Raw genomic sequence first — 144,179 nt, 5'->3', positions numbered from 1 at the left:
TGGAGTTTACCTATAACAACAGCTTTCAGTCGTCTATAGGTATGGCTCCATATGCAGCACTTTATGGGAGGAGATGCAGATCTCCGGTGCATTGGGATGAGGTTGGTGAGCGGATTTTGTTGGGTCCGGAGATTGTGCAGCAGACAGCTGACATCGTGACGCAGATTCGAGAGAGGATGAGGACTGCGCAGAGTCGGCAGAAGAGTTATGCAGATGCCAGACGACGCGATTTGGAGTTCGCAGTAGGTGATCACATATTCTTGAAGGTGTCACCTATGAAGGGAGTAGCGCGTTTTGGACGGAGAGGCAAGCTTAATCCGAGATATATAGGGCCATTCGAGATCTTGGAGCGAGTTGGCACGTTGGCCTATCGTTTAGCTCTACCTCCAGGGCTAGCGGCAGTGCACAATGTTTTCCATGTATCCATGCTTCGGAGATATGTCTCCAACCCGTCGCATGTGTTGGATTTCGAGCCCTTACAGTTGCCACCAGATCTTGTATACGAGGAGAGACCAGTGCGGATCTTGGCTAGAGAGGAGAGGAGGCTTAGGACGCGGGTCATACCGATGGTCAGAGTCCAGTGGCTGAATCACTCGGAGGAGGAAGCTACTTGGGAGACCGAGGAGGATATGAGGACTCGCTACCCAGAGATGTTCGGGTAAGTACTTTAATTTCGAGGACGAAATTCAATTTAAGGGGGGGAGAATTGTAACACCCGGTATTTTTAATTACATAAATCCGCCTGCATAATTAGGATATTTAATTATTTAAATTTATGATTTATGGGTTAAATAATTATGTGAATTATTTATGCATGATTTAATTTATTTTTAAGCATTTAACCCATAATTAGTGGTTTTTATGATTTTTAGTATTTTTATTATTTAATCGCGTAGACGGGACCGTGGACGGACGAGATGACAACTTTCTAGCCAAATTATTTTATGAGCCTTTTTGGAGCCTTAAAATATTACTTTGAGTTTTATTATCTCAAAATTTTAAGTATTTAATTTTATTTAATTTTAGGGGTCATTTTTATCCAAAATTAGTCAAAATATTGACTTTTTAGTATTTTTAAAATTCCCTAAATTATTATTTCGAGATTTTATTTAGGTGATCAGATTTTTAAATGTTTATTTAAGAGTTTAAGTTGTATATTATTTATTTAAAACCTTTTTATTTAATTAGTTAACCTATATTTTAATTAACCCTAAAATTAAACTTATTCTACCAAAAACCCTACCTTAGCCGATTGTTTTCTTCTCCCACTAACATCAGCCGTCACCTCCATCTTCTTCCTCACCAAACCAACCTCCAAGAACACCATAGCCTCGGTTTTCAAGGTTCCAAGCAAGCCATCATCGTCCCGTCGTCCCGGAGTCCTTCCTACGCGTGTTAAATCAATATCTACGGTGAAAGGCATGATCTTTTCCTTATTTTACGCCATATCAGTATATACATCATGTAAATTATGGTAGACATCCAAATCCTTTAAGTATTTTCAGAAAAATCGATTTTTATATGGTTGTTTGTGTCTTGTGCTTCGATTTCATGTGCATAACTCACGTTTTTCCTCTCCATGCTTGGTTCGGGGCTGATGGTTCGGTCAGGTAAGGTCCTAGGGTGCCTAAGGATCGAGCCATGGCAGGGTTTGGGGCTGAGAAGGGCTCGGCCAAACAGGGTTGGCTAGAAGGCTGCAGCTGCGCACGGTTTAGGGTTGGGGGAAAAGGGCTGCGGCTTGGGCTTTTCAGGGTGCATGGGGTTGGAACCATCGTATGGTTCGAACCGGCAGGACCCTGGGGAGGTCCTGCCGGCGGCGCTCCGGCCGGCCGTGGCCGGAGCAGGGCGGCAGCAGGCATTGAAGGCCTGCTGCCCAAGCTTCGGCGGCCGAGAGGGGTAGAATAGTTAGGGTTTCGGGTTCTAGGGTTATGGTGGGTCCGGGTCGGGTCAAGTGGTCCGGGTCGGGTCTAAAATAATATGGGTTAAGTTAAGTGGGTCCGGGTCCAGGTTATTTTAGTTGGGCTCGGGTATTTTTATTTTTAAGTTTTTAAGTTAATTAAGAATTAAATGGGCTAATTAAATTCCCAAAAATTTAATTAGTACCATTTAATTTATTTGGAGTCCATTAAATTATTTTGGGTTATTTTATTTATTTTTTTTGGGCTTTTAATAATTTGTATTTAAATTTTTAAGTTGGCCAGAAATTTTTATGGGCTTGGGAGCCCATGAAAGTTATTGGGCCTGTTAATGGGCTTTTGGGCCCATTGGGCCAGGGACAGTGTTATTGGTCCTAAGTTAAGTTAATGGGCTTGAGTGTAGGGCCAGCAGTCCAGAACCATCCATGAGAAAATTGCATGTGTCCTGATTATATATTTAATTATTTTTATGCATTTAAGTTATTTTAATATTGATATGTTAGTAAGAAAATTAAATTAAATATATATGAAGGACACACAATTTATTTAAGTACATGCATTCATGAAATCCATTTTTTTTATGCTATGATTTAATTTCTATGGTTGAGCAAATAAAATATTTTAGGTGGAAATTGAAGTAGTGTGGCCATTTATGTATGAGCAGTTTCTGCCATTTATGTATGGGCAGTTTTCTGCCATTTATGTATGGGTGGTTCGCCACCAGCCTCGTATGATGGTTTCTTAGACTGATCAGTCGCACTATGGGTCACACTTACGGATAGGACCATTCGATGTTAAGAAAATAAATGCTCAACATTTCAAGTATGTATGATATTATGTATGTTATGTATGTTTATTTATGTAAGTTAAGTTATGTAATTTTTAAGCATGCTCATTCATGTATATGTATGTATTAGTATTAAATTGATTTAAATTATTTTAAACCCTTGTTAGTATGCATGTTGGGCCTCTAGGCTCACTACACTGATATGGTGCAGGTGAGTACATAGAGGAACAGGTTACTCCTACCGGTGGTGAGGATGTATGAGCAGCGCTGCAGTAGCCCCGTGACCGTGACAGCTTATGAGTCACCGTACTGATGTCTTATGATACATTTTTATATTTTTAAGAGTTGAGGGTTATGAATATTTTATTAAATATTTTTAGTGCATGCACGCTTTTTATTTATTTTATTTATGCAGTACATTTTTAAATTCTAGGGTTGACTCAGATGTTTTATTATTTTAAAGAATTCATTTTTTTAAGTTTTTAAATTGTTTATTTATTTAGTCATGTATTTATTTTAAATATTTTATTCTGTGCATATATGTGTGGGCATATATGTACATGTTTTATCTAGTAGTAAAAAAAAAAAAAAATTTCCGCATATTTATTTATTATAGAGTTAGGGTCGTTTCAGGTTGATCTTCCACCCGGAACAAAGACTTTAGGATGCAAGTGGATCCTAAAACGAAAATACAAGGCTGATGGATCTATAGATAAATATAAAGCTCGGTTGGTGGCTAAAGGCTTCAATCAAAAGGAAGGCCTAGATTTCTTCGATCATATTCACCAGTGACTAGAATTACCTCCATTCGAGTTCTCATTGTCATTGCTGCATTGCATGACCTTGAGATACATCAAATGGATGTGAAAACCGCGTTTTTAAATGGTGAATTTGATGAAGAAATATACATGGAGCAACCTGAAGGGTTTGTGGCTTCCGGACAAAAGCATAAGGTGTGAAAACTCGTTAAATCGTTGTATGGATTGAAACAAGCGCCAAAACAGTGGCACGAGAAATTTGACAAAACTATGTTGTCAAATGGTTTCAAGATAAATGAGTGTGATAAATGTGTTTATATACACCTGATTCGTTCGTTATAATATGTTTATACGTAGACGATATGCTTATTATGGGAAGTGATCATAATTTAATTATGAACACGAAAAAGTTATTGACTAAGAACTTTGATATGAAAGATATGGGTTTGGCAGATGTAATTCTTGGAATTAAGATCATGAAGACAAAAGAAGGAATTGTCTTCACACAATCTCATTATGTTGAGACGGTGTTAAGAAAGTTTGGTGCTCATGTTCTAACTCCTGTCGCAACACCAATTGATTTAAACGTGCATTTGGGAAAAACTCATGGTGAACCCATATCACAACTGGAATATTCACGTGTGATTGAAAGTTTGATGTATATTTCAAACTGTACACATTTGGATATTGCATGTGCAGTCAATAAACTCAGTAGATTTACGAGTAATCCAAGTAATGTGCATTGGAATGCATTGATGAGAGTTCTTAAGTATTTGAAACATACTTTAGAATATGGATTACATTATGCGAGATATCCAGCAGTGTTGGAAGGCTATTGTGATGCAAACTGGATTTCGGATACGAATGATTCCAAATCCATAAGTGGATATGTGTTTGTCATTGGTGGTGGAGCCGTGACATGGAAATCCACAAATCAAACGTGTATTGCTCGATCTACAATGGAATCTGAGTTTATAGCATTAGATAAAGCCGCTGAAGAGGCTGAATGGCTAAGAAATTTCTTAGAGGATATCCCGTGTTGGGCTAAACCTGTGCCTGCCGTAATGATACATTGTGATAGTCAATCAGCGATTGGAAGGGCACAAAGTAGCATGGACAATGGTAAGTCACAACATATACGTCGTAGACATAATACCATTAGACAGTTGATCTCTAATGGAGTAATCTCCATCGATTATGTAAAATCGAAAGACAATTTAGCGGATCCGTTGACAAAAAGTTTGAGTAGAGATCAAGTAAACTGCTCATCAAGGGGAATGTGACTAAAAATCTACAAATAAAACGATCATAGCAGAAACCCAACCTTGCTGACTGGAGATCCCAAGATCTTGGTTCAATGGGACAACGATGTTATGAGAGTTGTTGTAACAGCACTTGAGACAAGCTTTATAAAAAGTTGTCTTCTCATTCCTAGGGTGAAAAACGTGCTGCTTACCACATGTAGTGAGGTTAAGCTTATGATTTTAATGATTCCTATACTTGGAAAAGTTGGGTATGGTAGGATACTCGTTATAGGAGATCACCTATGCAAGTGTGAAGACGAGTCGCTTCAATGAAACACTTATCAATCCAAGAACGTGTCCATGGCTAAAACGAACACAACCATGAGAACTAGTAAGATGTGAAAAAGATTATTGTGTTGATACCATTGTCTTGGTTTACACAAACGACTGGATAGTTCAAGACATCACATTCACTAACTAGATAGTAAATCTGATGGTATTCTACTACAAAAGGTTCAAAGCCAAGTGCTACCTCTCTCGATGCAATAATCTTTCGTTTGGACTTTCTAAAGTGTCTGCATTTCATACATGCATTAATTTTCATTCATGTGTGGGATTGTTGGAAATTTGGATTGTGTACCCATTTAGAATCGATAAAATATTTTTGATAAAATTATTTCTTGATTACCAATTAAGGGTGAATGAGAAATTAATAAAGTGTTCACAAATAATTGTTTGGATTTTATCGAGTAAAAGATTGAATAGAAAAATATTATATATATATATTATAATATGTATTATATATATATATTATTGAATGAAAAATAAATGGCAAGTGGCAAGTGGCAAATGATGCCACCGTTACCCTTTGAATCAATTCAATAGAATTTGTAAATTGAATTTGAATTCAAATTAAAATCTGAATTCGGTTATAATTAAAATTGGAAATTGGAAAACCCAATTCAACTGAATAGTTGTGCCAGGGTAGTTATGCTTGCTTGACATCTTTTGATGAAGTGTCTCATTTTGAATTAATGCACCTTTTCATATAAGATCATTCTATCTTTATTAATATCTCATATGTTTGAATGGCAAATAGAGACACGCATATTGAAAACATATTGCTGCATATCATTGTTGTTCATCATTTTTCAGAAAGTTCAAAAAGCATTTTCGAAGTTCGCCGGGTTTTGTAATTTGGAGTGCTCCTATTACAAAACGAAGTCGTTGTATTTTGGGAGACGATTGCCGTATTCCATAAGCACCGTGTGTGAGGCAAATTTGTCTTAAGGACATAGAGTTTAACTCTAGCCTCGACTTAAAAATCTCAGATCAAATTTCTGTTCTTGTCTCAAGTCCTGTCCCGACATCAGTCAAGACAACATCCGGAAAATCATCTCAGATTTGCACAGTACTCCGAAACCAACAAGTAATGTATGATATGATACCAAAAAATGATGATCACGTGGTTTTGAAAAACAATGACTCGTCACGTCAGTAATTTGGTTAAAATAATCAAAAAAATTAAAAGTTAGTGTAATAAAACCTTAACTTTGAAAAGTTAATGGATCGCGAAAAATGAAACACTTTTATAATAATATTATATGTTAGAGGTATTTTTTGGCATTTTTGAAAATTCACCAAGACACAAAAAATAGTTAATTACTATATGCCCCTCAATCTTAATAACATACATAGTCATGAGCATAGTATAGTACTATAGAAATGAAATGTTAATTTGATTTAAATATTGAAAAGTTTATAAGATTTTACACAATTTAAAAAAATGTCATACCACTCTCTAAGCGACATATTGTAAATTAAGATATATATTTTCATTTTAATGTAAAATCATTTGATGATTATTATGTTTAATTAATATTTGGTACGTATATTTCCAGAGTCTTAATTGGGCGGCTGGATTATTGGCTGATATAAGCTCATCACTCTGCATTGAAGGTGGCCTAATCACAGCATGCACTTAATTAATTTGTAATAATATAATTGCAATCGAAAAGCAATTAGCTTGTTCTACGTACGTACCAAAACAAGAAAAAAAAATATAATTAATTAGCAATGGTGTTGGGACGCGAAAGGGAGCGTCTAAATATTTACGTTGTTTGGTTGTTCATGTTTTGGGTTTGTTTTGCATTTAGCGACGAGTATTCGAAAAACATAGATGTGATGATGAAGAAAGAGGCAGAAAAGTACAAGTGGTTTATGTCGGGATCGTCACCACCAAAGTGTGGGAGAAAATGCCGTAGATGCCATCCATGTAAGAAAATATTAGTGGTGCCGCCGCCGCCGCCGCCGCCACCTAATAATTGGGTAGGGGCTCCTGGTTATAAGGACTCTGTTTGGATGTGCACATGCCGCGGCAGGTTGTTTCCTCCCGCTACCTAGCTACCTACCTACAATTACATATAAATCCATCGAGTTTAATTTATCATCATACATATATATATATATATACATATATATATATATATATGTATATATATATGCATGATTAGCTAGAGTCCCGTGGATATATATATACGTATATAGTTTTGATATAATGAGCAATCATTATGAGCAACAACTAACACGTTAGTTTTAATTGTTGCACATGTAAGTGCTCATGGTGGTTGTGCATGATATCAAAACTTTTATATATAAATATATATATGTTATTCTCTCTATTCGAGTAGCGCGCACTACTTAATTGATGCCGTACGTAATAAAATTTTTATTATCACATTTGTTGTTATTTGTTTTTGTTTTTTTTTATATGTTGTGTAATTAATATAGACCACATAAACACACAAGGTTTTGCCTTGAATTTAATTTTTTAGTGAAAAATTACCTTTTGATTTCAAAAATATCTTTCAAGAGAAAAAAAATACACATACATCTATATCTATTTATTAAGTAAGAAGGTCTTAGAAAAACTAACACGATCTCTTGGTATGACACCATATTTTTTAAATTTTAAATTATTTGAAAAAAACAGTGGGAATTAACTAATATAATTCATTATCTTTTAACTACTTCTTATGGTTAATATTTTTACCTAAAAAACACGAATTTTTTGTTTTCATAAATTAATTAGATTTTTTTTTAAATTAATTTTAATAAAAAGAATCAACTTTTTCGTCACACACAAAGAGTGTGTACAAATACGCTAGTATATATATAAATTAATATACTAGCAAGTCAGACACACAACAAGTTATTCATTATTTTTTGCCAGTACCTTATATTTAAGTTATTAGTTATGATTAATTAATTAGTCAAATAGGTTCTTAAAATATTTTTATTGATCGTTAAAAAGGGACATTTTTTTGTTTTTTTGGTTTTGAAACCATAAAAAGAGACCTTTTTGTTCATTCATTAAAATGAACAAGATATGCATGTATATAAGGGATGTAACCAAGGTTAGAAATAATACATTTTTTATTTATTGTTATTTACTTAATTAGGAAAACTATAGAATGAGGGTTTAATTAAGATCAAATAAAAACGAATAGAGTTTTGTGACTGTGAATTATTTTTTCTAGTTCCATATATTCTGGTATTTCTATTTCTTTATTTTAGTCATATCATTCATTGTTGATAATCGCTTGAATCGTGATATATTGATTATAATGGCGCTAGTTGATCGATCAATCCATTGATAACGAAGTTATAAACGTTGTATTAGGATCTAGCTAGCAAATTAGTCAATTAAAATTCGCGTTAAATTAATTATTCAAATTTCATTTCCATTTCAAGCATATATATATATATATTATGTTTTTTTTTGGTATTTTAAAACATTATTAAAATAACTGATTTCTTAAAAAAAAAATCAATGTAAAAACAAAATTTACAAAATCATATTTTATTTAATTGACAACTCAAATAATAGATATGTCTCATCAAATTAACTCATAAATCATCTCGTATGAGTTTTTATCAAATACATATGATCTGGTCGCTAGCTACTATATATGGTGAAATTTCAACTCTGCAGATCATGACTTCAAATACTTGGACGCAATTAATATGTAACGCTCGGTTTTGTTCATGCCGCCCGCAGGGTACTATCTTGCGGGCGACGTGTAACCCCATGATTGGATAAAATTAGTGGATTCCATGTGGGGTCCATTGATTTTAACCAATCAAAATCCCGCCATGCACGCCACTGTGGGTGGCATCGACTTAACCGTAACGACCAGCTGCATCGTTGACCTTATAAATAACTTGACTATTTAATATATATAATATAATATTTGGTCAGTCTACTCTATTATAATGATGATCATATGAAGATTTCATAGCACCCTTGGATCACTTTTTAGAAAACTGATAATGAGATTCTCGTGTTACTCATCTATTATAAAAAAAAAAGTAAAAATGTTTTTAAAATAATTATTCCGAACATGGAACAACAAACTGGAGTTAAAATGACTTTTTACCGGGTGAGTGAAGATGTTGGTAAATTATTTAGAGAAATAATAGTTATTGTAAATTCGAAGGCTATGGCACTAGAAAATGGACAGGAGCGGATACAACCACTGACTTCGTCCTTGGAACCAAGTTTAATTTTAGTTAATTTATGCGTCAAAAGTTAATCGATTTTATGTTAAGTTGATAAAGGGTGTCGTACGTGGTAACAAAAAAAAGAAGAAGAAGAAGAAGTGCATTTTGATATTTTCATGTTTAAGTAATAATAAAGAAAAAGTTTTCCATATATTTTGCAGAGATTTTCTTCTTTATTTAATTCTTTGTTGATAATCGCGTGGTATGATAATTATAATGGCGCGCGCCAATTGAATTTTAAATCAATAACAAAAGCAATACTTTAATTTGAAAACGTTGTATTAAAATTGGAAGTCGTCATATAACTTGTGTTAGGAGTGAGCAAAATCAGATAATTAGTTGATCAGTTTATGATAAAAATTTGAATCATACCAATACTATTCTTTGAATAGGTTTCTCACGAGACAATCTCACGTATATATGTCTTCCATGCGGTATGTATTATATTTATATATACATATACACACACCTCATGAGACGACTGACTTGGAACTTGGAAGTAGTCCACCTGATGAGTACCGCTCAGCTACCAGCTCATTGACTTTATAGCCAGCTAATTTTTTGGGAGAGAAGTACTTACTTAACGGCTTTTCAGCTTTCACAAATTTTTTAAATTTTGCGAAGAAAAAGCTGACTGACTGATACTTGAGAAGCGTCGATTCTGCAGGTTGTGTGGGTTACGACCACGCGCGTGCTCGAAAGACTCGCGGTTCTTTGCTTTTCACCGCGTGTAGCTTGGAAACTGGTCCGAGGTGGTCTCCCTACTCATGTTATAGATAATATGTTATAACATTAACAGATGTTGGGGCCTCAGTCACTCGCATGGCTGTTAAGGGAGCGGCGTCGGGTTTTAGCTTCATTTTCAAGGCTTTCAAAAAGACATTTCTAGGTAATTTGGCTTTTGATTTGTTGGATCTTGACGAATGCTAGCTTGTTTAGAGTACTGTTTTTTTGTTGTTGATGACAGGGAATGCTATTGGAGCTTTGGCATCATGGCTTGTTCAAGTTGGCGTGCATATCTTTGGGTTCTTTGTGTCGGATTCAGTAGTGAAGGATACATGGGAAAGAGAGTGGATTCTTGGGAAAACAGTAGTTGGCACCACTGTTGCGTGCATTGTATCCTTCATATTTGCTTGCATTTGTGGCGTTTATTTTTGGTTCCATTGGTAGTTGGATTGGAGCGTTCGCTTTGCCTTTGGTTGTCGCTTGGATTCCAGCAATGTTCTGTCCTGCAATGGGATTGCTGTTCGGTATGATGCACAATCTAATCTATTCACACAAATATTATTTGAAGTTTTTTTGGCACAAAGAAACGAGCTTAATTAGGAACGTACAAGAGAAATAATATTACTCATATATTCATATTCTGAATGATATTTTAAAATTTTGAAACTCTAATAATTTTAGTTGGAGATTAAAGTTGAGGCTCAAGGGCCGGCCTATTTTCTGTTGCAGGTTTTACACTTGGAGATCTTGTTGGAAATGCTTTAATTTCATGTGGTTTAGAGAAAATTGGCCTCTAAACCTAAAAATAGTAAACGATTAATTATTATTCACTGAAGAAATATGTTATCAATTTGGTTTGGATGGTATATCTGTAGAGCTTGTTAGCTCTGTGCTGCCATTTAATGTATGCAAGTAATTTATATTAATTAAGACCCATCATCATTAAGCGATATATATATATATGGTTTTAATATATAGTTGCACTAATGTAATTATCAAATATTCAAATACGCTTTAATTTTTTACTTTTGAGTGGGAGAAAAATCTTTATTTTATTTAGAAAATGTGCTTGAATATTTTTTTTAGTAATAGATGAATATATCATTAAAGCGAGCCCATCCTAGTATCCTACATGATTAGACATAGAACTAGAGCGTGTGCTTGAATATTCAAATATAAATTGGCAAGTTTTGATCTCTTCAAACATCACTATTAATTCTTGACGCATCGCGCATTGATTTTGATAGTTTTTGAAAATACATGTTACATACAGCAAAAGATCTTGCTTTATAGGTATTTCAAAACTTCCCTTCACAGTTTGGAAAAGTATTATGAAAGTGTTTATAAATACAAAAGCTTATAGATGGTTTCAATGATTAATTTTTTGAGATATATATTATATTTGAGTCACTAGTGAAAAAGTATTACTTTTTATGTAAAAAAATATTAATTTTTTTATTTTAAATATGAACATAGTTAATATGTCTTACGAATAAAGATACGTAAGACCGTATCACAAAAGACATACTCTTTTATAAAAGAGTTTTTTTTTTTTTTATAAAATATTATAAATATTATTTTAAGACTAAATACACATTTGAACAACTATTCTATTAAAATAATTATACAATTAAAAAATAGTATGTTTCGTTCTATCTTATTGTTTTCAATTCTAAAAATATTTTAAAAAAACAAATCTCAATTGTTCTTAAAAATTATATTTGAATAACAATTTTTTTGAAAATATTTTTCAAAAATATTTTACTAAAATCTTGTCCAAACATACAAATATTTAGTTTTTTTAAAAAAAAAAACTTGTAAAACATTAAAAACGATTTTAAAGTACTTGTCCAAACGATCTCTATATAATAACAATTTTTTTGTGTTAAAAAAACCCCGCACTAAACATAACACCACAAACTTTATTAATTAATAAAAATAATATATATACATTATAATATAAAAAAACGAATATATTGTGCATGAATAAATAAGGTGTTTTCATACATGAAGGGGAATAGCTAAATATACTTTAATTTGTTCTTTGATCCCAGTAGAAACTAGTCGGCCCAATTGACGTGTGCCCAAATGACAGTGGATGACCTGTATATTTTGATAGTTGACTTCAGCGTTGAAGGGTTAACAGGTGAGTATTATTTATCATCGACAAGATTTCACATGTAAGTGTGTTTTTCACGTGATTAGCTAGTAAGTCAGTCGTCTTCTACCATCGCTCACCTCCGTATTTACAACCATAATATATCTATTCATTGTAACTTGTTTGTTTGTTTGTTTTTTTTTTTTTTACCACATGTTTTGGCTGTAGAATTGTAAATATCATGGTTTTGTAAATAGGAAAAAAAACAAAAAAAAAAGAAAGAAAAAAATATGAACATTATTTTGTCCAAAAGGGCGATGAATGGCCCACGACTTAAACTTTTCTTCTTAAGATTCAAAGCCATCTTCATCCCTTCACACATTCCCATCATATCCATTTATCTTGAATTATTTCAAGTTTTTTCTCCAAGCATAAGCAAAACCCCTTTCCTATATTCCATATGGCAGCCTATACAATCGGCCATTTAAGCCTCTTCAAGCACAACCCGTGTCTATTAATTCCCACAAAAAAATCAAGAAAACCAGTAACATCTTGTTGTGATCCCACCGAGCCCTTTAATGCCCAGAAAAGGAACAAGGAAAAGATACAAGAAAAGGGTATTCTTCAGCTGACTTTTGTTGGTATGAAGAAATTCGGAGAGGGATTGACAGATAATATGAGGCCAAAGCAAAAAGGTGATTGGAAAGATGTGACTTTGATGAGCCTTTCTTTTGCAGTGTATGTGTATATGTCGCAGAAGATTGTTTGTGCTTACTGTGTGTGGATGTCCATGCCCAGCCAACCTTGGTAAATAAATATATATGTCTTATAAAGCTACTTGTAATTTCTACCTCTTTCTTTCTAGTCTTTTTGGATCTTGTCTGCTAATTAATCATAGGCTATTTTCATGTAAATTTCTTGCTTAATTAATATGGCCAAAAATGAAGGTATGTATTTGTATTGTAATCTTAATTATCTACTAGAAATGCTTAAATTTGCTATAACATCAGGGAACATGATTTTTGGTATAAACAGATAAGAAAGGTTTCTGGAGGCTGCAACTGGTTTAATTTCATAAATCCACACTCCTGTCATTCCACAGTGCAATGAAATTTTGTTTTATTTTAAACAATATACAAATGGAAAAAAAAGGTGAAATTAACTTGTTTCTTTTCGTCATTTGACCTGAAATATTGAATAGAGATAAAATGGTTAAAATGTTTCGATACTCGTGTTCGAAATCTAATTATTATTATTATTATAATAAAATGCCCGTAACTCAAAAATATGTTGTTAGTTTCAAAGACAAAATTTAGAAAAACGACATTTTTTGCCATTTTCATATCCAAACGTACTGGAGTTACGCGTGGCACAACTTTCTTTGCCTTCTGGACTCAACTTTTGAAAGCCAAAATGAAGAGATAGATATGAACTTTTTGTTTTTGACCAATTTATACGAACTTTTCAAACATTATAATTATGAGTTTTACTCGTGTTGTTATCGATACCACAAAAATGACATGAAAGTGACGTGTTTGCGTCAAATGAGATTTTATCTAATCAAATTCTAATAAGATTAAAAAAAAAAAATTATATTACAACAAAGCTCGCCAAAAAAGAAACACGTTTACACATTGTGATTCAACAAAAGTATGTCAGCAAATCGCGGAAGCCAACAGACAAAACTAACTTCGTATAGTATTTTTTTTCTCAGCTATTTATTTTATTATTATTATTTCACTCTTCAAACTCCGTGTAGTTTAAAAATAATAATGAACTCGTAAAAGAACTTGATGAATATTCACACTGAAATTGTATCCATCTTTCCAAAACAAAAATATCTCTTCTCCGCAACTAACTCCGCAAGAATGTAAGCTAACCAAATCGAAGCATATCAGCTTCCAGCTGCTTTCAAGAAGTTATCATATGGACTTGAAGCCGGTAGAGGAAGGAAGTCGAGATGATGCTGAAATTCAGCAGAGCAAGGCATAGCAACAATTGCAGAAGAAGATGCCTGAAACAAAAATGGCAAAATGAATCACTATACTATGTGCAGTTATATAATTTCATGTACTCCTGCAGTAAACTATACTGACAGAAACACACTGAACAGTGAAACATAACAAACGGATTTAATATATTTCGTAACAAACAAGAATATCAAAGTCCACAGATGATAGTTCCAGCAAAGACTCGTGGTTTGACAGAATCTTAGGGGAAATGTGTTATTTATTTGTTCTTGATATTTACTTGAAATGTTGACGCGTAAATGATAAAAATATAGACCCTTTTAAAGATACACAAATCCATAAGAGAACAAATCAATTTAAAATCATAACATAGTTAATAATTAAATAATAATGTTTAATTTAAGTAAATTAAGAATTTAAGATTATCAGAAATGAAATGCACCCAAATGGCATAAATATGGGATATTCCAGATTGACTCGTTTGGACAAATACCAAGACGGAGTACATGTACCACGACATAAACACAGAGAGATATCTAATAAAGTGCTCTGAGCGTTGACCTGATTAGTGAAGGTAGATGAGATCTCTTGAAAAAACTGGGCATTCGTGATATTGGACATGACTTGCTGCTTTGCCATTTGAAGAGATTCACACTGATCCGCCATATCCTTAAATGGCAGGTCAGAAGGGGTTGAGACTGAAAGCCGCACAACCTCTTTCGTTGTCTCCGACACCTGAGCCAACATTAGTACCATGATTTTAGTAGTGCTGTCAGCATGAGTGAGGGTCGCAACCACTTAAACACAAAACAGAATGAAAATAAAATTGGCCACAAAAATGTTGTATCAACAGGCACAAAAAAATCATTATCCTTTTCTCCATTATGTTATTACAAAAGCAAGCACCCGTTCGTCACATCCTTCACCGAGAATATCTTTCTGAGTGAAATAGTTTCTTTTCAAATAAAAAATAGTAAACAATTCAAATTGCTTGAGTTGAAAACTTATAAATCAATTGTTAAATCAATTTCCAACTAGTCAATAGTGGAGAAATAATCTGGCATGCATCACATCTTCAATAATCGTTAACTGTCTAGTTTAATGCAAAGGCTGCAGACAGCTTACATGGAAACGATAATAACAAAAATGATCTAAAAGCATACTAAATTGTAAATTATTTGTATGCCAATTAGTTTTCAAGATTCTCAATTGTAAGGAGTTATCGTGCCTTGTTTCCAATCAAAAAACACATATAGTTCAATTGATAGTTAACAAAAATAAAACACATAGCCATATAAGAAATATGACTGTGATGTGGCTGGTCTTTCAACGAATGAAATTTCTTGATGCAAGGCAAACCATTGAAACCAGAAGATATAACATTACAATTATATAACATACCATATCTATAAATTGGTTGACACTTAGGAGGCTGGGACTTTCCAATGTCAAAGGGGAGAAAATATCTGTTTGGCTTTCAAATGAATCAGTTGGAAAGTCATCATTTATGAGCAATATTGGATCTTTGACCTGCAGTCGGCACAAGCAAAGAGATGTAAGTTTTAAGGAAGAAAATGAATCAAGCACTTGATTAGTATACCTCTGGAGAAGATTTTTTTAAACCAAATTGATATGTTTGCCCAGGAGTTTCAGTGACTAGCTGAGCTCCCAAAGGGCATACATCATCAGGAAGAAAATCTTTAAGCAATTTCTCCTTAATAATGGATGATTCGGCCTACACAAAAATCTCGAGAATTAGATGTGGATTGAGTAACTACTGGCAATGGTTCTACTACAGAAGAGAACAGAATCATAAGATGTATACACTGGATAGATTCCCCAAATTCTCCACTATCATGGAAGCGAAAAATTCTGTGGATTGGTCCTCATTAATTTCTATGGCTGCGAGTGACTTCATAGCATCATCTTCATCTTCTTTTGATCCATAAACTTTCCTCATATGGTTTACTTCTGTATTACCATCTGCCGCCTGCAACTTACAGTCATCAACCAACTGGAGAAAAGGATCAACCTGTGGAAGTGGTTTATTAAACATAGCACACGTTACACTTTAGACTTTGGGAAACCGCATGGCCAAACTGAAGATGATCAAAAGCCTGCTGCTGAAAACAGGTCACAAATCAATGTCAGTTCACCTACCGTTTTATCAGTCAATGCCGCCTTGGCAGATGTAACAAGAGAACGAAAATTGTACGCTTCCGATAAAAAGAGGATCATTGAAGTAGCCAAAGTGAAAAGAGACCTACGACGTGATGGTTGAAGTGGGCCTAGAAGTGCAAGAAAAACCATTCATGTGATTATTCATCAGCAAATCATTAATCCACATATAGGGGGAAGTGAACTCCAAAAATCTCAAATCAACGGTTATTCGATTTAGTGTCATGCTGCACTTTAAACTGAAACACAGCACATCACCCAATGTCCTAATGATATCTTTCATTCACATCATTCATATATGTACTACGAGGATCATATTCCACATATTATATATATATATATATATATATATATATATATATAGAACAAAAACATCCGAATTAGACACCATTCCATGCATAGTATCTTCATTATTTCATCGCAAAGACATAGTCAAGGACATTGTGCAGATCTCACATGTTAGGTGGGCCATATCATTTCCGATAGAGGTTGGACCATTAAAAAGGGCATTGATCAATTGAAAGGAACATGTCTCTAGCATTGCACCCAAAATATTTTGTGTGACAAGTACTATTGGGGTTTCGATTTGTGAAATTGGATTTATTTAGTTAACTTCCTTCAAATGCTCAACAAACTTCCAATTAGCAAGGACAGAAACATGCCACAGTTCAAATTCATTGATAGGAATCTACCTCCTTGAAGAGATATGCTCCTTAGGGAAAACGCAAGTTGAAAACTTCGAATGAGAATCTCATGACCAGACTTCTGAAAATGTGCAAAGAGATGGTCAGGAAATATCCATGAATCATGACAATGGGGCATGAATCATTTTGTTTAGTTTATTCAGTTAAAATGCATAAAGCAAAGAAACAAAGTGAACAACATTTCGTGGGAGCATAAAGGAACATCCATGAAAAAGGTGCAAGTGAAATGCAAGGATAACTTCTAATTAGTAGGGTGTCAGCTCAACATAGTATGAATTGGTAAGAACAAATAAGTTTTAACGCAATACATATAGACAGATGACTTTTAATTTTATGAAGGAAAAAGGTCCATATTTCAAACCTTTAGCACATACATCTCAATCTTCCAAGCTACAATATCTCCGAACCGCCTCTAATTTGTATATCAATTCCTAATGCAATTTTGTTTCCTTTTTAATTTTTTGTTTACTGACAAATTTGTGTCATTTGTCTGCTTACTCAATTTTTTCGAATAGCAGAAAAGAGAATTAAAAAGTATTTCAAAAAAAAAAAAAAGAATGAAAATGACCTTAAACTTCCTTGCTCCTATTGAGCATACAGAAAAGAGAAAGACATTGCACATTAGACACCAACAAACTGTGGTTATAAAATCACAGTATTACCTTGTTTTGTGAAAATAACATCACCAAGCTGTAAGTATGAGCGATTGCTTCATAGTTTGCAGGGGAGTTCAAGTGAGATTGTGCCTGCACCCAGATTGAAGAAAGCAAAAGGCTGATTTGTCTGGTTTTCAACTTCAGAGATATTCCATTCTGCATAAAACACATAATGTTATGACAGATGCCCAACAAACAGTTTTGTAAGTGTTCTTTGAGGATGTTCAAATAGCATTAAAGCAAAATACCGGTTCTGTATCCAGATTAGCCATGGTTGGTGGAACTGATTGCCTTTTGACACTTATGCTTCGACTATAGCTGGATGTCAGACGCGCAAGCATGGACTGATTTTTGATATTTTTATCTGTATCTAGCAAATTTTCATCCGCTTGTTCTATAACAGTCCGCGAGGTAGTGTGTTCTTTTCTCATCTTTTCAAAGAGAGCTGCTGAAGAGGAAAAGGTGGAAACGGATCTAGATAGTGTCCTCTGTAAATCAACAGGTTTAACAGAACATTTGGAGGCAGTAAAAGGGCAAACAGATGATGGAACAAGTACAACTGTAAATACACGATGAGCTCCAAGCCTTATTTCATGGTCTTGAGACACCATTGCTAGAAGTATTTGATGGAACAAAGCCTCAGGGAAAGCCTATAATAATAAAAGATATATCTAAGGAAGATTTACAAGAAACACTCAAACAATATACTAGAACATATCATATTTTAAACATATACCAAACATGCCTTATTTTGGTATAATATATTTGGTAAGAAAGCAGCAATCTGAGCGGTGCGGTAGACAGCACCAATTGTGTTTCTAGCCATGACTGTTATATTTGAAATGCTCTCCAACATCATTGACATTAAATCCAGGATGGGTCCAGCATCTCCGACCTATCATATATTTGGTAACAATATCCAAAAACCTCTTAGAAGTTAGAACGTAACTAAACCAGAGTCTACTACAGGCATTAGGCATCGCACGTAACGTAAGCAACATTAAGCTTTGATTTGCAAATAGTTAGCTCCCGATGCTGGTTAAATCTATCCGTAATGAATTAGAAATAAAAAGGTAACCTTGCGAGACATTTGAATGAGGCACTCATTGACGACTGCATAGAGCTTCCTATTCCATTGAATTACTTCTTCTCCAAGGTCCGAGTCATCAAGAGAGCAGTGAATACTTTTCCTCAGATGTCTCATCATATCACTAAATGCACCAATAATTGTCACAGATGGCTGAGCCTTTGTTGCTTGAGCCAGAGAGGTCGCAAGCTGCACAATATCTATCTGCATATGAGGTATTCTCAGAACATTCTTGTGATCAAGATGCTTGATTACGGTAGAGAGCAAGAAATGAGTGTTATAATCTGCATTCACGGTAACCAGAGTAATTAAATACACAGAAGATCCCAATGATTACAAAAGGCTGATTTGGCCTCAGTTTATAACTCAAATTTACTATACTAGAGAAGGGGGAGAAAAAACCTGATTTCTCCATTATCGATTGCATGTCCAGCAATACTGAAAGAGCAAGCCCATGATCAGGAGACCAGAGATTCCCTTGATCGAAATAGCGGAATAATGCCTCTAGAACACGCCGTACAGTCGTAGCCTCTCTGGCTAACTTCGCCATGTTATGCAAGCAGACTCTTGTCCAGAATTTAGGGTTTCCACTATCTGCTCTGTTTCCAATAAAGTAATCGATCATGGTGACAAGAAGATTGAAGTAGCTGGGTTAAGAATAAATTCATTACAAACACCTTGGAAAGAGGTATTACAAGGTATAGTAGTCTTTTTCATTGACAATCCTCCTCCAAGAAACTGCTCTTTTCATGATATCTGATGACAGAAACATCTGGTTTTCAACATTAAGCACTTGTTGATCCCTATTCTGCATATTCTGGCTACCGTTATTCGAATTATTGGACTCCTCGGAAGGGTCTTGACAATTTTCCAGGACAGCAGACACAACCTGATCTTTTGAAAATAAGAGTAATAATTGAGCATAAAAGTAGTCAAAGACCTTCAGATGAGAAGGAAAATTATTAGCAAACTTCCAGAAAGAGCATGGACATTTAAAAGGTGCCAAATTAAAAGAATACCCGGCAGCAAAAAGGGGCAAAGGATGTGCAAATACTAATAGAAAAGAAGAACATGAGCTGTTGTATTTTTCAAATCTTCTATCATAAAGAAATTTGTACATGAGCACGCGTGCCAACAATTTGGAAAGAGTTACAAACTTTAAAAGATCAAGTCAAATGTAAGTACTGTCAAGCATTAACAAAAATTCACCAATCCCATGATGCTGTTGTATATAGCTAATCTTAGTGACACTTGTAACGTCTTCGAGAGCAAAAAGAACAAATAAACAAATGCATGATATCATAGTAATCAACGTGAGTTAAAGATGTGGCAATTGATTCACAAAATAGTATGATACAAAGTGATACTACAAGTCCCAATTGATGCAATAATTTCCTACAATGTACCAATTGAAAAGGTCGCAGTAAAAAGGAATATGCCAAACTAGTTCAAATATAAAAAGGCATCCAACTTTGAACTTTCAAGGGAGTGCCAAAACCACCAGCAATAAATAAACTATCAAAAAATACTCACATTGTCAAAGTCGGTTGAGATATAACAAAATTCACCCATGAACCAGATCTGTCAGTCGAAAGATTGAGGAGAATTTGTCAGAGCAAAATGCAACTAAACTCTAATTAGCAGAAAGCAGAGTGAGAAAATAACAGGAAAGAAAAAAAAATCAGATCTATCAATTCAAGCATATACCGAGAAGAAAAAAGCATTCACCAAGAGATAGAAATGCCATTAATTTCTTCGAATGCAAGTTTCTAAAGTCTTCAATTTTCTATGAAACAAAATATGGAACTAGGCAAGTATCATGTTGTATGCAAGAAAATCTCACGAGCACAATTATTGAAGGCATGCACCTAGTGTTCTTAAGCCAACATCTAGGTTAGTGCTTCAATTAAGCACAGGCCTGGCATGCACTTGTGCTTTAGGTAAAGCTCTTGACTTGCTAATGTGGGGGTGTCTACTGTCAACACGTCGAGAAGGAAACGGATTGTGGGATTATCAAGATTGTTTACACATCAAATAACCAGACTGCCAATATCCTTATAAAGACATTGCTGGAGGACGATGCCTTGCATGATTATCCACGGCCAAGATCGAGGGAAAATATAGACACCTTAGGAAACAGTTATATCCTTTAAGTTTGTTGTTGTTAGTCCGCACCTTATTTCTATATGGTTGTATCTAGCTTGATTCTTGCCCAAGAATAATCATCTGTTTGCAGGGGTAACAAAATAGGGGAATTAGTAAAATGACTCAGCATATTTATCATTTTATTCTGATTTAATGAATGATGTCCTTACACCCCCAAATCTTCATAAAATAACAATGAGAGTAATGCACCAATGCACTTTTGGACTTCTCCATTTTCCCCTTGCGGTGCCCACAGAACAAATCCCTATTTATATACTACTCAATTTCCTTCTCAAAATTTGAATTTAAAAAGTAAATAATGAAACCGACGCCAATTCTTTACCACTGCTTTCTATCAAGATTGTAAAGGCGTACAAAATCTCACTTGTCAATTCTAAAGAGACAGAAACAGAACCATGCAAAAGATTAGCTGCTCAAAAGCAAAGGCCTCGAGTGGTTGATGGGAAAGGGAAAGATACCTTGAATTTTTCATGTTGTTTATAAAAGGTATTTCTTTGCTGCTTGAAATATAAAAGTTATACATATGATGAAGCTTACCATAGAAGAGAGTGCTTGAAGGCCAGCACAACGTAGTTGCAGCATCCTTTCATCATTACCCATCTCTTGAGCTAGAAGACAGAGTTTTGGAATCAAACCCTCCAAGTTGAACATATAGGTACCGTCCCTCTAAAACAATAAGATCACATAAGCCTAGAAAGGAGCGTTAAGAATGTTACCATAAAGAATTAGAGATCCTTGTCATTTCAAGTAAACCAAGGAATGGACACAGTTGATCGAAAAGTTTCTTTTTTGTTGTTTGGTTCCTGTTCAAGGACTTAATAACAAAAAACCATCAAGTCCTTGCAACTTTCTACATTATATTGTTAACTTATATTTTCACTATCACTTTTTTCTTGTTTATTTTTCCCTTTTTCTGCTTTTTTGTCATTTCCCAAAGATTAAGTCGCTGGAAGAGGAACCACACCTGGTTATTTACAAAGTCAAAAAGTGCCCGGCAACCATTAATTCGCATCTCATCGTGCCTCGTTTGATCCAGTAAGATGTGTATTATGCTGAGAAAGCTACCAGCAAACAATGGCCTGCCATGTAATTCTCATGATATACAGTGAAGCGAAATCATAACATCATGAATAAAACTTGCTGCATAACAACTAAAAGGGTTCTTGATGATCATAAATGCCAGAAGATTGCTAATGCTAATGACATCTGGAAGATTCACTTAGACTGATCTTCGTTAATTTCACAATCAAATTTAGATATAAGTCAGATACCTTGTTTCGCCTAGTTAGATGCTAACTCTCTTTAATAAACCTATAGTTACTCTTTCCAAATTTCTCACAAGAGAGACCACTTAAAATTCTTCCACCAACAATCTCGTTCCAGAAATTTCCTTTGTAATAATTATCATAATTAAACATAGTTCCGGTGACATTACCAGCTGCAAGACTAGCCTGTGCCCAATTGTGGATACAGAATCTCTCAATTTTCCGAGCCATGAAAATAAATATGCTGGAAAATTAATTCTGTAGAGTTATTGAAAATTTTTATGCAAGTGCATGCAACTTATAAATTAGAAACATCTTACTAGCATTTAAGGTAATGCAGAGTCAAAAGTACAGAAACTAAGAAAAGTCTCTTGCAGTTTCACATATTAGAAATATAAGATTTATGATATGCATTCACATGCAAATTTAGAATTCCAATATTGAGGTACAAAAATGTACAAATATCAATGTAACAAAAGCAACCAAAAAATAAGAGCACTGAGTAGTAACTTTTAACTAAAGAAAAAAGATAAAGGAACTCACATTTGCTGTTTGCAAGACATCAGCAGCTTTCGATAGACACAAACGACAACTTTCACAGACTTGAGATTTTCATTTCTCAGCTCTCGATAACACCTTTGCTCAAGAAAAGTTGTAATCTGTTATAAAACCACAAGCTGTCATTACCCATTTTTCGCAAAGTCTGCTCCAACTAGATAAAAACAACCAGCAAATGATAATAAAATTTACAACTCAAAAGTACGTCAAATTTAAGGCGCTCTGGTTAATAGGAACCTAAACATGATACAGGTAGTTCAGCTAGATATGCATATATGAACCCAAACAAAAATGTCTGTACTTCAAACCATGAATATAATTATTCTGGTGAGACAATAACCAATAAGACTTTAAATTTGAGATACAAGGACTAAGCCTTATATGGACTGATCCATGTATCAAAGATCAGCAGGCATTTTTTCAAAAACAGTCAGCGTTCTTAGATCATGATGTTTTGCAACAAAGGGGCTATGGATTGAGCACTGAGCACCTTCCAGATATCAGTTGATATCCTCCAAAATACAGAAAAAATGGAGTTTAGAGAAATATTTCTCTGCCCTGAAAGAGTTGGCTTGAAAAACGTACCAAATTGCGTGGACTTCTCCTTGTGAGTGGCTGGCAAAACAGTATATAGAATGGCCTATATTTTCTAAATGCGCATTTAGTAATAATTTACCCAAAGACGTGGAAACCACACCTACATCAAACTATTCAAGTTGCAGGGAAATCCAAATGAAGTCTTTAACTAGTCTTGACAAAAAGATTGCCTAGAAGAAGACCATCAATAGACAGTTATGCATCATCTCCTAAAAAGGATAGAATTTTGACATATATTGTTTGCAAAAAAAGCAGAATGAAAATTCTAAAATGAAGATGGCTGAGTATATTATAAGGTAAATCGGGATGAAGAGGACACTGACAATGCAAGCTCTATTGCAATATAAGTATTTAATGAAAATAAAAAGGGTAAGAAGTATTCCCAGCAATGCAAGAACAAGGATACATGTGAGACAAAAGAACCAAAAGCAGGAAAATGGAAACACGATCAGGAAGGAAACAATTTGCAGATATATGACATATTGCATAATTAGTTCAACATACACATCCAATTTTTTCAGCAAGGGGAAAAAGGTATGAGATTGCCATGACACAATGTTAAAAATTCATGCACACTCAGTACACTGCGAAGTGGGAACCGACCAGTTGTACTCTGAGCATATGATCAAAGCAACCTAACCTTGGGCACACGTAAGGGGTTTTTTGAAGCATATTCACACAATTTACCGATTTTACGGTCATTAGGTTCTTCCTCCTGTAAAAGATAAGGGAGCAAATCAGTCAGATGATTAGATAAATTTGAAATTTGCAAGCTCAATTTACAACAGCATTAGTCCTAACATGCTAACCCCTAGTTCGCACATGAATACCACAAACTAATAGTGTCCTCGAGGCAAAATGTAACAAAGTTGAAATCAAATATTACATCTGTCTCAATGTAAGTGTCCTTTAAATGGTGCCAGGTCATCTTTTTTTTTTTTTTTTTAAATTTACCATTCAAGGATCTATTCAAGATAAATTTGAACTTCAAACTGACATAACGTTATTATGATTCAAAAGTTAAAAAACAAATAATTTGTGAGAACTAGTCCAGTGTGACATTACACAAACATTTAAAATCGAGAAAGAACGCAAATGGACAACGTACCCTTAACATATTAGCAGAACAAATCAATATTTCCTCTGATGACGTTAAGAAATCAAGCATCCTATACCTCAAATCATTTGAATAACATAACTCGATGACAAGAAAATAACATAAAATTTTTCACCTTTTTCTTGAAGGAAACTTGATCAGTAAAAACCAAATCAAAACATCAAATGAAACAAAACTAACCATATTCCGCGGGAAAATTTCTGCCAACAATTTCTTATAACGCTTGACAGGGTGCCGCGATCTCGGCCGCATTGCAGGGCAACAAGTACATAGACTGTCACAAACGGGCATAACTTGCTTCGACATTACACCCATTATTTTATTTTTCTCAGCCCTTTGAATTCACCACAGATTAAAAAAAGATAAAATCTTTACAGAAACGGGAGAAAACCCTCAATCGATTAGCTAATCAAATCAAAACCCGATAACGTGATCATAGAATGGAATGATCATCAAGAATAATGTGGAGACGAGGACCTGAAAAGAATCAGATAGATCTGGGAAACGGGACCGCGAATCGAGATGGGATTATTGGGAATGCGTGGAATTCATCGTGGATCGAATTAACAGAAGAAAAAAGGGGGAGGAAACAGATGAACAGAAGGAAAATTGTCGGAGAGTTTTGATTTTCAACGGCTTCCGACTTGTTCGAATGATTGCTGATGTTTCCCATTTCTTGTACACTGCATGGTTGACAACACTTATAGAAGGTGGGTGTGGTGTGGGGCCTTCTTGTTTTTTTTTTTTTCTCATGCCATCAAATAATGAAGGAGAATAACATTTATATTGTCCTATATATAATATAATTTGTATATTTTTTTTATTTTTTATCATATTATCAATTAATTCTTGATCTTAATCTTGTATTTGAATATTTCAAATTCATCATATGTTAATGTTTAATGGATTTAAGATACATCTAACCATGTGATGGAATTAACATGCATTTCAAACGTATAATTCAAACCAATTCATCCAAATCAAAACGAGAATATACATATATAGTTGGCCAAATATAGACGACTCTGTCTGTAATAAGGGTAAATTGTCTTATTTAAAATGAAATGAAATATAGATATTATAACATTCATGCAACTAGTATGTCTACCGACACCATGACAAAACCTCATATGAGGTGGGTCGGCTAGCTATTCTAACTTCTATCAAAATTCAAATCGACACAAAAACGAAGTACAAATCTAAAACACGAATGATGACCCCCGTACATTAATCTTTAATATTTGAATGTATGTATATACGTACATGTATAATTAAAATCAATCCTTATGAATGAATTGGCAGATGATCAGCAGCGTGGGAAGGAATTGGCAGCTGCAATATTTAACTTGGTAAGCTGAGAGCAAAAAGCTTGGGCCTTTCCATCTTCTCCGTGTGCGCTCAATTTCACGTTTTCCATGTAAAGATTTCTGCAGGGGAACGATTCGCTGCACATGAAATTTACCGCCACCTTCGTCGCGCTCGTGCCTCTAATGTTTCTGTACATTATGTTCTCTACTTGCACTGCTGAATTCTGCATTCATTGTTTCATTTAGCTACGTTAATTAACACATTTTTTCACATATATAATATACTATACTATACTATACATGTCACACTAGTATATAATATATATAGTACCTGCTGGACACATTTTTCATTTTTGTCGCAGTAGTTTTGGTTTATGATTATGGGATTGGAAACATTCTGCATGAGGATGTCTTCAAAGGCGATGTTTCTTGCACTTCCACTCCCTCCCTGCACAATTATATTTCACACAGACACTTGAATAATTAATTAATTAATTATTACACATAAATTTTCAGTGTGTATATGGTATGAATTATATTAATGTTACCTGCCAAGTTTTGATTCTGACTCCATTAGTTGCTCCTGTAATCTTTACACCCTTCACCAAAATATTTGAAACATGGTTTTCCGAATCATTTTCGCCTAAGCTTCCAATGCTGAAAATCAAATAGTTAAATTAATTAATTCTTTATTAAAAAAAATCAGTTAATATATTAAAAATGCAGAAAAGTTAAAAAAAAATCACAAATTAAGTACCTGATTCCATGGCCTGGTCCACACATTATGTTCTGCACTTGAACGTTGCTTGTTCCATTCACTATTGAAATACAATCATCACCTATATATATGTATACATTGCAAAAGATCAATTAAAAGATTTAATCATGAAATTAGTCATTATGCGAGATTAAAAGTAATTAATTAATTAACTGACTGGACACATTTACGTACCAGTTTTAATTATAGAGTCTAGGATATTGATATTCTGTGTTTTGGTGATGTGAATTCCATCGGTGTTAGGGCTATTCCCCGGTGATGTAATTCTAAGGTTCGAAGCCTCGACGTCGCGACAATCCTCGAAAACAACATGCATTTGTTGTGCATTTTGTAGATTTAAATTCGTCATCTTTAAATTCACAGAGTTTTTGAATGTCATGGCCTGCAGTTAATTAGCAACCGAAAAAATAAATAAAATTATTTAAGTACTAATCATTTTTTCTTTAATATAATATTAATTTGTATAGAAGACGTACCGTTGGTGCACTCTGCGTTTGACAAGGCTTCAAATGGGGGAAAGAAAAGGAGGAAAATATCAGCACATATATATTATTATGAAACAAAACGAAGTAAAATTAAATACTAATAATAATTTTTCATGAATAATAAATTTAAACATATACATATATACCTTAGTTTTCTTGATTTTGCAAGAATTTTTCCACCATATTTCACCATTGCCATCTATAGTGCCACCACCAAAAACATTCATATCCGCAACATCTTCGAACTTTATCCAAAGTCTCTTTGGGGTGTCATACATTTCCGATGTTGCCTTTATTGTACCTTGGATCTAAAATAAGACAATCCCATCGTCAATTTACAACTAACAATCTCATGCATGCATATTCAACATAAATCTAATATTTCTGTTGGGGTAATAATATAATAATTTTCACTGCTTGCTCTTAGAGTTATCAAAACGTGACGTTTTAACTGTTGTACAATTTAAAAGATTTGAATAATGATCATTACCAAAAACGTCTATAACTATTGATAAAACCATAAACGTCAATACTACAATTTCCACACACACATATATTTATTAGAATTAGGTGAATGACTATATATATTAGCCGGCTCCTGGACTAATTAATTTCAAATGTTATCATCTTCTTGTGTTTTGTTGTGAAGTGATATGTTTTATTATGTAATGCATGCATGAAGTAAGCGCCGGCCAGACAAATCCAGGCGATCGTTTTATATGCGATCAATTTATTTTTTTTCTCAAATTATTATATATAAATAGGTGTGTTAATATAATAAATCGCATACGTATTTATTTTTTAAAAATCTCTATGTGCATATGACGCAAGAATGTGTACGTAACGTAACTCACCTCCATAGAAACAGGACTCTTACAAGGGCCTGGAAAATTAACATGTTTAATGTAATAAGTTTTGCCTCTTGGAACCACGATCGTCGACGGATTCGTAGAGTTACAAGCCTTCTCCCAAGCTCTGCTGAATGCCTGGAAAACAAAGAAACATAAATTTATCAGAAACTAAATATATACTAATGATATATATGTTATAGGTGAAGAACTGCTAGCTAGAATCATAACTACAATTTATCTAACAGTTTTCCAGAAAAAATTAAAAATAAAATCAGATAGACTTAAAGTTTATAAGAGACATGCGATACATAATCAAATACAAGAAACTTGAATGAATCAAACTAACCTGGGCATTGTCTGATTTTCCGTCGGGTTTGGCTCCGAAATCTTCGACGTTGATGGTCACTACCTGTTGTGATATAGGCTGTTGATTGCTGTGATGTTTGGAGTGTTTTCTATGCTTATGGGATCTTCTTCCATGACAAGAGGAAGAACACAATAATAAAATTGTCAAAAGTGTGACAAATAAAATTCTGGGCATCATTATATGTTTGATAAAGAAAAACAAATTTTTTTATACTTTGGTAAGAATTGATCAAGAAGAATTGATATATATCTATGTATATATGTATCTTGATGAGCAAAGGTGGAGTTTATTAATTGTACACAAAAAAATAGGAGCAGAATGAATGCTTAAATACGTGAAGAAATTAATCTAAGGAAAAGGTAATGATTGATTTGCTTGTAATGAAGAATCACCATTGGTGTGCTGTGTTGACTCTACAGGTAAATTTCCAACTGAGGAAATTGAGTAATAGTTAGTTACTCTTACATTAAGCTTCATTGCATTATATCATATATATTGCTTGTTTACCAATATTAATTAATTTACGTGGACCAATTTTCATACAAACGATATATATTATTTTAATGACACAACTTGTCGATTAATAAATATATGTATTTAGAGCGTCATTTATTAATTAAGAACCATTTAAGGTTCTTGAGAAATGGTTTTAATAATCGATGTTTTAATTTGTGCATGATTTTTTTCAAATATAATTAAATTTTGTTCCCGTTAGTGCGGGTATATATATATATATTTTGTGAGTGATTAATATAATTATTATGGGCGTATTGATACAAAATTAGGCCAATTATGTGACACTTGTTAATTAGAATAACATGATGATTAGTTTACTCAGAGGGTTAATTAATTAATTAGTGGTTAATGCATAATTGGTGTTTTGAGGGTACAAGAAAACCATCGAAAAAGGCGTTCACCAATCTTGGGCTTTTGATTTGTTAGATTTTTTATTTTATTTTATTTTTTGATAATATTTTGTGGATTAAAATCGATATATTAATGGTGAAAGAATTCACACCAAATTATTTTGACATGTATACTTTTATATAAAAACTGGCTCCTATGAAAGTTTTTCGATCACGGGTTTATTTTATTAAACCGATCCGCCTCGATTTATGAAAAATATTTGATTTTATCATAAATATTGATCACGTCGACTCATCTCACATACAAAAGCCGTGAGATTGTCTCAAAAGTCAAACCTACTTATAGGATTTTTTGTATAAATATAACGTATTAAAAAGAAAACTTAGGGGACAATTAAATATCGAAGGAAAAATATATCTTGTATACAATTTTCAATTTACATTTATTTGATTTTTACCTTTTGACTTAATTTGTTTAGTAAAATTCTAATCTCACCAAAGTCAATTTCTTCCACATATTCAATTAGTTTCCACTTGTTTCAAATGTTTATGGACCAATTAAGTTTGATTTTCTTCCGGTCAACTTTCTTCATACGATCTTTATCTTGAAATTGGCCAAACATATGAAGAAAGTCATTAAGAGAACACTCGAGGAATAAAATAAATACCAAACTATAAATTTTAAACAACCAATTAATTTTATTTTTTTAATAGTATAATAGTGAAAATAAAATGAAATAGAGCAGAGAGATTATTAATTAATTTTAAAAAAAAATTGTGAGAGATACGGAGACGTTTTCATCACATTTGTCCAATAATATTATTGGATTATGTGAGTCTTTCCTTATAATCATCACGAGAGTCCATTTTATGTGTGTTTTTTTTATCCATGATAAAAATATCCCTTGACGGCCAAAATACTCGTTCTAGAACACATACAAAGATCTCATGCTTTATTAACTAAGTTTAAATTTCATGTGGATGCAAATTACGAAATTAGAAAAAATGTTAGGTGATTTGCACACGAAAAATACTAAATATTAATTTTGTATGACAGAGAATTTGGGACAGTGGAGAATTAAATAGAAATTATTTTACGTATGTGTTTTAATGTTTGACATAATATGTCAACGATTGATTGAGTGGAGTTGGGGGAAATTAGCTATATTACAAGTAATTGGTTATTTTGCTCACTTTATGTGGAAAATTTAAGAGAAAAATTGAATTTGTGGCAAGCGAATGAAATTCAACAAGGGCAAACCTAAATAGTGGAATCTCGTCCACTTATATTTGTTTATTTAAAAAATTATGTTTTTTAAAGTTTAGTAATTAGTAATTTATTATTACCATTGACCTTGCCATATTTGCACATGCTTATTTGATGTGGCCTATGTTTTCTCAAATTATATTACTGTTTATTCTTGTTAGAATCTTCCATAACCCGCTGATTTGTTTCAGAAACCTTATATACTCTATATAATATCAAAATCACAAAAAATAAATTTAAAACGGTTTCACAAGTTAATTTTGTGAAATGACTATTTTATTTGTATTAATTTTTATTTATGTTAATCTTATATGGTTTCACAAAAATCTTACTTTTTATGTCAAAAGTATTACTATGAAACTTACTCATATCAAATATTTTAAAAACTAATGTAGTACTCCGAACATGCATTATCAAAAGCCTTTATAAACTCTCTCAAAAAAAAAAAAAACTTTTTATTAAGCTTGAAATTTAATTGTTATTTTTGTGCATCGGTTTTAGTTCTTACAGAAAATTTTTATTTAAATATATTACTCCAACTAATATTCATGTGCCGCAGTAATTAATACGCAGCATTATTTGTCATCAATATTTAATTATTGGTCGTTACTCGTTTGGACAAAAAGCATTTTAATTTGGCATTTTGCTGGTAAGCCGTGGTCTGTGGTTTATAATTTGGCTTGGTCGTTTCCACTATATTGGAATTAAGGATTGAGTTTAAATACATAAGTTGTACTTTAAAAAAAACACTTAAAAAATGTAGTTTTTAAAGTGTTTTATTTAAAAAGAAAAAGAAAGAGAGAGAGAGAAGAAAATTTGTATTTGGATAAATGTTAAAAAATACTTTTCTTTTTATTTCAAATAGAAGTAGAAGTATATAAACAAAAAATACAGAAATTCTAACTTTAAAAAAATATTTTTGAAGTGCTATATTAAAACTGTTTTTATAATAAAGATATATTTTTTTTTCAAAAAACACTTGTTTTGAAAAACATATATTTTTTCCTCAATCGACATTCTCCAACCAAACCACCATACATCCAATTCCAATAAGTTAGAGCAACACATTGAGAATTATACCACGAAATTAACCTTTTTAAAAAAAATTATAATGCGGGCTAATTATTATACTTTCTAATAAATCGGTATGTGAATATTGTTTAGTTTGGAGTTATATATATTTAAGTTTAGTATTCCCTCCATTTTACTTATTTAGGCAACATTTTTTTTTTCATTCATCCCAAATATATAATTTAGTTTCTATATTTAATGTTATTTCATTCTCATCTGTTCTTTTACCAATTTATCTATATTAAATTAATATCATTAACTACTAATACAAATATTTTATTCTATTAAAATCTTCATTAATAAATGAAAAATTATTTTCTAAAATTTAATTTCCCAAACAATTTCTTAATCTTAATAAAAACTTACTTGTCTATATCAATGAGACGGAATGAATGTTATATTCACAAGTCAAAGAACAAAAATATCCCAGATTGTATTCTGATTATGTTACTGAAGGTTGATAAATGTAATTAAAATAAATCAAATGTAATTAAAATAAACCGACAACGTAATTGATGATGAAGTAATAAAATCAAATTTTGGACAGAACATTCATGTAAGGCACGAAAAGTGTGGCAACTTCTTGCTGTCGTACAAAACTAGGACAATAAGGCACAATACAGAGGCAAATTTTTGTACACATTGTGAAACTTGGCAATGCTTTGGACGGTAACATCCTATTTTCCTGTGGCTTGCGGGTATAAACTTCGATCACGAATTATAACATTTGTACAAACGTGTGGATCTCAGACAGGCACCCGTTGCATAGCACAATAGACGTCACGTCACCAAACATAGATATCTCGTGTTAGGTAAATCTAAAACATAAATATGTAGTCTATTCACTTTCGATCCAGCACACGTTTACATATGATGATGCAGATGGGAACAAAGGCAAATCAACGACAAGCTTCACAAAATGTAACAAATCCAGATATTAACAGCAATAAATGATGTTGATGAGATACCAGGTCAGAGAACTCATGCAGCAGATGCAGAAGATGAAGAAGCTGTGAATTCACTGCGAAGCTCCTTAACCATGGCAGCTAATGACTCCGCATCGAGACCCATATCACAAAGTGCAATGAGAATTGAAAGAGTATGGCGATCCAGTGCAGTTTCAAGAATGTTTGACATGTGGAAAACTATATCCAGTGATTCTTTTGCAGCATCCGGATCCATTTTCTGCAAAAACATAGAATTTTCAATTTGGCAAACAGATTGGATATGGAAAAGATGAAGACTTGTTAGGAGAATGAAACCTAAGGGCTGAAGAGTAGCAGCATTCTCATAACTATCTTAAATGATGAAGTCAGCACATATATATTACGAGAAATCCAAAAACTGAGAATAAAGAAAAATGAAGAATGCAACGCAACACAATGCAATATAGAACATTAAATATCACCTCAACACATATATATATGTCATATGACTTCTAATATTGACCATCATCCAAAATAAAAAATAAGAAAGAAAAAGACTTTTCATTATCAAATCGAAACATATAACTGCCTCTCTTTTTAAAAAAAAAAAAAAAAAAAAAAAAGACATGCGAGGTCTGCTTAATAAAGAACTTTTTATAGTCAAATGCCTTTGTATCCAAACTGGCCCAAAGTATACAACATTTTCAAAAGTCCTGATAAGGTTGCACCAAATTCAAATTGAAGATATCACAATTATTACCTCCAGTTTCTCAAACCTCGCTTGTGTTCCACTTGCTCTCTGTGAAGTTAGAGCCCTGCTGATGGCATAATCACACACGTTAAGAAAGATAAAAAAATTGGCATCAGAAAACGATTATTGCCACTCATCATCACCTTTTAGCAAGATTCAAATATAGTTCAAAACATATTATGAGCATTCGACTTCTGAGCTCGATAGTAGTGTCAACATAGGAACTTTGATCTCCATCTCATCTATAACCTATTTTTGGTCAATTCCAAGTTCCAAGCACAACCAACTCTTTCAGATTTAAATAGGGAAACAATTATGCTAATGAAACACAAAAAAGTCGTAGTAAAAAATGCAATAGTAACAATCATTTTCAAAATTTAAATCCAAGGAGAGAAATCAACAACACTAATCAAAAGCAAGCAGCCATATCCCTCAGAAGTGCCTATTATCCACCTTTGCATATAATAAGGCCCCTCCACCTCTTGCAATAAGCAAGAGGGAGCTCCTAATATGCATGATTTCGGATTACTAAATGTTTCATCAACGGGATGTGCTAATGTGATAAAAATAAAGAAAATCTTAATAGCTGCAGAAGGAAGCCCACATTTAACTGATAATACAAGTGCAAGAAAACTAATACAGAAATGAAGTGAGTGAGCTTAGACCAGCTAAGATTTCAATGTCCTGTTTCCATTTCGTACAATAAGGTTACAAAAACAAAACTTGGAAGGAATGGATCTGAACCAAAAGTTAACATGAAAACATACACGCGTTATTATACACATTGAAACGCACGGGATTGAGAGAACCATACCACGGCCGCGGCAGTGGTTCGCTTTGGCGGAGGCGGAGGCGGCGGCGAGTGCAAAGAACATAAGAAATTTCAGGGTTTTGCTTGGAAATAGTACCTGCTTTTTTTAAAATGAAATATTTTTTGAAATGTTTTCCCCCAAATACTGGATTAGGATTAGCTCGATGGAAATTGCATATATCACCGTTGTGAAATATCGTGTTAGCTAATAATCTCATGTGAAATTTTTTTAAACTAATAACCCCTATAATTCTAGATTTGTAGCATACACACCCCTGGCTAAAAAATGACGAAAATACCCCTACATAAAATAAATGATAAATTAAATAGTTCATAAAGGTCAAGGGCATTTTCGTCATTTTTTAGCCAAAAGGGATGTGTATGCTACAAATCTAGAATCACAGGGGGTTATTAGCTTAAAAAATTTTCACAAGGATTATTAGCTAACACGGGATTTCATAAGAGTGATATATACAATTTCCCCTTAGCTTGGATATAAACCAACTCGGTTTGATTTGTTTAAAAAAAATTTATGTAAAATTTGGGCAGGGGCATGTTTCGGTTTGGTAAAAAAAAATAAGTTTAATTTTCAGAAAATTTTGAAAAAAATAGAATTTATTAAAAAAATCTGATTACAAATGAATATAAAATATCAAAAAAATTTAGAAACTCGATTTATTCGATTTAACATAAATTTTATAAAAATGATAGAAATCGGACAGTCACAGAATAAACTGGTTTACATAATTTTTCAAAAATAAATTTGTAAATAAATCAAATCTAATTTTCAAATTAAAGGCTTTTATTTTGGTTTGGAAGGAAAAAAAAAAAAGCCTCCTATCACTAACAATGTTTGTTGCAAAATAATAATAACTGTAAATTATATGTTATCATGAATCATAGATGGAATTTTTCATAGTAGATTCTTCATTTTCTTTCCAAGCAATGCCTTAAGTTCCACTTTCATGGTCATTGCATCAATTTCTTTGATGAACAGCTAGGCTACAAGTCTATGGCATGATATTTTACCAAATTTTTCATGTGTATATCGAAATAGCCCCGTGGGTTTTTCAAACTTAGGTAACTGTTTCAAACAAAAAATTCATTGATCAAATAAAAGTCTAAAGTTGATTAAACTACTGTGAGTAGAGCATCCGGTTCACCAGTTTAACTAGCAGTCCGATCCGTTTTAAAAACTATGAGCAGGATGAACAATAGGCTTCCAAATCACCAAAACCATGTAACAATTAACCTTTTGATCAATATAACTACTCTGAACAATATTGTACAACTTATAACCATAACGTGTTTTACGCATATTACATGCTTAATAACAGCAAAACTAACGGAAGTGGGGCGAAAATCTTGTGAGATGCCGTCAAGGAAACAGTCCCTCGAGAAACTCGTCAAAGTTATCCTCATCGTCCGTCTTCTTGGTAGTGGCTGAACTAGAACCCTTGTTTCCTAAAAGAATACAGTGAAATATTGGAATATCTTTCAACAAGTGAAAGCAAATCTTCAATGAAATCATAAGATGATAGGGGAAAGCAATAATGCTCCTCTTGCCTCCTTGAGCTTGTTAGTTGTTGTTACCACGGCAATCAGGGGCAAACCCAGCAGGGTAGCGAAAAAAAATTCGTGTATATTTCTTTCAAAAAAAATCCACGTTTCATTCCCTAATCACAGAATACTGCCTCCACCCTCAATTTCCTCCATCCACACCGACGTCAGATAGGCTCATCTTGAAAAAATACTATTGATTTATATGCCTGTGCTGTTTAATTTACAAATAGTTCTGATAAATTAAGCCGTCTGCTCATCGTTGCAACTCAAGCCTTCACAGATCAAGAAAGGCAAGCCCTTCAACAAGTTCAAAATTTCTGAAGGGAATCCAAGTTCATTTGACAGTATCTACCTGTTCGAGAAACAAAGCTAGCCACCTTGTACTTTGTTAGGCCAACGATAAGAACTTTATTATCTTTCTCAAACACAACTTGTTTGGCAACGTTATAGATTTAACTTCCTTTCATTTTCATCTGGAATTGAAACTAAGTTACAACATCTTATCTCATTTCATAGTTAAAGGGATAGATTAAGATGATGGGTGAGGTGCTCGCACTCACTCCAAAACAAAAAAAATTCCAAAAAAAAAAAACATACTTCAGCTTTCCTTGAATTTCGTAGGTCTACTCTAATACTTCCTAATGCCCTACATGGTCATTTTAGTAAGCGGCTTTGCAGGAAAAAGGTGATTGTTTAATGAGACTGTATAACTGTATACCAGCTAAAGCTATAACAACCGAAAACTGAAAAGAATCTTCATATCATGCTGAGCCGTACCTTTTCTCCTGTCTTTGCTTCTTCCATGGTCAATCTCTGTATCTTCATCACTTTCAGACCTGTCCCTGAAAAGACAAAATGAATTAGTTCGAAGGCAGCAATGAGTTGTGTTTCAAATCCAGTCTTTAGTTAACGAAATATCATTGAACGAAAAATACTTCCAGCTTTCAACACACCTTTTCTTACGGTGTCTGTCATTCTCTTTTTGTCTTAATTGTTCTCTCTCTTTCAGTTTTTTATGCAGAAGCTTCTCCGAGCATCTATTTAAGACAGTCAGCTTCAGATAGAAGAACAGAGGATCAAAAAGAAAAAAATAAAATTCACACACAAATGATACAAGTACAACTATATCCAATGCAATCGTTGAAACAGTTAACAAGTGCGATCATGATTAGAATAATTGACTATACAACTCTTAACCCTCTAGATATGCACTTTCAACATCCAAATGTTTCTCAAGATAAAATAAACCTGTGAAGCTTAAACTCAAAATTCTAATCAATGCAGTTCAAGAACTTGAGGTATGCAGTCACAAAACCATTTACTCATAAATCTACACATAATCTGCCTCGTATTCGATAGCATATTTTCAAACAGAAATAAGACCATATAAATTTGAAGGGTGACGAGCAAATCAATAGGAAACAGAGCAGCAGAACAAACCTAGGTTTGTAAAGCACGCTTGAGTGGTAATAAATAAATCCACACCCGCAAATTCCATAAAAGAAATTTATACACCCAAAAAAAGCATCAATCTGTAGGATCTTTATCGGTCATTTCACTCTCCTCTGTTCACTTAATTACAATTTTATAGTCAAAACAGTTCTTCCACAAAATCAACCGAGTATTTATATTGACCAAATAGTAAGCAATTAATAATTACTTCAAATGTTTAATAATTGGTCGGGAACAAAGAAAACTTGAGACACCCAAGTTATCCACGTATTCTTAGAAAATCAGCTGCGCTACAAATGCAAATCAGATAAGAAATGCTATTCAAAAGCCAGCATGTCAATAATGAATGACTTTGAATTGTGCAAAGCCTTGATTTTTCTAAAGTTTTTTAATTCAAAAATCAAAGCAATTGGCATGACAAAGAGATGAAACTAAAAAATTTACATTCCCTAACGAATACACATAGAGCCCAAGAATGCTACAAAAAATTTGAGTGCTAACATAAATAAATGAGGGTAGATTATGCAAAATGAAGATCAGGAGGGGTATCCTCAGTCACCTCTCACAGGCTACTAATTTAACCAAGGCCTGTTTGTTTTCTCCAGCTTCAATATAAGAAAAGTTCACCTGCATATTATAGAAAGTTACCCAAAAAAAGATGAAAAAGCTCACCATCCAAAAATAACTGAATTGCATACCATCAACAAAACATATATGTCTCCATCCTCATTTAAATAGAATTCATCAAGCACACAGCAAGCACCAGCCAACAGCACTAAATTTAAGTCTTCGAAGTACATAACGAACAGTTTTCGTACAGAGATAATGAATTTGAGTAGTTGATCTTGCAAATCAAGAAACTCAAACACTATGGCCGGAAGCAGGATTTCTCAATTGCAAGATATATGATTAACTCTTCCCCTTCATTATGTAATACCTATTTTCTTCTTCTGGACAATCACTAAAGAAAAAAGTAATTATTGGCTCTCGACTTAAAAATAAATAAATAAATAATTAGTTTTTTGTATTTCTTAAAACCTTGTTCTACATAGCTTATGCTTAATTTAATTAAAATCCAAAAGTCATTGGAATGTTGATTCTGCATCAATAAAAGTGATTATGGTAAAAAAAAAAATTAGTATTAGAATTTATTTATCAAACACTACAATTTTTATTTTCAGCTTTTTACTTTTGTTTCCAAAAAATAGCAACTTTTTATTTTCCCCACTTCTAGCTTTTGCAAACACTACCTTCATCGTTGTCAAATGCATTGCTTTACGGCAAGATGCTAAAACTTTGATCATTTTCCTTTCGTTTCAATTGGAAAGAAAGCTCTTGCCAATGTGAAAGGACTCAATTGGTGTTAACAAAATATTTCAGTTGTTAAGGCAGGATATCAAGTACTTTCAGATTTCTTCATCGTTTTTTCATCTTCTAACATCACCAAAGGCCTGATCCATCAACAATGATTTGTGGCAGGTAGAGGAGTCCCTGTGGAAACCTCTCTCCTCGGTATTTCTACTACGCATTTGAAAGAAAAATAAACTTATTCTGCACTAACCTCTTACTCAGATTTTGGAAATGATGGTTCTCCTAAAGGAACAGTTTCTGTTTAGAAAAATGTTCAGAAACTTAAAAAAATATCTGTCATTTTCTTTTAAGTCAAATTATGAGAACTTGTGTAGATGTGCAATGTTGGCAGCCTGATGCATCTGGCCAACAACCACCACCTAAAAAAAACCCTCTAGCTATTGCTTCCAAGCTTCCATTGGATTTTGAATTTTGCTCACCATCTTACTAATTGTTTTGGGTTCTGCTGAAATATTTTCATTCTGAACAAAACATTCCTGAAGGAAATGGTATTTAAGTACAAACTGGCTTTCAAGTTTCAAGAATGACAAGCTTGATCCAATATTGACGTTCACATAGCTAATGCTTAGAAGATATCACATCACCAAAGATCTCATGTATCTCACAAACAACACATACTTTCACAGCCAAAAATCAATTCAGAGGTATCAATGACAGCAACTTGCCTCATAGCTTGACAAATTATCCTTTCGATCACAATGCTTATTCCCGCATACAAACTGCCCTGATAATCAAGGGATTGAGTCAGACCTCACTCCTACTAAAGATTAGAGATACCAGATATTACAAAACCGAAAAGAGAAAAGAAAAACAACATAGAGAGAGCCAATGCACGAAGTGTGTTGAAATATGATGAAAATGGTGACATGGGAATAATTCCATTTATTCTGCATTTTTTCCATTTTTCCTCAAAATTTCTTCGCAACTAAGCATGTTTGAGAGCACACCTTAATCAGTACAAGTCAAGCATCACATAATTCAAATTGAAGAAACTGATGCAAATGCAAGGTGATGGAAATTAATTTCTCAACAAGTCCCCTTCAGCCACAATTAAAACACGGCCGCCTGGAACGTTTAACTCCAGGAACGAATCATTCATTCTAAAAAACCCAGTAAATCTGGAACAATTGTTATTGTCCACAGTATATCTGTACATTTTAATCCTTTAACACAGTCTCCGTTAAAGATACAGAAACTAACGAGTTCGCAGATAGATCTTTGAATGGTAAAAAACTTAAAGGATGTGCATGCATATATACAAATTGCCATATCAAGGCCGAATGAAAGGTAAGTTACAACCAGCTATGGCAAATTAAATAATAGAACAATTGAACATGCAGTCCTGGCAGATTGTGATGATGACCAAAGAGTTATTCAGCAAAACATCCTGTAAAGGTTAATTAGAATGATAAATATAACAAAGAGATGATTTTAAAATATGATTTGGCCACCTGAATCACCAAAACAAAATCCATGTTTCCAGAATGATAAGATAAGAGAACATAACAGAAGAGCATCGTAGACGAAGAATAATGCAACAGGAATCATCCATAAGTTTGCAAGTATAACAATAAAAATATAATAGTACTCATGAAAGCAAAGCCGTTCAAACTAAAAAAGTAGAGAAGAAAAATAGCTCTTCGAGAGAGGATTGTACCTTTCCCAGATATTACTTCCTTTTCAGACCTCCATCTTAGACCAATCTAAAGAGAGATCAAGATATAACTCAGGAAAAATCTTCTTAACAGGAATAAATTAAGCAAAAAATGAAGAATTCTACAAGGGAGTCATTTCAGCAAGAGTGCAATCATCAAACTCCCTCTTGTTTAAAAAAAGATCACCTTCTGAGATGAGGTTTGTAATACAAAACCACAGCACATAAATTTTGGTGCAAAAAGGATCAATTCATAAGTATTCCAAGCCACAACTGAGAGTTCTACAAGGAACCAAAATTTGATCCATAAGATGGTTGGCGCATGATATTTTACTCAGCTAATTTACCATATTTGAAGAGGCTTTACTGCAACTGTTTCTGGTCAGGGTTGAGTTCATGCATTCTCGGTTAATCAGAAGTATTTAGATGAAAAGAAAAATAAATTAAATGTGGATGACAGAAAACAACTAAAAAAAATTATATGCAGAAAATTAATGCTGTAATACATATCCATACCTTACCAGTCTTGTAATGAGACATGTCAGCTATGCAGTATCTTCAATGAGTTAAAAGAAATATACCATCGGATAAAATATCACCAACAAAATGTCACAGGACAGAAGCAAATTAGTATTTAAAACACCAATAGTAGATATTTGTATTAAAAGGCATTGAAAATGAAACAGCCAAAGGTGTACGACCTAAAAGTTCTGTAGACAAATAAAGCTACTTTCAAAAAGAGATGCAACTGTTATTCCAGAAACAGCTTACATCCAATTCTATGACATCTAATATCATGAAACTTTACATGACTGCTTTAAACAGCCAAAGCCATTTTTTCTTATGTTTCTCTGTCTCCTTATGGCAAAACAAGGAGAAGAATTGGCATTATAGTTTTAACTTGCAATGTATGGTTGCATCACACAGTCCACTTTGTTGAAGGATACAAGACAAATGGGTGTTTGTTAGGGAAAAGGGGTTCATCTATGTTGCTCAAGCGCTTCAGTTATCGGGTATAGATACATGCAACATAAAACTTATGCAACATAACCTTTCCAAAACAAATTTTACCCACTAATCTTTTGAGCAGAATTCATGACCAAAATAAGCTCATGAATCTTGTCACGTATTCTCTCTAACTACTTTCTATTATTCTTTGATTTTGCATGAAATTCTGTTGAAAACAAAGAAATTATTTCAAGCATCCAAAGCTTAGCCGATCACAATTGAGAATGGTATCTCCCCTCAAATGTCAGGAACTTTGCGTTAGAATCAATATGGCATTTCCCATTTTGAATACCACCCCAACTTCCTCACCATTCCCGTAAAAAATGTTTTGCAAACAAACAGGCAGAAAAATATCTTTGCAAAGCAAAACTAACTTTGTTGATCACTAAAAAAACACATTTAATGTCTCCAAGAGTTGCTATTTCAAATAAATTCCAGCTAACCGATCAAATAATTTCTCATTGCTCACCCACAACAATGACGTGATTATTTACAGCATAATTAGTGATAAAAAAACAAGCACATTCAGCAAAAATCCAAAGATTTGGTTATGATGCAAGAAAGTGGTACAGATGATGAATCAAAGGATACTCCTTGAAGAGCTTGTCATAGTAGCGCTTCACTAGCCTTTGCTCCCAAGAAGGATTCGTGTCATCTTCTTCAGTCCTTATGAACCTTTTGGAAAATAATTAGACAAAATGCTTAGGAAGCCATTGGTTTAGCAAATCATTTGAGGCAAATAGTTCTTCATGCAGGGTATGGTACATCACAAGTCATATAATTAGAAATATAATTATATTATCAGAAATAGTGTATAAACAATTAGCTGCATTTGAGAAGTATTTCCCTTGCTATAAACAAATAACTGCATTCGAAAAGTTACACACCGATATCCTTCTCTTAGAGTGTCTAGATCAGTTTTAACTGGCAACTTTTCTGGTACAGATATCTGTTTCCCATAGTAACCAACTGCAAAGAAACACAACCTTACAGTGAACACATCGATCCCAAATTAAATTCCTGAAAATCCAGAAACATTGAAAATATACCAAACATTACCTTGGTATTTTTTAGCTTTCAAATAAGACTAGAGTTTATGTCACTCTGTTATCCTATAAATGTATGTTTATCATTTACTGGCTTTGCAAATAATTGTCATTTTCGTTTGAGGGGGAAAAAAAAGAAGCATTGACCCAATCAGAATTGAAAAGCTAATTAAACTCTTCACGGGGTCAATTTTCATAGCATGTAAGGTGAAGTTAATTAACTTCCAGGTCCGTAAATAGTTTTGCTTAGCTTTTACTATGACCTAAAGGATTATGGCGAATAACAGCTGGGAATCTACATTTACGAAACCCTTGCAGCAAATTCATGAAACAAAACTACTGCGTCAGAGGTAGAGTTATTAAAACACATTCAATCTGAAGCGTTTCAAATGCAATCTATGAATGCAATAGGGAATCAATGACTCTATTGAAAACGTGTATTTGATTCTGTTTTCACTTACAAAAGAACTCTAATTATCAAAGCAAAACTAACCATAGTCATCCACAAATTTCTTGTGGCGATCGTAGGCATTGAGGCCTCGGATATGATCTTGATACTGCCTGTTAATCAGAGCCAAATCAAAAAAAACAAATTTTTAGCTTGTTCAACAAATGTTTATTAAAAAAATCAAATATTTAGTAAATAATAATTATATAGAGAATATGGACTCACTGTTTTCGAGCTTCTTTGTCGAAGATTGCTTGCTTGAGAGAGCCAAACGAAGCCATTGATTTGTGTACTCTAGCGAATCATCGTAATAACAAACCTAAAGGAAACGAAGATCAAAATTTGGTCTTCTTTATGCGACTGCTGAAGTTATCATCTTTTGGTTTTTAATAAATAATTTCAATTAACTTTGATGAAGTCTATATATATATATATTTAAGGAATTTTTAATTATTCAACCATGTTTCTCCATTTGATCCACGATCACTAAAGCCAGTAATGGGTTTTAGTAATACAAAAAAACAAAAACCACTAAAACTCGCGGACCAAATGAGGAAACATGGTTGGGCAACTGCAAATTCCTCTATATATATATATATATATATATATATAGAGGAATTTGCAGGTGCCCAACCATGTTTCACCACTTGGCCCGCGACCACTAAAACCCGGTAGTGGGTTTTACTGATGCAAAAAAAAAAAAAAAAAAAACCACTAGAACCTACTATCGGGTTTTAGTGGTCGCGGATCAAGTGGGAAAACATGGTTGAGCAGCTGAGCATTCCTCTATATATATATATATATAGAGTTTTTTTATGGTGTCCAACACTATATGCCCACCATGTATATATATATATATATATATATATATATATATATATATATAGAGAGTTTTGCTATCCTGCCCACCCACCGTGCCCACCTAATGTGCCCACCATGAGGTGACACTCAACTATTGGACGCACAATTCATCACATCCAATAGTTGAGTGCCACCTCATGGTGGGCACATTAAGTGGGCACGGTGAGTGGGCATGATAGCAAAATTGTATATTATATATATATATATATATATATATATATAGTTTCTTTCAAATGCCCACCTACCATGCCCACCAATGATGTGGCACTATTCTATTGGATGTGATAATCACATCTTTATCACATCCAATAGAATAGTGCCACATCATTGGTGGGTATGGTGGTGGGCACTTGAAAGAAAATATATATATATATATATATATATATATATATATTAAACATGCATAAATAGTTTATGTCATCTTTCAATTTTATTATATATACAAGATAACCTTTAATTAACCATCTTAATTAATTGGTGAAGTTTTTTCGATTGGTCACAGGTTCGATTTTCGCTGATTGCGAATTTATTTAGGTAGATTTAAGTAGTTTTTTTGCCCAAAATAACCAAGTCTCGGATCAATGCTCAAGTCTCGTCGGTTGTGCGGCCAATTTCATTACATTGTTGTAATTGATCTCTTATAATCTTGTACTTGTGCGCTAAAAAAAAAATTGATTGGTGAAGTTTGAGATGAAATTATGATTATATCCTAATTTAATTATCAACAAAACCAAAATTATTAGACAAATTAGTCATTTTATACAATCTTTTTTTTTCAGTCATTAGATTTATTTTATTTATCAAAATGACATTCGCTATCTTTGTTTGTATTTTAAATTTTTTATATTAGATATTTATTATTCTTGAACTTTTGAATATCCAATTAATCATGTGAGTTCTAAAAATAACATGAAAATTAATTAACATAAAAAAAATTATGTATATATATGCATCGCGTGCAAAGAGCGCTAGTATTAAAAGATAATAAAATTGTAGTTATTGGAATAAAAAAACGGTATTTTCGTCTATCTATTAAAATTGATCGAAATTAGTTATTTTTAAGGGATTGATATATTAGTATATACTAGGTATGAGCACCTCAATGTTTGAGGTGTTTACCCAGGTCTGAACTTAAAATATCGATATCAAGAATGTTAAAGCTTTGAAATAGTAAAAAGAAAATGAAGGGTCAAAAAGAATATTCCCACGGACAACCCTATTTTGATAAATTTGAAAGGGCAAGGACACTTATAATCATATATAATATGCTGCAGTAAGTAATTAGTTTTTCTAACATGTTCAAACAGGGAGATATTTTGTTTACCATAAAAAGTGTTGACCAAGTCTCATCACCAAAATCACAGGCACTTTGTGGACATTTTCTGTCAAGTACGGAGTTTCATAATGAAAAAACTCTTCTCATAATTTAAGCAGCAGAAGTCGGCGCTTGTATGCAGAACAAAATCGTATTTTTTTCAGAGAGAATAATTTGAGAAACTTTTTAATTAGTTTAAAGATAGAGTTGTTTACTCTTCATTCACAACAACGAACTATTGCAAATTTCTTTTGGTTTTTGAACAATGCTTGGTGGACACACATGTATAACACCACAAGCAAGTCTGGATTACTACAATTGGTTTGTGAACTCCCCCATGTTCTACACAAACATATTATTAAATTGGATGGATAAATTCAAAATTGCATGTGGTGTTTGTTTTTGTTTTAAATAAGAATGCTTGAAGAAACTGACATGATTATGCTCCCGCTGCAGCTGTTAATATTTTTTTCATTTAATAGAACATTGGTTTAAATTTTCAAGTTTACCACCTCCTGTTGCAATTAAAGTTTAAGGGAATTTGCTTCTTTGAACGTACAAAAGAGGGATATGCCAATTTGGTGCATTTATTTCTCTTTTTGTTTTTGAAAATATAAAACTAAATTACAATATATGCAGAAATTTAACACAAGCAATATCCATGCAAGAAGTTTAAGATCGGGAAGCATACATCAACACATTTATTACAATGAAGCAAGCCAAAATGAAACTAACAGGTAACTCAAGCTGATTTGGTAACGTAAGAACATTCCTTGTACGATATTGTTGAAGTTGAAGATCGGGCAGCACACATCAACACATTTATTACAATGAAGCAAGCCAAAATGAAACTAAGAGGTAACTCAAACTGATTTGGCAACGTAAGAACATTCCTTGTACATCATACTCGTGGGATATCGCAAGCGGAGTTTCATTTGAAACAGACATGTGTTCAGACCAGAGCTCTAAGTTAACGGTTCTTATCTCCCAGTGGACCAGACATTTGTGTACTTGGTATATGTTGAACCGCTTTCGTAGTGCCGTGCCAAGACATTTATCAACAAGCATACATTTGCCTAAGGAAAACACATGACCAAGGTAGTCTAAAGTATAATGAAATATCAAAAACAATTTGGAAGGAATAAATCGATATTGTTTCAAAACCATGTTTGGTCCACCTTGATTTTTAGGCATGCTGCAGTGCTGCTGTTAGTCAGAATGGAGGAAAATATATACGAGATCAGATAGAATCTTACCATTTTGCCAGAAATCGCCTTCAAAGTACTGCTCACTGGCTTCTGGCTAGATTTTGTTGTTCGACCCATCAATGGCAGTGAATGAAACGTATGATTCGGTGGGGGGTGTGGCAAATTGAAACGTTGGGTGCACCCACAAGCACAGAAGCCTGAGAAAATAGAAAATATGCTATTTATAAATGCTCAGAGATGAATTATGCAACGAAAAAACAATAATATAAAAGGAGAAGAAACAAAGAAATATGCTACTTGTCACGCCCCGAGACCGAGACGTGTCACCGGCGTTGTTTCAAATTTACAAAAAAATTGTAAAACAACCAGCCTCGTAGTACAGTATAAACCAAACCAGTCTACTATCATAAATAAACTTCAAAACATTGTCTTTACAACTCGATAAATCCAAAATAACGAAACAAATGCGGAAGCGTCTAAAAACTAAATAACAAAAACTTTAAATGCAACAACTCAAAATTTAATCCTCCAGCTCTATCTTTCACCAACCCCAAAACATATCTTGTTCACGATTCTCTAACTCATCATCTTCATCATCTGGGAGGGAAAAGTAAGGGGATGAGTGTTTTGGGAAACACTCAGCAAGTGGGGGCCGTTCGAGACATATACCAAATATATGCATAACATAAAATCATAATCGTGAACATGAACATGAACATAACTCAATACTTGGGCCATCGGGCCATAACATCATCATGATAAATAACTTTCAACACATGAACATAAGCACTAAAATTCATCTCTTTTCCATGATTTACTGTCTCCTATATGTTAATCCTCTAAGGAGCGAGGCCATGTCCAATATGTTAATCCTCTATGGAGTGAGGCCATACAACGGTTACAATCCCACCGTATAAGGGTCATATCATTATCATATCCATTCGAATCATAACAGTGCTTGACAACATGCATGACATAACATGAACCAACATGACACGAACAAAAGACACATGCTCGAACGAATTTCGAAAACCAAAATACCATGACTCATCAATAAATATTTTTAAAATCACATCAAAATATACATACAAAAGCCCACTTACCGTAAATGTGTACAGAAATCAATAACCTTGCAAAGCCTGGACCAAAACTTCAATGGAAATTCGAAAGTACTTCTCGAAACACACTAATCCGTGAACCAATCAAAGCAAGCCTCTTCTTTAATCTATTCTCAATTCACGAATCTTCTCTGACAATCCTTTAAACAAATTCCTATGCCACTCACGTGAGGATTGAACAACTCCTTTTTAATATTGACAGAAGGCTTCGAAAAATAGTACAGAAAAGGAACTAAATTGTGGACGGAAATATGGATCAAAGTTGCAGCCTCTACACACGAAAATATGGAAGAGACTGACAAATCCTAAGGTTGCTAATCTGCTCGAAAGTAAGGAGAGAAAATAGAGACGATTTAGGTGTGATTATTCCACAAGCACTGCTCCTCTATTTATAGGCACCAAAGAAATTTGAGATTGACTAGGATTATGACTTTCAAATTTTGAATAGAAATATATCTCCCAAGATTTGACTACATCTTGATCTTGATCATCTATCTCAATAATATTTGTAAACTAATTATCAAGATACCCAAAATTTTTATTCTATCTCCAAAAATATCTCGATGACATAAAATATACTAATACAAAATATCATAAATTAACTATTATCACAAATAAATAATTAAACAATAAAAGATCTTAAACATAATTTAGAAAAATTACGGTTTTCACATTCTCCCCACCTAAAAAAAAGTTTCGTCCTCGAAACTTTGATTAACTTACTAGTAAGGGTCGCTAAGCTAAATGGTTTGATCGGTTACTCAGGTATAAGCTCTAACATCTTACGAACCTCTTAGATGTAAACTAATGGGTGGCGCCAAAATCGAACGAAACAGATAAAGAAACATTGTTGATTAGAATGGTACCTTCCACGACTTTGTTCGTACCTCTCGCGTTGTCTTGAGTAATGGCATAGACACGAGCATTGGGTTTATTTTCCTTTGATTGGCCTTGAGTAGTAGTAGTAGCATTTGGTCCTGTCTTTGCCTTCATGGGTTCGGGACATTGAGCAATTCGGTGTCCCATTTTTCCACAATTGAAACAGGCACCAGTGTTCCGACGGCATTCCCCTTCATGTCGAAGGTGGCAGGTGGGGCATAGCTTGATCTGTGGACGGTTTGGAGCAGAATAAGTCTCCTGGAACGATTCACCAGACTGGTTTGGACGCTTGGACACTTGCCCGTTCGGAGAAGATTGGCTCGTCAGAGGTCGTTTGTTGTGGAAGTCATTCTCACGGCGCTTGATATCCGATTCAGCTCGGATGGCCGCTCCCATCAAGTCTGCAAAGTTGGCAGGTTGATAAACCGCTAATGCAAACTGGATTCGGCTGCTCAACCCCTTCTTGAACCGGTGCAACTTTAGCTCATCATCTCCCATAATCGTTGGGGCGTAAGACCCGAGCTCATTGAACTTGGAGGTGTATTCCACCACTGTCATGTCTGGAGCTTGCGTGAGATTTTCAAATTCGCTCAGCTTCTGTATACGAACCTCCGCTGGAAAGTACTGCTTCAAAAACGCAGTACTGAACTGTTGCCATGTGGCTGGTCCCGCAGCTAACATAGCAGGTGAAACGGCTTCCCACCATTTCCTTGCTTTGTCCTCCAGAAAAGGAATTGTCACCTCTACTTTAAGTGCTTCAGGGACTTCAAGTAGACAAAGTTGGTCCTCCATCTTCTTCATCCAATTTCGTCCCACCTCTGGGTCAGCATCTCCCTTGAACATTTCAGTTCGGTTCTTACGGAGCGATTCATAATGGAATTTGACTCCATTCTGAGCAGGTGGAGGAGGTGGCGGATTGCCATTGCCGTTTTCGTTGCCGTTAGTATTTCCCATCCCTTGGAGGGTCATCGCCACTATTGCTGCGATAGCCGCAAGGTCTTCTCTGCTAAGACTGATTCCTGGAGGTGGATTTGCATTATCCCCACGATTGTTGTTGCGTGTTCTTGGGGGTTCTCCGGCCATTTCCTACAGTAAAGGAGTTCTAAGAATTTGTCGAAACAAGATACTTTAAGAAGAAGGAAATAGCAGAATAAATGAATCAATAAATATTCCAAATGAATAAAAGTTATTTTATTGATTCCCAAAATGTCATGAAGGTGAACGAAACAAAACAAGCTAAGTCTCAAAAATACCAAGATATCCAAACCATGCTGAATAAAAATCAACACAATGCTGAATAAAAGAACTAATCTAGGTAGTAGCTCTAGTGATAGTCATCTTCCAAAAATGAAGAAGAACGAATTACGATCAGAATTTAAACTGATGAACAATTTATAATATGTTACTCGGGCAGTATTGATATCAAGCGAAATTTTCGGGCAAATTTTCCAAAAATGGAAAATTTTGAGATTTCTTTCTGGGAAGAAACTACAAGTCGAGGGTGTCGTGGGACAATTCACGGAATTGGATTTCGAATTTCTTGGGTGAATTTATAAGCGTCCGAAAACTTTCCTAAAACGGCAAAAACGCAATTTCAAAGGCTTAAACGATGGAATTCGGGCTAAAAGCATCATTAGTCATACAAAGTATGAGTTTAACTTAGAAGATCGTTTCGGGTCAGGCTACGCAGGGCTTTGGTCAAAATTTGACAACGTCAAATTTTTCGGTACGGAATCCCATCCGGATTTATGAACCTGGCGGCTCTGATACCACTTTAATGTCACTCCCCGAGACCGAGACGTGTCACCGGCGTTGTTTCAAATTTACAAAAAAATTGTAAAACAACCATCCTCGTAGTACAGTATAAACCAAACCAGTCTATTATCATAAATAAACTTCAAAACATTGTCTTTACAACTCGATAAATCCAAAATAACGAAACAAATGCGGAAGCGTCTAAAAACTAAATAACAAAAACTTTAAATGCAACAACTCAAAATTTAATCCTCCAGCTCTATCTTTCACCAACCCCAAAACATATCTTGTTCACGATTCTCTAACTCATCATCTTCATCATCTGGGAGGGAAAAGTAAGGGGATGAGTGTTTTGGGAAACACTCAGCAAGTGGGGGCCGTTCGAGACATATACCAAATATGCATAACATAAAATCATAATCGTGAACATGAACATGAACATAACTCAATACTTGGGCCATCGGGCCATAACATCATCATGATAAATAACTTTCAACACATGAACATAAGCACTAAAATTCATCTCCTTTCCATGATTTACTGTCTCCTATATGTTAATCCTCTAAGGAGCGAGGCCATGTCCAATATGTTAATCCTCTATGGAGTGAGGCCATACAACGGTTACAATCCCACCGTATAAGGGTCATATCATTATCATATCCATTCGAATCATAACAGTGCTTGACAACATGCATGACATAACATGAACCAACATGACACGAACAAAAGACACATGCTCGAACGAATTTCGAAAACCAAAATACCATGACTCATCAATAAATATTTTTAAAATCACATCAAAAATATACATACAAAATCCCACTTACCGTAAATGTGTACAGAAATCAATAACCTTGCAAAGCCTGGACCAAAACTTCAATGGAAATTCGAAAGTACTTCTCGAAACACACTAATCCATGAACCAATCAAAGCAAGCCTCTTCTTTAATCTATTCTCAATTCACGAATCTTCTCTGACAATCCTTTAAACAAATTCCTATGCCACTCACGTGAGGATTGAACAAGTCCTTTTTAATATTGACAGAAGGCTTCGAAAAATAGTACAGAAAAGGAACTAAATTGTGGACGGAAATATGGATCAAAGTTGCAGCCTCTACACACGAAAATATGGAAGAGACTGACAAATCCTAAGGTTGCTAATCTGCTCGAAAGTAAGGAGAGAAAATAGAGACGATTTAGGTGTGATTATTCCACAAGCACTGCTCCTCTATTTATAGGCACCAAAGAAATTTGAGATTGACTAGGATTATGACTTTCAAATTTTGAATAGAAATATATCTCCCAAGATTTGACTACATCTTGATCTTGATCATCTATCTCAATAATATTTGTAAACTAATTATCAAGATACCCAAAATTTTTATTCTATCTCCAAAAATATCTCGATGACATAAAATATACTAATACAAAATATCATAAATTAACTATTATCACAAATAAATAATTAAACAATAAAAGATCTTAAACATAATTTAGAAAAATTACGGTTTTCACATTCTCCCCACCTTAAAAAAAGTTTCGTCCTCGAAACTTTGATTAACTTACTAGTAAGGGTCGCTAAGCTAAATGGTTTGATCGGTTACTCAGGTATAAGCTCTAACATCTTACGAACCTCTTAGATGTAAACTAATGGGTGGCGCCAAAATCGAACGAAACAGATAAAGAAACATTGTTGATTAGAATGGTACCTTCCACGACTTTGTTCGTACCTCTCGCGTTGTCTTGAGTAATGGCATAGACACGAGCATTGGGTTTATTTTCCTTTGATTGGCCTTGAGTAGTAGTAGTAGCATTTGGTCCTGTCTTTGCCTTCATGGGTTCGGGACATTGAGCAATTCGGTGTCCCATTTTTCCACAATTGAAACAGGCACCAGTGTTCCGACGGCATTCCCCTTCATGTCGAAGGTGGCAGGTGGGGCATAGCTTGATCTGTGGACGGTTTGGAGCAGAATAAGTCTCCTGGAACGATTCACCAGACTGGTTTGGACGCTTGGACACTTGCCCGTTCGGAGAAGATTGGCTCGTCAGAGGTCGTTTGTTGTGGAAGTCATTCTCACGGCGCTTGATATCCGATTCAGCTCGGATGGCCGCTCCCATCAAGTCTGCAAAGTTGGCAGGTTGATAAACCGCTAATGCAAACTGGATTCGGCTGCTCAACCCCTTCTTGAACCGGTGCAACTTTAGCTCATCATCTCCCATAATCGTTGGGGCGTAAGACCCGAGCTCATTGAACTTGGAGGTGTATTCCACCACTGTCATGTCTGGAGCTTGCGTGAGATTTTCAAATTCGCTCAGCTACTGTATACGAACCTCCGCTGGAAAGTACTGCTTCAAAAACGCAGTACTGAACTGTTGCCATGTGACTGGTCCCGCAGCTAACATAGCAGGTGAAACGGCTTCCCACCATTTCCTTGCTTTGTCCTCCAGAAAAGGAATTGTCACCTCTACTTTAAGTGCTTCAGGGACTTCAAGTAGACGAAGTTGGTCCTCCATCTTCTTCATCCAATTTCGTCCCACCTCTGGGTCAGCATCTCCCTTGAACATTTCAGTTCGGTTCTTACGGAGCGATTCATAATGGAATTTGACTCCATTCTGAGCAGGTGGAGGAGGTGGCGGATTGCCATTGCCGTTTCCGTTGCCGTTAGTATTTCCCATCCCTTGGAGGGTCGTCGCCACTATTGCTGCGATAGCCGCAAGGTCTTCTCTGCTAAGACTGATTCCTGGAGGTGGATTTGCATTATCCCCACGATTGTTGTTGCGTGTTCTTGGGGGTTCTCCGGCCATTTCCTACAGTAAAGGAGTTCTAAGAATTTGTCGAAACAAGATACTTTAAGAAGAAGGAAATAGCAGAATAAATGAATCAATAAATATTCCAAATGAATAAAAGTTATTTTATTGATTCCCAAAATGTCATGAAGGTGAACGAAACAAAACAAGCTAAGTCTCAAAAATACCAAGATATCCAAACCATGCTGAATAAAAATCAACACAATGCTGAATAAAAGAACTAATCTAGGTAGTAGCTCTAGTGATAGTCATCTTCCAAAAATGAAGAAGAACGAATTACGATCAGAATTTAAACTGATGAACAATTTATAATATGTTACTCGGGCAGTATTGATATCAAGCGAAATTTTCGGGCAAATTTTCCAAAAATGGAAAATTTTGAGATTTCTTTCTGGGCAGAAACTACAAGTCGAGGGTGTCGTGGGACAATTCACGGAATTGGATTTCGAATTTCCTGGGTGAATTTATAAGCGTCCGAAAACTTTCCTAAAACGGCAAAAACGCAATTTCAAAGGCTTAAACGATGGAATTCGGGCTAAAAGCATCATTAGTCATACAAAGTATGAGTTTAACTTAGAAGATCGTTTCGGGTCAGGCTACGCAGGGCTTTGGTCAAAATTTGACAACGTCAAATTTTTCGGTACGGAATCCCATCCGGATTTATGAACCTGGCGGCTCTGATACCACTTTAATGTCACTCCCCGAGACCGAGACGTGTCACCGGCGTTGTTTCAAATTTACAAAAAAATTGTAAAACAACCAGCCTCGTAGTACAGTATAAACCAAACCAATCTATTATCATAAATAAACTTCAAAACATTGTCTTTACAACTCGATAAATCCAAAATAACGAAACAAATGCGGAAGCGTCTAAAAACTAAATAACAAAAACTTTAAATGCAACAACTCAAAATTTAATCCTCCAGCTCTATCTTTCACCAACCCCAAAACATATCTTGTTCACGATTCTCTAGCTCATCATCTTCATCATCTGGGAGGGAAAAGTAAGGGGATGAGTGTTTTGGGAAACACTCAGCAAGTGGGGGCCGTTCGAGACATATACCAAATATATGCATAACATAAAATCATAATCGTGAACATGAACATGAACATAACTCAATACTTGGGCCATCGGGCCATAACATCATCATGATAAATAACTTTCAACACATGAACATAAGCACTAAAATTCATCTCCTTTCCATGATTTACTGTCTCCTATATGTTAATCCTCTAAGGAGCGAGACCATGTCCAATATGTTAATCCTCTATGGAGTGAGGCCATACAACGGTTACAATCCCACCGTATAAGGGTCATATCATTATCATATCCATTCGAATCATAACAGTGCTTGACAACATGCATGACATAACATGAACCAACATGACACGAACAAAAGACACATGCTCGAACGAATTTCGAAAACCAAAATACCATGACTCATCAATAAATATTTTTAAAATCACATCAAAAATATACATACAAAAGCCCACTTACCGTAAATGTGTACAGAAATCAATAACCTTGCAAAGCCTGGACCAAAACTTCAATGGAAATTCGAAAGTACTTCTCGAAACACACTAATCCATGAACCAATCAAAGCAAGCCTCTTCTTTAATCTATTCTCAATTCACGAATCTTCTCTGACAATCCTTTAAACAAATTCCTATGCCACTCACGTGAGGATTGAACAAGTCCTTTTTAATATTGACAGAAGGCTTCGAAAAATAGTACAGAAAAGGAACTAAATTGTGGACGGAAATATGGATCAAAGTTGCAGCCTCTACACACGAAAATATGGAAGAGACTGACAAATCCTAAGGTTGCTAATCTGCTCGAAAGTAAGGAGAGAAAATAGAGACGATTTAGGTGTGATTATTCCACAAGCACTGCTCCTCTATTTATAGGCACCAAAGAAATTTGAGATTGACTAGGATTATGACTTTCAAATTTTGAATAGAAATATATCTCCCAAGATTTGACTACATCTTGATCTTGATCATCTATCTCAATAATATTTGTAAACTAATTATCAAGATACCCAAAATTTTTATTCTATCTCCAAAAATATCTCGATGACATAAAATATACTAATACAAAATATCATAAATTAACTATTATCACAAATAAATAATTAAACAATAAAAGATCTTAAACATAATTTAGAAAAATTACGGTTTTCACATTCTCCCCACCTTAAAAAAAGTTTCGTCCTCGAAACTTTGATTAACTTACTAGTAAGGGTCGCTAAGCTAAATGGTTTGATCGGTTACTCAGGTATAAGCTCTAACATCTTACGAACCTCTTAGATGTAAACTAATGGGTGGCGCCAAAATCGAACGAAACAGATAAAGAAACATTGTTGATTAGAATGGTACCTTCCACGACTTTGTTCGTACCTCTCGCGTTGTCTTGAGTAATGGCATAGACACGAGCATTGGGTTTATTTTCCTTTGATTGGCCTTGAGTAGTAGTAGTAGCATTTGGTCCTGTCTTTGCCTTCATGGGTTCGGGACATTGAGCAATTCGGTGTCCCATTTTTCCACAATTGAAACAGGCACCAGTGTTCCGACGGCATTCCCCTTCATGTCGAAGGTGGCAGGTGGGGCATAGCTTGATCTGTGGACGGTTTGGAGCAGAATAAGTCTCCTGGAACGATTCACCAGACTGGTTTGGACGCTTGGACACTTGCCCGTTCGGAGAAGATTGGCTCGTCAGAGGTCGTTTGTTGTGGAAGTCATTCTCACGGCGCTTGATATCCGATTCAGCTCGGATGGCCGCTCCCATCAAGTCTGCAAAGTTGGCAGGTTGATAAACCGCTAATGCAAACTGGATTCGGCTGCTCAACCCCTTCTTGAACCGGTGCAACTTTAGCTCATCATCTCCCATAATCGTTGGGGCGTAAGACCCGAGCTCATTGAACTTGGAGGTGTATTCCACCACTGTCATGTCTGGAGCTTGCGTGAGATTTTCAAATTCGCTCAGCTACTGTATACGAACCTCCGCTGGAAAGTACTGCTTCAAAAACGCAGTACTGAACTGTTGCCATGTGACTGGTCCCGCAGCTAACATAGCAGGTGAAACGGCTTCCCACCATTTCCTTGCTTTGTCCTCCAGAAAAGGAATTGTCACCTCTACTTTAAGTGCTTCAGGGACTTCAAGTAGACGAAGTTGGTCCTCCATCTTCTTCATCCAATTTCGTCCCACCTCTGGGTCAGCATCTCCCTTGAACATTTCAGTTCGGTTCTTACGGAGCGATTCATAATGGAATTTGACTCCATTCTGAGCAGGTGGAGGAGGTGGCGGATTGCCATTGCCGTTTCCGTTGCCGTTAGTATTTCCCATCCCTTGGAGGGTCGTCGCCACTATTGCTGCGATAGCCGCAAGGTCTTCTCTGCTAAGACTGATTCCTGGAGGTGGATTTGCATTATCCCCACGATTGTTGTTGCGTGTTCTTGGGGGTTCTCCGGCCATTTCCTACAGTAAAGGAGTTCTAAGAATTTGTCGAAACAAGATACTTTAAGAAGTAGGAAATAGCAGAATAAATGAATCAATAAATATTCCAAATGAATAAAAGTTATTTTATTGATTCCCAAAATGTCATGAAGGTGAACGAAACAAAACAAGCTAAGTCTCAAAAATACCAAGATATCCAAACCATGCTGAATAAAAATCAACACAATGCTGAATAAAAGAACTAATCTAGGTAGTAGCTCTAGTGATAGTCATCTTCCAAAAATGAAGAAGAACGAATTACGATCAGAATTTAAACTGATGAACAATTTATAATATGTTACTCGGGCAGTATTGATATCAAGCAAAATTTTCGGGCAAATTTTCCAAAAATGGAAAATTTTGAGATTTTTTTTCTGGGCAGAAACTACAAGTCGAGGGTGTCGTGGGACAATTCACGGAATTGGATTTCGAATTTCCTGGGTGAATTTATAAGCGTCCGAAAACTTTCCTAAAACGGCAAAAACGCAATTTCAAAGGCTTAAACGATGGAATTCGGGCTAAAAGCATCATTAGTCATACAAAGTATGAGTTTAACTTAGAAGATCGTTTCGGGTCAGGCTACGCAGGGCTTTGGTCAAAATTTGACAACGTCAAATTTTTCGGTACGGAATCCCATCCGGATTTATGAACCTGGCGGCTCTGATACCACTTTAATGTCACTCCCCGAGACCGAGACGTGTCACCGGCGTTGTTTCAAATTTACAAAAAAATTGTAAAACAACCAGCCTCGTAGTACAGTATAAACCAAACCAATCTATTATCATAAATAAACTTCAAAACATTGTCTTTACAACTCGATAAATCCAAAATAACGAAACAAATGCGGAAGCGTCTAAAAACTAAATAACAAAAACTTTAAATGCAACAACTCAAAATTTAATCCTCCAGCTCTATCTTTCACCAACCCCAAAACATATCTTGTTCACGATTCTCTAGCTCATCATCTTCATCATCTGGGAGGGAAAAGTAAGGGGATGAGTGTTTTGGGAAACACTCAGCAAGTGGGGGCCGTTCGAGACATATACCAAATATATGCATAACATAAAATCATAATCGTGAACATGAACATGAACATAACTCAATACTTGGGCCATCGGGCCATAACATCATCATGATAAATAACTTTCAACACATGAACATAAGCACTAAAATTCATCTCCTTTCCATGATTTACTGTCTCCTATATGTTAATCCTCTAAGGAGCGAGACCATGTCCAATATGTTAATCCTCTATGGAGTGAGGCCATACAACGGTTACAATCCCACCGTATAAGGGTCATATCATTATCATATCCATTCGAATCATAACAGTGCTTGACAACATGCATGACATAACATGAACCAACATGACACGAACAAAAGACACATGCTCGAACGAATTTTGAAAACCAAAATACCATGACTCATCAATAAATATTTTTAAAATCACATCAAAAATATACATACAAAAGCCCACTTACCGTAAATGTGTACAGAAATCAATAACCTTGCAAAGCCTGGACCAAAACTTCAATGGAAATTCGAAAGTACTTCTCGAAACACACTAATCCATGAACCAATCAAAGCAAGCCTCTTCTTTAATCTATTCTCAATTCACGAATCTTCTCTGACAATCCTTTAAACAAATTCCTATGCCACTCACGTGAGGATTGAACAAGTCCTTTTTAATATTGACAGAAGGCTTCGAAAAATAGTACAGAAAAGGAACTAAATTGTGGACGGAAATATGGATCAAAGTTGCAGCCTCTACACACGAAAATATGGAAGAGACTGACAAATCCTAAGGTTGCTAATCTGCTCGAAAGTAAGGAGAGAAAATAGAGACGATTTAGGTGTGATTATTCCACAAGCACTGCTCCTCTATTTATAGGCACCAAAGAAATTTGAGATTGACTAGGATTATGACTTTCAAATTTTGAATAGAAATATATCTCCCAAGATTTGACTACATCTTGATCTTGATCATCTATCTCAATAATATTTGTAAACTAATTATCAAGATACCCAAAATTTTTATTCTATCTCCAAAAATATCTCGATGACATAAAATATACTAATACAAAATATCATAAATTAACTATTATCACAAATAAATAATTAAACAATAAAAGATCTTAAACATAATTTAGAAAAATTACGGTTTTCACATTCTCCCCACCTTAAAAAAGTTTCGTCCTCGAAACTTTGATTAACTTACTAGTAAGGGTCGCTAAGCTAAATGGTTTGATCGGTTACTCAGGTATAAGCTCTAACATCTTACGAACCTCTTAGATGTAAACTAATGGGTGGCGCCAAAATCGAACGAAACAGATAAAGAAACATTGTTGATTAGAATGGTACCTTCCACGACTTTGTTCGTACCTCTCGCGTTGTCTTGAGTAATGGCATAGACACGAGCATTGGGTTTATTTTCCTTTGATTGGCCTTGAGTAGTAGTAGTAGCATTTGGTCCTGTCTTTGCCTTCATGGGTTCGGGACATTGAGCAATTCGGTGTCCCATTTTTCCACAATTGAAACAGGCACCAGTGTTCCGACGGCATTCCCCTTCATGTCGAAGGTGGCAGGTGGGGCATAGCTTGATCTGTGGACGGTTTGGAGCAGAATAAGTCTCCTGGAACGATTCACCAGACTGGTTTGGACGCTTGGACACTTGCCCGTTCGGAGAAGATTGGCTCGTCAGAGGTCGTTTGTTGTGGAAGTCATTCTCACGGCGCTTGATATCCGATTCAGCTCGGATGGCCGCTCCCATCAAGTCTGCAAAGTTGGCAGGTTGATAAACCGCTAATGCAAACTGGATTCGGCTGCTCAACCCCTTCTTGAACCGGTGCAACTTTAGCTCATCATCTCCCATAATCGTTGGGGCGTAAGACCCGAGCTCATTGAACTTGGAGGTGTATTCCACCACTGTCATGTCTGGAGCTTGCGTGAGATTTTCAAATTCGCTCAGCTACTGTATACGAACCTCCGCTGGAAAGTACTGCTTCAAAAACGCAGTACTGAACTGTTGCCATGTGACTGGTCCCGCAGCTAACATAGCAGGTGAAACGGCTTCCCACCATTTCCTTGCTTTGTCCTCCAGAAAAGGAATTGTCACCTCTACTTTAAGTGCTTCAGGGACTTCAAGTAGACGAAGTTGGTCCTCCATCTTCTTCATCCAATTTCGTCCCACCTCTGGGTCAGCATCTCCCTTGAACATTTCAGTTCGGTTCTTACGGAGCGATTCATAATGGAATTTGACTCCATTCTGAGCAGGTGGAGGAGGTGGCGGATTGCCATTGCCGTTTCCGTTGCCGTTAGTATTTCCCATCCCTTGGAGGGTCGTCGCCACTATTGCTGCGATAGCCGCAAGGTCTTCTCTGCTAAGACTGATTCCTGGAGGTGGATTTGCATTATCCCCACGATTGTTGTTGCGTGTTCTTGGGGGTTCTCCGGCCATTTCCTACAGTAAAGGAGTTCTAAGAATTTGTCGAAACAAGATACTTTAAGAAGTAGGAAATAGCAGAATAAATGAATCAATAAATATTCCAAATGAATAAAAGTTATTTTATTGATTCCCAAAATGTCATGAAGGTGAACGAAACAAAACAAGCTAAGTCTCAAAAATACCAAGATATCCAAACCATGCTGAATAAAAATCAACACAATGCTGAATAAAAGAACTAATCTAGGTAGTAGCTCTAGTGATAGTCATCTTCCAAAAATGAAGAAGAACGAATTACGATCAGAATTTAAACTGATGAACAATTTATAATATGTTACTCGGGCAGTATTGATATCAAGCAAAATTTTCGGGCAAATTTTCCAAAAATGGAAAATTTTGAGATTTTTTTCTGGGCAGAAACTACAAGTCGAGGGTGTCGTGGGACAATTCACGGAATTGGATTTCGAATTTCCTGGGTGAATTTATAAGCGTCCGAAAACTTTCCTAAAACGGCAAAAACGCAATTTCAAAGGCTTAAACGATGGAATTCGGGCTAAAAGCATCATTAGTCATACAAAGTATGAGTTTAACTTAGAAGATCGTTTCGGGTCAGGCTACGCAGGGCTTTGGTCAAAATTTGACAACGTCAAATTTTTCGGTACGGAATCCCATCCGGATTTATGAACCTGGCGGCTCTGATACCACTTTAATGTCACTCCCGAGACCGAGACGTGTCACCGGCGTTGTTTCAAATTTACAAAAAAATTGTAAAACAACCAGCCTCGTAGTACAGTATAAACCAAACCAATCTATTATCATAAATAAACTTCAAAACATTGTCTTTACAACTCGATAAATCCAAAATAACGAAACAAATGCGGAAGCGTCTAAAAACTAAATAACAAAAACTTTAAATGCAACAACTCAAAATTTAATCCTCCAGCTCTATCTTTCACCAACCCCAAAACATATCTTGTTCACGATTCTCTAGCTCATCATCTTCATCATCTGGGAGGGAAAAGTAAGGGGATGAGTGTTTTGGGAAACACTCAGCAAGTGGGGGCCGTTCGAGACATATACCAAATATATGCATAACATAAAATCATAATCGTGAACATGAACATGAACATAACTCAATACTTGGGCCATCGGGCCATAACATCATCATGATAAATAACTTTCAACACATGAACATAAGCACTAAAATTCATCTCCTTTCCATGATTTACTGTCTCCTATATGTTAATCCTCTAAGGAGCGAGACCATGTCCAATATGTTAATCCTCTATGGAGTGAGGCCATACAACGGTTACAATCCCACCGTATAAGGGTCATATCATTATCATATCCATTCGAATCATAACAGTGCTTGACAACATGCATGACATAACATGAACCAACATGACACGAACAAAAGACACATGCTCGAACGAATTTCGAAAACCAAAATACCATGACTCATCAATAAATATTTTTAAAATCACATCAAAAATATACATACAAAAGCCCACTTACCGTAAATGTGTACAGAAATCAATAACCTTGCAAAGCCTGGACCAAAACTTCAATGGAAATTCGAAAGTACTTCTCGAAACACACTAATCCGTGAACCAATCAAAGCAAGCCTCTTCTTTAATCTATCTCAATTCACGAATCTTCTCTGACAATCCTTTAAACAAATTCCTATGCCACTCACGTGAGGATTGAACAAGTCCTTTTTAATATTGACAGAAGGCTTCGAAAAATAGTACAGAAAAGAAACTAAATTGTGGACGGAAATATGGATCAAAGTTGCAGCCTCTACACACGAAAATATGGAAGAAACTGACAAATCCTAAGGTTGCTAATCTGCTCGAAAGTAAGGAGAGAAAATAGAGACGATTTAGGTGTGATTATTCCACAAGCACTGCTCCTCTATTTATAGGCACCAAAGAAATTTGAGATTGACTAGGATTATGACTTTCAAATTTTGAATAGAAATATATCTCCCAAGATTTGACTACATCTTGATCTTGATCATCTATCTCAATAATATTTGTAAACTAATTATCAAGATACCCAAAATTTTTATTCTATCTCCAAAAATATCTCGATGACATAAAATATACTAATACAAAATATCATAAATTAACTATTATCACAAATAAATAATTAAACAATAAAAGATCTTAAACATAATTTAGAAAAATTACGGTTTTCACATTCTCCCCACCTTAAAAAAAGTTTCGTCCTCGAAACTTTGATTAACTTACTAGTAAGGGTCGCTAAGCTAAATGGTTTGATCGGTTACTCAGGTATAAGCTCTAACATCTTACGAACCTCTTAGATGTAAACTAATGGGTGGCGCCAAAATCGAACGAAACAGATAAAGAAACATTGTTGATTAGAATGGTACCTTCCACGACTTTGTTCGTACCTCTCGCGTTGTCTTGAGTAATGGCATAGACACGAGCATTGGGTTTATTTTCCTTTGATTGGCCTTGAGTAGTAGTAGTAGCATTTGGTCCTGTCTTTGCCTTCATGGGTTCGGGACATTGAGCAATTCGGTGTCCCATTTTTCCACAATTGAAACAGGCACCAGTGTTCCGACGGCATTCCCTTCATGTCGAAGGTGGCAGGTGGGGCATAGCTTGATCTGTGGACGGTTTGGAGCAGAATAAGTCTCCTGGAACGATTCACCAGACTGGTTTGGACGCTTGGACACTTGCCCGTTCGGAGAAGATTGGCTCGTCAGAGGTCGTTTGTTGTGGAAGTCATTCTCACGGCGCTTGATATCCGATTCAGCTCGGATGGCCGCTCCCATCAAGTCTGCAAAGTTGGCAGGTTGATAAACCGCTAATGCAAACTGGATTCGGCTGCTCAACCCCTTCTTGAACCGGTGCAACTTTAGCTCATCATCTCCCATAATCGTTGGGGCGTAAGACCCGAGCTCATTGAACTTGGAGGTGTATTCCACCACTGTCATGTCTGGAGCTTGCGTGAGATTTTCAAATTCGCTCAGCTTCTGTATACGAACCTCCACTGGAAAGTACTGCTTCAAAAACGCAGTACTGAACTGTTGCCATGTGACTGGTCCCGCAGCTAACATAGCAGGTGAAACGGCTTCCCACCATTTCCTTGCTTTGTCCTCCAGAAAAGGAATTGTCACCTCCACTTTAAGTGCTTCAGGGACTTCAAGTAGACGAAGTTGGTCCTCCATCTTCTTCATCCAATTTCGTCCCACCTCTGGGTCAGCATCTCCCTTGAACATTTCAGTTCGGTTCTTACGGAGCGATTCATAATGGAATTTGACTCCATTCTGAGCAGGTGGAGGAGGTGGCGGATTGCCATTGCCGTTTCCGTTGCCGTTAGTATTTCCCATCCCTTGGAGGGTCGTCGCCACTATTGTTGCGATAGCCGCAAGGTCTTCTCTGCTAAGACTGATTCCTGGAGGTGGATTTGCATTATCCCCACTATTGTTGTTGCGTGTTCTTGGGGGTTCTCCGGCCATTTCCTACAGTAAAGGAGTTCTAAGAATTTGTCGAAACAAGATACTTTAAGAAGAAGGAAATAGCAGAATAAATGAATCAATAAATATTCCAAATGAATAAAAGTTATTTTATTGATTCCCAAAATGTCATGAAGGTGAACGAAACAAAACAAGCTAAGTCTCAAAAATACCAAGATATCCAAACCATGCTGAATAAAAATCAACACAATGCTGAATAAAAGAACTAATCTAGGTAGTAGCTCTAGTGATAGTCATCTTCCAAAAATGAAGAAGAACGAATTACGATCAGAATTTAAACTGATGAACAATTTATAATATGTTACTCGGGCAGTATTGATATCAAGCGAAATTTTCGGGCAAATTTTCCAAAAATGGAAAATTTTGAGATTTCCTTCTGGGCAGAAACTACAAGTCGAGGGTGTCGTGGGACAATTCACGGAATTGGATTTCGAATTTCCTGGGTGAATTTATAAGCGTCCGAAAACTTTCCTAAAACGGCAAAAACGCAATTTCAAAGGCTTAAACGATGGAATTCGGGCTAAAAGCATCATTAGTCATACAAAGTATGAGTTTAACTTAGAAGATCGTTTCGGGTCAGGCTACGCAGGGCTTTGATCAAAATTTGACAACGTCAAATTTTTCGGTACGGAATCCCATCCGGATTTATGAACCTAGCGGCTCTGATACCACTTTAATGTCACTCCCCGAGACCGAGACGTGTCACCGGCGTTGTTTCAAATTTACAAAAAAATTGTAAAACAACCAGCCTCGTAGTACAGTATAAACCAAACCAGTCTATTATCATAAATAAACTTCAAAACATTGTCTTTACAACTCGATAAATCCAAAATAACGAAACAAATGCGGAAGCGTCTAAAAACTAAATAACAAAAACTTTAAATGCAACAACTCAAAATTTAATCCTCCAGCTCTATCTTTCACCAACCCCAAAACATATCTTGTTCACGATTCTCTAGCTCATCATCTTCATCATCTGGGAGGGAAAAGTAAGGGGATGAGTGTTTTGGGAAACACTCAGCAAGTGGGGGCCGTTCGAGACATATACCAAATATATGCATAACATAAAATCATAATCGTGAACATGAACATGAACATAACTCAATACTTGGGCCATCGGGCCATAACATCATCATGATAAATAACTTTCAACACATGAACATAAGCACTAAAATTCATCTCCTTTCCATGATTTACTGTCTCCTATATGTTAATCCTCTAAGAAGCGAGGCCATGTCCAATATGTTAATCCTCTATGGAGTGAGGCCATACAACGGTTACAATCCCACCGTATAAGGGTCATATCATTATCATATCCATTCGAATCATAACAGTGCTTGACAACATGCATGACATAACATGAACCAACATGACACGAACAAAAGACACATGCTCGAACGAATTTCGAAAACCAAAATACCATGACTCATCAATAAATATTTTTAAAATCACATCAAAAATATACATACAAAAGCCCACTTACCGTAAATGTGTACAGAAATCAATAACCTTGCAAAGCCTGGACCAAAACTTCAATGGAAATTCGAAAGTACTTCTCGAAACACACTAATCCGTGAACCAATCAAAGCAAGCCTCTTCTTTAATCTATTCTCAATTCACGAATCTTCTCTGACAATCCTTTAAACAAATTCCTATGCCACTCACGTGAGGATTGAACAACTCCTTTTTAATATTGACAGAAGGCTTCGAAAAATAGTACAGAAAAGGAACTAAATTGTGGACGGAAATATGGATCAAAGTTGCAGCCTCTACACACGAAAATATGGAAGAGACTGACAAATCCTAAGGTTGCTAATCTGCTCGAAAGTAAGGAGAGAAAATAGAGACGATTTAGGTGTGATTATTCCACAAGCACTGCTCCTCTATTTATAGGCACCAAAGAAATTTGAGATTGACTAGGATTATGACTTTCAAATTTTGAATAGAAATATATCTCCCAAGATTTGACTACATCTTGATCTTGATCATCTATCTCAATAATATTTGTAAACTAATTATCAAGATACCCAAAATTTTTATTCTATCTCCAAAAATATCTCGATGACATAAAATATACTAATACAAAATATCATAAATTAACTATTATCACAAATAAATAATTAAACAATAAAATATCTTAAACATAATTTAGAAAAATTACGATTTTCACACTACTTCTTCATGATAGTGGAGAAGCCAAAGAACATAAAAACATGCCACTTTTTATTAAGTAGAGAATAAGAAGAAACAAAATTTGAAAGTTGAAATATCCTCGGATTATGAAACTAATTAGAGCAATTATTTCCTGTACAAAGGATACCTAAAAGTAATATGCATTCTGACCAAGGTGAAGTATCCTTGTTTCTCCGCTTGCATTTTCCTATGACCATGAGCACAATAATCAATTTCAAGTACAGAGGATGGCAACATTGGACAGAAAAATAAGATAATGGAACTCACCATGCAAGCATCAAAATTCGTACATCCATATGATCACCTTCCCAATCTGAGTGGAGTGACTCAATTCCCTCAGGACTACGCAGTGAAATTCAACAAAGTCAGCAACTTTCAAGTGCATTATATAAACTCAAAAACAGGAGTAGAAAGAAAAAGACAAACTATATACTCGTTAATTAAAGTAAAACTTTTTCAGATTGTTAACAATTGCAGGTTGATATTTAGATAGTAACATCATAGACTTAGTTTTCTGTACATGCTCCTGTACCATGCGAACTACTCCGATCTATCATGTTTGACCACATTTAAGCGAAGCTGAAACGCCTACTATTAATAAATGCGGAAAAACTTTTTTTTTAAAATAATCTATAAATAATACTATACATAGACGTCCATACATATATGTATAAACATAAAAGAAATAATATTACTACATAAAAATAACTTAATTAATTGCTGAAAATATCCTTATGCAAGAAATAAAAATACTAAGTTTGATAATTCAAAATTCCCATAATTAAAATTATAAAAAGAAGAACTTGTTTAAAAACTCGGCATAATAAAATAAATGTTTCTTAAACATCAACTAAAATCTGCGACGGTCACGGGGTCCACTGCTCCGTGAGCTCATAAGTCCTCACCACCGGTAGGAGCTACATAAACATCATCATGCTCACCTGCACCATATAAGCGTAGTGAGCCTAGGGGCTCAACATGTCTAATCCTTTATAACAAGGTTAAAAATAATGCATCACATAATTACTAATACATATACATGTACATGAGCATGCATAGAAATATTTTCATCACATAATAAAACTGCTGAATCATAAACTGAATCATAACCATAATCATAAACATATTATTTCTTCATCATATATAACATAATTGAGCAATTCTTTTGAAACTGAAGATGGTCCTATCCATAAGTGTGACGCTCATGTGTCGACTGATCAGTCTCCTGAACCAACGTACGATGGCGGTGATAAATCACCTCCTATGGTAGTAAACTACTGAATCATATGGTGGATAACCACCCCTATGGTAGTAAAACTACCGAATCATATGGTGGAAAACCACCCCTATGTCACACATACTTCAATTTCCACCAAAATATTTTATTGCTCATCATTTACATAATTATATACATAAGAAATTTCATGAATGCATGCACTGAAAATATGTCCGTAATATATATTTAATTAATTTTTCATAATATATTTAAAATAGACTTCATGCATAAAAATAATTAAATATATATTCCGGACTTATTTATTTTTCATGGGTTGGTCCAGACTGCTGGTCACTCATCTAGGCCCATTAAACTTAAATAAAACCCAATAATAATATTTTTAGCCCAAATAACTTAATTAAACTTAACGGGGCCCAAATAAAATATTTAAGCCCATTAACTTAATTAAACACAATAAAATTCTAGACTGGCCCAAAAATCCACTGACTGGCCCAAAAATTCTCATGGGCTCCCAAACCCATAAAAATCATTGGGCTAACTTAAATAAATTATTTAATTCCTAAATAAATTTATTTGGAGGCCCAAATAATTTTTTAACTATTTATTAAAGCCCAAAATATAATTAAACTATTAAATACTTAAAAATTAAAATACCCGAGCCCGGCCCACCTAGCCCAGACCCGGACCCTACGGACCCGATCCATGACACCCCAGACCCGACCCGGACCACCCAACCCAAGCCCAGCCCGAAATAAAACCCAAAAGTTCAAAACTTAACCCAAACATATTTTTGCTCACAACCAACTCTGTGCAGCTGTACTAATTCCTTTCGTTCTCTCTGATCAGACAAAATTTGACCATGAAACAACTTCTAGAACTTATCCAACATCAAGACGTTTCCATCAAGCTAAAAATCAGCCCAAACGGTGGTTTGAGGAAGGAGAACAAAGCCTTGCAACGTGCTGTTCTCCAAGCTCGCGTCCAGCCCTGAGCGGCTGCCGTAAATCCGATCGTTCTCCCTACTCCGGCCATATTTTTCCATGAAACCACTTCCCAATCCTAGCCAACATCTAGGGGGTTCAAACCCTTCAGACCTCACCCCAAACCATGGCCTGAGGAGGTAGAACAAAGCCTTCTCCCTCAAAACCCAAATATGTGCGATCTGGTGCACCAGAGAAGAAGTGCTTCATTTCAGACCCTTCCAGCCCCAAACCGACCACACCACTCGACCATAAGGACCCTCACACATGCACCCAGACGTTGGACATCAGCTTGGACCATCCCATGCAAAAAAAACGTGAGCATGAATCATGAAAGCAACCAAATTTGTGGACTGTTCATGCCATGAACGAAAATTCTGTACATAATCCATACATAACCTTAAAAAATGATGATTACAAACATAAAAACGAAATACATAGCTTATATGGTGTTGAAAGGAGAGAATTCAATATGTCTTGCTAATTATTATCGAATAATATCGCGTATACGGCTCTGGGACGACGAGACGGCGAAGAACTCCACAAAAATCCTGAAGGGCACGGCTAAGGGGCTGAAGAAGATGATGATAAATCTGATTAATGATGTGGGGGAGGCGGCTAGGGGATTAACATGAGTTTGGAGTTTTAGGTTTAGTGAAAAAAAATAGATTTTTAGATTGATAATATGTTAATTAGGAGATAATTGCATAATATATATAAATAATACTTAATAAAACTCAATATAAAATTATCATGTTGATAAAATACTTAAATCCCGAAATTAATAAATATACTAATTTTAAAAATTAATAAAAGTCAATAAAGGGACTAATTTTGGCTAAAAATCAACCCTTAAATAAATATATAATTAAATACTAAAATTTTCTTGACCAAAATATCATAAAATATTATTTTTAAGGCTCACAAAATCTCATAAAATATTTTTGGCTCAAAATTTGATATCTCGTCCGTCCTCGGTCCCGTCTACGCGATCAAATAACTTATTTAATCAAAAATCTAAAAATACAATAATTGCGGGTTAAATGCTAAAATAAATTTAAATCATGCATATAATTCACATAATTACACATAAATGTCATTTAACCCAAATATAAATTTTAAATAATTATTTTCCCTAATTATGCATGCGAATTTACGTATAAAAATTTGCGGGTGTTACAATTCTCCCCCCTTAAATTGAATTTCGTCCTCGAAATTCGACCGATCAAAATCCAATAACGGAGTCTCTCAAAAATCCAATTTACTAAATCCACGATTACCTATCTAGTTCCCAAGTTTCAGTATCCTAAACGTCATGCTTCTGCTGCGCACTCTGATAAACAAAATATTTTATCCTTCCTAGGTGTCCTCTTTATCTCCATCAAACCTACATTTATAAACTTCCGCTGCTGAAACATCTCGTAAAGAGAATCATTAAAATTTACTTACATTCCACTGTAAACAAAATCTGACATTTTATACAAATCTTAGTACTATAATGAAAGTACACTCACATACTAAACCTCAACTTATACGTAAAACTCAAATATTAACTCTACTATTCATCTTCCTAAACACAACAATCGCACTATGCCAAAACTTGACTGATTTCATATGCTTATACACTCTACTCATCAATCCCCCAACATTCGTGAGCCGCACTTTTGTTCCCAAATTTATTTATTAAAACATAGGATTATAATATCAACTCCAATAAATTCAACTTGTAAAGCTTATCTACACACTAGCCTTCTATAACAAGTTAAACATCTTTGAGTTGAACATCTGTCATTCATCGCAATTTTCTTCAACTTATCCATTTATCACTACGCTTCCAACTATTGAACACTTGAAAGTCTTAAATCTCGAGTGCTATAAATCCATGAAACCCAAAAAGTGAATTTAGTGTCAAACGTCATGTACAACATAAATTCTCCTAACGTCAGGAATATGCTTAAAATATATGAATTCTAATTTTGTGGTTAGTTTAGGCTTAAGGCACTCAGATTCTCCTATTGGAGGATTGAAATTCCCCTAACAGTATTTACATGTCATCGTCTCTAAATAGCGTAATCATATAACATTCAGTAGTTAATTCCATATCATTTTCTAGTTACCTCTACTTACAGTCCATGGAATCTAAACTACTCAAAATCAGAATACTAAGTCAATTACCTAATAAACGGAATAATCCCAACGTAAAACAAAAGTATCGAGATAACAGTTATAATATCAAGTCATTAAGCTGACTCGTGATTATTCCAAGTGCTTCAAATACCCATACGTGTGTCGGACCAACAACCCAAATTCTCAAACGACTCAACTTTTAACAAAAGAACTCACTCAAAATATATATATATATCGTCAACTCTTAGGCCATATCTAAAGCTTATATTATACTTGACATCGAAACCAAAATTTATAACAAGTGTTATGCCACACCTGACCAATTACACGAGCCTATAAAAATTTAGGCCAACATCATTCAGTCATCACAATATTTATAAGTCAGGCTGACAAGTTCCCAAATCTATTTATTTAAACGTAGTGACTTGAACGTCAAACCCAATAAAGCTTACATGGTAACACCAACCATGCGAACCCTTAAGTATTATCAAAGATTACAAATTCTTTATCAAACTAACTCCACAATTATTCTTATTCTCAAAGATTCAAGAACCTAATACAAAACATATTTATCATCAATTTATACCTCATATAATTAATAGTACAAACTTAAAACCACAAACCACCAACTATAATCTTATGGTACAAGTGTCATCTCCAAGAAAATCATGACTTCTTCGTCAAATAAAAACCTTAATAGTTAAATGAATGACAATATGATATCTGTGAACCCGACTAACCTAATTTGACACAAGCGGACTTAATTCCCAAAAATATATACTAGCCTCTATAAAGTAACATTTTAAATTCACCAAAGAAGAAAATGATACAACCCTCGATTACTCGATCTTGCGAGGAATCCTATTCTTGCCTCAAGCAATAATTCTATTGCTATCACATTAACTTAATACCTCTTATCGGATTTACCTTTATTGTTCTGTCTTCCGCTCTTCATAAAAATATCCTAGATAGGGTCCGCTACCTCTTACCATCACAAACCCAATAATTTACCAATGAAATCATTCTAACTTAAAATCAATAAGTTACTACAAAAATTCAAATGACAACCAATATATCATAAATATCAAAATTAGTTTCAACAAAATAAAATCGAATTCCCAAATTCAAAATTCCTTGTGGTCAATCAGTCGTATAACATGTCTTGGGGCATACTGCATCACCACATATTCTTCACGTAAATCGCAATGCATAACTAAGTATTTTAAAACTTTGCTAACATAAAGTCTTAAGTCATAACATATGCTCCTGATAAATCATAATAAAACATTTAAAACTTACAGACCGGTAGTAGGATTTCTGAGCTTCATGTGGCAGTAGGACACCCTCCAAGGACCGCGCTTTGATACCAATTGAAACGCCTACTATTAATAAATGCGGAAAAACTTTTTTTTTAAATAATCTATAAATAATACTATACATATACGTCCATACATATATGTATAAACATAAAAGAAATAATATTACTACATAAAAATAACTTAATTAATTGCTGAAAATATCCTTATGCAAGAAATAAAAATACTAAGTTTGATAATTCAAAATTCCCATAATTAAAATAATAAAAAGAAGAACTTGTTTAAAAACTCAGCATAATAAAATAAATGTTTCTTAAACATCAACTAAAATCTGCGACGGTCACGGGGTCCACTGCTCCGTGAGCTCATAAGTCCTCACCACCGGTAGGAGCTACATAAACATCATCATGCTCACCTGCACCATATAAGCGTAGTGAGCCTAGGGGCTCAACATGTCTAATCCTTTATAACAAGGTTAAAAATAATGCATCACATAATTACTAATACATATACATGTACATGAGCATGCATGGAAATATTTTCATCACATAATAAAACTGCTGAATCATAAACTGAATCATAACCATAATCATAAATATATTATTTCTTCATCATATATAACATAATTGAGCAATACTTTTGAAACTGAAGATGGTCCTATCCATAAGTGTGACGCTCATGTGTCGACTGATCAGTCTCCTGAACCAACGTACGATGGCGGTGATAAATCACCTCCTATGGTAGTAAACTACTGAATCATATGGTGGATAACCACCCCTATGGTAGTAAAACTACCGAATCATATGGTGGAAAACCACCTCTATGTCACACATACTTCAATTTCTACCAAAATATTTTATTGCTCATCATTTACATAATTATATACATAAAAAATTTCATGAATGCATGCACTGAAAATATGTCCGTAATATATATTTAATTAATTTTTCATAATATACTTAAAATAGACTTCATGCATAAAAATAATTAAATATATATTCCGGACTTATTTATTTTTCATGGGTTGGTCCAGACTGCTGGTCACTCATCTAGGCCCATTAAACTTAAATAAAACCCAATAATAATATTTTTAGCCCAAATAACTTAATTAAACTTAACGGGGCCCAAATAAAATATTTAAGCCCATTAACTTAATTAAACACAATAAAATTCTAGATTGGCCCAAAAATTCTCATGGACTCCCAAACCCATAAAATTCATTGGGCTAACTTAAATAAATTATTTAATTCCTAAATAAAATTATTTGGAGGCCCAAATAATTTTTTAACTATTTATTAAAGCCCAAAATATAATTAAACTATTAAATACTTAAAAATTAAAATACCCGAGCCCGGCCCACCTAGCCCAGACCCGGACCCTACGGACCCGATCCAATGACACCCCAGACCCGACCCGGACCACCCAGCCAAAGCCCAGCCCGAAATAAAACCCAAAAGTTCAAAACTTAACCCAAACATATTTTTGCTCACAACCAACTCTGTGCAGCTGTACTAATTCCTTTCGTTCTCTCTGATCAGACAATATTTGACCATGAAACAACTTCTTGAACTTAGCCAACATCAAGACGTTTCCATCAAGCTAAAAATCAGCCCAAACGGTGGTTCGAGGAAGGAGAACAAAGCCTTGCAACGTGTTGTTCTCCAAGCTCGCGTCCAGCCCTGAGCGGCTGCCGTAAATCCGATCGTTCTCCCTACTCCGGCCATATTTTTCCGTGAAAACACTTCCCAATCCTAGACAACATCTAGGGGGTTCAAACCCTTCAGACCTCACCCCAAACCATGGCCTGAGGAGGTAGAACGAAGCCTTCTCCCTCAGAACCCAAATATGCGCGATCTGGTGCACCAGAGAAGAAGTGCTTCATTTCAGACCCTTTCAGCCCCAAACCGACCACACCACTCAACCATAAGGACCCTCACACATGCACCCAGACGTTGGACATCAGCTTGGACCATCCCATGCAAAAAAACGTGAGCATGAATCATGAAAGCAACCAAATTTGTGGACTGTTCATGTCATGAACGAAAGTTCTGTACATAATCCATATATAACCTTAAAAAATGATGATTACAAACATAAAAACGAAATACATAGCTTATATGGTGTTGAAAGGAGAGAATTCAATATGCCTTGCTAATTATTATCGAATAATATCGCGTATACGGCTCTGGGACGATGAGACGGCGAAGAACTCCACAAAAATCCTGAAGGGTACGGCTAAGGGGCTGAAGAAGATGATGATAAATCTGATGAATGATGTGGGGGAGGCGGCTAGTGTTGGAGAACGGTGATCAGATCAATCAGAATTGATACTCGGTGCAGCGGAAGTTTAAAAATTTTATATGAAAAGATTCCATGTCATGGGTATCAAAACTTTACGATTAAATTGTGCGTGTAAAAATTAAATAACAATTTAAATTTTTACCTTGAAATCTCGAAACGAGATTATGGACACCAACAGATTACTCTGCTCTTGTTGTATATCCCAGGAACTGATGGACGAACAATTCTTCAATCAGGTCCACGAACAGAAGTTTAATCCCTCTGATAGATTGCACTAGAAAATCTATCAGAAGTTTCTACGAAGAGAATTAACGAATTTGATCCGTTAAACCAGACTGCAAATTCAAAATTCACAGGCTGGGATTTTCGAGCAGAGAGGGGAGAAGGGGGCGGCGGCCACTAGGTCTCAAAACCCTAGTAGATTTCGAAAATTATGCCTCTGTTGTGTAATTCCTGTACTGCAATAACTTATTTATAATGTGGGCTGCTAACAGCTTAGGGCCCATTAGTCATAAGTTCAAGCCTGACAAGCAAAGCCCGCATGTTCAAAAATTAATATAAAATTCATCGTGACTCAGATTGATAAACCAATTTCACCAATGTGCACAGAAACCATTTCTGCATCTTTTAAAGTCAAGATAAATTTTTTGAATCCGAATTCAGTGGTTTCCAAAAATGTCCATCACTATGTCATTTTAGGAAATCTTACTCCTCTACTCTGATATAAGAAGTCCTACTTCTTTGTTCATTAAATTTAACTCTTTAAATTTAAATATCTCAACGGGGATTAAAAATCCATTACTTGTGTGACCCTCAATGGTTCAGGGATACAGCTAGCCGTGGGCTCACAACTCCTTGTGACTCGGAACAACAATTTCCGACTTGCCCATCGAATCATGGTAAGAGCGCCTAGCAACATCGCCCCATGATTCCCTAGGTATCACAGATAGTGCCTGCAAGAACCAATAGATTTTGGTTAGCGTACAGTACGGTCCCTTCATCCATATATCCCGATCGAATCAACAACCATTGGTAAATCAAGAGTCGTTCGAGATTCGATAACTATGCAATGCATCTTGAAGATCAAATAGTGACATCGCATGTGCTACTAAGAAACCATTTCTTAAAACACATCATGTACTCTGGCCAGAGATTCGTCACACTAATATCTCCTCAGATTGCATAGGATATCCACACTCGCAAGTATGTGGTGAATCCTTGACAACAAAGCATCGACTCCTATATGTGTCGTAACTGTACCCAATCCCGACACCTGATGACCCCAATAGAGTCGGTAAACGAGTCAAAGTACAGTACTAGCATATAGAGTCTCAATGATGTTTCAAGTAGTAAGGACTAATGGTGTACAACCAAAACCACGGACTTTATCCACTCGATAAGTGATAACCACTTGAAAAGTTCGGATAGGGTAGTTCGATCATTCATCATATGAATATCCATTTGCATGCTTCGAACATCTCTATGTTCCCTACCAATGAAACGTGGTACTCTGCATCGCAAATGCTAGTCTCAAACTCGAGCGATCCTTATCCTTATTTTCGGACGGCTCAATCGACTAGGAACTGTTTAGAATATACAGTGACTATAAGATGTGTTTCATGATAGTCATCCTCATGTACTACCACATCTTACATACACTATAGTATATTCAAGGTCTTTATCAAAACAACAATAGTATATCACAATATAACAATATGAAGAAAGATAAAGTCATTGCCATTAATAAAAGTGTAAATTATATTAAACAAAATATTGTTTGTACATAGAGTCATCAAAGCCCTTAGCCACAAGTTGGTTCACCGGCACCCACTCTTTCAGCTAGGGCATTAACATGAGTTTGGAGTTTTAGGTTTAGTGAAAAAAAATAGATTTTTAGATTGATAATATGTTAATTAGGAGATTGCATAATATATATAAATAATACTTAATAAAACTCAATATAAAATTACCATGTTGATAAAATACTTAAATCCCGAAATTAATAAATATGCTAATTTTAAAAATTAATAAAAGTCAATAAAGGGACTAATTTTGGCTAAAAATCAACCCTTAAATAAATATATAATTAAATACTAAAATTTTCTTGACCAAAATATCATAAAATATTATTTTTAAGGCTCATAAAATCTCATAAAATATTTTTGGCTCAAAAGTTGATATCTCGTCCGTTCTCGGTCCCGTCTACGCGATCAAATAACTTATTTAATCAAAAATCTAAAAATACAATAATTGCGGGTTAAATGCTAAAATAAATTTAAATCATGCATATAATTCACATAATTACACATAAATGTCATTTAACCCAAATATAAATTTTAAATAATTATTTTCCCTAATTATGCATGCGAATTTACGTATAAAAATTTGCGGGTGTTACAGAAGCACTACAATAGTGGCAATTTCAGGCCATTGATTCAAGCAAAAAAGTATTTTAAACCAAGAAAGGACATAAAAAATATAGAATTTTTTCTCACCAGTAGGAGGGCTGATCAGCATTACTTTTACAATACACTTCGTAGTAAATGTGTAAGCTGTGACTATATTGATGTCTACTATCAATCTACGTAGAAATACAACAAATGAAAAATGAAATAGGTTTGTAAAAAAATTACCATTATACAAAAACGGCAAAGCAAAAATCTGAAGAACAACGGATAAAATATTTTAAGACTGGAAAAAAACAAAGTACTCATAAGTCACAACCTCTATCCAGTGCTGGAAGGCCATTTGTACCTTGTCCACATGAGCAAATTAAAAAGACACCTGATTTGATAATGACAGATTAAATCTATACTTTTAATAAGCAGAAAATAATAAAAGAGGGACTTACCTATGTTAACGACTATCCGCAGCTTGTAGAACATCGTGGTATACAACATTTTTTTGTGTATGTAGTACTCTGAATTAATGGTGTTGATGGTCTAATAAGCACTTTTAATTCGTCAATACTTCTTGCTCTTGACAATGCAAAATAAAGTTGACCATGAGAGTAAAAAGTTTTAGAAAAGGCAGAGAAGTGTAACTTAATTATGATAATAATGTGTTGATAATATTTTATTTAATACAAGAATTGAAAATATAATAATCTCTTAATTATAATAATAATGTGCTGATAATATTTGATCGAAACAAGAATTGAAATATAATAAATGAAAGATTTAAAGTTATCTATTAAAAAGAATTTGTTGCTTCTAAAATATCTTGGTATACAACGTTCTTTGTATAATTAGTATCATGTATCAATGTTGTTGATGGTCTAATAAGCACCTTTAATTGATCCATACTTTTTGCTCTTGACAATGCAACGTATAGTTGACCATGTGAGAAAACAGGTTCCTTTCAAATAGACACCGACGAAATCAAGAGTTTGACCTTGCGCTTTATTAATTGTCATTGCAAAACATAGTCGTACTGGAAATTGTTTCCTTTTAAAAGGAATTGATGAAAAATTATCGTGAGGATCTTCTAATGTTATACGAGGAATAAATACAGGTTTTCCTGCATGAATGCCAACTGATATTTGAGCATAAATCACATTTGTGTTGAAACCTTTGCAAAGAAGCCGTGTACCATTGCATAGTCCTTCAATTGGATTAATATTTCTTAGCAGTATGATTGTTGCATTTACTTTTAAAGTTAATTTATGAGGAGAAAGTCCTTGAGGAGTTAAAGAGTGAAACAATTCTTCCTGATCTGGTATAACGCAAGTACTTATATTTTCATCACAGCTATAATATGTGGTTTCTTCGCCAGGAAATTTATTAATCAATACGTCATTTATTTCGTGGACAAACTCATTTCGTGTAGTAAGTATAGCTCTGTTTACAAATAAAGAAAAATCTAAATTTTCGTCATTAATATTTGGGAACACCGTGTCTATTAATGTATTTAAAGATGTAATTTCATCCGTAAATGGAATGCTTGCTTTAGGTGGAATTTGGATTTCATCTTTATCGTTAGTTTGCTCAATACCATCTCCAATTCTCAATAAGTAAGATGAAAATTTAGGATCGAGTAATGCTCGCATATTTTGCTTTAGTTTTAGTTTCTCAAATTGGTTCCATAAAGGTGACATAACAATTGAGGAATCTATAACATCATCTTTATTACCTTGAAGAATTACTGGCAGGGTTTGACGAGAATCTCCACCAAAGACAATAATTTTACCACCAAAAATGGCTTTTGAGTTCATTATGTCTCTTAACATTTCGTCGAACTTTTCAATAATATTATGTTTAGGCATTGTAGCCTCATCCAAAATTATTAATTTTGCTGCCTTCATTAAATGAGCTATTGTGCTTTGTTTACTTATGCTACAAGGTTTAGAATCATTTTCATCCAAAGGAATTTTAAAACGTGAATGTGATGTGCGTCCACCAGGAAGTAAAGATGCTGCTACGCCTGAAGTTGCTGTAGCAAGTGCTATTTGACCAGCTGAACGAATAGTAGCAAGAAGTGCTTTGTATAAGAATGTTTTCCCAGTACCACCAGGACCATCGACAAAGAATACATGTGATAAATTATTATTAACATGATATAAGATTCGATTGTAAGCATATTTTTGTTCTTCATTTAATTGCTTCGCAACAAGAAGGTCTTCATTAGGTATAATTATGTATCGTTCAGTTTGTAATTCTTTTGCCAGAGTATTGTGGAGACTTGTAAATACATCATCAGTTACAGAGAAGAAGTCTTCCAATCTTTTTCACATTGAATAAATATAGTACGCAAGAATGTCTAATACTTTGTGCTTAATTATATAAGGAGTAAGAGATTTGTTTTGTTCAAAATCTTGTGATAAGAAATTTTCGTATTTTTGCCATAATTCCTTGGAATTTTTAGGATTGCAATAAACCAAAACAGTAGCAAATAATTGACGTAAAGCAACAGGCATTAGGTAAGCAGCTGCCTCTTGAATACATATATCAGCAGTGTTATCATCCCCCATTAATCCCAACATTTGTGCTGCTTCTCTAAATGAAGTATAAGTTTTTCCATTGACTGTTCGCAAGTCTCTGAAAGAAGTAGGTTTTCGAATGTGCATTAGCAACAACTTAAGGTAAAACTTTTCGCCATCTGTTGGGTGGCAACTAAAAATTCTAGCTATTACTTCATGTTTTTTACGTGGCTCCCATTCTTTTGTATCGTTGTGCCAAGTAAAGTATTCAGGGAATTCAACATATAAGCAAGCCAGTTCTTTAGCGTAATCATTGTATTGATTCATGTAGAAAAATTGTGTTAACATAGTTTTTTTAATTGTAGGGTTATTAGTAATGCTGGATAATGATTGATTAGCAACTAATGTTACTAATTGTTGATTCTCTAAATGAATTGGTAAACAAATCACAGATGGATGAACATGGTTAAGATCAAATTTGAATATTCACCAAATTGCTTCAGGAGGTGAAATCCACCTTGCACATTGAAAATTTTTTATTTCATCAACCATTGGGTCTTTTTCATGTGTAGCTAATGTATATAAAATTTTGTCGCGTCCTTTGTAAATATATTTGTAGATATATTTGATAGCTTGAATAGTTGAACATATTTCAACGTTGATGTGACAATTAAATTTAGCAAGAAGGTATGGGTTATAAGGTACAACCCAACGATTATCAAGCACTGAACCTCTGATAGTCACAATATGATTGTCATTTCTACGTTGGTATATTGGATATGAATTTATGCCATATTTAGTATTTTCAGAGAATTCTTTAGGAAAATTAAACTTACAACATCCTTTTTTCATACAAGAGCATGATGGATTAAGTAAACCACAAGGTTAATGCATCATATGTTTTACTACCAATGAAAAAAAATATGGATGTGTTAGTTGATTCGGTAATTCTGCACAAACAATTCTATCAAATGCTTCGGGGTCAAACATTTTGGATGCTTGATTTAAAATGAGGAGAAAATGAGCATGTGGTAAGCCTCTTTTTTGGAATTCTATTACATAAGTGTAAGCAATGATGTGACCGAAAATTGCATTTGTCAACAATTCATTTTTCAAGACTTGTAGTTTTGCACGAAATATTCTAGCAATCAAATCAGGTCTATTTTGGGCTTCATCGGAGGGCAAACATAAAGCTTTTATTTCTGGCCAATTTGGGTTTGAAGTTATTGTGAGAAAAATATCAGGTTTTTCATAACGTTGTACTAAAGTAATAGCATCCATATACCTCTTACGCATATCTCTAGGTCCTCCTATAAATGAAGCTGGTAGTATCATACGTTTTCCAACGTCATTACCCATTTCACAGCCTTGTGTTATACTATCTAATAATCCAGAGTAAACTTCTTACGTAGACGATGTTGCATTTCTGTACTTCTAAATAAGTCTAGTCTTGATTTTTCAATTTTGATGTGCATATCTATTATATATTGTTGTAGAAGCCTACCAACATGAAGTAAGAAAGATTTGTCGTTTTTTCGTATTTGTAATTTGTAACAGTAGTATTCACGACATGATACCGTTGATCTTTGGGTTTTTTCCTTCTGAGAACCTATACAATTACCTTGGTTTTCTATGTGTTTAGAAGAGTTTTGACTTATAGAACTTTGGATGTCATAAATACTTTCGCCATCACATGTTGGTGTAGGAGACATTTTTTTTTGCCTTTCATTTAATCTTTTAATGTTCCGATGCCATCCAGATTCTCCATTTGGAAAAATAAGAGGATATTGCATAGGATCATAATAAGCAAAGTAGTGTTTAATTATTTGAGGTCGGCTATCTTTTGGATATACTTGTACATGTTGACTTATAGTATGTTGGTCTCCTTCATTAGATTCTAACCATATTCCAGCAATTTGGGAGACAGTAGGTTTATTAAAAACGTGTTGATCAACGATAGGGTCAGCTTGTAAAGCAATTTTATATTCATACAAGTTTTGAATACTATTAAGACTTCGGAAGAAATTTGCATATGGATTTACGCTTAAAATATGAGTTAATTTTTGTACAAGAGTTTTTTTAAATTTGGAACTAATGCACATGCGATTAAAGATCTCATGTTCAGTATCAAAAAAATACAGCTGTATATTTTTAGGCTTCTCATTATTTGATGGTGTCAGTTGATCCATAAAGTGGTAAACTTGACCTTGTACACGAAATGTATGAATTCCATCATTTTTTGTAGCTAAAGATTTGTCACAATGTACACCCATTGATGTGAATGCAAACATATTATTGTAACTACGAACACAGTTCATGAATTCTTTAGCATCCTCAGCATTACCAAGATACAATTGAACTAAGTCGGAAGGCATTTCTGTAGACAAAAGATTTACGTCTCCTAGTGAGCAGCAAAATGTAGGTGGTTCTAAGTAAATACGGTGTGCATCACAAAATTTACAGTTTGGCACATTAGGGAGTAAATCTGGACTACTGACTATGCATTTTAATGGGTCAACATCAATATTTTGTACATCAAATGAATTTGGACATTGAAAAGTTGTTTCTTGTCTTCGTCGACTATTTTTAGCTAATCTACGATCTTCTACGCAACTGTATTTTCTCTTATGAGATTTTCTTGTCTTGTTCATTTGTGAAATACTTGCATTTCTACGGCGTGGCATTATCGCAAATTTGAAGTAGTGAACAAGGTGCAATAATGTAATTTAAGTAAGCTGAGACTTTAAACTTTTCTGAAACTAATAAGTAAAGCACAGTAAGATAGGCACATATATATATAAAAGCATTTACTGGTAATAAAATTAAAACAAAAAATTGAACCTGTATGCTGGTCGAGTAGAAGGACGCAACATTTCTTGTGATTTGCACGTTCTGTTCAGTGTCACACGCAGGGTTTGAAACATTAAGTTCTCCTAGCAAAACAGTGGTGCAAACCGTCAAAAAAATTAATTCATATTTCATTATTTAACAATCCCTTAAATTTCAGAGTTGAAATTTAGAAAATGGAGAGAATTCAATGGTAAGTGGATATATTATGTTTGTGTGTTCATAGAAGTAAAAATCATTGTTCGTAAAAGCACAGGTTTAAATTTGGAGAACATAAAAATTTGAAGTCAAACTTTCTTTAGGATATATACTCCTAAGCACGCAGAAGCACAAAAGCAACTACAAATTCAACGCAGCAACCAAATTTGAATTCGAAATTAACTTCCAATTATAAAACTTCAGAGATATGAGGGAACCATCATCGTCTGGAACCTCAGATCTGCGTGTACTACAACATTTATTAAAGGACAAAAACAAGGCAAAACCCTCACCTGAATCTATATAGCACAAATGCCGGCGGCAAGGTTCTCACAGTCCGTGAGCACAACTCGATGCTCGTAAATCAGTTAGGTTAGGATATCAGATACCTAAACGACAAGAGGAGCAGTTCTAAATACAAGAAGAAAAAATAAATTGGGAAGAGGGAAAAACCAAAACAAAAACGTAGGGAAGAGAACCAGGCTACTCGAAGTAGGAAGACGCAGCAGGACGCAGATCCAGGTAGAGAGACTATGAGCAAATAACTCAGGGAAGTGGAGAAAATCAGAAGCCATGAATGGTAGCCGGTCATTACCGAATCCCTCATCCATTTATTCTTCAGCGCGTTTTTGTTTGGAGCGGTGTGTCACGGACTTAGCCCTTCTAAGATCACGTGCGGCCTTTGCTCCTTGACTACGCCCCTCGCGAGTACTAGCAAAGCAGTCTTTGTTGCGCAAGTATGTGTGTAAGTGTTTGAGTAAGAACACGAGAGAGCTTGGAGAATACTTTGTATTGATTTCCAACTTGGTGGTTTACAAATGAGGGCTATCACCCTTTTATAGTTGAGCTCCCTACAATCTACATGATTCTAGATTCTTCCATCTACACCAATCTAGAGTCTACTTTCTACAAGTTTCTATACAAGTGTATTCTAGAGAGTTCTACATAAGCCTATATCTTGAATATTGTAGAGACTTCTAGAAGATGCACAACCTCTACCTTGCACCATGCTCTAGAATCTTCCGAAATGCGCAAGAAGGTGCCGGTTGTGACATTCTCCCCCACCTATTCGGCTGACGCCCTTGTCGCCTCAAATTGATGGAGTAGTTCTTTGAACTGCCACAAGTCATGTTTTGTTTCCCATGTTGCCTCGGACTCTGGCAATCCCTTTCATTTGATCAGATATTGAGTGCTGGGTTGCACTCCACGTCGCCGCTCAATGAGTTTGGCAAGCACCTCTTCAACATCTTTGTCAAAGGAAGTTGTTACTACAGGAGGTGCTCGGTGAGAATCACCTCGGCTAGTGTCTTCCTCATCTGGATAATAAGGCTTTAACATGCTCACATGGAAGACCGGATGAATCTTCAATGTGTTGGGGAGGTCGAGACGATAGGATACCTTCCCAACCCTTGCAATTATCATAAAGGGTCCTTCATACTTCCGGATTAGACCCTTGTGTACCCCTCGGAAGGCTTTGAATTGATGTGGCAAGAGCTTGATGAGTACTTCATCTCCGATGGAGTACTCTTGTTGCCTTCTCTTTGCATCGGCCCATTTCTTCATGCGCCGTTGGGCCTTCTCTAAGTGTACTCGCGCCAAGTCCATGTGCTCGCTCCAAGACTTAGCCATCTTTGTCGCGGCAGGGCTTTGTCCCTTGCTAAAAGATATTTGCAATGTATGCGGAGTAGTCGGTTGTTGCCCCATGACTAGCTCGAATAGGCTCCTCCCAGTGGCCTCACTTTGTTGTAAGTTGTAAGAGAATTGTGCCACATCCATGAGCTTCGCCCAGTCTCGTTGGTTGGCACTCACAAAGTTCCTCAAGTAGCATTCCAACAAGGCATTTACCCACTCGGTTTGGTCATCAATTTGCGGGTGAAAGCTTGTAGAGAAATGTAGCTCCGACCCAAGGAGTTTGAAGAGTTTCGTCCAGAGTCAGCCTATGAATCGGGGGTCCCTGTCGCTTATGATGTGTCTTGGTAACCCCCAGTACTTGACTACATTCTTGAAGAATAGCCTTGCAGCTTCCTCGGCAGTGCAATCCTTTGGGCATGGAATGAATGTTCCATACTTAGTGAATCTATCGATCACCACCATGATCGAACCAAACCCATTGGACTTCGGCAAGGCGCTAATGAAGTCCATAGTAATAGATTCCCATGGACGCTCTGCAATAGGTAGTGGCTCAAGCAGTCCCGCCGGTTGCTTTGTCACGACCTTGTCTTGTTGACAGACCAAGCATGTTTTGACATATAGTTCGACTTGGTCTCTCATTTGCGGCCAATAGTATGATGCTTCCAACAAGGCCCTTGTGCGTTTTTGCCCTGGATGACCAGCCCATTTGGTGTCATGGCACTCGCGGATTAGATCTTTCCTCAGATTCCCCCACTTTGGCACATAGAGTCGACGTCCCTTTGTATATAGAAGCCCATCTTCAAGCTAGAATTGCCGAGTCTTCCCTTGCTCGACAAGCTTGGTCAACTCCTTGGCCATGGGATCATGCTCCAATCCTTCTTTGATGTGTGCTGGCAGGTCACTTAAGGCAGTACTGATAGATGCCAACTCTGCTTTCCGACTTAGCGCATCGGCAACTACATTGGCTTTGTCTGGCCGGTACTCAAGCACAAAGTCGAACTCGGCTAAGAAGTCTTGCCACCTAACTTGCTTGGGACTAAGCTTCTTCTGACTCTGAAAGTAGCTAGTGGCAATGTTATCGGTCTTGACGGAGAACCGAGACCCTAACAAATAATGTCGCCACACCCTAAGGCAGTGGATGATGGCGGTCATCTCCTTCTCTTGTACCGTGTATCGCTTCTCCGTCTCGTTGAGCTTCCGGCTTTCATAGGCTATGGGGTGCCCTCTTGCATTAGAACTCCCCCAATAGCGAAATCAGAAGCATCTGTGTGCACTTCAAACTCTTTGCCAAAGTCTGGCAAAGCTAGGACAGGTTCCTTGCTTACCGCTGTCTTTAAGTCATCAAAGGCTTTGGCACATGCGTCCGACCATCCCCATGGCCGGTTCTTCTTAAGAAGATCCGTCAGCGGTGCTGCTCTAGCGGAATACCCTCTTATGAACCTGCGATAGTAATTAACTAGCCCAAGGAAAGAACGGAGTTCGGTTACCTTGGTTGGCGGTTCCCAATCCATGATGGCACGAACCTTGCTTTCGTCCATCTTGAGCTTCCCATGCTCAATAGTGTGCCCCAAGAATTGAACCGTCTCTTGCGCAAAAGAACATTTTTTCTTCTTCACATAGAGCTCGTTCTCTCGTAAGACTTGGAACACTGTTTGGAGGTGTTGGGCATGCTCCTCCAATGTGTGGCTATATATGACTATGTCATCCAAGTACACCACCATGAACTTGTCAAGATAAGGGTGGAAGATCTTGTTCATGAGTGTACAGAATGTTGCCGGGGCATTGGTTAGGCCAAATGGCATGACGAGCCACTCAAAAGATCCATATCGAGTGATGCATGTTGTCTTGGGCTCGTCCCCATCGGCAATTCGAACTTGATAGTATCTTTTTTGTAAATCCATCTTTGTGTAGTACTTGGCTTGACCAAGACGATCAAACAAATCAGCTATCAATGGGATGGGGTACTTGTTTTTTATTGTTACCTTGTTAAGCGCCCGGTAGTCCACACACATCCTCAATGAGCCATCTTGCTTCTTTTGAAAAAGTACGGGAGCGCCATATGGTGCTTTAGATGGTCGGATACGTTCGGTATCCAGTAGCTCAGTGAGTTGTTTCCGAAGCTCCTCTAGCTCGGGCGGTTCCATGCGATAGGGTGCCATGGCGGGCAGCTTGGCACCGGGTTCCAACTCGATCTTGTGGTCGACTTCTCTCCGTGGTGGCAAATCCTTAGGTAATTTTGTCGGCATCACGTCTTGGTTCTCATCCAGAACCTTCTTGATGTTAGTAGGAACTTTCTCTAACAAAGGAGTGTCAAGGCCATCACCCGAGTGTAACGTGGCCAAGAACGTGGGTTCGCCTTTCTTCACTCCTTTGGCTACTTGCATAGCCGACAATTGCTTCATTGGACTTGCTTCGGGTGGAGCACTTGTCGCTTGTATCATGCATGGAGACCCTTTCTCCATTATACACATAGAGTCTAAGTAAGGCATCGGAATAGCACTTACCTTTCTTAAGAAGTCCATGTCCAGCACGAAGTTGAAATTGTCAAGGGGTGCCACTGAGAGGTCCACTCGACCGTGCCACGTACCCAAGGATAGCTCAACATCCTTAGCAACTCCATGTAGTCGTCGAGCGGATGCATTCACAGTCTTGATCCATCCTGCACCTTGAGTGACATGCAATCCCAAGCGTTTTGCTTCACTCTCAGTAATGAAGTTGTGGGTGGCTCCGGTGTCAACCATTGCCTTAGTAAGTTTGCCATTGATCTTTGCTTCCACGTACATGAGTCCCTTGCTTGATGTAGTGGTCAATGGCTTGGATTTCAAAGCATTTAGGATTTGGACGGATCCCATGTGTTCGGCCTCCGTACCATTAACTTCACCACCTTCAAGTATGGCCGACAAAGAACCGAGCTTTGGGCAGTTACTCATTGCATGAGGCCCTTTGCATACAAAACAACCACCTTTAGGAACAAAAGCCTTTTTCTTGTCTTCATAGTCGTTGCGTTTGTCCCTGGGCCTCTTGTCGCCAGTCTTAGCTTGGAAGTAGCTCTTCTTGAACTCCTTCTTTTCTCCCCCACCTTTGCCCGAGTTGCTTACATCTTTCTTTTGCTTGAAACCATCGTTGCTACGTTGGTACTCGAGCAAAGATTCGGCAACGGCAATAGTATCATCCAAGGTTTTGAGATCTCGTCGTTGTAGCTCTTGTTTGGCCCAATGTTGTAACCCATCGGTGAAGTGGAAGATGAGATCTTCTTCATCCATCTTTGGAATTTGAAGAACAAGAGTAGTGAATTTCTTGACATATTCAGGGATTGTTGTGCGATGTTTTAGCTCCCTTAGCTTTTTACGAGCCTCATATACCACATTCTCAGGATAAAAGTGGCACTTGAGTTCCTTTGAGAACTCTTCCCATGTATCGACTCGGCACAACCCCTTCTCTATGTCCGCATACTTGCGACGCCACCACAACATTGCAGTATCAGTAAGATACAAAGTAGCGGTACGTACCTTGGTCGTCTCATCTTGTAATTTGAGACCTTCAAAGTAAACTTCCATTTTCCACAAGAAGTTCTCGACTTCCTTGGCATCCCTCTTTCCACCAAAGCTCATTGGCTTAGGCAACTCGATCTTAGGAGCTTTAACGGATTGGCTTCCTCCATCCATGGTAGCAACTCGTTTGCACAGCGTCACATCTTCGCGCATCCCCTCGATGCAAGCTTGGAGGGATTCCACCATCTCTTCAAGTCGAGCGATACGATCGTCTCGTGCTACGATTGCTTCATGGAGCCCTTGAATATCCTCCTTCACTGAGTCAAGCTCCGACAAGACATGGCCCTCCAATGTCTCCAAAGTATGCTCGGACTTCTCAACTCGTTCGGATACTTCCGCCATAACTTGCTCCCAAGTTCCTTCCCCTCGAGTCTTGCTAGCATCCCGACGCTTCTTGCCTTGGTTAGGCGCGGTATCCCTTCCGCGGTCTTTCGTCATACCCGATGAACCAGCATCTTGCCCTGCCATGATCACTTGCGATGAATTGAACCCAACCGGGCTTTGATACCACTTGTCACGGACTTAGTCCTTCTAAGATCACGTGCGGCCTTTGCTCCTTGACTACGCCCCTCGCGATTACTAGCAAAGCAGCCTTTGTTGCGCAAGTATGTGTGTAAGTGTTTGAGTAAGAACACGAGAGAGCTTGGAGAATACTTTGTATTGATTTCCAACTTGGTGGTTTACAAATGAGGGCTATCACCCTTTTATAGTTGAGCTCCCTACAATCTACATGATTCTAGATTCTTCCATCTACACCAATCTAGAGTTTACTTTCTACAAGTTTCTATACAAGTCATTTATATACAAGTGTATTCTAGAGAGTTCTACATAAGCCTGTATCTTGAATATTGTAGAGACTTCTAAAAGATGCACAACCTCTACCTTGCACCATGCTCTAGAATCTTTCGAAATGCGCAAGAAGGTGCCGGTTGTGACAGGTGGCTCTTGGATCTGTAAGACGCGTGTATTTTTTATATATCGATTACGGAACAAAAACTGGCCGATGCTCAATTATTCACGCTTTAAAGTATGTAGATATATATATATCACAAAAATATTTTTTCAAAAATAAATCAATAAAATCACACATGATGTTGTGTTGGTGCTCCGATCTCTATAGGCTATCAATTTTTTCAATGATATAATTAATAATATACATATATATATATATATATGTCTTTTCATTCATAACATACAAATTTCATGTTGAATATTTTTCTGATATATGATACACAATTTTATTTTATAATATATAAAAATATGAATTTAGTTTTATAATTTTAACCAATAAAATAATTTAAAAAGTGAAATATGTATTCAATTAAATTTAATAACAATATTAGACTTAAAAACAATTTAAATCAATTTTTGTTTGATCATATCCAATTAAACCACTTTCAATTGTTCTAGTATAAAATTGATATTTTATAAATAATTCGTATATCAAAATAAATTATACTCTCATATTAAGTGATTATTTTGAAATATTTAGCTAGTTGGTTTCAATTTAAGGTTAAAAAATGTCCGACAATAAATAAATAAATAAATATTTTTGTAACAATCATTATTATTATTTTAAAAAATGTCTAACGATAAAATGGGGCATCTGATTCGGTGGATACGTAGGATACTCCGTTTTTTAATACGCACTTCAAAGTATAATTAATTGCTATTATTATTTTATTAATATATAGTACCATATATCAAAGAAGATTTATTGAAATATTCTGTGTGTAATGTCAGTGTTTATAAATTAATTATTATTTTTTTCGTTCGTCGTACATATATTAAAATCCTAGGTCAGGTTTGATTGAGTGTTTAATTGCAAATTCTTATATCTATTATTTATCACGCAACAATCAAATTAAAATATCAAATATTGTAATAATTAATCACAATATTATTATTTTTAATCATAAGTCTATCAATCAACTCCTGTTGCAGTTGTCATATACATATTGGAGTGTTTGTTTTAAATATGGATAATAACAATAACTACGAAATTCGACATATACTTTAGATCATCCTAGTTAATTTATTTTTGGAAATTTGAGTTGTGTGAAATGATTATTTCCCCCTGTTATATCATAACTAGGGTTGGGATACCGAACCAAAATATCGAATTTTCGAGATACCGTACCGAATTTTTTTTGATATATAGACATTTTTTTGGTACATCGAATTTTTTTCGGTATATGTACGGTATTAGTATGGATTTTTTTCATATCAAAATTTCGAAATTTTGATATCGATATTGATATGAATTTTTTTCATACCTATATTTTTAATACGATATACCAAAAACTCATCCCTAATCATAACGAAACGTATTGGCTCAGAAGAATTTAATGGTGGTGTAATTGGCATATATATCTTATTATAAATAATAAATGTAATTTTTTCTTCAATAATAATAATAATAATAATAATAATAATAATATGTACAAGAAGACAATATCCACCGTAGCTAGAGCCCTATCACATTGGAAAAAGTGGCGGTGCCCAATATGCAAATTTCGTTCTACGTGTATGTTTGAAGTGTTCACTCAATTTTTCGACACGTATCAATTTCAATATTTTTTTAGTATGAAAATATCCAATATATATAGCGATTGAGAAATTTTGTTATAGGAAAACGAAGCAAACAAAAATATGACTGCTGTGGAAGAACCAATGCTCTCTCGGCTTAATCGTCTAGATAATATTGTAAGTATCATGTTCGTTTCCTTTAATCTATGCTTATCATAAATTGTCAATATCTCCTTTTTGTTTCTTTTTGATCTCTATCATTGATCACTTCTGCTTAAAATTTTATTTTTAATATATGAATGAATCGACAATTTAATTAGTTGGTGATCTTTTATTTTTATTTTTCGTTTATCGAAAAAGTTTATTAATACACAGGAAGTGATGCGTGATTCGAAAAGTCTTGTGAGTTGTGATTATATTTCACTATGTTGAAGATATTTGATTGATACCTCTAACAAGTAACAAGAGACTCTTTAAGTTTGGCCCTATTACTAGTTACAGACAAAACTAAACTAAAGCATAGGCCATTTTAGTTATGGGCTCCCTCCAATTATTTGCTTATGTTTTGTTCACAAGTGGAGAGAAGATCGGGCTCCAAAAGTCATACGCAATCACGATTTTAAAAATTTTGTGGAGAAAAGTTCGTAGACATTTTTTAAAAGTATTTTCAAAATCCGAGTTTTTGGATTTAATAAATTTATATCAAGAATCAGGTACAAATAAAATATTGTATAATGATATTTATAATAATTATGTCGTGATATTATATTATTATTTTGTGGGATTTTAATAGTATGTATATAGTATGAATTCAATGTATATGTCATTTGATAAATTAAATTTTATATTGAATTTTATATGATATTAAAATTGTAGATGCACAAATTTTATTTTACATGTAGCATTGTTTTTATGTATGTATTCTAAATTCTTTCAGCTAAAGCAATTGGAAGGCATTCGGAGCATTAGTCATTCTCCGAAGAGCTCGAGTGCATCCACTCGCTCGAGTGATGGCCAGCCATCGTCGCTTGAATTCTCCCCGGACAGCCATTGTCGTCCAATGGACGAGGTGATCATGGAAGTCGAACAAAAAGGAACGCTAATGGAACGATTAGTTCGTGCGGAAGATCGCATCTTCAAGGTAATAAATGATAACATTTTCATCAGCTATTGTCGTTTGGATAATTCCTCTGATCAAGTACTACAATATAGTGCCAAAAACAAGCCAACTTGCTAGTGCTATACTTGTATGTGTTGAAAGCTACCATTTTGAAGGCCCTTGATGCTGCCTTTCGCTAGTGTGTTCAAAATCAATTATGTTCGTGTAAAATGGGCCAGTCTAAATTAAAAGTTATCACAATGGTCTTTGACTCGTTTGTCTATATCCACGTAAGAGATACGTACACAAGTTGTGGGATTACCACTATTTGAGGTTCGAGTCCTTAGACCTACTCGAAATAGTAGAATTGTGTGATCGTTACCAAATTGCAGTATGATTTGTTATCGATTTTTTATATTTATAAATTACTCTTGTCTTGACACAAATTAATTATGATATATACAAATCAAATTAATCATTAAAAATTGATCAAGTCTAGAAGAAAATGTTCACATAATACAATAATGTCAAACGTGTGAGTTGGGTGTAAGTACTAAGTTTCAAGAAATATGTGGAATTTTGGGTTTTTTAAAGCAAATATTGCCTTTGTTGGTGGTTGCAGATATGTTTGATGATGGAAGAAGAGATGGAGACGAGTTCGACGGAGAAAAAAACCCCTAAAAAAGGTTTGAAGCACTTGGTGAAATCATGTGTCGGAAGAGATGTGAAACACCAAACAAAGGACTAACAAATTGTACGCTAATGTTGTTTGAATAAGGATGTTTGTTGGTTTATCCATGTAATCATACTTTGTTAGGTGGATACAATATAAAAGAACATTAGCTAGGCTTGTTTTCTTATTGGAAAGGATAGATGATAAGATAGGAGATGACAAATTAGATTTTGATATTGAAATGGCCTTTTTAATGGAAGTTTACTTTAATTTGTTGAGCTGAAACTATAATCTAATGATTGTGCATTTCATCTAAGCCATATTTTAAGCACTTTGCTTAAATTTAAACTACTTGTTGTTTGTCTTTCTCTGTTTTCTCTAATTTTTTAGTCTTAAATTTGGGACTACTTCGGGAACTCTCACGAGTCATAAATAATATAAAAAGGAGGATGATAATATTTATATAACGAGGAACAACTGTGGTGCATTTTCTTTTGTTTAAGTTTGAGCGACCAACCAAAGTACAAGAAATGGCATGCAAGGTACTGCTATAATTCTTAAGATTTAAATGCACTAGCCCCACTTCCTTCTTAAATATGAAGTCCTACTTTGATGTAGATGTTGTCAAGCTCCAACATAAAAATAACATTGATATATGTGAATTCATTTTGATCACCCAAACGCAGGGTTGAGATAACGTATTAAAATATCGAATTATCGAAATATTTTACCGAAATTTTTTCGATATACAAGCATTTTTTGATATATCGAATTTTTCTTCGGTATATGTACGGTATCCATTTGGATTTTTTCCAAACCAAGATTTCGGTATTTCGGTATCGGTATGAATTTTTTTCATATCGTTATTTTTGGTACGGTATACCGAAAATCCACTTCTATCTAAACGTGTATATTTTTGTAAGACGGTTGCACGTGTTTATATATAATATATCACGTATTTATATATAATAATAATAATAATATATGACTGATTCGATTTATATCTATAATTAAAAATAATATATTAAAAGTAAATAATAATATTTTCAATGAATCAAATCGAATAAAGGAGTTGTCTCGTAAAATTGATTGTGAGATCGTCTTCGTATATGAGTTTTTGTGTTTTGCAAGGATAATTTTTTGTTTCCTCGTTAGAGAAAATTTTCTAGTTTTTGAATGAAATCGAAGTGGCAACTGATTTTTATCTTGATCCAATTCAAATTATAAATGGCAATCAATAGTTTATATGATGTTTGGAAATATTTTTAGTTTTTTCTCTTTCCTGTTTTTAGAAATGAAACATTTTTTGGGAGTATCCTATAAAATACCACTTCGGGAACTGGGATATTTATTAGCTCTAACTTTAATTGAATTTAATATATATCAAGTCTCAACACAAAGGACTCCGAAAATGGGAAATTTTCATAATTCGGGGAAAAATATTGTTGCCCCGAGATGTAACCTATACGGCTATACGAGATATGGGTACATCGGAGTTTACAATTTATACATTATTTTTCGTGGAAGGGGAAGGGCTTATTTGCGAAAAGTGCAAAGTTAAGGGACCAGATTTGCAAAAATAATACTAAGTACCAATCCAAAGACATGAGCCATTGGCGAGCATCTCAATTCTCAAGCAATGCAAAAGCTAGCCTTGCTTTGATCGAGCTTTAAGATTTAAATATTCGAGTGCTCCAACTCTAATTATATTTCAATCACAAATTATTTTGTGATAATATTTCCATTGTTATTATGTATGTAATCTATTTCATAATTCACATGTGTTTAAAAATTAATTTTTAAAATAAAGTAATATTCACTGATAAATTGTTAAATTTTGACCGAGTTGATCAACTAGTACTTAAGAAGCAAGGTCAATATGAAGTTTTGATTTCGAACCCCTTGGAAACTATGTCATTTGTGTCCAAATCTAAAAGCTACCAACATATATATCAAGTTCAAGTTCGAATTGTGAATTTTGTTTTGATTAATCTCAAATAAAATGAAAACCTCGTATGAAATATTCAAATATAGTGAAGTTATATTTTAACTGAAAAAAATATCAATCATCTCGGATAAATAATTTTCTTCCCGTGATTTTACGAGGTCGTGAAAACATAATTAGTTATAAGTTAGTATTGTTTTAGTTTTATACATAATTTGTTTTAGTTAACGTATTTTATAGTGTATTGATTAAATATCTTATAGTCTTTATACATTTTATAAAACATGCAAAAATATTATTCAAACTCAAATATCAACAAAAGCTCAGCTCGTTCAGACTTGATGACTTGCCCAATTCGTCGTTACACGTAAGATTTTTAGTTATATTTTGAAAATATCAACGAAATTTTTGGCAAATGTATCCTATTAATTAAACGAACTCACTTGGTAAATTTAATTTGAATAAAAAAAGCGCACATCAAAAAATCAGTTGATTAAAATAAAATTAGATTTCTCATATATAATTTTGAAAGAGTGGAAATAATAATAAAATTTGGAAATGTTTTTTTAAATTGGAGAAGGGGATTGTCGATGTTGGGTCTCGAACTCGAGATCTCGTCTCATACTTGAGATCTTGGTGTCAGATGAGCTACACGTTATCAGTAACTGATCAGGCTTTTACTGCATAGTAAACGTGTAAATTTCAATATAATGTGGTCACGAAATAAATGGAATTTTTTTTAGAGATAATGACCAAAAATGATATTCTAAATTTACTTGTTTCACATTTTATTCATTACGTATTCAAATTTGGATTTTGTTCATGAAAGTTAAATTGTGTTTCGAGTTTCTTTTTGTAGGAACGCCGACATAACAACAAAAACGTTAGCGTTACTTGTTTAATACTCCCTCCGTCCCAATTATATTGTCCACGTTTTCTTTTTTATTTATCCCAAATATATAGTCATATATCATATTTAGTAATATTTTTTTACACTTCTTTACTAATATACCCTTATTAACCACACCTTGAAAATTGTGCAATCATTTTTTAATACATTAAATAGGGATAAAATATGAAGTTTATATAAAATTGACTTTCCCAATAAATTTTTCTTAATATGTGTGAAAAACAAAATAAGACAATGTATTTGGAACGGAAAGAGTATCACATTAGTATTTTTAACATGATATCAGACTTCGGCGCAACTTCGACACTTCGACAAAAAAGACGATAGACACACAGTTTAATTGCATTATTGAAACCAATTTAAATGTTTATTTGACCAAAATACAAATATATATGCATAACGAAGTAGCAGACTTTTTTTTAAGCATCGAACTCGAGACTTCATTTCATACTTTAGATCTTGTTGTCAGATAGACTACACGTCATCGACAATTGAGCAAGCTTTTACTGCACAATAAACGTAATTAGGTAAATTTCAATATAATGTGGTCATGAAATCATGGGAAATTTTTTCAGGGAGAATGACAAAAAATGATATTCTAAATTTGATTGTTTTGCATTTTACTCATTACGTATTCAAATTTGGATTTTGTTCCTGAACGTTAAATTGTGTTTTGACTTTTTATTTTGTATTTTTTTTGTCGGAACGCCGACGTAACAACGAAAACATTAGCGTTGTTTGATATCACATTAGTATTTTGAACATGACATCAGACTCTTCGGCACAACTTCGGCACAACTTCGACACTTCGACAATAAAAGACGAAAGACACACAATTTAATTACATTATTGAAACAAATTTAAATACTAATTTGACCAAAATACAAAAAAGACAAAATTAGTTTATCATTTTGAATATATATATATATATATATATGTGTGTGTGTGTAAAATGTATGCATAACGAAGTAACGATTTTTTTTTTAACCAACCATCCGTCGTTACACGTAAGATTTTCAGCCATATTTTGAAAATATCAACGAAATTTCTGGAAAATGTATATTTTTAATTAAGCGAACTTACTTTGTAAATTTAATTTGAATTTAAAAAAAGCGCACATTAAAAAATCAGTTGATTAAAATAAAATTAGATTTATCATATATAGTTTTGAAAGAGCGGAAATAATAATAAAGTTGGGCAGTTTTTTTTTTTAATTGGAGAAGGGGATTGTTGATATTGTCTCGAACTCGATGTCTCGTTTCATACTTGGGATTTTTGGTGTCAGATGAACTACAAGTCATCAGCAATTGAGCATACTTTTATTGCATAGTACTATACGTGATTAGGTAAATTTCAAAATAATGTGGTCACAAAATAAACGAAAATTTTTTCGGAGAGAATGACCAAAAGTGATATTTTAAATTTGCTTGTTTCACATTTTATTCATTACGTATTCAAATTTGGATTTTTTTTCATGAACGTTAAATTGTGTTTCGAGTTTGTTTTTATCTTTTTGTCGGAATGCCGATGTAACAACAAAAACGTTAGCGTTATTTGATATCACGTTAGTATTTTTTAACATAACATCAGACTTTTCGACGCAACTCCGATACTCCAACAAAAAAAGACGAAAGACACACAGTTTAATTGCATTATATACACACACACACACATATATATATATATATATATATATATTATGTATGCATAACGAAGTAGCGGACTTTTTTTTTAAAGCAACGAACTCGAAATTTCGTGTCATACTTGAGATCTTGTTGTTAGATGAGCTACATGATGTCATCGACTATTAAGCAGGCTTTTACTGCACAATAAACGTAATTAGGTAAATTTCAATATAATGTGGTCACGAAATAAGCAAAATGTTTTGCATTTTATTCATTACGTATTTAAATTTGGATTTTGTTCATGAACGTTAAATTGTGTTTCGAGTTTTTATTTTATTTTTAATCTTTTTGTCGGAACGTTGATGTAACAACAAAAACATTAGTGTTGTTTGATATCACATTAGTATTTTTGAACATGACATCAGACTTTTCGGCACAATTTCGACACTTTGACAAAAAAAAACGAAAGACACACAGTTTAATTACGTTATTAAAACCAACTTTAAATACTAATTTGACCAAAATACAAAAAAGACAAAATTAGAATATTATATATATATATATATATATATATATAATGTATGCATAACGAAGTAGGGAACTCATTTTTTTTCCCTAACCAAGGAACTTAAGTATTAGCTAATCTGTATTGTTTACACTTCAATGTATCTCAAATCAGTATACATTTTTTCCTACTCTAGCAATTACCAACTAATCGGGGTTTTTAACTACCGTTGTATTTGGATCAATAAATTTGATCACACGGATTTCAAATTTATGCTAAAAACCATCGACTTGCTTAATAAATCCAGTTGACAATATATTTTAAATCTCAGCTATTTATTTTTTGAGTCATATCTATCTCAATATAGAGTTATTTCACACACTAAAATTCAAAAGACACTATCGAATCCAATCCAAACAAAATCTAAGTATAAATTTATAATTCTTGTTTTTTTTCAAAAACCTATTTGGATATGAGTAATTAACCAAAATTGACTAATGCCTGCAGTTCGTACCCTCCACTTCGCGTCAGTGGCGGACTCCAAACAGCCAATTGTTGGAACAATTTAATGTTCAACACAAATCCGGGACCCCTCCCTCCATCATTTTGACTTGACCAACTCCAACAACAAGGTATTGTTTGGAATAACTTTTTTATTCCGAGTTTGTTCGTATATGAGAAATTATCAATTTATATAATATAGTAATTAACTTTGGTTTTTTTTTAATTAAATAATCTTTCTATTCAGTTTTCAAAACTATTGATTTTATACTATCATTGAAATAATATTAGCTTGGTTTTATAAATATATAACATAACAGTAAATTTTTTTTTTGAAAAATATTCATGAACGTCTTAGCTTACAAACACACAACCCCGAGTCAACCATCTTTTGCGAAAAAAAAAAGAGTATTGTTTTTATATTTTTCTACCATCGTGTTATCATTTGAATAATATATTTATTTGTGATTGGATTAAACTTTGATTTATAATTTACTTTAAGAAGAGGATTTGTAATATGATCTACGGAAATCATATTCGATAAATTAATAATCCTTATCATCATATTACAAGTTTTTCGATCTTATCCCACCATAAATTGAATGGACATACTAATAATTTTCATGGATTAATAAGATCAAGTTTCCGGATCGGAGAATGATTTTTTTTTAAAAAATGTTTCCGGAGAGAATATTTATGTAACTCCATGATAATTTCCATGCTGTCATAAATTACCTACTTACTAAATTTATATTTTCTAGAAATTTAATTATATTACATGTATATTTGGTTCTTGCTATAATATAAAAATTAATAAGTTATCATGTAATTAATAATTTAAACTAAATAATTTATAAGATCACAATATTGTTAATAATTGACACAAATTATATCCCATATAATACAATATAAAAATTAGAAAACTCGGATTCGATACGGAAAGAAGTGTATGATCGATTTGAAATGACTGTAAGCATAACATGGAGTCTCATCAAAATAGATAATCTCAAAAAATAAAAATTAAAAAATGACTTTCTCCAACCCGTAGTCCTTTTCTAAGTTCCTATTATTTAGCCGTGAATATGGTGCATGCGGAATTTTTTTTTTGTTTAATCAAGAGAGTTGCTATTATAATTGAGTTTCGAATTCAATATCTCGTCTCATATTATTTGAAGATGCCAATGAGCTACAACACATTATCGATATAGAGAGTAAATTTGTCGATGCACTTTCAAGTTTCATCCAATTCGTGACATGGAATCTTAGATCATTGAAACATTTTATTTATAATATAGTACATGGATATTTTAAAAATATTACGCTGCAATAAATTTTTTTAGATGATTTTAAAATTTTTTATTAATAATATGGGTCTATTCGTTACATACTTGCATCGCAAAATAATATTTTAAACATAAAAATTAATAAATTTTCATGTATTAGATCAAATAAAAATTCATAAAATTAATGCGTCGAACTGTGTCAAAAAATTTATTTTTATGCTTGGTTAAAGCCTTGAAGCCTTTCAATATCATCCAAATGGTATTAGATGTGATGGACCAAAAAAGCACTACACCGTTTGTTTTATTTTTTAGTTTTAAGGTGACATCAAATATTGGTCCACTTGAAAACACTCATGTGACATCTTTTTAGCCATTATATCATTTATCAAATTATTTACTTGATTAGTAAAACGCAATAAAGGATAATTAGTGAAGATACAAGGGCATATATATATTTTTTTCATAATTATATTTTACATGGATTTCTTCAAGTACATAAAATCATGTTTTTTTAACAGTAGAAGATAATTGAAATTTGTTTTATATGTACTAAACAAGAAATTAAATAACAATTTAAAAATGGGAATAGTATCAACAATTGATATTTTCCTAAAGCAAATGGATGCCACACACCAATTTGTTTACATGGTCCAAAGTGATAATACGAAGTTAACAATATTTTTTTTTGAAGTTGAAGTTAACAACAATTAATCATACCATTCATGAAAAATAAAAAATGCATAAAATCTTAATTAAATTAAATGCCTTATAAATGAACAAGTCACAAGGAACTTAGAAAATTTGTTGGGCAATTTTAGAATATTATTATTAATCAAAATCTCACGAATCTATATTCATAAAACAGGTCGACCTGATTTATATTTAGAGTGACAAATAATATTTTTACTAACAAGTAATATTTTGTATTGAGCCGAATGAAAAAAGATATTCGTCTCATAAAACTGATTTTGTACTCGATTAATTCAGGGAAGTTTTTGTGTTTTGAAAATAATTGGAAAAAAAAAAAATTAAAAGAAAGGAAGAGCAACCAAACACGACCTTATGGTCTGAAATCCAAATTTCCGTGGTTGGCGGCCCCACACTTCTCACCTCCCCCAAATTCGACTCTGATTTCGCGTGAATTTCAATACCATTCTGCATTTCAATTTCATGTCAATTTCAATTTCAATTTCATTTAGATTTCAAAACCGCTCCCCTTTACGCCTAAAATCGACGCATTCTCTCACTAATCTCTATTACAGGCCTCCCTCCTGTCGTTTTCTCTCTATATTTTCTCGTTTTTCCCACATATACATACATAACTCGCACTGTATCTATCCATGGCTACGTTAGAAAAGACTTCTTCCACTGTCTTTTTGAGTTGCAAATCTGTACGATGAAGATCGCATCGCTTGAAACATCGGCTTTCTTTGATTTGTTTTTCTATCACTATTTATTTTTCTTCGGACAATAGATCGATAAAAGGGTGATGGATACGACCCGTTGGTAGATCTTGGTAAAAGCTCTGTTTTTGGGGATATCGGTGAGTTTTATGTTATGGGATTGCTCATTTATTTTATTCTTTTTGGGTGTTCAGCTGATTTGTTGAGTTGGGTTGACTCTAATTTTCTGTTTGATGTGATAAATCTTTTATTCAGTTTGCCCAGATATAGATTCTCCGGTTTACGTATCTGTACGACTTTCATACTAATTATGCTTCATGAAAGTGCAGTATTATTTTTAAAATCTATTTTGCTGTTCTTGTATTCAAATAATTTTTTCTTGAATTAAATTTTTTGATCTCGCTGAGCTGTATGGATAGCTCTGTAGTAATTTTTCATTAAATGAATCAGTGATGTGTATGTTAGGTTCGAATTTGCATTTTTGGATCGATGATTCGATTTTCTTGGCGTATTTCTGGTGAAAAAGTAAAATTTGTTCGCTTTTCAAAGTGTGGTTCAATATGTCAAAGTGAGATGCTTAATTTGACCGTGTTTTGCATCTGTTTGTTTATGATTCGATATTGGCTTGCTTCCCCATTCTATAAATTTTCTTATGTTTCTAAATAAAAGAGGAAGCCTTTAAGATGGTAGGTACCTATTTTTGAGAATGTGAAAAAATAGCACTTAACCATAAATTTTTGGTCGATACTGGAGTGAAATTTGTTACCTTAGCACCGGGATTGAAGTAAAACCTTTGTTTTCTATTTTGAATATTTATCAAGCTTTACTTTAATTATGTTGATGTACTTTTTGTTAATTTGTTCAATACCTGCTTTATCTCAACATGACAGGTGCTTGGACAAAAGATGCAATTTTTTTCTGATTCAGATGCATACATGTGTGATATATGTTCAAAAGTTACAAGATTATTCTTGTGGAGCCTAACATGATACCAATTTGAATGAAACCGATAACATAATAAGAAACGTTGTACATCTATTTTGAACCAGTGGATCATGCTTGCTCTTTTTGCGGGAGGGGGCCATTAATATCTGTTTATTTTTATTTGATTCAGATAGTTCTTGGTTGTTCTGTAGTTGATTGGACTATGTGCAGTGGGCAGGAGCAATCAAATTCAAGTTCTTCTACCACCCAAAAGGCTGCTGATTTACAATCGAATAAAATGAAAGACATGAGTAATTTATCTGTGGAGACTGAAGATTCCTTTTCCAGTGTTCTTGAATTTGCTGCCAACAATGACCTTGAATCTTTCAAGAGGTACATTGAGTTTGATTTGTCCCCGGTTGATGAAACTGGGCCTTGGTTTGTTCGGAAGAAAGGTTCAAAACAAATTAGCGAGGAAGAAAGAACACCGCTGATGGTAGCAGCTACTTATGGCAGTGTGGATGTGTTGAAGTTGATAGTTGCTTTGCCAGAAGTTGATTTGAACAAATCGTGCGGTAAAGACAAGTGGACTGCTCTTCATTGTGCTGCTTATGGAGGATCTATCCATGCATTTGATGTTGTGAAACTGCTATTATCTGCTGGCGCTGATCCCAATGTTGAGGACATAGATGGCTGCCGCCCAGTTGATGTGATTGTTGCCCCTCCAAAGCTTCCTGGTGCAAGGGCTGCTCTTGAGGAATTGCTTTTGAACAATATTTCTGATGGATCAGTTGGCGAAGGCAACAATGGTGTTTCTGCATGTAGTTCGAATGCATCCTCTCCTATTTTATCGTCAAACCAAGAGAGCGTTTCTCCATTGTCGCCGTCCAACTATATATCTACTCCGACAGTGTTAAAATCCAGTGATGTCCCTGTTAATTCTGTGTCTGAGAAGAAGCAATATCCAGTGGATCCATCTTTGCCCGACATCCGGAACAGTATCTATTCAACTGATGAGTTCCGTATGTTCTCATTCAAGGTCAGGCCTTGTTCGAGAGCCTATTCTCATGATTGGACCGAGTGCCCTTTTGTTCACCCTGGAGAAAATGCTCGCAGAAGGGATCCTCGGAAGTTCCATTACAGTTGTGTTCCTTGTCCTGATTTCCGGAAGGGTGCGTGTCGGAGAGGAGACATGTGCGAGTATGCACATGGTGTATTTGAATGTTGGCTGCATCCTGCTCAGTATCGAACAAGACTCTGTAAGGATGGCACTAGCTGTGCTAGACAGGTGTGTTTTTTTGCGCACACTCAAGAGGAGCTTCGTCCCTTGTATGGCTCTACTGGATCTGGTGTTCCTTCACCCATATCAGCTGCCTCTGCAGCTAGTTTCATGGACATGGCTGCAGCTTTAAGCCTTTTGCCTGGTTCACCATCATCACACTCTGTGATGTCTCCTGTCTTTAATCCGAGCATGTCCCCTACAGCAAATGGAATATCTCATTCATCTGCACCTTGGCCTCAGCCAAATGTCCCGACCCTTAATCTACCCGGTAGCAATCTGCAGTCCAGTCGCCTAAGATCTTCCCTTAGTGCCCGAGATATTCCACCCGAGGATCTTAATCTGTTGCGGGAATTTGATGCACAGCAACTTGTTATGAATGATTTGGCACGCTTTTCGCAGCCACATCCCAATTCTGCCTTTTTGAATCGGTCTGCAAGATCTAAGTCATCTCTTACTCCTTCGAATCTTGAAGATCTCTTTATGGCCGAGCTTGCGTTATCCCCTAGATTTTCTTCTGACCAGGCAGCTAATTCTGGTGTTTTTTCGCCCACCCACAAATCAGCTGTTCTTAATCAGTTTCAACAGCAGCAGAACATTTTATCACCAATTAACACTAAAGCATTTTCTCCTAGGAATATGGAACACCCTCTGTTGCAGGCTTCTCTTGGTGTCTCGTCCCCAAGAATGTCCCCAAGAAGCTTGGAATCTGCATCACCAATGAGTGCCCGTTTCTCAGCTTTCGCACATCGTGAGAAGCAGCAGCTACAGATGCGTAGCCTCAGCTCCCGAGATCTTGGATCCAACCGTGCCCCCACCGTTGGATCTCCTGTAGCTGCTCTGTCTAAATGGGGATCCCCCAATGAAAAAGCTGATTGGTCCCTAAGTGGAAACAATCACGTTCCCTTGAAGAGATCGTCTTCTTTTGAACTGGGCGACGATGGGGAGGAGCCCGACTTGTCGTGGGTGCAGTCTCTTGTCAAAGAATCACCACCTGAGATGATGGAAAAGCCTGTTGCTGCTTCCATTTCTGGTTCTGCCGTGACATCCGGTGAGTGTTTGAAATCAAACTCTGAAATCGATTCAATTGATCATTCAGTTATAGGAGCCTGGCTCGAGCAGATGCAACAAGATCAGCTCGTAGCCTAGTAAACAGGATCGAGAATTCATTCAGTTAGTCAACAACCCCTATTTTAGGACATATATAAAAAAAAAATCCCCTCTTTTTTCAACGGTGTAGAGGTGCAAGGCTAATGGTAACCACAGCGTTTCTCAAGCTTGGGAGTTTGATGGGTATAATGAATTTTTATTTTTATTATTATGATTATTATTATTTTTTTTGAAAGATGTATTCTGCTCTAATCATTTGTTGATTATTATATGAGTTTCCAATTTGTTGTCTGGGCTGTGTGCTGAAGAGAAAACCCAGTCCAGTTTGGACAATGTTCCTTTGTATTTGATAATCTCAAGGTTATCCTTTTATGTATTTCTACTCTTTATTCCATTTATTGAAGTCATAATTGTAATTTTTTTTTTTTTTTTTTTTTTGGGTTTCTCAGCTTATAATTGATGCTACTGGCTACTTGTTCTCTCTTTTAGTATTTGTGCTCTCTTAAAAGTTATTTTAGGAGTAAGTACATACTTGGACAATTATTACATGAAACCGTAGTACAATAAATAGTCATGTGTTTTGATTTTTATATCATCGGCTTCAATATTAGAAACATTAAGGAACGCCTTTCGATTGTCTTTGAAAACTTAAATAAATGAATATTTTTCAACATCTTGGAAAGAATTTCGTCGGACAAGTACACTTTGCTGACATTATGTAAGAATAAGCAACGCACGCACAAATTAATTTTGTACTAGACTCTCCATTCATTTACACAAGCTCGATTTTTATACTTTTATGGGAAAGAATACATAGATATGAACTAGGGAGATGCTTTATGAATTCCACACAAACATCTATGTTTAAGTCATCGATGAGACCAAAATTTATTTGGTGAATAATATCAACTATAAACAATTGGGATGTTTTTTTTGGACGAATGCGAGACATTATAGTGTGACAATGGCCTACGCATTGATGGTGATTAGTTTCCTGGAAAAGTAGTTGCGACTTTAGTAGGTTCATGATTAGATAAGATATGATGGCCATCATAAATGGCAGTGTCGTCACTCAAGTAGGACAGAGAAATACGTTTTCTTCTCCACGAATTTGTCAATGCAACCTCTTTCGACCACCGTCAAATGTGAATCTAATGCTTTATTTTCTGCACACAAGAAATTAATGTGAACATCTCGCGTGCAAACAAAAAAGAGCCGACAATACTCACATGAACATCTCGCATGCAAACAAAAAAGAGCCGTCAAATCTAACATATGAGCACTGCCCGTATGTTATCATCGATAGAACCCTTCTCTACATTGGATGTGTACTTCTTTTGTATTTTTTTAGTTTATTGCTTGTTTATTAATATATAGTGAACCCAGAGACGGAGTCAAAAGGAGACAATGACATAGCATTAATTTTTCAAAATATAATTTTAGCACATCGTCTCTTTTTAACTTGGTCAAAATATGGAATTTCCTGGCTCTATCCTGACTGAATTATTGGGTTCAAGTTCGTATGCAACATGGAAATAAATTAAAAGATTTAATTTTCCAAAAACTATAATAACTCATATGCATCTCTAGCACCAAAATTCGAGTGTTCGGTTTTATTATACATAATATATAGCAACATTATAATACATGTATGTATATAAATATATATTCTAAGGGAGCAACCGAGTACTCCTGAGAAATTTCCACGGCCCTGTTCCTGTTCCCATCCTGCAAATATGAACATAATAAACATTAAAAACTGTAAATGATCTCCTAGTTTTTGTTTTCATCGTACGTTGTTTTTGCTAAAAATATCAAAAGAATTACCTCCAAACGCCAGCAAATGTTCTGAGTGCCATGTAAATGGTTAAAGCATACCATATTCCTACAAACCCATCGGTTTTTGACAGAACAAACAATGATCCGATGCTTATTATGGACACCAAAACCTGCATATCATTTTTTCATTGAGAAAAAAAAAACGAATAGAGAATTTGTTCTGTTTCATTTATATTTTTATGATGTGAAGTTAAGTTACCATGGAGTATGCAGAGTATGCAAAATCGGATGCTCCGAAGTTTACGCCATCGAAAACGAACGCTAACGAGTTTATAGGCTGCGTAGCTGCTACAAACTGTTGATAGAAAAGGATCATGAAGTTTTACTAGCTACAATTTGACAAGAGTGTGAAGCGAATTGCGCAAATGCTTGATGAGCGATCCATACCGGGATGCCTATGGCAATAAGGCGAACTACACTTTTGTCCTTGGTAAAGATTCCTGATCCGAATTCGAGTCCAAGTCCAACAACGACAGCAAGTCCTAGTCCTAGCACAAATCCCATCTGAAACACATGAAATTGTCAAATACTTGTTTACATTTTTTTGCCCGGTTGATGGATGGATCGTTCCGTTTACGGGCACGGTAGTTTTTTGTAGAGCTTTTAGTAAGCGCTTCTCGGCTTTTTCTTAACAACATTTTCAAAAGTTGGGAAGTACTTCCTGAAAGATCTCTCAAACACTATCTATATAGTTGAACTATACCTGCAATACTCTGGCTGCAGCCGCGGCTGCTTTCTCATAATCTTTCTCAGCAAATGCACAAGCAAGAATTGCCTACAAATTTGACATGTGAAATGACAATCGTCTTGTTATAAAGATTGCGGCGTTAATTGTTCCGATTGCGTATGGAAATTCGGGTTAATATGAATATTTATAGGCTTGGATATATACCTGTCCAGCCACAGCTAGGCCATCTGCAAGGAGTGAAGAAGTCATCCAAACCTGCAGGCATATTTGAAATGCAGCCATAGATGTAGCACCAAGTCTTGCAGCCATTGATGCCGATAAAGTCACACAGATTGTGACGGCAATAACTCTCGCCAGTAAAAGAAAACCTGCGCAAAATGTTTAGCCAAATATTATTGAAAACGAAGTAAATATTATGTCATATAAGACATGATATAATTTATAAGGATCGTCTAATACATGAGCTAGCTAACTACATTTCTCTAAAGTTGGCAAACGGGCATTTTTGCCTGCTTTCCAAAGTTTGTTTTTATTAGTTTTGTTTCATAACCATAGTCGTCGGCCTGTCGTCGAAAACTCTGATCTTACTCTTGATTTTTGCAAATGATATTTAGATTAGAGGTTTAAACGGGCAGCGTGCGAAGTACTTGCCATTCTTGAGAAATCTTTGCAATTGCAAATCCTTGAGACTTGGAGGTAGCAGATCCACTTGTTTCATTAATTTGAACAAGAGTATGAAGGAGATTAAGTACCTGAAAAATATTAGATTTGACATTTCAAATTCTATGTTTATGTATAGTATTACAAGTGTAGTAAAATCTTAATTTGGGATGATTTAATATAGGAAAAATTGCTTTTTTGGTCCTCTATATTTCTCACTTTGCGATTTTGATCATCTATATTTTCAGATTTCAGTTTTAGTCTGCTATCTCTTATTTTTTTTGCAATTTTAGTCATTTTCCGATGTGGCGCTGATGTGGCACCAATGCAGTACTGATGTGGAGCCGATGTGTACAGTGTCAAGTAAGCATTTTCGAATAAAAAAGACTAAAATTGACAAAAATCAAAACATGCAGGACAAAAACTGAAATATAAAAACATAGAGTACTAAAATCGCAAAATGACAAAAATGTAAAACTAAAATTGCAGTTTTCCTTTAATATATGTACAATGAGTGCTTACTGTGAAAGAACATGAGCAATGGCAGCACCAGTAACACCGAGCCGACAAGCAAAGATAAATATGGGGTCCAATATTATATTTGTTAAATCTCCTGCAGCTGTTTACAGTCATAAAATTCAACAGCAAATTTACTCACAAGTGCATTATTGGAAAAAAAAGAGTATTAAATAGAGGACCAATTGTTTTGCCTTAAATCTTGATTTCACGTAAGAATACACAAAAGATAAAAGAGTTTTATATACCGATGGCATAGAGAGGAGTTTTAGTGTCCTTGAAACCTCGAAAGACCCCTTGCATGGCTAAAGAGAGTAGCACCGCCGGTGCCCCGAGTGATCTTATTGTTAAATATTTGTGCGCAGGGGGTAGCATAGGAGATCCCTGCAAATTAAATTATAAAGGGTTAATTAATTATGTTTAATTCCTAAATTTAATAATGTAGCAAAATATATGTATGGTTTTTGGGAACATATATAAATTATTATCTTGGGATACTCACAGATTTCACTCCCATTACATTTAAAAATGGTTCGGCCAAACAAACAAGGAAAATGGTCTGAACAAGTCCAAGAATGGCACCAAGAAGTAGCGCAGTCGACGCAGAAGGGATGTGCCGACGTTCGGTTTTCGTTTTCTGATCTTTGTCTGAACCGATGCTAGGAGGAGGAGCATCAACAGACTTACATGTCGTCATGACGAAATCTTGTCCAAAGGACCAAAAAAATATTAGCTAAATTAAAAACCCAGACGAGGATCAAGAATTTAATTTAATTAAAAAAAAAGTATATATATAAATATATATATAATACCCTTTTCCAAGTCTTGATTATCAACGCTATCTTCGGTACCCTGCATCTCTGTGTCATTGTTTTTCGATGTCACGTCGAAATGCGTATGATCCATATTATTGTTGTTAATACTGGAAGTACCCTTTTCCAGATCGTTTCCAATATTAATTCCAGCTTGTTGGATTTTGTGAATGGTGTCTTCCTCCGCAACGAAAGAGGTGGTGATACTAACAAGTGGGAATATGGTGATCTTGGAAGCTTGATTGAATATAGCTATGGAAACTCCCACAGCAGCTGTTTCCACGGGACCTAAATGGCCGATAAACGCCGTATCGATCAAGGACGCGATGGGATCAGCAGCTAACGCCATTGCAGCAGGGAGTGCAATGTTCAAGATCTCCATTCCAATACCATCTCGTTTGAAAACACAGCTGAAATTAAAATCCAAAATGGGCCGGGTACGTACGTAATCACCATAAGTTAATTTCCACCACAAAAACATCATGTCACATATCATTTCAATATATATAAAACTTGCACACCTGGCATCTTTGAAGAAAACCCAAATGGGTAAATTCCAGCTGCTTCCTCTGGATGCTACTGGGATCCTCTCACCAATATCATCGGCCATGAGCTAATTAAGCAAACACTAGTACGGAGTCGATCGCCGATGTTTAATTTCTAATTAAGCTCGATCGGCTGTTTAATTCAAACGAGTGTTCGATCAGTACAGTGTTATATATATATATACAGATGACCTCGGAAACATCGAATTAAGTTCGCTGTCAAATGAAGAAAGAAAGGCATCGACATTTGTCGTCGAAGATATTTGCATGCCGTATTTTGCTCATCCGTACATAACACATATATAGCAATTACGTTATTGTATGTGAACATATATATAGATGGCATTAATGGAAAAAGAGGCATTAAAATTTATTGGGAACAGGAAAAAGCTTATAGGCATGGAAAATATATATATATAACATAAATAAAAGAATCCATTTGTAAAAGATAATATGTATCAAATTTTAATTGAAAATAGGAAATTATTATGTCTAAAATGTATTAGATTATATGATAATAAAGGTTTTTTTTTTCTTTTTTGTTTTTTTTTTCTTTAGAAAAAGTAGTGCTGGATACGAATTATACGATACGTACAATTATTGCATCGATTTTATATCAACGCTAAATAAAAAAAGATTACATGTCCACCATGTACAATAGATGAGTTCATGTACAATAGATGAGTTGACTTGTACATGGTGGACATGAAGTGGGCATATAGTGTTGGGCATCATAAAAAACTCTATATATATATATATATATATATATATAAACCAAATTTCCTAATTTCTGATACTTTTCTTGTCACTTAAGTATCGTCTCCTCACGCGAAGATCTATAAATGTGGCTATCTTTTGAAAATTAGTCGTCTCGATATCATTACCTTTTTCTTTTCTTTTCTTTTTTTTTTTTTTCAAAATTTAAGAGAAAAGCGATGAACCTTATGATGATTCTATTTAAATCGATCAGCCGACTGATAGTTAAATATTTTCCGGGAAGAAATAAAAAGTGCAATTAATATTTTGTTAAAGGACAAGATTCATAAAAAGCTATAGCAGCAGAGCCTTCACAAGTTCTAAACTCCCCCGAATGTTAGAGTTTGTGCAATTATTATACGTCCATTCCATTCCAATATTTCACTCATCACATATTTCGTTATCGTCAACAAAAGACACAGAAAATAATGGGACACATGCATGCTGTCCGTTTCCGACTAGAATTAATTCCCTTTTCTTCCCCAGTTAAACACTCCCAAAATACTTCAAATAATTTTCGTTTCTAGTAGTACACGTACGGTTTCTTTTGGACCCCAATTCAGCTTATAATTAATTAATCGGTGAAAGTAATATAAAAACTATACTATATTAATTAATAAATTCAAGAGGCCGAGCTTGGAAAGTTCCGTATGATGTGCCATTATCTTGACCATATGTCAAAGTATGGTCCAAAATATATAGTGATCACATATTCATATATATTTTATTATTTGAACGGCTAACAACTCTAAGAATTTGAAGACACTTAATTAACTTTTGATTTCGCCACCTTGAATTAACTTTCTTGATTGAGTTATCCGGGGTTAAGAATTCCAATATACATTTACGAACTATAGAAAACATTGTCGTTTTAATCATATAATTAAGTCGGTATGTTTTGGATTTTATAATCATATAACTTATTAAAGTTTGGTTTTCAATAAATAACTTGGATTTTTTGGGCGGTTTTTTAGTGTTTTTTCATTATTCTTCTACACGTGTGATGTTAATAACTTCTATGTTATACACATTAAAATTTTATTCCTATAAATATTGATTAAGAAAAATTGCTTTTTTGATTCTTTAGGTTTGTCACTCTGCGATTTTGGTCCTCTATGTTTTCATGTTTCAGTTATAGTCCGCTATCTTTTTTTTTTGGTTGCAATTTTAGTCTTTTTTTCCGATGCGACGCTGATGTGGCACCATTGCGGTGCTGATGTGGAGCTGACGTGCATTGTATCACGTAAGCATATTTTCAAAAAAAAAAAGACTGAAATTGCCAAAAATCAGAACATGAAGGACTAAAACTGAAATATGAAAACATAGAGGACCGAAATCGCAAAGTGACAAACATACATGATCAAAATTGCCGTTTTTCCATATTGATTAATATATAGTAGTATCATTAAACTCGAAATAAAATTAAGTATTATTTAGTACTAACTTCGCTGTCAAAAAAAAAAAAAAAATTTCTGTAGTACTAAATTGACACAACGTTAACGATGGACCACGAAATAAATATTAGTCTTGAAATGAATTTGATCCTTAAAAATTAACAACTACTTGTTCCTTTCCTTGGCTCGCGACCTAAATAAAAATTGCCGGTTGAATTAGATTTGACAATCATGTGTATTTACTAATCAATTATTTAGATTTTAGACAAAGAAATCTACTTAATCTAATTAAATCAAATGCCAAAACCTAACTTATTCGACATATCTTCTGAAACATTTTGTAATTAAAAAATAATTTCTATCACTAGCTATTTCATATATCCTTCTTAATTAGATGCTGACCTCTCTGCGTGTCTTAATCTAATTGATCGATAACTTAATGAAATCAATGCCATGGTTACATAATACCATTATAGTTAAAAAAAATTATTCTATATAAAACAAAACTTTGATTTAAAGAATGGGTGTAAATTTAATCTGAAGGGAGAAAAGTACTCACTCGCAGATGTAGCAGTTTGCCAGATTATTGTACTAACAAATGACAAATTGCATGCAAATCCTGAAAAAGAGAGAACAACAAAAAAAATAAATTAAATATTAACGATCATTTAAGTTTCTGGTGGAGACAATATACAAACTGATTAATTCCTTTTTTCCAATTTATTTTCAACATACTAGAAATCATCAAAAGATATATATAAACAAAAGCAAACAAGTAGATAGCAAATGCATCTTATGATTTATGTACATTACAAATTATTGAATTTTGTTTGTAAATAAAGACTAACCTTGAACTCAATATATGTTGGGGTGTCCAATGTAATAGAGCTCTTTTAATTTCCCTCTCACAATTTGAAGCACCAAATCCCATTCAAACCTTTAAGTACCTTTGTTTCACCCTTCCATGCTATGGAAACGACAACATTAAAGTGCTAAGGATTGTGCGAATGATGTATGTATAAATGGAGCTCGACTCAAGCTTTAAACTTTTGAATTGAAGGCACATACATATCTAGGCTAGAATTTTGAGTTCAAACTCGCCACGTATCGAAATTTTTAATGATTCATTCATCTGATTTAGTTATTTAAACTCGAGTACAAATAAATATATCATATATATTAGTAAATATCTGTGAGATGAGTTGACTCAATCCATACTTTTGAGTTTGATATATATATTCATAAGACGTGTTGACTCAATTCATATTTTTGACATAAAAATATTTTTTTATGAATCATACGATGAGTGTCGTAAGAATTTCCGTAAAATAAATTGTGGAATTCCACCAATGGAACGTCAGACAAATCACATATAATTTGGCTATGCTTGGTGGCCCCAACAAAATTGAGTTTTCTATTATTTATTAGACAACTTTTGATTTCATGGGGCACGTCGGATTTGCAACACTCACGCCTATTCCGTACCTAATTAATTTAGCACGACAAGATTATTTACTAGCTAATAGCTAGCTAATATATAAATCTATTCCCAGACAACTACTTATCGAGTAGAATTAAGGAATTCATCCGTTAGTTTGTGTACTTTCTCCCAAACCTTTTCGAAGGGAAAATTGTAAATTTGGTCAAATTTTATTCTTTTTATATTATCATATTCTAATATTAACTCGTTATTCTCCCACACACACAATTTTAATCTTTTTTCTATGTTTCGTTAATGCAGCTAATGTCATACAAGTGTTTCTGTAAAAAAATGACTAAAATTACAAAATAAAGAATCGAAATTGTGAAAGAAATGAAAGATACAAGAGTGAAAACTCAATTAACGATGATACCATAGTGGATTTTAATTAATATACACATACTTTTAGTTGATGTGAAAATAAATTAATGTTCCTCACTGCTTGATTACTTTTAGCTCGCTTGTACAATATAATATTTTATCTGCGTGTGGCATCCACAAGCTCATAATTTTAAAAGCTTATCTTACATCTTGCTTTGGATTCATAAACAAACTTTAAAGTGACCTTTCGGGACACCCCCACTAAATGTAGAAAAAAAGAAAATGAAACTAAAGTTTTTTGTATAAAAAACCATACCAAAAATATAAAGATCCGTCGATATACAAGTAAAAGTAAATAAAGTTGCGGTCTGAGAAAAATTACAATACAAATTTAGTGGTTTTCTTTGCGAGGGGACGACGACTTCGATCTCTATGTTCCCAGCTTTCACATATGGTCATGGAATTAGAGCGCATGTGCTGTTAAATTTCTGGGTTCTATGTTTCTTGTCATAAGAGTTATCTATAAGCACCAAACAATGAGCTTCACGGTGAAATTTTGGTTGAAAAAGTCCCCAAATCACATAGAAATTTGAAACAAAACTCAATTTAATAGTGATGGGCAAACCATTGCCAGACTCAAGCAGGTCTTGCATGCTTCTTCCACCACCATACATTGCTTTATTTGTAGTTCCAACATATAACTTGAAAACTGTCCAATCATCACTACCAGCATACAGTTCTGCACCCTAATTAATATGGTATATATTACCATATAAACATTTGTAGGTGAAAAAAGTAATTCGTAAAAGGGTTAGCTCAATCAATTGGATGTGGGGAAATATGATTTTTTGGTACACTAACTTTTAAGTTTTGACAATTTTTGTTCAATTGTTAATGCGATATGATAATTCAGTAATTCAGCAATTTTTGGTGTTTTGGCAGCATTTTTCAATACCAATTCAATATTTTCTGTGCCACTTCGCTACTATATATGGCGAAATAAGATTAGAATCCAAAAAGAATGAAAGTTGGTACACCAAAACCAAACTTTGAAAACTTAGTGGATTTAAATCCAAAATAATGAAAGTTAGTGTACAAAAAGGTTATTTTCCGGTTCGATGGGTTTCAGAATACATATATATATAAATTTGATGGAAAATAGTTTCATGGTCCAATAACTTGTTCGATTTTAGGTTTTGATTTATTATATGTTTTTAAAGTTTGGCTTTGCTACACCAACTTTTTATTTTGTTTATGATGTGACAAAGAAAATTTTCGACTTGTCAGATTCACATCAACAATAAATCAAATTAAAATAGTCGAAAATTAAAATATATATATTCAAAATAAACTTTGACAACTTAATGAACTAAAATCCAACATTAGACAAATTAGTGGGGAAAAAAAATCATTTTCCGAAAATTTGACTTACTTGTGACATTGCAAAAGGGAAACGGCCAAAGAACATTTTAGTAATTGGAGAATGGATGTGAAGGCCGAAAAGCCTAGACTTGTTTTCAATAGTTAAATCCATTGATGCATTGCAGCTCAGTATTTTGGTAGTCACGCCGGTCGCATCCACTCCTTCACCTAATTTGAACTGCTGAATTCCACCAATCTGCAAATTAAAATTAATATTCAATTTTAGTTATCATCATATGACTAAACTAAATTTAACAAATAAATTATGAAATTAATTTAATTGTGTGATATTAAATATTAAGTGCATTTAATTAAGTGGTAATCCAATAGATCAGTTATTTAATCTCTCAAACACACTAATTTTGTGGAAAAATAAAGAATAATTAAATAAAAACTCAGTCTATTATATGCGTGTGGGAGAGAATGAATGTTAAGCTTTATGTAAGTGGTTAATTATCTAATGATTTGTAAAAGCGTTCTCCATTTGTTGCAAACAGTCAACTTAATTATAATAATAATATTTGGGCGGATGTTGTGGTTACTACGAGATATGTTTATGTTAATATCGTGAAAATATTTAATATTTTTAAAGAAATGTTCATGTGAACATCTTGTGATGGTCATAAAATGTAAAAAAAACATCAAGAAATATCATATAAAGCTCACGACTCGATCATTAGGAATATTTTTTTCTCCGATGATATTAATGTTATTTGCGTTCTATTTTTATGTTGTATACACTTTCTTTTATGAGATGAAGTGTGCATAAGATGAAATAGAGCGTAGATAATACCACTCTAGAATCACTAACCATTTTCTTAACATATTATTAATTTCCAAATATTATAGTGTTCAGCTTGATGAATTTATAAAACGTTAATTAAAGCATCTTATTAGATATTCAGGATATATATTATAAGACGTCTAGTAATATATATTTAGTAATTTTTCTATTAGAAAACGATATATCTTATAGTGTTGTAAAATACAAACTATTAAAATAATTTTTCCTTCGTTTGAAAGCAAAATCTTCCTAACTTATTTTATAAAACTATGTGAATTTATTTAAAAAAATCAAAGTACCCACAAATAATTATCTTTATATTAAAATTATCGTCTAATTTTTAATTTCCACTCAGTACTCGATTTATTTGTGTTCCCCTTATGATAATTTTTCCCCTTCTTTATCAACTTATTAATCTAAATGTTATAACCATTTGATTTTAAATTAAGATATTGGAGCCTATAATGGACTAAAATGGTCACTAAGATTTTTGCATCAAGCTCACAGCTGTGTTTATAAAGTAGAAACTTATATTATTATCTTGTTATAATAGAGATCATTTAATTAACTAATTTTCAATTAATTGTTAAAGTTTGAGTTAAAATTAAGATTATGTCATAACTTAATTCATAATAAATCAAAATTATTAGATAAATTAGTTATTTTATATAACTTTATATTTTTTTAGCCATTAGATATTTTCTTATTTACCAAAATGACATTCACATTGTGATCTTTGATGTCTTTTAATTTAGGAAAATGACACTCACATGTAAAATTGATATATATGTTGCGTTTTAGTGACTATTTTTTTTTAATGAGAACACTATTTTTTTTGTAATTTTTTAATTTTACAATTTTTTTCTTAAAAAAACACCGTACAATCACGTAATGCGTGCAAAAGAGTATTAGTATTAAACTATTAATCAGTCTACCATGGGCTACAATATTTGGGCCTATAAAATGAAACAAAATTTTCCAGACTTAAAAGTTGGACTAGGATTGAGGCCCAATATGACGAGTACTATCCGGTCATACGGGCTTTAAGTTTTTTAGGCCTAAATATGTTGGGCTTCAATCTGACCCATTTTTCATCTATATAATTTATACGATACGCAAGGTCCTCGACTGCGGTTTACATATTTGTGTTCATATATGATTATACTTTTTTCCCGAAATGATCGAGCCGAATTTTCATAAAATTTTACAAAACTTTTCAATAAAATAAATGGAATATAAAATTCCTTGTTTCAAAAATATTCTTTTCGAGTAATATCTATATCTATACTATTATATAAAAGTTGAGCACACTAGAATAACTACCTTGAAACACCAAAATTATTTATTCCACAATTACCCTTTCTTATCAATTACCCACTAAATCTCTTCCACTCCTCCATGTTTTACTTTTAAAAAAAATATAAAAAACTTATCTTTTACACACTCAAAGCATGTGCATTTTTCGCTAGTTATTAATAAAGTAAGAGAGATGAATAATAACTGTTTTTTTGGTGAAGCTTTTTTTTTTTAATAATTCCAAACCTACCCATTTATACATTAACTCCTAAACATATTTAATTTTGTAGAGATTCTTAATTTCTCATATTTTATATAAAGAATTATCTTACTATATCAATTTATTTTTGTTCAATATGGTAATTAAATTAAAATTTTTCAAAAAAAAAATGTATAAACATATTATGTTTCACACACAACGTGTGTGGTCAGTTGGTAGTATAAATAAGACAAGAACGGAAAAGAGCATGTACCTTAGTGATAAACAAGAGTCACAAAATTATACGGTTTCAAACTAAAATTTACATGTCGACATTATTCCAAAAATAATAATTTTTTTTGTAAAATAACACAGAGAATTTACCTTGACGAACACTTGAGGCGTTGGTGGCTTAGCGGCAACATAGAAAACAAGCAACGAAATCATCAAACTCACCAAAAACCTCCAACCCAACTGCATACAAATCCACCACCAAGCGTCCGAATACCCCAAAGAAAAATATTTCTGCCACCCTTTATCCCTCGGCTCGCCAAAAAGCTCGTCGTCACCATCATGATGGTCGTCGAACCCGTTTTCAAATACTAATCGGCCGCGATTTTTATGGGTTTGCTCGTCGGAATTCTTATCCTTGTCGCGAAAAAACGAGTTTGTGGATCCACGAGACGATGAGTAGATCGGGTTGATGTTGATCAACAAGCTGTTTCGATGATGATGATCAGATGGAAGTGGAGATTGATGATCATCGTACGTAAACGATTCATTGTTGTTGTTGTTGGTGTTGGTGTTGGTATGGGAAACATTGGAGGGGCTTTGAACGAAGTAGAGTGCATATGGGTAGGATCGGAATAATGCTTCATCTTCTAAGGAATCCATTCTGTAGTTGGCCATTGTAGGAGTGGCTAGCTAGTATATATGAGCGTGTGACATATTATTTATAGAGGGAAGATATGTTATGTGTCTCTGAAATAGGTGATGGAAACAGAGTAATGAAATATATTACATTATTGATGGGTTATGACTCAATTTGACTTTCTCTCGGGCCCAAGCCCAATGACTCAATCCATTTGGATCTCATATTAGTTAGTTAGTTATTTGGACATTTTATCAAGGCCCATAAATTCCTAAAAGCCCATAAGAGGCTCAAGCCCATGAAACTCTCCAACTTTCTATAAATAGCTCAATTCCTCTCATTTTTAAGGTACACACTTTATAGTCACATGCTCTAGTTTCTAAAACTTATATTGGGGAAATACTGACTTGAACGTTGGAGTGTTTTCGTCGGGCAACCCCCGGCGCCACTCACTTTGCTTTGTGATGCAGGTGACAACCCACGAAGTTTGGTTTTTGGAACAGTTCGATTATTAATCTGACTATCCAGATCTCCACAAGTTACCCAAATTTTCTCTAATCGGGTAATATCAATTTTTTGCTACATCAATTATATATTTTAAAACAAAAATTAACTTTTAATTACATGTATAAATATAATTAACCTACTGGTAGATTTTTTTCTCTTTTACGCCGTTTGAATCACGTCTCATTTTTTGAAGAAAGAGATTTATGTCACTTCGTCCAAACAGTGATAACAGTAACCTATTTAATTCGTTAAGAAAAGAAAAAGGATATTTGAGTAAATGAACTTAACTATTTCTTTAAAAAAAATTCTCGGAATGTATTTGAAATATAGGAGGTTGTTTTTTTTTTTTTTTAAATAATGGTGGATCGAATTAGATAACAAGTTACCCCCAAAAAAAGGTGTTTATGAGTTAATAGGACACGATTAGTTCTTTTATTAACAAAATATTTTAAAAAAATTATTGAGAGCATACATAATAATATGGTGGAAGGAGAGCTTGTCCGACAATTAAGCTAAAGAAATTAAATAACAAAGGCAATTATATATTTCATACTTATTATTATGATGGGCTTTACACCGAATTCTCCTTTAATGTGGCCAAGGTGAATCATACCAAAGTAAGCACGCTTTTAGACTCTATCCCTTTCCCCCCATTTATTAATTTCAATGCAATATAAATCACTTATTTTAAATCCTATTATACAAATTAGCAGCTCCAAGAGTTAACCATTTGGCCACTGATATTTACTTTTCTAAAATTCCCATGTAAAATTTTTGGCCTTAAATTAATACACGAAAGGTTTCAACCATCATTATTCTTCATGGTTCCAATATGGTTTCACATCACAATAAATAAAATACACAACAATTTTCGGTTTCATCATTAATGCTAAGTGCTCCAAAATTAAAAGTAAATGTCAAGCATGGGTATACTTATTATTATCTTTAAACGGAATTGGGAAGGCCTTATTTTTGCTGATTATTTTTCTCAATTTCAATTTTTCAAATGATATATCATTGTGAAACATTTGAAAGATTAATTAATTAGGTAGTACGTACACTAGTTAATGTTTCCAAGCCAAAATCCATGGATTTAATAGTTTTAATAATGAGATTACATTTGATTTTCAGATTACAATTAAAGATTATTTTTCATTCGTAGATTTGAAGTTAGATGGTGGATTGGGATATAAGACTTGCACATAATACAAAATCATGATGAAAGGCAATAATATTGAGAACATAGGAAAATCATCAAATACGAGGGTAGCCTTCGCTTTTGTACCAAGACATAATTATGAGTTCCATTCATTACACAAATATGTATGGTAATAAAACTAAAACAAAATACAATCATCAGACGCCGCAACTTCATGTATACGACCACGAAAAATAATATATGTACAATGAAAGTTATATGATTGATTGAATATAATGTTAGAATATATCTACCATTGTAATTTCAAATAGTAACTTATTTTTCAAAATACCAAATTTTGGGTCCATCCATATTGATTAAATAGAAAACTAATTGATGTAGCCAAAAATTACTTGTACTCGATATGTTGCTTTCGCAAAGTGTATGAATAAATCCTTGCACGTTTCCTTGGGAGATCTTCAGTGGGTTGTTCCTACGTCACAAAATAAAGTCAGAGGAGCCGGGAGGGTTCCCGGCGAAGACACTCCAATGCTCAAGTCAGTTATTACTCAAGGAATAATAACCGAGAGTAAGCGTTATAGTGCTAAAGAAAGCGTGTACCTTAATAATGAGGTGACTTGAGCTATTTATAGATATTCAGAGAGTTTCATGAGCTTAAGTCTCTTATGGGCTTTTGTAGAATTCAGGGCCTGCTTGAATTAAATATATATAATATTTAAATAAGCTTGGGCCTAAAAAATATTTGGAGTGAACCTTCATGATTGAGCTCAGACCCAGTTGAATTTTTAGGTATAACGTATCACTAATAGAGTAAAAAAAATTATATATTTTACTCGCATCATCATGCAATTGATCTAACATTGACTACAATGATTTTATTTATTCAAAGCAATATACATTTTATTCCCCCAAAATAAAATTTCCTACTAGGGTAGTTACGAATTTTTTTCAATTCATCCCAAAATGCGTATTGACCTTAATTCTTCTTTTTCTTTTAAATTTTTTTTCTTAAAACAAAAAGACTCTCGGAACAACACCGAGTCACATTCGTAAAAATCACTTCAAATCATTCTATAATAAATAAACAAAAAAATAAAAGCATTATTTCCTTTCGGGTTCCGGGCTTGGGTAATTAAAACCCACTGGGCCAACATTGGTTTCGCAGATTAAAAAGCCCTAACATTTTTGCCCAAATTTGATGTGATAAGCTTTTTTTTTTTGGCTTGAATATGATTTTTATTTTGGCTGGATTTGTAAAAAAAAAGCATAAGAAACGAGGGCGGCGTTCTGGTATTTCATATTTATATTATATATTCTATTATATATATATATATATATATATAAAATTTACAGTCTTGTGGTAACGTCCAACTTGTAGTTTTTTTTCTTAAAAAAAGTCAGATGTTTACATAAACATTTTAAAAATAAAAAATTTCAGATGTTAACATTAACATCTTAAAACATTAAAAAATAATTAAAAAATTGCAAATTAGCTGACGCTCATGTTACTCTGCACACTAGTGTGTAGGGTAACAAAACAAATATAATATTTCTATCTCTATATGTCTCTACTTCTTTTTTTTTTCGAAAAATATATGTCTCTACTATATATTATGCAAGAACACATTAATTGGTCTCTTGAAATGCCCAACTTCAAATTGCAGAAAAAACCTCCTAATAAAAGTGTCAAATTACAAAAAATGCATATTTTGTTAAAATCATGCACTTTAAAAAATGGATGCTATATTATATACACATAACACATTATATTTATATTTTACGTTACACATACAATGCGTGTACGTTGCCGCTATTACTATATTAAAGTTGAAAGATTAGTATGTTAGTATGTTCAACATTCTTTATGTTTTGGCCTTTAATATCTAAATAATTACCAAAATGTTACCTTCTTTCTATCCATTGATAACTAGTCATTTACGAAAATGCAACATTTATAAAATACATAATTAATATATTTACAAAAGTTCTCAACATTTTTTAAATATATTTACAAAAGTTCTCAACATTTTTTTTCTCTACAAAAAATGGAAGTATAGCGTGCACTCTAATACTTATATAATATAATATTTTAACACCTTAATTATAAATTTATAATAACAACTTTGGAGTGTGAACACCTTAAAAAAAAAAACTGGTGTGTGAACATTATACCAAAATTTATTTCCAACAATTTTACTTTTGCGTAATTTGTTAAGTAATTTTGGTGATACCGATGTGCAAGTGAAGTCCGACTCTTTATTGACCGTGCAGACAGTCATAACCAATATGAAGAATCTTAGATATATGGGTCTTTGTGCGACGGAAACCAGGATGCGATTGCATCTACCTCAGATCACGGAAGTTGTTCATGTCAGTCGAACGGCTAATAAAGTTGCCCATAATATTGCTGCTTTTGCTTCTTCTATCTCTTCATCTTTTATTTAAATGAATGATGATTTTTTTTTGTGATTGGTTCAACTTGTAATAAACGATTTGCACTAATAATAATATAATATTACGGGTTTTTTCAAAAAAAAAAAAAAAATCACTACGTGTCTCTCTGTCCATCTTCTTTCCAATTTTTATCAAATTAAATTCTCTCTATTTTATCTCAATTTCACGTATTTTTCTCTCTCTCACACACATATATATATATATAATAAATTTATTTTTCAAATAATTAAATTGTATTAGTATTGTGTTACTAATATTTTTTTATGTATCTCATGGGTGCAGGGAACGTACATGGATAATATTATTATCTCCATTCGAGACATTGGCTCGCCAATAATTTCATTTTTTTGAAGGACCATGAGTTTTCCCAATGTAAAAAGATCACATAAGATACCCAAAATCACTTTCTTAAGGAAAAAAAAAAAAAACCACCAAAATCACAGCTCCCCAAGAGAAAAACAAGAAGAAGAATAAAAAACATCATGTGTAGAGCTTATATATTTCCCTCAATTTATAAGTTATTTATAAAAAAATAATTACTTTATACTTATAGAAATTACTTTTGGGTAAACATTTTACATTATCTCAATAAATAAATCGACATGTATTTTCAAATAGCTTATAGATATATTATGTTCCCAGAATCCCAAACAAATTAAAAGGTTTATAGATTATTAAAATTTAAACATGTTATAAAATTATTTATTTAGGTATATATAAAATATAGGCTGACACGGTTTTAACCAGACCTGATTAGACAACCAATGAAGACTTAAATAATGAGCAGCCTCGTTTGACTCGCAAACCTTGTCCCCATTAAGAAACGTGGAAAATAGCCAAATTAAATTAATTATTGAACCTTTTTTAAAAATTAAAAAAAAAAAATCAACGCAACATCGTCGTCTGCTCGTGAATTATATTTTAAGACACCATCTGAATTCTGAAATCATTGGATTTAAAATTTGTGTACTTTCCTTTTTTTTTTTTTAGAAAATTAAATATTACAGACCAGTACTAGTCACGATGAGATCGGAATATACTGTAAGACTAATAAATGGTTAACAAGATTTTGCTATAATTATAGTGTAAATATCTCAGAAACTCATGTATTACATCGATCTCACACGAAAATTAAAATAAATTACAAGCTAAAAAATAAAGAATCAAACAATTTGACAAGAATTTTATTTTTTTTGATTTAAACTAATCCAACTTAATCGACAATCATGAAATAAATAATTGCTTGATTTGATCCAAATATATATATTCATGATGCCACCTTATCATGTGCTCTTTCTTCGATGAAAGAATTTATTTGAAGAACCCATTTTGAAGAAGAAAATGAATATTGAGTATATTCTTAATATTAATGCTTTCAATGAGTATATTCTTAATATTAATGCTTTCAATGAAAAAGAAAAAGGGGATAATAATTCAAACGAATACATCCAAAATTTAGGAAAACATATACAACAAAAGAAAACGAATAAATCGTGGTACATATATCCAACTTGCACACCAAATTGTCTTAGTTATTTTACATGCCATTTACCTACTACAAAACGTCCAAAAAAATAAAATAAAAATAAAAATAAAAAAAGTGAAGAAATTCCACAAGATGCTCAATGCACTTTCAAACTCTATGATGATGATGATCCCATCTTGCAATTTTCCATCAAATTTCTTCGTGATGATCGGGATAAGCCACATAAAACGTGTACTCGAGAACACCATAATTCGAGACAGGGTCGTACGAGAAAGTGTTGGAGATGGAGTAACCCCTCGCCATCCGAAAAACACCAGTCCCACCAATGATAGGCAGCTCACGGTCCTTGTTATTTATGGGATTTCGTCCACCAACACAAATACTACTGCCCTTGTGTTCGCCACCGTTGAAATAGAAGGTGAGGTTCATGGTTAGGGCCGACTCGCTCAAGTCCGAAAACGTGATGAGCCCTTGTGCTCGACCCAACTTCTCCGAGTTACGATCGGATCCGGCAGTCACGAGATCATCTAGAACCCGTATTTGGCCAAAAGTAGTCGGCGAATTCGCGGTCTGGACGGACCGAGCCACCTCCCACACCGTAGGATTGGACCCCCCTAGAGCATCTTGGACGTAGACATGTATTTTGGCTGTCTTTTCCTTTGCTTTGATGAGTTTTTTGAGCCTTGTTTCTTCTTCGTCATGGCCATGGGTGCTGCCATGGGAAACCACCATGTCTTTGACCGAGTTCACGATTTCGTCGAGCTTTTCCATCTCTCTTTCTTGGGGGGCTTTTTTTTTTCAACTATGAAATGATTTTATTTTTTTTTAATAAATTTATGTAAATGGAATAACGACTTCAAATATATTTGGAGGGTTAAAGATGTTATAAGGGGCCAATATATAGAGAGGTGAGGCTGCTAATGAAGAATATAGGAAAGCCAAGTTGTTGAATTATTTAGATTGGGTCGCCTCTGACGAATATAGTAGGCATCTAGAATTCAAATTAGTTGTGCCTCATGTATTAGTTGTGGATATATATTATACTAGCTAGGATATTTTTTTTTAAATTTATTTATTGTATATCTGACTCTCTATATATAATTAATTTATCCATGATTAAAGGTGAATGAATTAATTTGATTAGACAATTAGATTATCATCTCTAATCACCTTCACGCACTCATGACATATACCTCAACTCAACCAAGAAATTGATGAGGTACAAGCTGTTAGATCTAATTAGTTTTTGACCAAACTTCTAGTAAGTAATTCTCAACTTTTTCTTTACAAAATTTTGACTTTTTCTTGACAAAATTTTAAAATTTTTTATAAAGAAAAAGTTATGAAGTGCTTCTTAAAAGTTTAATTTTCTCAAACACTAGCTTAAATTACTCTAACTTAATTAATGATGTATTTTTTTTTTCACTTTTGGTCATATGAATTTTGACATATACCTCAACTCAACCAAGAAATTGATGAGGTACAAGTTTAACTGTTATTTGTATTTTTTTTTTTTCACTTTTGGTCATATGAATTAATGATGAATTTGCATTTTGATCAGTCCTCTAACTTGCATGTTTTCACCTCAATCTATATTGTTCTCATTTTTTTTATCCATTAACTCGTTTTTACTTTCATTTTCGGTTCTTTTATGATTAGAAAACACGATAGATTCCGATATATAAAAAAATCGAGAATGAAAATTGCAGTACAAGTTAAATGACAAAAAAATAAAAACAATATATCAGTTATATAACTACAAATGTAAATTCATCTTAACATGACCAAATTTAGAGGAAAAAAATATACAAATTACATGACTGAAAATATACAATCATTGTTAATAGAACTAAAAATGAAAACAATACAAATAATATATATGACCAAAATTGTAATTCTCCCAAAATTTAGAAAAATATGATTTTGGCATACGTTTATAAAAATCATTAAAATAAAACTCATACGTAGTAATCATTTAATTAGAATTTCCTCAGGGCCCGACACAAATTTATAAATTATTGTTCCCACTGCTAATAGTGCAATTACATGGAAATGAAGCTCGGTTGACTTTCGAAAAGCAATCAACGATTGGATTTGGAGCAAATGGAGACTATTTATATATATGTATGCTATTATATGTATTCTCTATTATAAAAGATGAGTATGTTATAATAACTAACTTAAGGACTCCAAAATAATTTATTCCAAAATTATCTTTTTCTACCCGATATTTCCCTAAACACTTCACACTAATTACATGATTTACCTTAAAAAACTTTTTTTTTTTAAACACACAAATCGTGTGCATTTTTCGCTAGTAATCAACGAATTAAAGAATAAATATAACCGTGGATATTTGATTAATAACTAATAAGATTCTAGTTGTTGGTTTTAAGTGAATATTCAAATACATAAACGAGGAGAAATAGAATTTGAATTAAGAACCCAATTTGACGAAAAATATGAATATTCTAAAATGCGTTCAATAAATAAGAAAAAATACAAAGAAAATGTGCAAAATAGTTCCCAAAAATAAAAATAAAAATCCCCATGTTCGATGAAGCTTTCAAATTAACATATGATCAGTTATCGAAGGTAATTAACGTTATACACAGAGTTACATATTATCTTTGAAAGTGCAAATGTGATCTTGTTCGTACATATATATATCATAAATCTTAAAATATATATACATGTGTATGATCCCAGCTCGCCCCATGCCAATTTCCTTCACCAAATCAACAATCAAATTTCATCTTGATCTGGATAAGCAACAAAAAATGTGTACTCTAGAACACCATAATTCGTGACAGCGTCGAAAGAGTACGTATTCGAGATCACGTACCCTCGGGCCATTCGAAACATTCCAGTACCACCTACGATGGGCATCTCACGGTCCTTGTTGTTTACCGGATTTCGTCCCCCGATGGTGATGCTATTACCCATGTACTCACCCCCCGTGAAGTAGAAAGTGAGGTTCATCGTTAGGGCGGGTTCGGTCATGTCCGAATACGTGATGATCCCTTGTGTTCGACCCAATTTCTCCGAGCCAGGATCAGGTTCGGCTGTAACCAGATCATCAACTCGCACGTCACCAAAAGCTGTGGGTGAATTCACGGTCTGGGTCGACCGAGCCACCTCCCACACCGTTGGATTCGCCCCTCCTAAAGCATCTTGGACATAGATGTGGAATTTGGCAGTCTTTTCCTTTGCTTTGATGCGTTGTTTGAACCTTTCTTCCTCCGTTTTGGAACCTTGGGTGTTACAATGCATAATACCCTCCATTATGTCTTTGACCATTGATTTGATTTTGCTAAGCTTTTGTCCCCGTGTATTGCTCCTGCTACATTTAATTTTCCCCATAATGTATTGAATAGAATTTGCACTAAAATTAAAGGTTTAAGATGGGTCGATAAATGCATGTATATAGAAGACTATGGACGTGAATTAATCTGGTAACGATGATTAGAGAAATGCGAGTTATTGAATGGGAAAATATGAAAAAATGGATTTGATCTTTTTTTTTAAAAAAAAAAAATTTGGTTGAGAAAGGTTAGAATAGATTAAAAAAAGGTTAGAATAGATTAAAAAAGAAAAGTTATAATAGATTAAAAAAATTTCAGAAATTTTCAGTTAGCTTCGGATTCTTTATTAGCAGTGCAAGCAATCACGACTAATGAAGAAAACTTGGGTTATACAGGCTTATGCGCTGAAGAGATTAAAGAAAGGATGCGTAATTTTTCAGAGTTTGATATTGTTCATGTTCACCGTTTGGCAAATTGTGTGGCTCATAGTCTTGATACTTTTTTTTTTCTTCCTCTCAATATTCCTTTTTTGTTTGGGGGAATTGCGAGTTTCCCCTCGTAGTTGGTTCAGCTTATAATGGATGATCTTAAGTAATAAATTTACAAGCTTTGCCTTTTCAAGAAAAAAAAACCGTTATTGAATTTAGATTAGACTAGCCCGATTCTGATGAAAGATCGATTTGGAGGGATGACCTCAGTCGAACTATATATTTGAAAAATAAATTTCTCACAATGATTTTTATGGAGTTTAAAAATCTAGAGTTATTCAATCTAAACTTTTATATATTTCATAAAATTTTAGTGGTATTCAAGTTGAATATTTGTAGAGTTTTATTTGACATATAAAAACTCTACAAAAAGTCTAGAAATATTCAAAATGTCAATAAAATTTTAAAAAATAGTACATGGAATTCTAATAAGTAAAATAGTTAAATTCTAAGGTACAATAATAAAATGTCAATAATTATCTTTGGTTCAACCTTATAAAGATTTGAATTGAATTTAATTGAAAAATATCTCAACATCATACCCACTTTTGTTTCCATTGAAAATAATCTCTATACAAGCACTACTATCATACATACTAGTTATTTTAAAAAAATAATCTCTATAAAAATATATTTTTTCTATTGAAATTTTTTTTTAAAAATTATTTACATCAACGAATTCTAATCACAAAAATTTACAAGATTTAAAATTATATTTAATAATTTTTTTAAAATAAAAGCTTATTATACTAAAATAAATTATAATATTTTATTGACCCACAAATTGAAATTAACAATAATTATTTTTTTAATATGAATTCATATTTATTATATAAAATTTATTTTTTAAAGTTATTTTCCATAATTTTAGTTAGTCTATCGCTTATTGATTATAACGCAAAATTCATTCAATAGCGCATAAAAAATTATAAAGATAATTATATGAAATTAAAAATTATTTATTTTGATAGATAAAAATATAATTATTTTAAATAAATATAAATGGAAGTTACTAACACTCAACTACTAATTTAAAGAAATAAATTTACATTAATTACAAAATCTATATGAGTACTAGAAAACGTTTACAAATGTCTATAAAAGTCGTTAAAAAAATCTACAAGATTATGTGGAAATTTTTAGAATTATGTCAGATTCTACAAAATTCAATAGAAATCTATCAATTCCACAAAGTGAAAAGTCTGTCATTTAAAAAAATTCAATAAACTCTGCAAGAAATACACTCCTTATATTGATTGTGAGGCACAAGACATTGTTAATATGGATATATTATATATTTGGGTAAATTTAGACAAGTAATTCAAGCTTCGAATTCATGAACTCGAATTTGAGTCTTAAATATTTCTTGATATATATTCAAACTCAAATTCGATAAATTTATAACTGTTTTAAAACTGGATATCGAGTTCTACCTCGCCGGAATGAGTTGAGTCGTCCCCTCATCCCATCTCGGTCGCTTGAGTCCACTCTTACTTATGACTTAATTTTTTGAAAAACATTATCAAACAATACTTAAATATGTTTCAGAACCATTTAACTACTTGATGCAAAAACCTTTGGATATTCATTCATAGGCACTGTTTATTGGGAAAAACTTTTTTTATATATACTAGTCACCGGACACACCACATTATGCATGTAATATAATATATGTATGCACATCTTATATTTTGAAAATTTCGATTTAGTTACAATATGTTATAAGACCAAATAGGACGACATAAAATTTAGTAATCTATATATATATATATATATAGATATATATATATATATAATATTCATAGGTAGGGCAATCACCTCATGATTATTTTTATGAAATTCCTATAATACCCACATAAATTTTGTTAATTACAGAAAAAATGAGATAAAAATTAAATTAATCGGGTATAGATTTATATTACAAACATGTTAGCTAAATTTGTTGTTTCTTTTCCTATATCTTTCTTATGGGTATTTGGAACTCTGCTTTTGTGGCTGGTTAATCTTGTAACGAATACTATCAAATTCTAATAAAGTTACAAGTTTTATTGTTAAAAAAAATAATAATAATAATAATAATAATAAGTTCATCTATTCCTTTGATTCGTTCGAGGTTTCTCAAATTTTTCATCTTTAATTTTTTGTTTTGTGCACCTCACACACATAATTAATTTATATATTTATCTCTTTTTTTTTTTTTTTCCTGCGTTCATGTTTTAATTAGGTCTATTAAATTAAGTTAGGAGAATTGAGAATAGAGTCGTGGTCTAGAAAAAAAAAAAAAAGAATTTCAAAATTAAAATTATTGAATTTTATTTGAGAACCACAATGAGTTATGAGATATAGAATGACGTAGTGGTCATTTGCATTGAAAAAGATATAATTGAAGATATTTCATCGATGAATGGGATTAATTCATATCCACTCTCACATTTCAGAGAACCCACCCACAAAAACCATATAAATGAATGGGAAATATTAATTCATAAACTTAAACCAAAAAAGAATTTAAAGTGATCAAGAAATAAGTAACAACAAAATTTACGTACCATGACAAAGGAAGCGAGGCCATATTAGTTGCAAGAGAGACTTCAGGGAATCTTTTGACGGCGCCTTGCCGTGGGTCGACGGAACACAACGGCCGATCACCAACGGAGTAAATCGAGCGGGGTTGCTGAGTGAAGGAACCGATACTATTGTACGTTGCTGGATTGCTTGGAAATATTTTCTTCGACACTACGTTCATTTTGATCAAATATAATTTTCCAAAACAAAAGAATTCAACTGGATTTATAGCCACATATGGGGGCACTTTGTTGTTGTGACTAGGGATAGATATGGTTTCTACAAATGTTTAAAAAATTGATTATGAAGGTTTCTTTACAAATTTTTTAAACTTTAATTCGTATTTTTATGGTAGGGACAAAGGATTATTGCCTACACAGTTGCGTGCCTTTTTAGAGACGGTTCCAATATCCATCAATTAATTACCGTAGATATTCTAAATATCTAAGTTTTTCGTATTGGGTTAAAAAAATTATACGAACCCGAAATAAGAATTATTAAAGTTAGCCACTCATTTCTGTCATGTGAAAAACGAATTTGGTAGCATGTGGCTGTGCTTGAATAGACACCGTCTGTCTTTTTTCGAAAGCTGACAATGGGTATTCCTGTTCTATGGGAATTGAATCCCTTTTATATTAAGTTAGATTCTTTTTAATTTATTATTTTCTCCGTCCCAATTATATTATCTATATTTCTTTTTTTGTTTGTTTTAAATATATAGTCATATATCATATTTAATAATATTTTTTATATTTTTTTACTAATATACCCCTATTAACTACATTGAAAATTGTGCAATTATTTTTTAATACATTAAATAGGGATAAAATAGAAAGTCTATATAAAATTTAATTTTTCAATAACTTTTTTTTAATCGGTGTGGAAAAAAAAAACAATATATATGAGACTGAAAGAATAGTGGTTAGTAGTCCATATTTTACAGGCCTCGGAAGGAAATTTCGGACCGATCGATGATTCCAAGAATGTCTCCTTGGCAACCATAAAAAACTCCAGCTGATTTGTTCAAAAATATATAGTAATTTTTCACGCCAATAGCTAATTGGTCACACCACATTTAAAATGTTCTCATTTTCTCTTATATCAGTATTTGAATGTACTCATTTTGTGTTTGTACCTTCTGTTTTTTTAGCAGAAAAAAAAAAAGATACGATAAAGTGAAAATATGCAAAAACGCCCTTGATGTAGAAATAGAAGACACAAAACAATTTTCTGAAAAATATTCGTAAAAAAAAAAAATGATCACCAAAAAACATTAGTCGTACATAAATTTTACAAATTAAAGATGGGGTTTTTGTAAATAAATATCGACCAAACGTAACATAACAAAGATTAAATCCATGTACTTGCGAAATGTGTTGCAATAGTTTGTCCAAATTAAAGAATTATGTGATTGTGATCATGTTGAAAGTAAACCATGAGTGACTGGTACGTTTCAACCACTGCTACCATTGGATGTAATTACCAATTCAAACATGTAAAGATAAGGATCACAACATGATAAACTCCGTAGTTAATTAAATGATGCATATAATTAAAACCAAGACTTGTAATGGTCTATTTAAATGGTTAAATCTGTGTCAAAAACAGTGACATTAATAATTAGCATTAATTATTGAGATTTTGTTTTCGACTTTCATCTTGAACTCGTATGCTCCTTCGATCGGAAAATAAATAGTGCAAAACCTAAAAATATATGATGGGTTCACTTATACCACGACCATAAATATTTCCTAGATTTCAAATTTTAATTTCACAAAGCAGATAAATTCATCCAAAAAAGAAAAAATAAAATAAAAATGAACTATCTCTACTCGATGAGTGGTTGAGACTAGGGGGTTAGTTTTCGGTATACCGTTTCAAAAATATTGGTATGAAAAAAATTCATACCAATACCGATATCGAAATTCTGAAATTTTGGTACGGAAAAAATCCATACTAATATCATATAGATACCGAAAAAAAATTCGATATACAAAAAAATGTTTATATATCGAAAAACTTTCGATACGATATCCCAAAAATTCGGTATTTTGACTCGGTATCCCAATCCTAGTTGAGACTTGAGAGGGTCGTGGTGGCTTATCTTGATCATAATAAAATTAAATTACTTGAATTGGACTTAAAAGAGTTCCGACACAAACAAAGGCCAGGGTTTTGTTAGGAGGCCCAAAATTTTGTTTTAGGCAGGCGGAGCCCAGTTGATGCATGCTGTGTGAGGCCCATTCTCGTTTTCAGCCCAGCTGCGATTTGGCTTGTAACGATTAAAAGGGAGAATTACAATTTTGGTTCTATAATTTGCATATTTTTTATTTTTGATCCTGTTAAAAATAATTTTGTAATTTTAGTCCTGTAACTTGCATCTTTTTTTCATTTTTGGTCCTATTAACATTAATTTTCATTTTTAGTCCTGTAACTTTCATAAATTTTTCACTTTAAGTCCTGTAACTTGCATTTTTTTTTTTCATTTTTAGTCCTGTTTGCATTGAATTTTCACTTTTTGTCTTCTAACTTCTATATTTTTTCTTAGTCATATTATCAATTAATTTATATTTTTAATTTCATAAATTTCATACTTTTTTATATTTTTATTTATAATATATTATGATTTACATATTTTAAAGCTTTTAAAATTTAAATGAATTAAATAACAAAAATTCAACTAAAATTATTCAAAACAATTTTACACTAAATATCATCTTATAAAATACATAATATAAATAAAAATATTAATCTAACGTGAATCATGTTATTTTGGGTTTAGTTTTGATATATAATATGAAATCGAACCATATAATTTTTTATTTTAAATTTTATATCCGACCAAAATTCCATTTTCGTTTTGGTATTTTGTTTCTTGAGTTTGGATTTATGGTAATTTTTGTTTTAACAAAATCTTAAGTATTCAAGTCATCTATACTTGTCACAAACAATTTTTGGTAGAAATATTAATAAAAAATGAAAAAAATAATAAATTACATGGTATAAAAATAAAAAATTTGCCTTTAATATGACTAAAAATAAAAATTAAGTGTTAACAAGACCATTGAATTCCCCTTTAATATGATTAAAAATAAAATAAAATTATATGGTTCGATTTCAGATTATATATGTAAAAACTAAACCGAAAAAAATGATTCATATTAGATTAATAGTTTTATTTATATTATATATTTTATAAGATGATATTTAGTGTAAAAAATTTTTGAATAATTTTTAGTTGATTTTTTGTTGATTCATTTAAATTTTAAAAGTTTTAAAATATGTAAATCATAATATATCATGAATAAAAATATAAAAAAATATGATATTTATTGAATTAAAAATATAAATTCATCGCTAATATGACTAATTTTTTTTTTATGAAAGTTACAATATAAAAAAATTAAAATTATATGTAAACTGGACTAAAAATAAAAAAATAATGCAAGTTATAGGACTAAAATTATAAATTCAGTGTTAACAAGACTTTAAATAAAAATTCATAAAAGTTACAGGGCTAAAAATGCGAATTCAATGTTAATAGGACCAAAAATAAAAAAAGAATGCAAATTACAGGACTAAAATTGCAAATTTACTTTTAAAAGGACCAAAAATGGAAAATATGCAAATTACAGGACTAAAAGTGTACTTTTTCCCCGATTAAAATGTTCTTTAATTCAATGTTTGCTTGAGTTCTAGAAATTTAAGTGTTATATATATATTTTTATAACTTATAAGGTGGACAAGTGTTTACTTTTTAATGTGCACTCGAATTAATACAATACATGTAAGTTGTAAATCAGATTAGCTAAGTAAACTGCATTAGGTGTGTGTTGTGAATATAGTGTTGGTAAGAGGAATCGAACTCTTGACATCTGATCAATCACTCACTCACTCAATTCACTAACTCAGACATATTTTTGAGAGCTAATATTATAAATCATTATCTTATATTCAAGTATATCCTTAAATCATGCATCTTTTATGGTCTCGTTAACTAGGCAAATGAGAGTTCCGTGCTTGATCAACCCCTTTTCCAAACCGTGGAAACCCGTTTTCTGTTTTTATTTGTTTTCTATACTCGAATTATATTTGGATGCTAAAAAAAAAAAACAATCGATCGAAAGACCAAACTGCACGTGATGTTGTAATCTAAAACACAAGTCCACATGCGCATATATCTGGTCTCTACTAGAGAAATCTGGGAGACAAGTGTCTGACACGCAATCCCAATACTATTACAATTTAAAATTTAAAATTTAAAATTTAGCACATCTATCCATTATCTGTAATTCTGTATGTATATATATATATAGAACTGAAAAGTCTAAAACCATGGCCATGGGCGATCACAACCTAATTTGATATCAAATCTTTTAATGATTCTTTTTACAATAGAAACATAGCGGTACATTTTTTTTTTGAGACATATTAATCTGGTTTGTATCTGTATTATAAAAAATAATATTTTTAATATAAAAAATATAATACTTTTCATTATTTGAATTGATTGTTGATGAAACTTTTTCGTAAATGTATTTCGATCCCATATCTAATAATTTCTGATTAAATGTGATGCTTATGTAAAATTGTTAATAATATATTTAGAAGTTTTGGACTATTATTATTTATTTGGTTAGTAGTATATGTATAATTATTCCGAATAAATATTTAAGTGAAAATAGAGAGAGAAGAGAAAGCAGCGGTTGTGGAGATCACAGGTAAACCTGTCAGGGCCCGCCCATTGTTATCCTAATAAAACGTTGTTATCCACCCCTTGTAATATATATTAAATAAAAATAAAAATTGAGAAGATAAAATAAAACTTCCTTCACCTAAATAAATGCTACAATAAATGAGTTTTAAATTAAGCTGGCCTTCCCAAAAACCACCACATCGTTCTAAAATCAACCACTCCATAATTTCCAAATCAAGGTGCGGCACCCTCGTCTCAGTTTCTTTCATGAATCAAGAACAATCCCACTAGAAAAGATTGTTTCTTTGACAAGCCCACTTTAGTCAACTGCGGAATTGGGTTCGAGGATGTTGCATTTGTTCTTTGCTGTGGCGTTTTCCGCCGTCCCTTTGACCCTTTACATCCCTCCGGTCAGAAGCTTGAATCTTTTTGTGGAGACCATGGAGGATATATGGAGGGAGTCCAGTTCTCATACTGGTAGGATATTTCCACGTTTGAGGTATGCTTGTTCCAGGATCTTGAACTGTATACTCTGTAACAATTCAAGGTAGATTATTTTTTAACGATCTGGGATTAGAACCCCCAGTTTGACGAAACAGAGCTTGTGAATATTGGCCCCCCGTTTTTTTTTTTTTTTTTACCTTTCTTTTTTCTCTGTTTTTGACGCTGTCAAAAGTGTTGGGGAATTGTGATTCGTGGAAGTGTTCTTGTGGGATGCCGATTACTGATGTGTTTTGGTATAATAAAAGCTAATTACGTTTTCTTTTCATGAATTTTGTTTTTGATCTGGGGTTTTTCCCCCTTGGGTGTTATTTATTACTGTTGATTACGAGCTTGTGGCAATTTTCTTTTTCTCACTGGAGCTTCTTCAGCGACATAGAGGAATATCGTTTTCTTTTTAAGCCGGAGGGATATCACTGAAAATGTAATTATGTTGTTTAACTTATGTGAAAAACCAAGTTCAAGTCCAGAAAACCAGATAAATTCGGCGACACCCCTGTTGGACTTCTCTCCTGGACTCTCCCAGGGGCTGACCTATGGTTGCAACGTGGTGGGGAGACGGCACAAAGGTGGGTTCAATTTAATGGATTGGATGGGCAAATTGGGAGGAGTCCGAATCGTTGTGTATAGACTCAGTTGTAGCGCTTGTTGGTAAGAAGAAGTCGTCCAAGTTTGGCTGTTTACTTGAACTCTATAGTTTTGCCATTACTGAATACCTTTCAGGTAGCTTCTGATCCTTCCTTTTTCTCATAATCACTCCACTTTGAGTTCGAGAAACAATTATCTGGACTGTGGTATTCTTGAAACCAATAGTCTCATTAGTTGCACTAGTATACTGTCTGTTTTAAGGTAGACGCTAACTCAATCGGTGGAGCTGTCTGAGTTGATGAGAAAGGAGCTGTGTGTTGGCTGAGGAGCATTTCTCATTTGTTTCTCCAGTCTTTGATTGAGAATTATATGATGTATAAAATGTTAAAATTCACTCAGCAGCATTTGCTCCATGGGATTCTCTGTTCATCTTCCAATCCTGTTTTCAAGATACTTCAATCATGTTACTTTGCCATATCAATATGATTACAAGTTTTCTGGCCTACATTGCTGGCCGAGAAATTGAGAAATTTCAAGACGCACTCCTCCCCGTGATTGCTTACTGTGCAATATTTTTGTAATTGCTAAGTCTTCCACCCTGGCATAATTCAACCGTCTTGATGGAAATCGATAAAGAATTTGGAGGTAGGAAATAATCTAGTTTTTATCAATTTCGAGTACATCATGGCTAAATAACTTCAATGTTTTACAACATTTTGTTTCAAACTTATTCTCAAACAAATGTGAAAAGTACAAAAGAATAAAAGAATTACTATATATATAAATCCCTTAAGCTATTTAAATGTTGCTTATTAGCTTGAAAGAGTGCAAGGCTTTAAGAACCAGAAAGCATTCAAAGTTCTTACTTCTTTCTCAGCTGCCCCGACTGGAATTTCTCCTTCAGGGTTAATCTTCTCATGTTCGACCAGGTTGCTCTCTTTGTTTGTTTGCTTAACCTCTTGCAGAATTCCTCTTCCCTGTTTTAAGCATTGTTATATTCAGTCAGAAACACACACTCTGGATATTAGCAATATGCATAAGTTTTCTTTGGCTTCTAAAGAGTATGATTAAGCACGAATCGGCAAGGAGCCGAACCATCTACCTAGAGCTCCCGCATCATACATTGTTCCTTTTTTTTCAGAAGATTGTTGTCGTACTTCAAATTTGAAATGAACCCATAATTGGATATTGTGGAGTACATACCAGAGGTTTGGGCCTGAAAGTCTTAGGTGTTATCTCAGCTTTCAACGTCCCCCGATTTGCTGAGAAACACTGTGGAGTAGGAGGTGAAGTTCGAATCTTTAGTAAACCATCCTTGATACTTTTCACTTCCACGGCTATAGGGGTGTTCTCGGCATCATCTTTTCTTCTGCAATAGATTCAACATTCTTACAGCTAGCTGATTCAAAAATTAATGCGTATTTGGACCCAAAAGCTTTGCCAATATAGAGGTTAAGAAGAAAAGGGACACAAGTGTGGGAGGAGGGAGCCAGGTTTGTCCGATCTACCCTGACTGGAAGAGGAAATTTACCTGATCTTTGGCTGCTTTTCCTTGGACATTCCGGTTTCTGTTGTTTTCACATCTTCTCTACTCGACTCTAGTAATGGCTTCTTTTCCTTTTCTTTGTCATTCAACTCCCCAGAATCGACATCCCTATTATCTTTACTATCTTTAACCTTAGTAGCTAGTTTCTTCAATTCATTACAGAATTCTGCAACCTTGTTCAGTATATCCCCACCACCAGAGAACAAATTTCTTGCAGATAAGGTACTTTTCAGCTTTGGTATTTGATCGGCTTTTCTCAGTGCAGTATCATCCCTTGGTTTCTTCTCCGTGCTTGATTTGATTGCCTCTTTTCTGAGCTTAGCTTTGTGATTTGGAGGAGTTGAGAAGTTGGGATTTTTATTTTCACCATCTTCGAGGATTTTGCCGCCGTTTGTTTCCTTTAACAAAACAGAAGTTGGATTTGTCGCCCTTTTCTTCAACTTCGCATCTCTGCAGGTTTTTAATGAGTTAATATCCTGTTTAGCCATGCGTGACAGGTTCAAGATTTACAAACCGGAGAACCCGTGTAGCATTAGACGATCCATATATCCATCAAACTAAACTTAAAGCTAATAAAATAGTTTCATTAATACCTCGTTTTTTCTTCACCGAATGGAAGAATCTCAGGAACTCTAGCAGATCTCTGAAGCTGGAGTAGACACAGTGAATGAGCAAAGCAGGCAAAGATCATAACATAACCAGTAACATTATCGAATCCGGGGCACAACTTCATCTATTGTGTAATTTTTTACCAACTTTGATAACAAAAGGGCTCGTGAGCTTGATTCATCACATTCAAGTTGAAGTATGTAGAGCATGATAATGTACGCCAAATTCATTACAAATGAAATTACAACAAACAGCATATTAGCTTTTCAAGTCTGAACGCCCGATCTACATAAATTTTCTTGAAAACCAGACAGAAAGTGTGCAGTGAACATGGAACATAAGGCAAAATAAACCTTAGAACTGGAAGTGGGAGTCCTCTCCTTCCCATTAAAGAAATCTTCAGCTGCCTTGGGGTGATTACAACCTATACATTAATTCACACATTGATGAACAGAAGAAAAAAAAAAAAAAAAAAATCACAGAAAGAAACAAGAAATCAGAACCCCCTTTCCCCCAACTATACACACACCTGTGTATCTATACCATTGTGAATGTGTTTCTTTTTTAACTTACCGGGGCGGCAGAACCAGGCTTCATCATCAACGGCGTCGTCCGAGGCCAAAAAGTCGATCCATTTCGGGGCGTTGATGAGCTCATACATCTCGTCTCTCACAAATCTTGAATCTACATTCTTCCAATCGATTATAGCAACGTCCATTTAGTTTGATCTCTGTAAAAAAAAAAAATAGCAAAAATAATACAATATATACAAACAAAAAAACAAAAAAAGATTGGAAATCCAAGTGTTCCTGTAAAATCCCAGATCAGAGAAGAGATTGATCGTGAGAAGAGTATATTAGCAAGAAAGAAAGAAAAGGAAGAGAAAATAAAAGAAGAAGAGAGACAGTGGACCGTTGGAGGGAAGATATTTTGTTATTTAATTGGCTATTTTGTTGTGTCAAATTACTTTCCGACCGTTGGGAATTTTGACGTTTTATTTGATCTGGCAAGTCTGCTATTGGGTCAACCATTGCTTTCCATTGGGCTAGGTTTTGGGTCAGCCCAGTTTAGTTTTCAAAATTATTTATTTTTTTAGTTTTGTTATACAAAACGAAGGTTAAATGATGATATTGATACAGGGCTTTAGTTTGATTTTGTTTCAGAAATTTGGGGAAATAGATTATTGTATGGTTGATCTTACATTAAAATAAAATATGATATTTTTATGTTGACATATCATATTAAATGCAATAATGGAGTATTTTGGGAAATTAAGAGAAGTTAGCAACTTCAAAGTAATCGGGCATACAAAAAGAAGGAAAAATATGTTTTGGAGAAAGAATAATAAATGATATTTTGGTCATTTTGAAGGAAGGAAAATCTTTCTAGAAAACAGAAACAAGTAATTCAAATAAATTATTATTATATAAATTATTTTAAATCCATTCCAACAAAATCACTATTCAAATAAAAAGTACTTTAATTTAAATGCAATACAATACAATATAATAGTATTAATACAAATATGCTACGAACACGAACCACATTTTTGCACCCAATAAAGGTCTAACAAGAAACAGAAAGATAATATAACTTTGTTTTAACTTAAAATTTGAGTCGATGAAAAGATACTGAATCTCATCGTTCGTAGAAAAAATAGAACTGCGGGAATAAGTTGACTATATCTTATATAAAATTTTACAGTTTTAATTGAGAAGGGGCATATATTAATATTTTAATTAAAAACAGTAATTTGAGAGAGTAGAAATGTGTGTTCATGTTTTAAAGGGATCAAATCTGTAAATACCAAAACATTGTTTCCCTTGCCCTTTCCTTTCCTTATCCTGAACTTGAAGCCAACCCCATTTTCTTTACCTGTAGTAGAGAAGTGATAAGAGATGTCCAGCACTTCAGTTTCGCTCTCGTTTCTGCACACAACTGTGGCCAGTATCAGACAAAAGCAGCTTTGCAATGGGTTTCGCCCAAATTCAGCGCCGTTGCTGAGCCAACAACATCGGCCACTGATTGTTCAAGCCAAGTCCGCGACTCGACAAGACGATAGAACTGCTCGCCATGCTCGTATCCGCAAAAAGGCATGTTTTCCGTCATACTCATTTTTTTTTTACTGTTCTCTTTGTTTTAGGATCGACATGAATCCGATTCTAGGTATGTGAGATTACTGATGAAGAAAGACTTTAAGATGGGTATCCTAGATACGATGTTGTGTACCCCAAGTGTTTGCCAAAATGAGTGAACTAGTGAGTGATGTTATTTTGGCCGATTGTTATCGAGGTTGTATGTAAGGCTTGTAATGGTGAATGGTGGCCAGCTCTTTAGAATAAGAATTATATCTACGGGTCCTTGTAACTTATTGTTGTTTGATTGCATAGTTTGCTCATGGGCGATGTTCTACGTAATTCATCCTTATTCAGCTAGAGATGACAATAAAGAGGAAAACTTTACTTGCATTTTGATTGTATGTTCCTGATCATGTTGCTGCTCTTGCTCATATTGTTTCTGTTTAAGTCAACTGCTACAATTGCTAGTAAATAATCAATTTCAGAATGTATTGTGCTGCCAAACCAGCATCATTCTTCACCGTATTATTTCAGAATGTATAGTATGTGCTATATCTTAAGCACAATGCCATTCGGAACAATATAAGAAACTGTTGTTCCTAGCATTCCATCTCTGGGTTATGGGTCCAACTACAAGTCCGAACTTGCGATCTTGGTTTGGTTTTGATATTAATTGTAGGATTGAAGGTTGAAGTTGTGAATCTCTTCATATTAGTTTTTGAAGATAAAAGATGTTAGATCTTAATATAAGTTGCTAAATTGATAGATCAAATACGCTCTAGGAGATTTGGAGCTTTTAAAATGCTATTTTCCTGTTATTGGGCAAGATAGACATTTATGCCATTGGACAAAAAGCTTGTGAGATATGAAATATAAGTTGAGCTATGTGCACCTTTTTTTATGGATCAACTTTTTTCATTGGAATTTTGGAGCTAGTTTACTCTATTAAATGTGCAAACACACATTTTATTCAGGTTGAAGGGACAACAGAAAGACCAAGATTATGCGTTTTTCGCTCCAACAAGCACATCTATGCTCAGGTGATCGACGATTCAAAGATGCATACTCTTGCTTCTGCCTCTACTGTGCAGAAACCCATCTCAGAGGAGTTTGACTACAGTTCTGGTCCTACCATTGTAAGTGAATTCCACATATCAGAAATCGAAGTAGTAGCGTTGCTAAATGCATTCACTGCGTATCATGTTCTACTTGATGATTTTAGAAATACTTTGCCGTTCAAGAGTCCCATTGGCTAGCAAATTACTTTCTTTGCTCATTCCATCATAATCCAATTTTTGAATATTTCTTAAATTTTGACGCCAGTAACTTGCATATGAGAATTCAACTAAAAGATGTTACTTCCATAGATTAATAGAAAAAGATATTTTAGGGAACCATGCCTAAAAAATTACATAGACAAAGCTTAAGAAGCGTTCTCACAAATGCGTCCTTCTTGTCAATGTGGCTAGCTATGCGCGTGCTGGGATTAAATGTTGAAAGCAGGGTTCATTCTTCACTGCTTTACATTCGTTTTACCCCTTTATCATGACATTTTTTTTTAAAACCTAAAATACAAGCATTAACATCAAGGTTTGTGATGTCAGGACATTGCCAAAAGAGTTGGTGAAGTTATAGCAAAAAATTGTCTTGAAAAAGGAATAACAAAGGTAGCCTTCGATCGGGGTGGTTACCCCTACCATGGGCGGATCGAGGCCCTTGCAGCTTCTGCTCGGGAGCACGGCTTGCTATTCTGAAGCTTATGCGGTCGAATTCGAATTAATTTGCATGTTTATTTGTAATTGAAGTATTTTCACTTTTAGGCTTTTGTCATTCATTAATTTCTGTGAGCAAAGAAGGCTTAGACACAAAAACGTTGCTTTAGGCTAAAAGTCTATTGTACGTGTTGGAGTCATAATTGGTGTTTTGGTGGATCCAGGAAATAGGCCGGATGATTAAGGCCACGGAGTCAAAATTGGGCCGGACCCAATAGAACGGGCTTGTAAAATGAGCCAGGGCTATCCCTTAAGACCATCTATAGTGAATTCCAGGACTATGGGCTTCATTTTAAAAAATTAGTAAATAATAATAATAATATTTTTCGTAGTAATAATAACTGGATAATCGATTTGACCCGATTACTTCTGGAATCATAGATATGGTATATATAAACAACGGACGATGAGTATTTTGAAAGCTGAATATTATATCTATAAGACTATAACCATTAATTTCATGTGCTACACTTTTATTACTGTAAATAGAAAGCATAAAACTTTCATTTTTATTATTATTATTATTATTATATTTTTGTTGAATTATTGCTTGCACCTACTTTATATGGTAATGTTATAGAGACAGCAAAAATTGAATAACAATTCTTACCTCATAAAATTATCGATATAAAAATTTTATTCATCAAATCGCATGATACATTGAATACAAGATTTCACGATATAATTATTATAAAATTATTTTACGATATATTGATTGTACCTTAGTAATAAAATTAATCATATCATTAGATTACATTTTTCATCACACTTACTATTATACGGGGTCCCTCCTGATTGTATAAACCATGCTTTTTTTTTGTTTGACCCAAATATATAGACATACACCAGATTTAGTATTAATTTTTTACACTTTATCAATATACTTCTATTAACTACCTCTTGAAAATTGTTAATTTAAATAGGGATAGAATAGGAAGTCTATACATAATTTGTTTTCCCAATGATTTTTTTTATTATTTGTGTCAAGAAAAAATTAAAACTATATAATCGGGACGAAAGCGTATCTATTACATAAGTTCATATATTTGAAATTCAGTCAATACAAATTCATCAAAAGAATCTAATGGATTTAAAATCCATGGCTCGAAATCCCCCAATTTAAACCATTAATAAACACTTGATTATTTTGAGATTTCGCTATGAAAAATATTTCCTAATTTTTTTAATGTATAAAATCTTAGGTCAGAATTATCAAACTTTCGCGACACTCCTAATTAATATATGCTACAAGTGGATCATGCAAGTTATAAAAAGTATCTCCTAACACAAGCATTAAATTTTTTCAGTAAAATGACCATAAGTAATAAATACAAACTACCAACGTACTTAATTACAAATTGAGTAAGAATCAAAAAAAATTTAATAAAAAGAACACGCATATGCTATCTTTTGTTGCACAATGAATAAACTTTCGAACTAACAAATCTATAATCACGTTACAAGACATTTGCACACTGAATCAAATTGTTTTCGCCTTTTCATTTGTGGATGAAAAAATAAAGTAAAATTTTAGATCCACCACCAAAAAAAAAAATAAAATGAAAACCATGATATTATTAATAAAAAAATGTTGCTCGTGCGATGGATAAATGGAAGCTAGCTCTTTCGCGAGCCGAGGCGTGGGCTTAGTCAGGTTAAAAATTGGGGTCCTCTGTTTGACAATAATAAATGCATATATATAGACAACTTGGCGATTAGCGTAGTGACTTGTCTCTCTTCCCCATGCTCTTACTTTTGTCTGCTTTAACCTTTCACTCACCTTGTCTGCTTCTTACAAAATGCTCAAAAATCCATTCAACTACAATTCATTAATAACATAGATATATATAAAGAAGAAAACTAAAACTAAATTCATCATCTCAACACAAATAACATATATACATAGACGTAATTTATTACTCATAAGTCATGAAAGTGAGTTCGAATCCACGATACTCTTCTTGTTAAGAAATCTCATATCTGTATAAAAAACTCATAGAAACTCATTCCAACCGATATGATACATATGTTAAAACACCTTAACAATGAACATCTGGAGCGTGTAAATATTAATGAGTTTTTTAACTATGATATCATGTTAAGAAATTAACTCGAACCTAACTCCACTCAAAAGCTAACTCAAAAGAAGATGATTGTTCTGATCTATGTAATAACTCTCAAAAACTCAATCCAACCGACTGATCGTGCGTGTATATATATGCATGCATATAATTTGTATATATATATATATTATATCGAGAAGTCGTTTTCGAAACTGCATTCGTGGTCATTGAGAAGTCAATTTCGATGGCTCCCAAATGGGTTTGAATGGGGTGAGACTGCAGTCTCCACTGACGAAATTCATCAGCCTTTAGACTCACTCATCACATCACATGTTTCCTACATCCTGTCAGCCGTACCTTTCTGTGTCCATATAAGAATAAAAACTCTGAGAAAAAAAAATTCAAATTCACATCTCAATTTATGAATATGTATAGTCGGAAAAGACAGTTTTTATTTTATTCTTTCGTTGAAAGAAAAAGAAAACTTGCATGCAATAATGACAGCCTCTGAAACATCCTTGTCCAACTCAGAATGCTCTGCAAACTTGTGTGAACGGTTGGTTTATATGAAATTTTTAAACATGTATTTCGAATTCATTATGTAAATTTTGAAGAAAATGCTATATATATATATACGGAAAATTACACGTTGAGTTATACATTCCACTTTAAAATAGTTTTTTCAAATAAAATGAAGGGATAATTTGGTGATTTCAAATGCAATATGTAACCTAACGTGTAATTTTTCGTGTACATGTAGCATCATCCAAATTTTGAACATTATAATTAATGGCGCAATGCATGTAACTTTATGCATGGCTACGTGCCACAACAAAAGCTTGGAGATGCACGACAACTGTTCCTTTCACAATAAATTTCCGCATACATATTGTCTAAACAAGGCAACAACTATAACTGTAGTTTAAAGGATTGGACCAAAAATGGAGTCAAATTCTGTGGTTTAATTTGGACCTTCTCATGTGTCATTTTTTTGGGTGCAGAAATATAATATTGCTGCCTCCTTTTGTCTTCCGGGATTTCAGTCATTTCTATCAGAATGCGTGACGGGACTCATCTCATGTCTTTGCTGCGGCCATGTCGTCTAAAAAGTTTTATAATTGTCTTTTTTATATAGATCAACTATATTCATCGATATATTTTTATATTATTTTAGAATGGTTTTTACATCCGTTAATTCTTGCGCAAGTTGGCTCTCAGAATTTTTATAAATTTCATTGTAAACAATGGTTAAATATTAAATTATACACTTTGATGGATTCAAAGATGTGACATATATATTTGTATCAGACTAGGTTTCTTGATGTATTGGCAACGTAAAAGTTCCAGTTTGACATATGTAAATTAACACATATACGCGCACTTAGGTGAGCCGAAGGATACTAAAATGAGGTGGGGGTTGAATATGTAAGGCCCAAATTAATAATTATAGGTCAAATACAAACTTTTGGCTTAATTAATCAATAAATAATTTAATAGTATTAATGGTCAGACAGTATATATATATCGATAGCAGGTTGAAATAGCCTATGGTTAAATGATTATTTATCCAATTATTAAACTAGAAATATAATTCGTAACTAATTTTATGTTTTGCATTTGCTACGAATTATATAATTCTCTAACACATATATATGACACATTTTATAGTTTTTGGCGGAACTCTTTCATACAACACGAGCACGATACGTGCCGTGTAAATTAAAACCTGGATTAGGGTTCTAAAAGAATCCCTTGCTATGTTTTTGAGCATTTTTAGCCAAACTTTGAACTTGAGAAGCCCTTTAGTTTTTGTTTAAAGAATGTACTTGTGATTGTATATAGTTATTACTTGGAGAAAGTGTTATATTTACTCGAAAAATAAAAGGACAAATTGCTATTTGATTTTGGTTATTGAATTTTTATATTTAAATGATGTGCCTGTAACTTGTAAGCACTATAATTGGTAAAAAAAAGGAGAGGAAAAAAAGGCATGTATATTATATCTAATATTATATATCACTGTCAAGCAGGCAGTATCGAAAGGCAATAAAGGATTGGATGACGTCATGCTCTTAGCTCAACAGTTGCTTAATTGTAAGCATCATTTTCATCAACAATTGTCAACAGCTGTCCCGTCTCTCTTTCAACAATACACCTTTATTTAATTAATTATTATATATAGAATGAGAAGAAATGTCGATCCTTGTTTTATAATAAATTTTTAACTAATTTCCATATATATATATATATATATATATATATTTATTGTGCATACACAGAAAATAAATTATTTTTCAATCCATTTCACTATCAATTTATTGAAATTAACTCTTGGTTAATGGAATTAGAACTCATAGTCATGTCGATAAAGACTTAGATCAATGACTAATTAGGTTGAAGTCTTTAGAACAATTTATCTCACATATATATATATAAATCTCGACTCCACGCTCAAGTTTTCTCAAGTAATGTAGACAATTAGATTATATCTCTGTAATCTATATCAAAATTGTAATCATACTCTAAAAAAGAGAACTCGTAATCATTATTTTTATAATGATGATTCTTGGTTATTTTTTATAATGGGTTATAAGTTGATTCAAATCCAAAAAAAAAAAAACACACACACACACAATTGTAGCATCGAACATTTGTGCTGTGTGAAAACCTATAGTTTATATTAATGTTACTGTTAGGATATCAACCTAAGTTCCACATTGGTAAATCAAGGAAATAATCATGGGTTAATAAATGAAATGATATCTCAATTGGTATGAGGCATTTTGGGTGGGTTCCCAAAAACAAAACCATGAGGGTTTATACCCAAAGTGGACAATATCATACCATTGTGAAGATATCCGGATTCCATTGATCTAACAAGTGGTATCAGAG

The 144,179-nt window shown here is 33.9% G+C and overlaps 15 protein-coding genes and 1 pseudogene across 20 annotated transcripts; 4 read left to right on the top strand and 12 right to left on the bottom strand.

Annotated features, from left to right (window-relative positions):
- Window positions 1-13,703: 13,703 nt before the first annotated feature.
- On the bottom strand, window positions 13,704-25,074 carry LOC140887887 (protein SEMI-ROLLED LEAF 2). Of its 2 annotated transcripts, XM_073295465.1 has the most exons (19): window positions 24,571-25,074; window positions 23,914-23,988; window positions 22,662-22,777; window positions 21,818-21,932; window positions 21,391-21,519; window positions 20,221-20,268; window positions 19,383-19,576; window positions 19,090-19,286; window positions 18,679-18,971; window positions 18,346-18,495; window positions 17,849-18,250; window positions 17,607-17,756; window positions 16,933-17,005; window positions 16,223-16,350; window positions 15,888-16,094; window positions 15,663-15,797; window positions 15,464-15,592; window positions 14,624-14,797; window positions 13,704-14,106 (listed from the first exon to the last, which is right to left on the bottom strand). In XM_073295465.1, the coding sequence occupies exons 1-19, from the start codon at window positions 24,703-24,705 to the stop codon at window positions 13,987-13,989; spliced, it is 2,970 nt and encodes a 989-aa protein (XP_073151566.1). In that variant the 5' UTR covers window positions 24,706-25,074; the 3' UTR covers window positions 13,704-13,986. The 2 variants fall into 2 exon arrangements, with proteins under 2 accessions (XP_073151566.1, XP_073151567.1); XM_073295466.1 differs by lacking the exons at window positions 22,662-22,777; window positions 23,914-23,988; window positions 24,571-25,074 and having other exon boundaries at window positions 21,391-21,543.
- Window positions 25,075-25,443: 369 nt separating this feature from the next.
- On the bottom strand, window positions 25,444-28,442 carry LOC140892496 (polygalacturonase-like). The gene is made up of 9 exons (XM_073301416.1): window positions 28,158-28,442; window positions 27,815-27,946; window positions 27,107-27,268; window positions 26,952-26,978; window positions 26,650-26,857; window positions 26,455-26,536; window positions 26,246-26,354; window positions 26,029-26,145; window positions 25,444-25,921 (listed from the first exon to the last, which is right to left on the bottom strand). The coding sequence occupies exons 1-9, from the start codon at window positions 28,353-28,355 to the stop codon at window positions 25,697-25,699; spliced, it is 1,260 nt and encodes a 419-aa protein (XP_073157517.1). The 5' UTR covers window positions 28,356-28,442; the 3' UTR covers window positions 25,444-25,696.
- Window positions 28,443-32,162: 3,720 nt separating this feature from the next.
- Window positions 32,163-33,981, bottom strand: LOC140892156 (mitotic-spindle organizing protein 1A-like). 2 transcript variants are annotated; one of them, XM_073300923.1, is made up of 5 exons: window positions 33,874-33,981; window positions 33,203-33,308; window positions 33,069-33,123; window positions 32,351-32,567; window positions 32,163-32,200 (listed from the first exon to the last, which is right to left on the bottom strand). In XM_073300923.1, the coding sequence occupies exons 2-4, from the start codon at window positions 33,244-33,246 to the stop codon at window positions 32,364-32,366; spliced, it is 303 nt and encodes a 100-aa protein (XP_073157024.1). In that variant the 5' UTR covers window positions 33,247-33,308; window positions 33,874-33,981; the 3' UTR covers window positions 32,163-32,200; window positions 32,351-32,363. The 2 variants fall into 2 exon arrangements, with proteins under 2 accessions (XP_073157024.1, XP_073157023.1); XM_073300922.1 differs by having other exon boundaries at window positions 32,163-32,567.
- Window positions 33,982-34,982: 1,001 nt separating this feature from the next.
- Window positions 34,983-42,780, bottom strand: LOC140890918 (uncharacterized). The gene is made up of 11 exons (XM_073299077.1): window positions 42,638-42,780; window positions 42,458-42,525; window positions 41,806-41,887; window positions 41,510-41,593; window positions 40,427-40,466; window positions 39,914-39,959; window positions 38,922-38,980; window positions 37,445-37,512; window positions 36,387-36,470; window positions 36,211-36,275; window positions 34,983-35,334 (listed from the first exon to the last, which is right to left on the bottom strand). The coding sequence occupies exons 1-11, from the start codon at window positions 42,691-42,693 to the stop codon at window positions 35,249-35,251; spliced, it is 738 nt and encodes a 245-aa protein (XP_073155178.1). The 5' UTR covers window positions 42,694-42,780; the 3' UTR covers window positions 34,983-35,248.
- Window positions 42,781-47,718: 4,938 nt separating this feature from the next.
- Window positions 47,719-48,876, bottom strand: LOC140888630 (uncharacterized). Its single transcript, XM_073296327.1, has one exon. The coding sequence runs from the start codon at window positions 48,874-48,876 to the stop codon at window positions 47,719-47,721; it is 1,158 nt and encodes a 385-aa protein (XP_073152428.1).
- A 27,356-nt stretch (window positions 48,877-76,232) lies between these two features.
- On the bottom strand, window positions 76,233-79,232 carry LOC140888629 (uncharacterized). Its single transcript, XM_073296326.1, has 2 exons — window positions 79,159-79,232; window positions 76,233-77,676 (listed from the first exon to the last, which is right to left on the bottom strand). The coding sequence occupies exons 1-2, from the start codon at window positions 79,230-79,232 to the stop codon at window positions 76,233-76,235; spliced, it is 1,518 nt and encodes a 505-aa protein (XP_073152427.1).
- Window positions 79,233-83,354: 4,122 nt separating this feature from the next.
- On the bottom strand, window positions 83,355-86,569 carry LOC140888627 (uncharacterized; annotated as a pseudogene).
- A 2,184-nt stretch (window positions 86,570-88,753) lies between these two features.
- Window positions 88,754-90,477, top strand: LOC140888626 (uncharacterized). Its single transcript, XM_073296325.1, has 3 exons — window positions 88,754-88,807; window positions 89,568-89,771; window positions 90,352-90,477. Exons 1-3 carry the CDS (start codon window positions 88,754-88,756, stop codon window positions 90,475-90,477), a joined length of 384 nt encoding a protein of 127 aa, XP_073152426.1.
- Window positions 90,478-98,404: 7,927 nt separating this feature from the next.
- On the top strand, window positions 98,405-102,095 carry LOC140886440 (zinc finger CCCH domain-containing protein 30-like). Of its 3 annotated transcripts, none has more exons than XM_073293016.1 (2): window positions 98,405-98,714; window positions 99,711-102,095. In XM_073293016.1, the coding sequence occupies exon 2, from the start codon at window positions 99,722-99,724 to the stop codon at window positions 101,924-101,926; it is 2,205 nt and encodes a 734-aa protein (XP_073149117.1). In that variant the 5' UTR covers window positions 98,405-98,714; window positions 99,711-99,721; the 3' UTR covers window positions 101,927-102,095. The 3 variants fall into 3 exon arrangements, with proteins under 3 accessions (XP_073149117.1, XP_073149118.1, XP_073149116.1); XM_073293017.1 differs by having other exon boundaries at window positions 98,406-98,714; window positions 99,730-102,095; XM_073293015.1 differs by having other exon boundaries at window positions 98,406-98,714; window positions 99,689-102,095.
- A 1,378-nt stretch (window positions 102,096-103,473) lies between these two features.
- On the bottom strand, window positions 103,474-110,138 carry LOC140891750 (protein DETOXIFICATION 43). The gene is made up of 14 exons (XM_073300379.1): window positions 109,946-110,138; window positions 109,657-109,716; window positions 106,924-107,080; window positions 106,403-106,812; window positions 106,093-106,295; window positions 105,839-105,974; window positions 105,597-105,693; window positions 105,066-105,166; window positions 104,619-104,782; window positions 104,430-104,501; window positions 104,114-104,230; window positions 103,926-104,021; window positions 103,715-103,836; window positions 103,474-103,615 (listed from the first exon to the last, which is right to left on the bottom strand). The coding sequence occupies exons 3-14, from the start codon at window positions 107,010-107,012 to the stop codon at window positions 103,558-103,560; spliced, it is 1,665 nt and encodes a 554-aa protein (XP_073156480.1). The 5' UTR covers window positions 107,013-107,080; window positions 109,657-109,716; window positions 109,946-110,138; the 3' UTR covers window positions 103,474-103,557.
- A 1,042-nt stretch (window positions 110,139-111,180) lies between these two features.
- Window positions 111,181-115,502, bottom strand: LOC140893157 (uncharacterized). Its single transcript, XM_073302223.1, has 3 exons — window positions 114,984-115,502; window positions 112,331-112,516; window positions 111,181-111,644 (listed from the first exon to the last, which is right to left on the bottom strand). Exons 1-3 carry the CDS (start codon window positions 115,491-115,493, stop codon window positions 111,354-111,356), a joined length of 987 nt encoding a protein of 328 aa, XP_073158324.1. The 5' UTR covers window positions 115,494-115,502; the 3' UTR covers window positions 111,181-111,353.
- Window positions 115,503-120,999: 5,497 nt separating this feature from the next.
- LOC140891620 (dirigent protein 22-like) lies at window positions 121,000-122,034 on the bottom strand. The gene has a single exon (XM_073300207.1). The coding sequence runs from the start codon at window positions 121,845-121,847 to the stop codon at window positions 121,266-121,268; it is 582 nt and encodes a 193-aa protein (XP_073156308.1). The 5' UTR covers window positions 121,848-122,034; the 3' UTR covers window positions 121,000-121,265.
- A 1,535-nt stretch (window positions 122,035-123,569) lies between these two features.
- On the bottom strand, window positions 123,570-127,726 carry LOC140892972 (dirigent protein 23-like). 2 transcript variants are annotated; one of them, XM_073302034.1, is made up of 2 exons: window positions 127,419-127,726; window positions 123,570-124,419 (listed from the first exon to the last, which is right to left on the bottom strand). In XM_073302034.1, exons 1-2 carry the CDS (start codon window positions 127,613-127,615, stop codon window positions 123,822-123,824), a joined length of 795 nt encoding a protein of 264 aa, XP_073158135.1. In that variant the 5' UTR covers window positions 127,616-127,726; the 3' UTR covers window positions 123,570-123,821. The 2 variants fall into 2 exon arrangements, with proteins under 2 accessions (XP_073158135.1, XP_073158136.1); XM_073302035.1 differs by having other exon boundaries at window positions 123,570-124,416.
- A 4,540-nt stretch (window positions 127,727-132,266) lies between these two features.
- LOC140890917 (uncharacterized) lies at window positions 132,267-133,119 on the top strand. Its single transcript, XM_073299076.1, has one exon. It carries the CDS (start codon window positions 132,478-132,480, stop codon window positions 132,679-132,681), a length of 204 nt encoding a protein of 67 aa, XP_073155177.1. The 5' UTR covers window positions 132,267-132,477; the 3' UTR covers window positions 132,682-133,119.
- Window positions 133,120-133,785: 666 nt separating this feature from the next.
- LOC140890916 (uncharacterized) lies at window positions 133,786-136,369 on the bottom strand. Its single transcript, XM_073299073.1, has 6 exons — window positions 135,948-136,369; window positions 135,728-135,798; window positions 135,359-135,414; window positions 134,751-135,215; window positions 134,423-134,588; window positions 133,786-134,196 (listed from the first exon to the last, which is right to left on the bottom strand). The coding sequence occupies exons 1-6, from the start codon at window positions 136,090-136,092 to the stop codon at window positions 134,032-134,034; spliced, it is 1,068 nt and encodes a 355-aa protein (XP_073155174.1). The 5' UTR covers window positions 136,093-136,369; the 3' UTR covers window positions 133,786-134,031.
- Window positions 136,370-137,191: 822 nt separating this feature from the next.
- LOC140892619 (large ribosomal subunit protein uL18c-like) lies at window positions 137,192-139,506 on the top strand. Its single transcript, XM_073301563.1, has 3 exons — window positions 137,192-137,467; window positions 138,427-138,588; window positions 139,057-139,506. The coding sequence occupies exons 1-3, from the start codon at window positions 137,273-137,275 to the stop codon at window positions 139,204-139,206; spliced, it is 507 nt and encodes a 168-aa protein (XP_073157664.1). The 5' UTR covers window positions 137,192-137,272; the 3' UTR covers window positions 139,207-139,506.
- Window positions 139,507-144,179: the final 4,673 nt, after the last annotated feature.

The sequence above is a fragment of the Henckelia pumila genome, chromosome 3, assembly GCF_033568475.1.
Source record: "Henckelia pumila isolate YLH828 chromosome 3, ASM3356847v2, whole genome shotgun sequence".
Lineage (NCBI taxonomy): Eukaryota > Viridiplantae > Streptophyta > Magnoliopsida > Lamiales > Gesneriaceae > Henckelia > Henckelia pumila.
This window is presented reverse-complemented; position numbering and strand designations above follow the sequence as displayed.

Bases quoted from the DNA above. Each gene is read 5' to 3' on its own strand.
- LOC140887887 (XM_073295465.1), bottom strand. From the start codon at position 24,705: ATGGGTGTAATGTCGAAGCAAGTTATGCCCGTTTGTGACAGTCTATGT. The intron at 21,933-22,661 runs GTGAGTTCCTTT...ATTACATGGCAG, and splicing joins ATGTCTTGCAAACAGCAAAT to GCCATTGTTTGCTGGTAGCT. The intron at 19,287-19,382 runs GTAATACCTCTT...TATTGGAAACAG, and splicing joins GAAAAAGACTACTATACCTT to AGCAGATAGTGGAAACCCTA.
- LOC140892496 (XM_073301416.1), bottom strand. From the start codon at position 28,355: ATGATGCCCAGAATTTTATTTGTCACACTTTTGACAATTTTATTATTG. The intron at 26,858-26,951 runs GTACGTCTTCTA...AATTAACTGCAG, and splicing joins AAACGCAGAGTGCACCAACG to GCCATGACATTCAAAAACTC. The intron at 26,537-26,649 runs GTACGTAAATGT...ACATATATATAG, and splicing joins AGACTCTATAATTAAAACTG to GTGATGATTGTATTTCAATA.
- LOC140892156 (XM_073300922.1), bottom strand. From the start codon at position 33,246: ATGCTCATAATATGTTTTGAACTATATTTGAATCTTGCTAAAAG. The intron at 33,124-33,202 runs GTGATGATGAGT...TGCCATCAGCAG, and splicing joins TATTTGAATCTTGCTAAAAG to GGCTCTAACTTCACAGAGAG. The intron at 32,568-33,068 runs GTAATAATTGTG...ATGTTTTTGCAG, and splicing joins CGAGGTTTGAGAAACTGGAG to AAAATGGATCCGGATGCTGC.
- LOC140890918 (XM_073299077.1), bottom strand. From the start codon at position 42,693: ATGGCTTCGTTTGGCTCTCTCAAGCAAGCAATCTTCGACAAAGAAGCT. The intron at 42,526-42,637 runs GTGAGTCCATAT...TCTGATTAACAG, and splicing joins GACAAAGAAGCTCGAAAACA to GCAGTATCAAGATCATATCC. The intron at 41,888-42,457 runs GTTAGTTTTGCT...GTTTCTTTGCAG, and splicing joins GAAATTTGTGGATGACTATG to TTGGTTACTATGGGAAACAG.
- LOC140888630 (XM_073296327.1), bottom strand. From the start codon at position 48,876: ATGGCCGGAGAACCCCCAAGAACACGCAACAACAATCGTGGGGATAAT.
- LOC140888629 (XM_073296326.1), bottom strand. From the start codon at position 79,232: ATGGGTAATGACGTTGGAAAACGTATGATACTACCAGCTTCATTTATA. The intron at 77,677-79,158 runs GTATATGGATGC...AATGTGAAAAAG, and splicing joins CCTAGAGATATGCGTAAGAG to ATTGGAAGACTTCTTCTCTG.
- LOC140888626 (XM_073296325.1), top strand. From the start codon at position 88,754: ATGACTGCTGTGGAAGAACCAATGCTCTCTCGGCTTAATCGTCTAGAT. The intron at 88,808-89,567 runs GTAAGTATCATG...AAATTCTTTCAG, and splicing joins TTAATCGTCTAGATAATATT to CTAAAGCAATTGGAAGGCAT. The intron at 89,772-90,351 runs GTAATAAATGAT...TGGTGGTTGCAG, and splicing joins CGGAAGATCGCATCTTCAAG to ATATGTTTGATGATGGAAGA.
- LOC140886440 (XM_073293016.1), top strand. From the start codon at position 99,722: ATGTGCAGTGGGCAGGAGCAATCAAATTCAAGTTCTTCTACCACCCAA.
- LOC140891750 (XM_073300379.1), bottom strand. From the start codon at position 107,012: ATGGCCGATGATATTGGTGAGAGGATCCCAGTAGCATCCAGAGGAAGC. The intron at 105,167-105,596 runs GTAAGCACTCAT...AATATTTTTCAG, and splicing joins ATTGCTCATGTTCTTTCACA to GTACTTAATCTCCTTCATAC. The intron at 103,837-103,925 runs GTAACTTAACTT...AATGATATGCAG, and splicing joins CATACTCTGCATACTCCATG to GTTTTGGTGTCCATAATAAG.
- LOC140893157 (XM_073302223.1), bottom strand. From the start codon at position 115,493: ATGGATTCCTTAGAAGATGAAGCATTATTCCGATCCTACCCATATGCA. The intron at 112,517-114,983 runs GTAAATTCTCTG...TTTAATTTGCAG, and splicing joins CGCCTCAAGTGTTCGTCAAG to ATTGGTGGAATTCAGCAGTT. The intron at 111,645-112,330 runs GTAAGTCAAATT...CATATTAATTAG, and splicing joins TCCCTTTTGCAATGTCACAA to GGTGCAGAACTGTATGCTGG.
- LOC140891620 (XM_073300207.1), bottom strand. From the start codon at position 121,847: ATGGAAAAGCTCGACGAAATCGTGAACTCGGTCAAAGACATGGTGGTT.
- LOC140892972 (XM_073302034.1), bottom strand. From the start codon at position 127,615: ATGAACGTAGTGTCGAAGAAAATATTTCCAAGCAATCCAGCAACGTAC. The intron at 124,420-127,418 runs GTACGTAAATTT...AATTAAATGTAG, and splicing joins GCCTCGCTTCCTTTGTCATG to CAGGAGCAATACACGGGGAC.
- LOC140890917 (XM_073299076.1), top strand. From the start codon at position 132,478: ATGTTGCATTTGTTCTTTGCTGTGGCGTTTTCCGCCGTCCCTTTGACC.
- LOC140890916 (XM_073299073.1), bottom strand. From the start codon at position 136,092: ATGGACGTTGCTATAATCGATTGGAAGAATGTAGATTCAAGATTTGTG. The intron at 134,589-134,750 runs GTAAATTTCCTC...AATCTATTGCAG, and splicing joins GAAAAGCAGCCAAAGATCAG to AAGAAAAGATGATGCCGAGA. The intron at 134,197-134,422 runs GTATGTACTCCA...TGCTTAAAACAG, and splicing joins CTTTCAGGCCCAAACCTCTG to GGAAGAGGAATTCTGCAAGA.
- LOC140892619 (XM_073301563.1), top strand. From the start codon at position 137,273: ATGTCCAGCACTTCAGTTTCGCTCTCGTTTCTGCACACAACTGTGGCC. The intron at 137,468-138,426 runs GCATGTTTTCCG...CATTTTATTCAG, and splicing joins ATGCTCGTATCCGCAAAAAG to GTTGAAGGGACAACAGAAAG. The intron at 138,589-139,056 runs GTAAGTGAATTC...TTGTGATGTCAG, and splicing joins ACAGTTCTGGTCCTACCATT to GACATTGCCAAAAGAGTTGG.